We start from the raw sequence: 144,179 nt of genomic DNA on the forward strand, positions 1-144,179 counted from the left end.
TATGACAGAGCTGACTTCACAGTGGTAACCTCTGTAAATACTGTCAGAAAGCAGATAAATTAACTAATAGTGAATAAAACTTCCAGTCTTTGGGAAGCAAAAGTTGGTAAATTCTTTCTTGATTAATCTGGCTTACAAAACTTCTCATCAGGCCTTTTTTTTTTTTTTTTTTTTTCATGAGAATGCATGATTTTTAAAACCTTAATAGCTGTTTGCTGTGTTTCAAATGCAACTTAAATTAGAGCTATGAATAACTATGGACTGTAAAGAAAGTTCCCAGATTCCCAGAATCAGGCCTGCAGGCTAATTTCTTCTGATTTAAGTCCCAGAACTGCAACTAAATAACCTATAGTCCTAACCCAAATGTATACAATGCTGTTTAGGTCCTGAATGTACAAATCCCCACAGCACATCTATATGTGTGAATGCTTCTCTTTAACTCTGATAATTAACTATATAAATACAAACATTTCTAAATTCTTGTAGGACACAATTCCAATAATTTCAGAATAATGAAATGTTACATATAAATACATCTAAGGTTTTAAAAGGATGAACCTCAGGACTGGAAGGAAAATGTGCTGAATGAGCTAATAAGGAACAAAGAGAACAAACATATGTATTGAAGAGTTGACTGGTAGGTGGATGGAAAACAGACAAGCTCAAAGTCTTTAGAAAAATCAGTACTTTGGATTGATGTTTTGTTGCTAATAGAGAAGCAAGTAAGACCTTAACAGGAAGAATTCTTAACAGCAAAATATTAATATCTCTAAAATTGACAGAAATGACAAGCAAAAGGAAAGAAGGAATTGTGAAAGTGGCCAAGACTGTAGGCTTACTGGGCCAGAGTACAACAGTGTTGGAAATATGATTCTGCTGGCAGTTTGTCACACTCTTGTCTACAATTTTAAGATCATTCTTTGTGCTGATGACTGTTTAAAAGACAACATAATAATCTTAAATGCTTATTAGGTGATTTCTGTAATTACTGCAGACCAGCTCATAGTAATCATCTGGAACTTCTTTTGCAGGAACTCTTCCTTCCTGATCCTGCAACTCAGGACCAAAGACCAAGTCTCTTTGACTTCACCAGGAACCCACCAGAAGAATTTTCTCCTTACTAGAGAAGTTGACTTAATTTATTTCCTTGCTGGGACTAAAGAACTTTTTATATTTCTCTCTCTAAGGGAGTATCTGTTCTTTCACTACACATTATCCTTTACTTGGTTGTTGATTTTCATAGAGAAATAAGATTTTTTTTTTTACAATTTAACTTGAAAACTGGTTATGTATCCTTTATTTCATGGTATCCAATCACCTTGTATTATATACATGAATAATTTTTCTTTTTTTAATAATACTCAAGAGTGTCTTTAAAACAAGTCTCTCATGAAGAAAACTCTCACTTTCACCTCTCTCCTTTCAGAAACACTGTTTATCAAATACAGTTTCACAAGTGATTAGTGTTGCATTTTTATATGTAAAAAAGTTACCTTTACCTGGGTAAATCAGTTCAAAACCTGGCTGAGCAGTAAACCAAGTAAATGTATTAATTCCTAACATCCTAATTTCCATTTTAGAACTGTCTGAGCAGCAGTAAATGCATACTTTTATCTACATGAATGTTTCATTAGAATGACCTGCTTGATCTACATGATGTGGTCCGGATGATCCTCCTGACCCTTTTTTTTTTTTTTTTTTCCTGTCTCAGCATGATTCTCTGAGGTTAGTTGAGTTTTATCATGTAGACTGGTCAAACCAGCACACCAACTGACTGCAGGGCAGGAGGGACTACAGTGAAAAGAAGATTTTTATCTGAAGAACTTATCCTGACTGTGCCCCTCCAGGCTACTTCCAAAATGATTGTTGCTGCTGCTGCCTGCTGCTTGCAACAGTGTCCCTACCTAAGGGAATCTCCAACTAACATGAATTCTTCAGCCCAATCTCAAAACACTCCTGACAGAGAAAGAAACAGATCATGACAGATTTTCACCTGCATTTTTCTTCTTTGCTTTAAGCATCAGAAACCATTACATGTCTGAAGCTTAAGGATATTTACTCATGTACTTAAAGATTTACTTTTCTCCATTGCACTGCCCTTAGACTTCACTCAAATAGCACTTCAGGATGCTGCTACAATACATAACATAAACATGTAAGAAGATGGCTCCTACTCCACAGAGCGCAAACAAGTTCTCTCTGTCCATTCTCATGAAAAATTACCTTTGGAGTTTATATGGGCTATTTTCATCACCTCAGACAAAGGCATTGATGGGCCTAGCATATGCTTATTCACAGAGGGAACCATAAACTGACCAAATAACAGGCAGCATACAGAAGCTTAGTATTGAAGTGCCTGTAACATTTGGTGTATGGATTTTTCAAGTGTCACAGTGGCTGTTGAGCCTAGGAAGAATGTAGCACAGATTGTCCCTTCTTTCACTGATAATCCTGAGAAGAAACTTACTTCCATAAGTAATACATTAATATTTGCTTTATGCATGACTTCTATGCAAACTGACAAACTCTGGTAAATTCTGTGTGGCAAATGATCTCACTCTATCTTGTTGAACTATGTATTCTTAGATTACACATCCTTGCAAACACAAGTCACCAGAGAGAATGTTTAAGATACAGTTCTGCTGCAGCTGCAGGCTTCTGGAGGGGAAAAACAAATGCAATTATCCTTTTGCTAATGGCACCACTCTGACCATAGGAACAGTTCAGTGCTGCCCATAAGTGTGGTGCTGCAGTGTCACAGCCATGCAATATTATTGCATGAGTTGTCTTAGACGTGGGCAAACTATTATTCTATATTACACAGAAGACAGTGGACAGGAAATCTGTCCTCTTAGAAATCAGTAAAAACATTTCATCTGAATCCTCAAGAGAAACAATATCACCTGCAGAAATGAACAAGACAATGAAAACTGAGTCCTCTCATATCCCAAGGAATTAAACCTACAGAAGCATACAGCAAAGTTGTCAATAAACAATGATGCCTTTCTTTCTTGCCCAGCAGTTTGAATGTTTTTTTCTGGCCTTCAAGACCATTTCAAACAAAATAAACAAGGAAAGGGACAAAATTTTACTTTGTTTCTTACAGTTATTTCTTTTTTCAAAGCTGATAATTGGTTTCAGTAAGTGGTTAAGTGGTTAAGAAGGGGCACTGCAGAAATCTTTCCTGAAATCTTTCCTGCACATTTGTTTGCATGTCCCTTAACTACCACAAAATTCTTATGTCTGAGGCACAACACATCTAGTTTTCTTGGAGTATTTTCTCAGTTTATGAAAACCATGTAAAAGCTAAAAGAGCTCTTTCTAAACACGGATTTAGGGTTAGTCTATAGCAAATGAAGTGAGAAAAGTTATCACCATGGACAGATTCCTTCCACCCTGAAGGAGATATCTAAGACAGGTCAGATGAAGTGCTGTAGATGTGTATGTTACTGCTTTAAAGCAGAGAAGTCTTTACTAGTGGTTTAAAGACACTGACCAAGCTTTGGATGACTGGTCATCTTGATCACACCACACTAGTGAGGAAGTAATAGATTACAGCTACCTACCTGCTGATGATTTTTACCCCCAGGCCTGAAGTCACTCTTGTTGAAATGAAGAACAAGTTGGGCTCCTGCCTATGTGGCATAATTAATGGTTGAACCCTCACCACTTAAAGGACTACAAAAAAAAAAAAAAAAAAAAAAAAAAAGCTGAAATGTTCCTATGTATGAAACACCCAGCTTAACAGTCACACTTAGGCCTGGCACTGATAGTCAGAGAAACACAGTCAGGTTTAGGTCTTGGTTTTTACTGGCAAACACAATTGTACATCTCTCAGTCAATGCATGAGCACAAATCTGGGCTCTAATATATTCCAGCAGCACAGCCTGGAAATACATGCATCAGAAATCTGGATGCAGGTGAGCTGTGGCTCTCACTAGAAACAGATAAAAATTAAAAAACCTATACTGCTTGAATATAGTACAAATTGAGGTGTTTCAATTTGTTCCAAATTGAATGTGTTCCAAATCACTGTCTGTCATCTGGACCCTAAAGGCAGCTGACTTTTTTTTCTGCTCTGAATCACCCCAATTCCATCGTCAATCTAGAGAGCACGCTTAGATTCTCTGAAAATCAAGATCCCAGTGTGCCTTGCCATAGTGAATCCTCACAACATCAAAACCAGCATTTGTGTCCCATCAGGAGCCATTAGATTTGTGCCACGAGCACAGCAGAACGCTGGTTTCTTTTGTACCCTCTTTTAAATGCCCTCTTCACTACCATTAAAGGCATGCTGATGGAGGAAAATGGGCAAAAATGCTGTCATATGCATCCTGCTGGATGCTACTTTTGGAAGGACGACCATCATTCTGGCACTGCAAGTGTCGACAGTGTAAGAGAGACAGAGGCGTTTGGGGGAGGCTGGGAGATTTTCAAGCGGGGGAAAAAATTAATTTCAAACCGAAGCCAGCCAGCCGAAGCGAGGGGAGGAGCCCGGTATGGGCTTGGCTCTTCCCTGGGCCGAGCCTGGCAGCGCGGCAGCGCTTGGCAAAGTGGCAGCCGGCTCCGGCGGCCGCTCGGCCCCGAGGCCAGCGCGGCTGCGGGCCCCGCGCCCCGCGGGCGGAGCGGGCAGGGCCGGGGGGCGCTCGGGTCGGGTCGTGCCGGGCCGGGCCGGGCCAGCCCAGAGCCCAGCCCAGGCTGTCCCACCGCCGGGACAGAGAGAGGACGCCCGGGCCGGGGTCCTGCCGCCCGCTGTCGGCGGAGGGCGGCGGAGCAGCGGCTCCGTCCAGGCGCTTCCGGGCGCGCCGGGTGGCGGGGGAAGGAGGAGAAGGAGGAGAAGAAGAAGGAGGAGGAGGAGGAGGAGGAGGAGGAGGAAGGGAGGTGTGGGTGGAGGGGAGGGGAGGGAAGGAGGGGTGGAGGGAGGCCGGCTTTTTTAGGAGGGAGACCCTCCTTCGCGGCCGCCCGCTCGCAGCCATGGCTTTGAAGGAGGCGGGCGGCAGCATCCTGCCCATCAGCGACATGGTGTCGGGGCCGTCGGGCTCGCCGTTCCCCGAGGTGGTGGAGCTGAACGTGGGGGGCCAGGTGTACGTGACGAGGCACTCCACGCTGCTCAGCGTCCCGGACAGCACGCTGGCCACCATGTTCTCCCCGTGCCGGGGCGGCCCGGCGGCGGCCCGCCAGCTGCCCAGGGACAGCCGGGCGCGCTTCTTCATCGACCGCGACGGCTTCCTCTTCAGGTACGTGTTGGATTACCTGCGGGACAAGCAGCTGGCGCTGCCCGAGCACTTCCCCGAGAAGGAACGGCTCCTGCGGGAGGCCGAGTACTTCCAGCTGGGCGACCTGGTGAAGCTGCTGTCGCCCAAGGTCACCAAGCAGAGCTCGCTCAACGACGAGGGCTGCCAGAGCGACCTGGAGGATAGCAACTCGCAGGGCAGCAGCGACCGGCTTCAGCGGGCGGCGCTGGACAAGCGCTCGGGCTTTCTCACCGTGGGCTACCGCGGCTCCTACACCACGGTGCGGGACAACCAGGCGGACGCCAAGTTCCGCCGCGTCGCCCGCATCATGGTGTGCGGTAGGATCGCCCTGGCCAAGGAGGTCTTCGGAGAGACCCTCAACGAGAGCCGTGACCCCGACCGCCCCCCCGAGAAGTACACCTCCCGCTTCTACCTCAAATTCACCTACCTGGAACAAGCCTTCGACCGGCTCTCCGAGGCGGGCTTCCACATGGTGGCTTGCAACTCCACCGGCACCGCCGCGTTCATCAACCAGTACAGGGACGACAAGATCTGGAGCAGCTACACAGAGTACATCTTCTTCAGTAAGTGCTGCTCGCGCCCCGGTGTCGTCCCCCTTGCCCTCGGCCCCGGCGGGTGCACCTAAAGTACAGCTGTACACCCAGAGCACTTGCTGTCCCAAAGCAACATGTAGCTGGAGAGAAATGGGGGCTGCCCCGCTTCCCCTCACTCCGCTCTGTCACCGCCATAGTTCAAATTTCATTTTGTGCGTTGTGGGGGCGGGACAGGACTGCTTAAAATGCCCCGTCCGGAGCGCGGCGTGGGAGCATTTCCCCACGCACACGCCGTGGGGCAGCCTGGGCTGATCCCGCCTTTCAGTGCCGAGAGGCAGCCCCTACGTGTCAGGGTGTCCCGGGGGAAGGGTCACTGGTTACGGGTCGGGGGGCTACGACCTCGGGGGGTGTCCCTGCCCATGTGGGCGGGCGCGGTGCGGGCGGGCGCGGCTCCGGCTCCGGCGCGGAGCGTTGCGGTGTTCCCCGCCAGCGAGGCGACGCAGAGATCCCCGAGCAAGGAAGGGTTTTAATATTTTATCGCTGCGTTTTCTTCAAGTGAGCGCACTGCGCCTAGGCACTGTCCCCGTGAGGGAAGGGGCAGCGAGGGCACAGCCAACTTCCCAAGGAGCAAGAAAGAGTCTGGCTCCAAGGTGGATGAAAATTGGAAAAGAGAAATTAACCACTCCATAGCCATTACACAGCTCCTAAACAACTTCGCTGGTTGGCTGTGGGTAGCTTTAGAGGTTTCGGGTCACTCGCAGATAGGAAAACCGAGCGATGACGAATGAGTTTCAATCTGGCAAAGTATATAGTGCTATGTAGGGCACTGGCTGAGCAGCGGGTTCGGGTCATGAAACTGCAGCTGGATCGAGAACACCATCCCCTGGCAGAGATTTGTCTTCGAAAGGCAGAGGCAGCCTTAAAGATTACAGATGTGTTTGAGAGACGAGCGAGTCGGCAGAAGAGAGATGCATCCACTTCTTTCTTCTCCTGCCTCTGTGTGGTCTCACGCTCCCTGAGCAAAGAAGGGATGAATTGGCAGAGCATCTGCCTGCCTCTGGTGAGGTGGGAGATACAGCCTCTGACTAACTTCACTGGTTAGGCAGCTGAACAGAAGCAACTTGTTTGCCCTGCAAAAGTGGACTTAGGCACGGTATTTAATAGAGGAGGGAAATGTGAATGGTTTTCTACTAGGAGGGGAAATTCATTAGTTTATATTGTATAGGTGGTGACTTCCATTTGCTGAGCAGACTTGAATACTCAGATCAATCTTTGAAACTGGGTTAAAACAGTTTTTGAAGATTAATTACATAACTTACCACTGGTCGTATTTCAATGGAATATGTGAAAATTGAGCTCTAGAGGAGCTTCACATTCTCCTGGGTGGAATTCTATCAAGTATTTCACATGATTATTAAACGTTCTTTCTCAGAAAATTTGATGTAATTATTTTCTAAAGAATAAAATTTCCTTGAAATAGTATGTACTGTTTGCTTATAAATAGATTTGTAGGTGCATAATTTTTTTTTGTGTGCATTTGTGATGCTCATAATGTTTTGGTTATTTTCTTGTGTGTATGTTATGATGAGGTTGCTGTATAGAACAGTCCTCTAATTCACATCAGTGTTCCAAATTAATCCCCAGTGTAATACCACTGATTTATTTGGAATAATGCCAGGGATGAACTGGATGTTGTATGTCATGATTTTTGTTTTGGTTTTTAGTTCAAGCTTCTGATGTGAAGAGTAAAATAGTTAATTACTTAAATTGATACAATTAACTGAAAATTTATGGTTTTGCTTAATTTTTCAGGTGGGAGTTTTGTTTTATTTTACTTCTGAATGCAAAAAAAATGGCTAAGATAAAAATAGGCTGAAAAGATGTTGGTTGCTTGTTTTGCATTTAGAATCTTTTTTGTATAACGACTTTATACATTGTTTTATGATCAGATACATTCTCTGAAATATAGCAAGATGGAAACAACACTTAAGAAAAATCACCAAAATGGGAAGAGAAAGATGTGAAACAGTGCCTGAAGTAAATGCTTTAGTTTTTTTGTTGTCTTTTTTTTTTAGTCTGACTAGATGTCCAATTGATGGAGACTGTTGCTAAGACAACACTTTATTATAATAATAATCATAACATGCCCTGGATGGATTGTGTGTGTGCTGCTGCCTTACCTGACAGCTGCACAAGAATCCAGCCAAGGGAGAGCGAACCTTGGAAGCCTTGTGCTCTGCACCAAGAGTGACAAGAGGGATCAGGGCTACTGGCTCTAAGCTCTCCAACAGCCTTAGCCAGGGCCCTGTTCCTTCCTTGCTCATGAGCAGACCTTAATACACAAGAAGAAGAGCAGTTGCTTTTCAATTCATTCATTGTGAAATGTCCCCATGAACCCTGAAGAGGAAGCAGTTTTAGATGGGAAGTTTAACTTGCTGATTTCAAGAGCTCTCAGGTCCAACCCCGGGCTGTGTTTTACGGGCAAAAAAATATCAAGGCGAAAGACTTTAGGGAGCTTATTTCAGTTTTGGACAGTGCCTGAGACTTAATTTGGTGCTAGCAAAGAAGAAACCCAGTTTTATATCCCACTGGAAAAAAAGCTGTACCTGCATTTGCATTTGTTATTCACATCATGAGCATCTGCAAACAACAGCAGCTGTATTATTTGTTGCTGTAAGTCCATAGCAGTCACATAAACTTATTTTTCACCATTTCTCCTGAGGACTGTGGACAATTCTGTTTCCTAGTAATGGTAGATAGTAAAGTGATTGAAAATATACATGAGGATATATTCTTTCTGTCTGTTTTCTGAGGCCATAAGTAGCTGAATGAGTTTCTACCCAAGAGCTACTAAAGAAAGACAAAGATTTAATCTGTGGTTTGTGAAACATATTTCAGGTCTGTTTCTAGGATCTTTCAAACTTTGGTAGGTTTTTTGAGTTGAAATGATCATCTATCACTTTTCTAAAAAAATGGAAATTACTTTATATCCTTAAACATTCTGGAAGATCAAATTCACCTGGGATATTGCATATACATTTAACTCATTTATGAGCTGCTTAATATCTAGGGATAGATGCAGACTAATTCTGATTGAGGAATCAGAGGTTATTTGACACTGCTTACAAAGAAATAACACTTCAGCCTTTGGCAATGTGTCATGACGAATACCAAACCAGATTTCCTTCTTAGTATGTATAAATCCTATTAAAAAAATTAAGTTCTTTGCCCCTAGTGGTGTTTGAGCTATCATGTATGCAGTGACAGATTCATTTGTCTACACAGTTAGTACATGGCCTGAATTTAGCCTGTACCTTGCATTGGTGGCTCAATTCTGAAAAGTACTCATAGATCTGTTCCAGATGTCCATTACAAATCCTGTCCCTGTCTCTTAATGGCCAGTTAAAGGAGTAAGCTTCTATATGGTAGTGAAAAAGCTCTATCAGAGAGTACCACAAACTGGTTTTTTTTGGCTCCATGCTATTAAGTCTCACTTTAGTACATGTGAGGATGACTTGGGTCAGGTTAGTGTAATATGAAATGCATATGCAGTTTGGGAAGGATGCTCAAACTCTTCTGCTGCTTAGTTTCACACTGCCATAGAGGATGACAGATTAATTAATTACCTGTTGATATACAGTAGGTTATGGCTGTCACAAAAGCTGCTTCTAACTGGATACAAAAGACCTTGCTTCTTCCTGTGGCTGCAAGCACTGTAACATGTCTTCTGTTAGCTACATCTTGGTGAGAAAAGGGTGAAATGTATATGTTTAATGTTTTTGGGGGGATTTTTTTTTTGTGGTTCATGGTATCTCTCAGTACAGTTGTGTAATGCAAGATTGCCTGTGCATGCTATTACTAGTTTTTTTTTTCTGTAGAATCTAATTAGTCCTAATGGATTTTACTTTTAACATCTGCTATGCAATGTGACTTAGGGGTGTTGAGAGTATTGTGCTCAGCTGAAAGCTTACTATGCTGAACTGACATCTTTATTATAAGAAGAATGCAGTAGTATTTCCTGAAAATTTTGACATGCTTTCTGTGTTGACACTCCTGTTTCACATATGACAATTTCTGTTTTCTCTTGTTTTTGTTTTATAACAGGTGACATTATCATGGATTTATGGTGCTTATTTTCCACTCGAAGTCACAGCATTTTGAGATTACATTGGATGCTGTGGAAATTGTCATAAACAAGTGATAATATTTTTGTAATCAGATGGGGAATAAGCAGTTGGAAGAAATGAATTTTTAAGAGGCAATATGGTATAAAAAAAAAAAAAAAAAAAAAAAAAACCCCAAACTCAAACAAAATTATAGCAGCAACCCCCTCCAAAAAAAGCCCAGCCAACAACAGTGAAACCTAACCAACATTGATTGTGTCATTGCATGTAAAATACATTGAGTTGTTAATTGTAAGTGCCAAGTCCAGTTCAGTATCCCACTGGGATAGTAAGGGGTTGATAGGTTGGCAGATAACCCTAGACTGCTCTTTTGAGGGCAGAGTGCTGTGAAGGCCATCCTGCAAGTGGTTACTGTGACCATGTCAAGCTCTTCTCCATCCATCGCTGCATCTTTGGTGGAGTGTATCTGTGCCATTTTTTTTTAATCTGGAATAAATATATGTAAGACATTGAGGAGAAAAAGGAGACCAAGGAATTTACATCTCTGTGATACATGGAGATAAATGTGGACAATTTACTTTGAACCTGAACCAGAGCATAAGATTAGAGTACAAATTTTTGTTGTGGCAGGATGATGTGAAGGATTAAATCAGTATCACAAGCACAGTATAGAAAAGCTTCAGATTTCTAACAGTTTCAAGATCTAGATTGTTGTTTCTGACAGGACTGTTGAGCAAAATAGTCCTCCCTTTAAAGAGAGATTTTTGTAGGCAGTCCTTTGACTCTGGAAAACTGGTGTGGAATTTTAGGATGTTCTGTCTTATGATTTCAGCTCAACTCTTAATACAGCTTAAAATTAAATAAGTAATAGACTGCTTCTTATCTTGCCATTGTTTCAATATGTATGTTCCTGAATGCAAAGGGATGAATCAAAGTGTGCAGTCATATTTAATAATATAAGAATATTACTCTTATGCTGCCACTTGATATAATGGAATAATCTAGTCTACTGAAACTGGTATTCTGATGTTAGTCATAATTTCAACCAATAGACTTTATCTCAGAATTGTTTTAAAATATGAGATTTAAAAGAACTTTGAACAGATTTGACTTTCTAAAAAATGAAAATAACCTGCATTCCTCTCCAACAGATAAAAGACACTGCTGCAGTGAAAAGCTGTGCCAGGAACCTCTTGATTTTTTTTACACTTCCTTCAAAATACGCATAACTCAATACAATGATTTGTGATTACATTTTTTCAATCGTCTCCAGTTTCTGGCCTTACTACAGAAAAATCATATTTTAAGTATTGTGGAGCCTTTTTAATATTTAGAGCTGGGTGTTGAAAATGTTGTGTGGTATTTTAAAAATAGAATTAGAGATTAACTAAGAAAATCAACTATCCTGGATATTATATACCAGGATCAATGCTAGATAAAGAATAAGCAAGAATTGATGGAAGCAGCTGTTTTTTCTGATGTCGGGAAATGGAAACACAGTGGCTTTGATATTATCCCAGACTGGTATTTCTTGTGGATTACTTGGGGAAAAAAGTGACAGTGTTAGAAAAGCTGACTTTGCTGGATCTGTAATATTTTGCAGGAGAACCACTTCTTGGTGTCAGATCATTTCATAGATTTTCAAGGATTTATGACAGTAGTTGCAGGGAAATGTTTATTTTTTCACAGTAAGATGAGCAAATCATATTTTATTTTTTCTTTAGTGTCAACATGAAATTCTAGTTATCTACTGTTCACGCACAGAAGTTCTGCATACAAAAGTTTTTTTTAAATATTGTTCCAGGCAGATAACTTAAAATTAAAGCATTACTGCTAATAAAATATATTCTGCAACGTTTGCTTTCTCAGTATGATATGGCTGGCATTTCATTATGGCTGGTCTTCTCCTTTGCTGTAAATACCACATTTGTTACACTGTGGTGAGAATTTGTGTGGCAAACAAAAAATCACTGAGATTTGCACCATGAGGTTTGTTCATTGATTGTCACATTAGCCCCTTTCTTGCCATAGTTCCACACACAAGTGTCTAGAAATTAAAAACTGCTCAGGCACCTCTCTCAGAGGTCAAAAGAAAGATCCTGTGGGTGTGAGGAGGGAAGAGTATCAGGAAAGGTCATCTTCTTGGTCCAGCTGAATACCAGGAGGGCCTGGACAAAGCGGCCAGAAGTAATTGCTCATGTTCTGGTGTGTTACCAGTTTAAGGATGAGCTCAGAATACCCAGATGGGTCAAGAAGGAAAGTGCACAGGGTGGTGTGCATCCATCTCACCCTGCTGGGGTCCTGAGCAGCTTGAGACTGGTGTGATTCTTAGTGGAGGTTGCAGCCAGCTCAGCATTGTCCTCCACTGTCTCAGCAACTCAGCAGGTCCTGGGTGTCACATGCTGCAAGAGAGGTGAGTGGTGCAGCCCTGCTCTGCATTTGCTCCCAGATTTTTCTTCAGATTTTCTTTCTTCAGTTTTGGAGTACTTTACTGTAAGAAGTCTGTTACAGAGTTAAACTGGCCATGGTTGTGTTTGCAGGGCTTTTTCACACTACAGGTTGCTTATTTGGTTGGTGGTTATTTGACTATGATTGAAAAAAGTTGAAGGCTCTATACCAGCTAAGATCCTAACCTAACAAATGGATGTTACTTTTATATCCAAGGATGATTTTGTTTCACTTCTCCTTACAAGACCTTTATTTCCTAAAGCATGTGGAGTACTAATGCCACTCAAATCATAGATAGCTCTTTTATAAACTGAGCCACTGGAACTCCAGTGAAAAATCCTTAAAAAAATGACTAGGCAAATTCCATTTTGCTTTAGCAAATCAAATGCTTCATGATGGATTTCCTGGAGAGATTGTTCACTCCAGCTTGATCAAACTGCATGTTCTTTATCAGAAGAAGTAATTTATACTTTACTTAAAATTCATATATTGAATAAACATTAAGAGAAAAATGTTCTATGTGTAAAATATTCTCAACAGAAACAAAGTACTTTCATTTCAATGTTTTGTATTATTTTTATTTTTTATTTTTAAGCCAATAATTGCATATTTAGCTTTTACCTCATAAAAATTGAAGAATATTAAGAGAATTAATTACTTTTTGGTTTTTTTCTTTGACCTAAATGGAACTAATCATATATATAAGGACCCACAGTGTGTGAAACTCAGAATCAAGTTCCATTCAAATTTGCAACTGCACTGGGACTGAAGCAACAAATAGCCTTGTGCTAGTCCCTCACATAAAGGTGAAATTCAAACTACACCAGTGCTTCTTTGGTTTTGTAACTGTTTCTAATACCAAATCCTGTCAGGAGTTAAGCAGTGATGATTTGTAATTTTTACGGCAACTTTAGAAACTGATGCCATTCCATTTTGGTTGCATTTTATCAGATTGTGGTAGCTAAACTTATCATGTTTGTTACATTTTGACAGTGTAGCTTCAGAAGACAAACTAAAGGGTGCATCTTGCTGCAAGGTGCAACTCCATTCATATCATCACAGCTCTAAATATTCTGGGGACTTCACCAGTCAAAATCACAGTGGTGTTAATGAGCTTCATGATTCTTGCAACCAGATGAATGCAATGCTTTTAAAACTTTTATGCAAATACTGTTTCTTTGTGAGATTCATTGTATCTTGTCTTTCCTGGAGTTGCTCAAAAGGGGAGATATGCCCTCAGAGCTATGGAACAGTGTGTTTATCCATTCCTTGTGCTATGGGGTTTGCCTGGCCTTAAGCAGTGTGAAGACTGCTCTGAGTTACAGCTGGTGCAATGATTCCTTCATCAATATCTTGCAGCTGAGAGCAGTTGGGTCAAAATGTATTTGTCCCCTTTCTCATTGTTCCTAACATGCCTGAACCCTGTGGCAGAGGCTCTGAGCAAGAGGTGCAGAGACAGGGGCTGCTGCCTCTGGGGTCTGCCACCGCCTCTGGGTTGGCTTTGTACTGCTCCAGTCACGTACCCCGTACCTGACCTGTTTTCTGTCCCAATGACACGCACTTAGCAAAAAAAGAAAACTAGACTAGCTTATAGAATAAAAAATTATAGTACTTTCTTTTGAAGGGAATGGTACAACACTTTTTTAAAAAAATACTATGAATAACTCAACCCAGAGACAACAATTCAGTTACAAGTGCAACTAGTGCACTGAAATAGGTATTCTGCACACCTCTTCAGGGGTAGAAGGTTGTGGGCTGGGAAACTGAGGGGGAAAATCAGCATCATCATTGACTATTATAAATGAAAGTAAAGATTCAAGTCTTCACTTAGCATATGTTCAGTTGTATTTAATAATTATAGAGATGTTCTCTTTGCATTAGCAGAAAGATATTATTCAGAAACTAAGTCAGTATATTTTTTTGTTGAATAAGCGAACAACAATAAGCTTCAGATGTATTTGTATATTTCTCTTTCATGCATGCTGGGTTTTACCCTTTAGTAGTATTAACAGATATTCCCAAAGAGAGAAGTACTAGTGCTCAGGTACTCTTGTCACATTCTGTTATAAACATTCTCCTGCAACTTAAGTTAGTAGTGAAATTCTTCTATATGTTATTGGATGTACATGTTCAGAGGTTCTTTCAAGGATTGCAACTATGTCAGTATATTCCACAGAAGTTATTGAAAGTGTACTATCATTCCAAAAGCTTTGTATTAGTGAATATTTTATATATGTCACAGGGCTCTGTGAAACTCTTTATTTAATGATAGGAGCAAAAAGGTCTAGAATTGCACATATTCATGATTATATAAATATTTTTTCTGGAAAAGGGTTAATTTCATAACCTCTTACTAACAGTTTAATTAAATGAGATTTTCCCTCTTTTGTTACTCAAATCATCATTAAAACCACGATACCTGCAAAACTATGAGAGTAATGACAGATGTCCAGTTTATGTATACAGAAGTACTCTAACACTCTGGTTCTTAATCCAAGCTTTTTCATTCTCATTGAAACTCATGAATACAAAATAATACGAAAATCAACTACAGAAGGGCTGGAAGGCAGATAAAATAAATCAGTAAAATTGAATGCCAACAATTTAATTAGTGTAATGTGTAGATAATACAGTGGAGAAAGATTAAAACTAAACAACACTTTTTGCTAGTTTTTCTTAGTAAACAGATTTTCTTTCCCTTTCTTCTCACAGTCACCCTTTTATAGGCAGTCACTCACCAGTATTGTTCTTTTCAGACAGCTGTTACTATTTCTGTTGTTAATGCCTACTGTGGCTTTTGAGCAGTTCTGAAACAAAGCAGAGGCATGGCTACTCTTGCCTTTCCATCTATTTTTGTCTCTTTCCAGTGTTTGGTAATATAAATATCACTCATTCTGTCCTTCTAAAAATACCATTATAGAGCTTTATACAAATACTGATCAATATTGCTGCAGCTACATGGACTTCAGAGGGGGGAAAAAGAAAGAAGAAAATAATTTATCTATTTATGATGCAAGATGGAATAGGACTGTTGTTCAAGCAAGGTAGTTTCTATCCGCTTTTAATTTCAAAATTTTGGCATCAAATCCCACACCCTTTCTGCTTGACTTAGCATTGAAGTACCCCTTCTTTGGAGAAAGAATTTTCAGAATCTGTATGTGCAGTTAAACCTTATCATATTTAAAGAGGAAAACAAAACTCTTTAAGGAATGGAGCTAAGACCACTGTAATTAGCAATCCTGCTTGGAATTTTTACTTTCCCAGGACCCATAGATTTCAATTTTCTGTTACCAATCCCTCAGAAAGCTGTGCTTGTTTACCTATCTTAATGTTGTCATAGCTTACAAATATAAATTTCTCATCTTCACACTGTCAGTTTGTTTCTGGGGATACAGGAAGTGAATATAAATCTTATAGACAGATGCAGTCTGTGTGGTTTTGTTCCCCCTAAAACATATGGAGTAACAGATAATGACATCCTTTGGCTTCAAAATAACCCTGTAATTCTTTAGGATAGAAGGGACAAACTTTTCAGAACTGATTGTTACTTAGATACTTGAAAATACTGGAATTTTTGAAGTTTTACCTCATAATCTGCTAAGTTTATATTTTCATGTGACTTTTAGCTGTCTAGTAGTTCAGCCTCCAGCCATAACAACACTCACATTTTTATTCCTCTACTTTCAGTATTTATTTTTTCCACCTGTAGCAGTTTGGTGTCTGAATTGGTGGAATTATGCCACTAAATAATTGCATCTGTGATCACATCTAATTACAGGAAGCAGAATGTGCTCATGGCAGAGGAGATTAGGTTAAATGCTCTCTGTCTAATCAGTTCCCCAGGTACTGTCTCCTGGCAGTACTTCCTTCCTAAATCCCATTTCTAGGGATGCCGTGAATAAAAACTGCATGGCCTGTGCAAGTCCATGTCTTCAGAAGATGGTTTTGCTTTTCTGGTTTGAGGGGTCTGACATGGACTTAGGAGCAAGATTGAACATTGGTCACCTTTGCCAAAAGTGTATGTGGGGCTCATGGTGCTTTTGGGTGGCCTTGGCAAGGTGGGTGTAAGGCCATGGGGAACTAGAGAGTGTAGGTGCTGCTGCCTTGGGGTCTGCCATCCCCAGGGGGGACAGCTGGAATGGGTCCTGGGCAGGTTGGGGAAGCCCAGTGGGTCTGTCAGGGCTAGTACAGCCCTGGGGGTGTCCCGTGGGTATCTATATATATTGATATTTATATTATTTCCCATGTCTGCCCTCTGTGAATACCAGCAAATAAGCCAAGAGCTGCGTCCTCCAATGACCTCTGGCCAGGCACCATAGTCACAGGTGTGCTTCAGTGCCAGAGCACTGAGTCAGGGTGGGGCATTCCACAATTTAAAAACTTATTATAGCGCAAAATACATGAGAAATAACTCCTTGGGTTATTTTTATGCATGAAAACCAAAGGGTTCTTGGTCAAAGGCACCAGTAAGACCAGAGTTGCATCTAACTAATATTTATGCAGTGTTATGGCACACCATTTGTGTTCTTGCGACCATGCTGCTGAAGCAGCTTAAATTCAATAGTAACCTCAAACTTAATTTAGTTAATCTAAATATTCTTTATTTGTCTGCAAAGTATGGAGGGGCAAAAGCAGTTGTTGTAAGCAATATGTAACCTGAAATAAAAAAATGGAAAAAATTATTTGCTTTTTAGACTATGGCAATTTTTTTCATTTATAATTAATATTAATGATGTATGCAAGACTTTTTGTATTGTCACACATGATGCATGAAGGTACAAAGGAAAGCTGGAGTGGTTGCTTAGCTGCATTTTCTAAACACAGAAAAAATATTCTGAACAATGAGAAGACATCCTTTGTTTATTTTAAATATTTTATTACATGATTTTGAAATCAGGATTATCCTCTGTCATCATAATGAGATTACTAGCAAAAATAGTTAACCTTTTAAATGAACTGTGTAATGAATCACATTTGAGAATAATATGAGAATAAAATTGACCTCCAAATCAATGCTTTCAATCTTGAATGTATTTTCAGAAAATCCAGTCAAGTTCAGTGAAAATTTCTATCTGCACTTTGAGTACCAGGCAAACAGCAGGGATAGAAAAATTTGAATTTAGACTGCTGGTTTGGAAAATTTAGTTTTTCTTATCAGCTCCATGACTGGCAGTAAACAACACTTATTTCTTTCCTTCCTTATCCTGTGGTTATAGCGTAGGTTTAGCAATCCAGAAATTGACATTTTATTGAAATTCACCTTGCTTCCTAGCAGTGGTTAGCTCTCATTCATTAACTTGCTCAATTGGGTCAGTTTGTAACAGTGAAAGCAATGCTAGTAAAAGCTATTTATTATCAATCAGTCATGTAGCAAGACTATTGCAAATTACTAGACAATTACTGCTGATCCAGAGCATGTTGCCATAATTTCAGTTCAAAAAGGTATATGGTTTTTGACTGTGGATCAGAAAATTAAGAGTATTAAATGTTACATGTGGTAGGCACATAAAACTCAGCCTTCAAGCTTCCTAATAGACTTAAAAGTTCCTTGATGAAAGGCAAAACATTTCCTCCGTTAAGGAGGTGTTGAAACAGTCTGTGCAGTGATGCTGTGCGTGTTGTGTGTCCTTTCAGGCTTTCAGGACTTGTCTGGATCGAGCCCTGCTAACCTGATCCAACCTCATTACTGACCGTGCTTTTGAGCAGAAGGTTGGACTGCTCCTAAGTTATCTTCTGGTTCTCTTCTCTGATGTGATTTACATTGACATTGGCTATTTGAAAACACTTCTCAGAACAGGGGAACTGAACTGCTGCAGGTAAATTATGTAGATGCTAGAAAGCTATAAATTCTGATTATTCTCAAAGTCAAAAACTTCAAAGCTTTAGCTTTATGTTGTCTTTTTACTTACATCAGTGTGTCTTATCAGAATGGAAACAATTGCTTCAGGATAAAGTTTCTTATAGGACTTTCTGGCCCAAATTCAAAGACATAGAATTTTAAATATGCCACAGTTAAGAAAGTATCTGAAAAAGTAATCAAACTACTTATTGGATAGCACTGTTGTTGTTGATCACATGTTGCTTGAAGAAAGAACTATCACAAATTTAGAAAATCGCCACTGTTTAAAACTTTAATAATTTTTATTGTCATTCTTTAGAGAGATTCTGGTGCTATCTCTCACAAAGGTGACAGACTGCCTTTGATTTCTTTGGGTTTCTCTCCATTTTGATGGTTTTAATCAGTGTTGAATTCCTTTACTGTGACATATTTTTTTGCTGCTGATTTTCAACTTCAGTATTTTTCCCCTAGCATAGCTTGAATCAATTTATGTAGCGACTGCAAAAATGCTGAAGAGGATTATTTTGGTAGCCTTTTTTACTATTAAAAATAATAATAAAGGAAATATGAACAATATGGAGATACTTGTTAGCAATACACTGCGGAATGGATGCATAGCTTAAATACAAGGTAGTTAATTATTAGGGTATTTCAACAGTTTAAATTTTTTCTTTCTTGAAATTTTAATGTAAGAATAGAACATGAGGCACTAGTAACTAGGATTATAAAAAAAATGTTGGATATTCCTCTTGCTTTTCCCACATTACTGAAAAGATTGCTGAAGTGATGTAGCTGAAGGTTCTTTGTGCTGTTAAGAATTCCCTTATGACAACAAACTAAAACAGAAATATTGTTTGATTTGACTGATACCTAATAGTTAAATATAGATACATGATCATAGAGAAGCGGCATAATAAAAAGATCTTAAGTAAATTCTTGTGTCAGTTGTAGGTTGTCAAAACACTCAATATCAATGAAATTGTGTCAGTTATGCCTAGTAATATGTTTTCTTCTCAAAAGTTATTTTTCTAGGTGAGGCATATGTTGTTAAGGTATAATATATTTCCCTCACTATTTATTGCACAGATTGGTACAGATACTCTTGTTATGAGCTCACCTGCATCCACTCAGAGAACATCTGGATGTCTTGATGGTGTCAGCTAGTCTGTGCCTCTATGTTCACATTAAATATAAATCAAAAATTAAGTTACACGGTATTCAAAACCCTTTGGCTTGTGTTGTGTGAACTTTCAGTCATTGATGTAGCTTGTATTCTAAAGAGTTTTGTTCATCCTCTAAAGAGGATGATACAGAATATCTGTACCAGCAATACATAAAACTCTCTTGCTACAGTTCTGGAAAGAAGTCAGCAACAGCTTTAATCAAGTGTTTAAAATTCTTGATAATAACGGCAGTAATATAGAGATTACAACAAGTTGTAGAAATACTAAATAATATAAAGGTGTTTATAATCACTGGTCTTTATGAAGGCTCTGCAACTTTTGTAAATTTATTCTATCTATGCTCCATTGGCTCATGTCATGTGTACTTAACTTCATCTGTACAAAGCTGGTCCAAGCGAAACAGGTCAAATCCTTTGCATGTTCATTGAACAATTGTAGGTAATTACACAGGACATAAAACAAAGGAAACTGGGGCTGCATGGAAAGGAATGTCTGGAAGACAAGAGAAAATCTTCAGCTATTATACAAAGTGGCAAAATCCATAAATTTCTGATTTTCTGGTCTTGCAGATTGCTATGTTGCAATGCTTTCCATATAACATGATTTAGAAAATCGAGTCTTGAAACTGTAAATTTGCAGTAAAATGTGTGGTAATTAAGAAAAAGCTCTTTTCTATCAAGAGATTCCTACCATTAAATACTGTAGGATTTTAGTTTTACAGAGTTACACCAAATGAGGCTGCTGGGACTAAGGGCTCTGCTGAGTTTGTCTGACATGATGCAGTACCATGTGATGGAAGCCATTGCAGCCTATCAGGTCAGAGATTTTCCTTAAAAGGGAGGGCTTCTGTGCTTTACCATAAAGTGGAATGGTGAATGTTATGAATATCATGAATTCAAAATTGATGGAAGTCAGTAGAATTTCATCTGCCTTTTGGTAAATGCTCTTTATATTTTTTTTTCTTTTCTATTTTTCCTCTTTCTTTGTTATATTGATTTCCCACACTAGATGGCAGTGCCTTAGCACTAGTGCATGACAGGGGAATTGATTTAATTTATCCAGGGGGAAAGAAATCCTTCTGTTTCATGTTTCCTTCTACATACATAGCTTAAAGAATTGCAGGTGGGAGACTGGATTTTGATGAGCCACATATGGATGGGCAAAGAAAAATGCAAATTTTTTTCCTTTTTCTTTACACAAATGGAAGGCTATTCAAGCTGATTGAACCAGGCTTGCATTGGCTGGATGTGAGATGAACTGGGGCTGTCTTTCAATGCTATCCCCAAGGAATTGCATTCATAGAAACTTCAAGTGAAAAGCTGTATTGAGTTAGAGCTGAGAGTGCAGCTAGACTCTGAGCAGATTGCCTCACAGTTTTGAGCCATATGTTGTCTATACTGAGAAATCAGTGAGAGAAAACACAGCTTCTTTCTCTTTCCAAGAAAACCAAGTGCTGGAGGGGTGGTGGTGGAGAGCTGAGAGGTGCTGGGGTGCACCTAGATATTGCTGTTTTAGTGCTGGAAAACTGCCAGGACTCATAATTCCTCCTATGAACTGGGATGCAGTCCTGGATTGTGTATTAGTTGAAGCACTGTAACTTTGCTGACTTGAAGTATTTTAACTAAGAGGTTATTGGAATGAGAATTGAGGGACACCATGATTAGAAACAAATGGGCTCTGGAGGAGTAAATGTGGCAGTAATAGGTGAAGGCTAAAAGCTAGAAGTTAGTAGTTAGAGTTCAATTTTAAATTAGTAAACAATGTTCAAAATTTATGGATGAGATCCTTGAAAAGAGAGGGTTATTAAAGCAAGCATCTGTCTCTACTGTTCATATTTTCAACCTTCTTGAAAGAAAACCTCCAGTTAATGCTCTGAAAAGAGGAGACAGAAGTTTTTAAAACAATAAATACCAAGAGATTCTGCAGTGAAGACAAAAGAAATTGACATATCATTATCAGGATAAATTAAATACAACACATGAGTAGGAAAAAAAAAGAAGACACCTGACATAGGATTGATTGACTTTATGAGGAATAGATAAAAGGAAGAAGGTATAAAAGCACCTGAAAAAAACCCCAAAAATTAGAAAGGCGAGAGTTGTCAAAGACATTTTCTCTTTGTAAAATTTATTAAGATTATTCTCATTGTATGGTTTGTTCAAAAATAAGATAGTTTCAAGTTTCTGTCCAATTTATACTTCACAAAGGAAAATTTGATGCAATACCTTCACCTTTTTCATTGGAGTTAAACATTTAAGAATCTGGAAGGCTCTTGCCTGAGGCTGGGAAGCATACTGCCATGAATACATTTTCTTAAAGAAAATTTAGCTTAACTTGGTGTCTCCTGGGACCTCACTGCATGCATCTTCTGTCTTATTTATTCAGATTTTTTTTTCTACATGCCTCCTGAATGAGCTGAATAGAGCCAAATTGAAATACAGGAAAAACAAATTTTCTCTTACTTTTTTACTGGATCTGCCATAGCTGAAATTTCATTAATACTGCTGGAAGGAAGGCAGGCCAAATAGATGTTTATCTGTCTTCTACTGCAGCATTCACAGAAACTGAATATTCTTTTCAAAATATGCTGCTATTTGCTGTCATTTTTTGCATGTCACAGAAAGTGATAGTCCTGTCTATAATTTATTACATAACTTCCAGAGCAAAAGATGCAGATGGCTTACTATAAAAATGCAATTCAAATTATATTTGATAGTAATGCTTAGATGATTCCTTGCTAGTTAGGGGAAGCAACAAATGGTTCTAAGTTGGAATTTGGTGAGGGAAAATGAGCCTTAGTCTTGGGGCAGTTATGTGGGAGGTAGAAGTTGCCAGTTCTTTAAGTCAGAGAGAACAAATGATTGAATATAGACTTTCCACCCCCCAGGTGAGTTTTCTAACTTCCAGGTTAGATTGTCAAGGGATGTACCTATTCATTTTGCAACAGGGTTTTTTTTTTCTTTCTGAATTTGAATATAAATATCTTCCCTCAGAGATTTTCATAAAATAGAAACTTGCCTTCCAATTAGGCTTCTTCACATCAATAGAAAGAATGACACAGAGTTTGATAAAAAATTATTTATATGGACAGTCTTATGCAAAAATTTGAACTTGGGCATGTTACTTGTTGATTGTTTTTGTGTTTTGTCATGGTTGGTTCTCTTTCATCTTGTGGTGGAAGGTAAAACTGGGATTTTCTCTTGGTATAATGAGTTTCAGTTTCCCAAAGCACTCAGTTTTCAAGACTGGATTATAGAGAGTATTCAGAGGTAGGGAGGCCCACTGGATACCAGTAGCCATTCTGACACTTTGCAAAACAGAAGAACCCTCTTTTTTTTTTTTTTTTCTTTTAATTTTTTTTTATTTTATTTTTGTTCATGCAAGCAGAGAGAAGTTCACTGTAATAGAAGATTTTTATCTTGCTCAGGTGTTCTGATTGAATCTGTAGAACAAATGAATGCTTGTTTGTTAAATGTAAACACTTCTGATTAAAACTTCTATTTCCTAAAAAATCATTGTGCTCTTCTAGATTGTTTTCTTGGGTTTACTCTGGCTGTGTTCCTGAAAAACAAACCCAAACAGAATGCCAACTCTGTCCAGTTCTGATAATCAGGCAAAGAAAACAAAGAAAACATTCAAGATGTTCTCTTTAGCTAGTGCTGCTTATTGGTTTGTACTGCTGCTTCCCCTTCCCACTATTTTGTTGGCCTCCTTCTGATTCTAAAAATGTACAGGAACAAGAGAGCTGCCACTCCTGCCAAATTAATGTTAGCATTTCTCATTGCAGCTTTTATGCCATCCTCTTGGTCAAGTTTTGTAGATTGCACTTGAAGTACTCCAACCATTTACTAGAAGATATCCTTCTGACTCACTGGACTTCAGAGAAACATCTTAATTATAAATTCAACTTTGAATGGCTTTTCTTGTCAGATACTCTTGCAGAATGCTCATTAAGTACTCTAGCTGCCTTCCTGATTTTTACCTCCTTTCCCTTATTTGGATATATACAGCTTCTTCTCTTGCCATTACAGAAGGATTTGCATTGAAGTGACCTTAATGAGCAGGGACACCTTTCATTAGACCAGGTTGCTCAAAGTCCCATCCAGTCTGATCTTGAACACTTCCAGGTATGGGGCATCCACAACTTCTCTGGGCAACCTGTTCCAATGCCTCACCATCTACACAGTGAAAAAATTCTGCTCAATATCTCATTCTTATCTAAACCTAGTCTCTTTTAATTTGAAGCCATTCCCCCTAGTCCTCTCATTACATGTTCTTGTATTGAGTCCGTCTCCAGTTTTCCAGCAAGTCCCCTTGAAGTACTGAAGGTGCTATAAAGTTCTCCCTGGAGCCTTCTACTCTCCAGGCTGAACAACCCTAACTTTCTCAGCCTGTCCTTCTAGGAGAGGTGCTCCAACCCTGTGATCAACTTGGTTCTGGACTTGTTCCGACAGGCAATAAGGCCACTAAAACCTCACTTGATGAGACACTTAAAAGGGCTTACTTTACATATTCTGAGTTACATGCACGGGAGAAACACCAAGTTATTCTCGAGAGGTCAAAACAACAAAAAAAGCCTTTACTGTCAACTTAGAAAATCAGAAAACTTTGGCAAAAGCTTTTGAGTAATTTTCAATCAACTTAAAAAATTCCACAGAACATTAAATTAGCCCATTCAGCTTGGCAAACTCCAAGCATATCTGACTTTAGATTTCTCAAAATGTTACTCAAAATTCTGAGAATAGGTAATTAGAAAAAGACAGAAAAGGTACAGAAAAGAACAAACATTAACTACCACTCATGATTCCACTTGTGTTCAGCAGATAGACATTCCAGGAGGAGGGAGGGTCAAGATGTACAGGATGAGGTTGGCCTTCTGAGCTGTGAATGTGCATTGCTGGGTCATGTTGGTCATACTCCTCTTCAGAGGCTTATAAATTAATTCATTATGCTTTCCACTGTGATACTGTTTTTCTTTTACATTTATTTTCTCAGTTTTGGGGTTTTTGTGTGCATTTTGGTGTTTTTGTTACTGTTAATTAAAAAATTTCTGTGTCCTTATACAATTTGACTGGAATACATTGTTCTACCAGCAGTTGAAGACTGTGGGATTTTTGCATTTAGTCCACTCTATCACATTTTATCTCATTTGTAACAAAATTAAAACCTTTAGAAGACATCAGCTTTGGTTGTTTCTTAATTGTCTTTGTTTTCTCATTTCCATCATGCCACACATATGGAAAACAGCAGGTTCCCTTTTTGGCATTCCTTAACTGTTACTTCCTACAGTCACATGCTGGTCTAAATAAATGCAAGTTCTTTGGGTGGCACAATAGAATCAAGAGGCTGGTATTTTCTTTATAAGATGCTATGCTTCCTTCTTTTTCTTTCAATTGATTTTTTTTAATGGAGGCTGAATTACATAATTTCACTGTTTATGCTGTCTTAATTTACTGCATTTATGAGTAAAATTCTGCAGCATAATCAGAATTATTTACTACTTTTGTTTGCTGCTGTAGATACAAATCCTCAGTCCATCTAGAAAAACTGAGTTGTTTGCTAGAGAGAAGGTTCAGATTCAACTGGAGAAGTGAGAAACTTCTATGGTCTGCAGACCTCTGTGACTATGTTCTGCTGGGGGATGTACAACAATAGCCAGATTAGCATTTTTCACGCTGTCATTTCAGCTGCCCTGGGTTATTCACAGTCAGTAAACTTGGTCGGCAGCTCGTGCAGGTCCCTCGCTGATGCGTAAGGACACTTTTTCGTCAGATGCAGCCACTTCTCTAAAAAATTCTAAAGGGAGATTATGGGCAGCAAGATACCTTGGGATGTCCAAGTTCCCACCAACCCAGCTCTCTGGTGAATATTTTCCTGCTGTACAGACAGATGCCTGCACTAGCTAAGCCAAGGCAAGTGTTTGGCCCTCTAGTTTCCAATGCAGGCTGTGGCTACTATTGAAATCTGTGTAGGGGTCTTTTTTGTTTATTTAGCAAATGCCTATTTCCTTCAGATGCAGAGCAGTTATGTCACTTCTTTAATGTGGAGACCAGAGGATTGACACGGCATACTACTCAAAAGTCAGTGCATGTGGTAAATTGTGGCTGGCCTTGCAGTGCACAAGTAATAAAGCTCTATGCATTTTTATTTCTTAATACAGACACACATACAAAAAGTAGGCAAATGATTAAATAACAGCTAATAAGATGTTGGAGTCTATATTTTTGTCCATTTTTTTTTGTTTTCTGCAGTTTTCAAACTTTCTGCCTCATTTCAGAAAGTCACCAGAATTTATGTAAGTGTGCTGTCTAATGATTGAAGCAAAGGTACTGAGGTAGATGTCCTTCCCACTGTTAGAAGCAATAACTTAGAAAACTGAAATGTAATAATATCTGTGCTAATATTACTATATCATTATGGAGTTAATTTTTTTATCTTTAAAAAAGTTTCTAAGAAATAAAAGAGAAAATGGCCAATTTTACTCAACTTGAAAGTTATTAAATTAAAAGAACTTTAAAAACTATCCCAAAAATTAAACATCTATTGGCTATTTCTATTACTTCTATTCTATCCTGTGGACTTGATTTTCTAGTTTAGGTATGTAATTTTAGCATTGCCTCATTGTCATTTTAGCTTTTTGAAATTTTATGTTGAAGTGAGTGTTTATGGAAAATACCGTTCTCTACAAAGATGACAAGAGAATCATGAAGCTTTAAAATTCAAGAGGAGTTGTCTGAGGGGGAAGGGAACATCATATTCAATCATGCTATTTCTTAAGAAGTCAACAACAAAAGACACAGGATATTTATCTGAAATGATCACAGCAGTGTATACAGACAGAAGGAAAAAACAGATCTGGCATTTTAATTTAAATATTCAAAATGGCTGGTCCTGTGGAACTTGTTTATCACTATTAAAATTATTCATTTTCTTCCTTTGGAAGCTTGTTACAGTTTGGGATGCTGCATGCTGGCATGGGCTGTGCTGCTCCCCACATCTCCATCTCTGACATTTGGATACAGTGGGTAGCCTGTGGTGGTGCTGTTTCTCCTGGGGCAGGCATGGGCAAATCAGGCTGGTGTCCGAGGAGGGGTTGTGAGATACTTCTTAGAGACAAAAAGTCAAGGCAGACACAGAAGGCTGGAAACCAGTAGGGCAAGGTGAGAGAAAGCATTTTTAATTTCTAAATGGCTAAGAATGACTTAATTGATCAACTGCTAATACAAAACCCAGAACATAGTGGAGTCACAAGTACATTCCTGTTGGACTTTGATGGACGTGCCTGATATTTATCATTTTGGGTCTTGGTGTACTCACTTTCCTCTTTGACATTTAAAGTATCAGTGGAATTAAATCTTGTAAAACGAAACATCCACCCTAAAACATTCTCTTCCATTAGCTTTAATCTATCCCTTTTAGTACCAGTCACTATTTATTTTCTGTATCAGAGAGCCCAATTAAAAATATTTCAAAACAGCCAGAGAAGATTTGTTCAATGCAATAAAGAGACAAAACCCCAGTTCCTGCGTGTTCTTCCCAAATCACATTATAGATTTCCCTCCATTCTTAAACCACATATCATGTATTTTTCTTCCTTTTCATTTTCATTTTTAAAATCATTTAAGTTGGGGGTGATGTTAATTTTTATTTGAAGCATTTGCCAAAAATCCTTAGGCAAGGGTTGTTGAATTTGTACTCTGAGTGTGTAATTCTCCTCCACTGGAGGGTGGAACTTGTTTCTGAGTGTGATGGTTTTCAGGAATATAAATAATGAATGCTACCTCACACCTCCTCTCAGCTTACAAAAGATTTTGAATCCTCCTGAAAGACTTGGCTCAGTGGTGGATTTGGCATTGTTAGGTTAACTTCATGATCTTAAATGTCTTTTCCAACCAAAATGATTAAGTGATTTTATGACATTGTTTGATTTTCTAGTAAATTAAAATGTGTGAAAAGAAAAGGAAAAAAAAAACCACCTGCCTATTAAGTTTCCATAGTAACATGTATAGAATAATTGCAAACGTTTGATTTTATTACATGGTTCTATTATCTGGTATGAATAGATCATTCTGGCATAATGAATTTTGCTTCATGTTTTACTGGGTTCCGACTCGTCGTGGCAATACAGGCAGCAGTCAGTGTGACATGCAGATGAAGACAGTTTAGCTTTGTGTTGTCACAGAAGTTTTATTCAAGTACTGTATTTATTTAATGCAAGAGTCTAGTGAAGAGAGCTGCAATGCTTTAGCTTCATGTTGTTACAGTTCTCTTATGAAAAACATAGCATAATATGTAAGGTTTGAGAACCTATATATTTTCCTTAACTGTTGGTGTTGTATATCTTTGTGTTTCAAAACTGCTAATATTTGTTACCCAGTTGGTGACATAAGGATGTTCCTTATCCTGTTCTCTGGAAGTGCTATCCCTGTAAAGTAATAACTCTGGGGCTGGTACAATTCCTGCAAATATTCCTGCAAAGAGTATTTAAATTAATGAGATACAATAATAATTTTATTTCTGTGAGCTAAAATATAATTGATCATATCATAATGTGGTCTGCAAAGATTAGAGATCCTTAGGTCTTTCTAGTGTGGGTGTGGAGTGAGAGATACTCCTCTTATCACAGAATAGGTCTTCCTTTCTGTAGGTTAGTAGTGAATCTTAATTTTATATATAATCCTGCATCTCCTTTTATAGGAAGGCAATCAATGATCATACAGAATTGAGTGAGGTGGATTATTTCCTCCCTCAATCGTCATTTAGGAATACATTCTATATCTTAAGACCCTTATCTTAAGGGTAAAGATAAAATAACAGATTTCCTCATGTAACCCATTGAGAGACCTATAGCTTTTTCTTTTGCTGTTCTCTCTGTTCAACTTCCAGCTTTACTAGTTGGCTTGTAGGAAAGTAGGATGCAAGTGTGGGAGCGATGCTCCAAATTCTAAAGAGCTAATCTTTTGCATTAGTAAGTAAACGTACATCATCCTATATCAATTTAAATGTACATCTGCATGAATTTAAGAACTATCACTTTGTTCACTATCACTACTTTTGTTGGTTAGAAAACACTTCAAAATGTCTAGCCTTTGCTTCAGACAATTTATTCTTTTTAAGTGCTGCTACTGCCACAGTTCACATAGGTCTTCTTCCACTAAAAGAACAAGCAGATATTTTAAGTGTTTTGGTTTGCTAGGATGCACAAGATCTGATTTTTTCATGTGCTATTATTTGATTCTTCTGATCTCTAGTAGATTTATTTTCTGCATCTGATTATGTTTAACTGTTGATTTTCTGAAGAAAGAGAGAACGGTATAGATTGCATTGAATGAGTTTTTATTGTTGCTGTGGCTTTTACACGTTTTAGGATAACATTCATTATTTTCACAAAACCAAGTCATGCAGACATTATTTTATCCGATTAAGATAGTCATGTCTTTCACATGCCTTGTTTTCTTCAGATGACAAATTTCTTGTCATTAGTGCAGCAATCAGTTCACTTGGTAGTAGTATTACATTTCACCCCATTACATTTCACACTACCTTGATTCTTTGATGATTTTTTGGTCCTACCTTATTAACTTGTCTGAACCCTCTATTGTTGGGAAGGTTTTTCTTGATCTCTTCTGTTTCTGGATATTTTTTCTTGTCTGTAAGCTGCTGTGTCTTTTTACAACCATGCTGCAACCCTCACAACCTAGAGATACAGGATGGTGTGGCCAGGTAAATGTGAAACTGTTCACTCTTTTTCTTTTTCTTTTTCTTTTTCTTTTCTTTTCTTTTTTTTTTTTTTTTTTTTTTTTTTTTTTTTTTTTGTTGGAATTTTTTTTAAATATAAAATTCACAGAATCACAGCATCATATAAGTTGTAAAAGACCTCCAAGATTATTGAATCCAACCTTTGACTGACCACCACTTTGTCAACTACACCATGACACTAAGTGCCACATCCAATTATTTCTTGAGCACCTGCAGGGATGGTAACTCCACCACATCCCTGGGCAGTCCATTACAATCCTTAAAAATCTTTTTTTGTGAAGAAATTTCTCTTGATGTCTAACCTGAACCTCCCCTGGTTCAACCTGAGGCCATGTCCTCTCATCCCATTGCTGGCTGCCTGGGAGAAGAGACATCCTCACCTGGCTACAGCCTCCTTTCAGGTACTTGTAGAGAGTGATAAAAAAGCCTCCTTTTCTCCAGGCCAAAAAACCCCAGCTTCCTCAGCTGGTCCTCACAAGTCTTGTGCTCCAGACCCTTCCGCAGCTCTGTTACCCTTCTCTGGACACACTACAGCTCCTCAATGTCCTCTTGTAGTGAGGGGCCTGAACTGGACACAGGATTCGAGGTGTGGCCTCAGGTGCAGGACCTATTACTTCTCTTTCTATAAACCATTTTTTAACATGTGGTTTTAGTGGCTACTTGAGTGGGGTAGTCCAGATACTTTTTTATATTGCTTTAGATCCACTGTTGTTTGTCATACTGTGTAGATGTTTTGACAGCCTGTCTTCACTGGGGATTTTTTGCATTATTTTTATAAAAATGTAAACCTATATTTGTTTAAAAAATATAGGTTTAGTGTTGGGGAATACATTTAAGAATAACTTTTGGTCATCATATATATATGTGCATGTGTGTGTGTGTGCATGTAAACATATATATATATCTTATCTCAACACCAAAGATTACAAAAGAAAGTTGGGAGGAAGGATTCTGTGAAAGGCAACAGAAATCACTGACTGGCATTTTTTGGTTGTGTGGCAAAACATCAATATGTCATAACACACAGGCTCTACTTTCAATGTTGTGTTTATTCCATCAGCATTTAATGCTGACAGGTGCGACAGCTGACATTCTCATTAATCTCACTTTATGTAGAATTAAAAGAAATGCAGATAAGAACTGCTGACTATGGATTTCAGAAGTTTCTTTTTGACTGTTCTGGTGCATAAACTGCTGAGCACTCTGTAGCTATAAAATCTCCTTGCTTTTTGAAATTTCCAGAGCTACTATAGGAACAATGGAAAAGACACTTAAAAAAAAATAAAGCAAAACAAAAAAAGAGCTAAAGACTGTAAAAGAAAATTCCTTACAATGTGATTGTTATAAACATCAAATACAAAACAAATGTTTTTCAGATTTTGAGTGCAGTTTTGTTTTTCCTTGGGAAACATAGTTTTTTATTTTGATTTTTTTTTCATTAGACCAAACCCCTGATCTTGTATCTCAAGTGTTAACAGAAGGTAAGAGAAGCCATGATGAATGCCAGAATAAACTGTAGGTAAGATTAAGCTGAGAATAAAGAACAGCAGAACACTCACTGTCATTTATCACAACTTCCTAATTGACAATTATATTAATTAGGAAATCTTACAATTAAGTACAGTTTTTTGGTTTTTTTTTTTCAAGATAATTCCTTGGTTATACAATCTGGAATAATCTCATAACTGAGTACAGTGGCCTACTATGCATCTGTGTTACATTTGATTTTTAGTCTGTTACCAAATAATGTGTTTTTTGTCAAAAATAGAGCCTCTCACCTTGATGCATACTAAAAGGTGTGGAATGGTTGTGTTGGGATTAGTGGTGTTCAAAGTGGAAGAAATAGCTGTCAGGCTTTTTGCCTTTTTCTAGTCAAAACAGTGTTTCTATTGTTACTGATACTTTTTTTTTTTTTTTAATAGAGATCACTTTTTTTAATAGAGTCATAGAATAGTTTGAGCTGGAGAGGATCTTTTAAAGGACATCTACTCCAACCCACATGCAATGAGCAGTGACATCTTCAACCAAATTAGGGTGCTCAAAGCCTGTCCAACCTGACCGGGAATGTTTCCTGGGGACTGGGCATCCACCACCTCTCTGGGCAACCTGTTTCAGTGTTTCACCACCCTCATGCTAAAAAAAATCTAATTTGACCCTTCTTCAGTGTCAAACAATTACCCTTGTCCTATCACAACAGGCCCTCCTAAAATTTATCTATGACACCATAATAAATCATGCAGTTTGACTTGGAATCTCAATATAAGCTGAACACAGACACAAGGGTTTCCCCAGGTATTTGTTTTTTTTCAATTTTTATATGCTTATTTTTCTATTACTAATAACTAAGAATCTTTAATCATTCCATTAAAATGTGGGTTGAATAATTTGTTACTTTCACGCTTTTCATGATTTAATATTTGCTGCTCTGTAGATAATTTTGTCCCTTAGCTTAATATGGATTACTTTAATTATGTCTTGAACTCTACTTTTTCCTCTTACCTGATGCTAAAGATATCCATTAGAAAGGGATGCTACAATTCTGACAAAAATTAAGCAACAAATTTGATACCTGCTGTGAGTGTTCAGAAAACTGCTCCCAGCTGTGGTATTAATATTGCATTGTTTATCAGGAAGGTAACTTGCAGGGTTATTTCAAGTTAAAGGCCAGGGTTATCTCCCACTGAGATAATAGCTGCATATTTCTTTGTAGAAAATGATTGGTCTAATTATGTTTTTAACTGTGTTTTTAACTATGGTAGCCATACGATTACATACATTGGGGTTAAAATGATTTTACATTATATATTTGGCTCTAAATTACCCTGGATTCAAATCTACTTTTAAATTTTTACAAAGTAGCCTGTTGCCTTGGATTTGGATATTGTTGTTACTGAATTTTTTTGTAGTGATTCAAGAAAATTAGCTGCGTAGAATTCTTGAACATTTGAATGTTTTAAAAGCAAAGTATGCTTTTTTGGTGGGTTAAAGAAATAGAAATAAAAGGAAGAAGAAAAATACTTTTAGTCTTTTCAGTGCAAACTAGTTCTCCATGCTGAGCTTTTGTAAAAAATCGAAAACAAGCAGTAGCAAAATGACAGGCTAAAGCAACATCCATGGTACTGGGAAAAGTCATTATGAAAGTGTTATCTTAGCTGAACAAGCAGCTAACACACTGGAGATTTCCAGCACTCATTCAGTAAACAGCATATGGCAAGGAAAAGCTTCCCTTTGCTTGTAGCCACTATTGGAGGTTACGTGTTTAATAAATGGGCTGAGCTCATCCAGATGCAGTCAGCTCTTGATTATTCAAGGATAAATCTTTCAGACTCAGGGTTCAGTCTGCAGTTGATGTGGAGACACTGGAGCTGGCTCTGCATCAGCTGGTTTCATTTCAGGAGGAGTGCAGACATGCCCAGGCTGAGTGCAGAGTGTGTTCTTGACTGCTTGCCGGGTGCCAGTGGGGGGATTTCCCCATCCCGCACTCATCAGCAACACTGCCCTTCTCCCACTGCACCCTTGCACTGTGTTCTATGACCAAGTGTTACATTCGCCTTGCATTATATTTGAGTTTGACTTACCCAGGTTATCCAACCCCTTCAGAGTCTGAGAGTGTATAAGGAAGACCTGATGGTTTCTCTTGACATTTTTTATATACCAATTTCTAGGAAACTATATTAAAAGTAGGAATGAAATAAAAAATGCTAATTTCAAAGTTGTAACTTACATGTGACTTTAAAATTAGGCTTACTGCTGTGTTTTAGTGATAGGATTTATTATCTCTTTTAGAGTCAAAAAGACATTCTTACTGCTGTTTACTTAGACATTTTGTTTGCCTTGGGCTTTTGGTATGTGGTGAATTTAAAGCATTCCTGCAATGTAGTTCTTCTGCACAAAAATCATGACTGTCCACTTCAGAACTTTGCATGGAGTAGATGCACTCTGCAATAAATAGGAAGTAGTGCGAGATTTAAATTTCATGTGGTTTTATTCACCTATTTTTCACAACAAGTCCCATTTTGTGATATTTCCACATCTACATTCAGAATTTAAAACTCGTCATCAGTCATTTCCAATGCTTCACCATGACATGCGGTGCATTTTGGAGTGCCAGTTGTACACATATGTTCACATATGTAATTTTTGGCTGTGAACTATATTTAATACTAACAGAAGGCATCATTGGCACTGTCAGACCAATTGATTCTCAAGCACAAAATTCAGTCTGTGTCTTGTGAGTTGGCATTTTATTTATAGACTATAATAGACAGAGTCATTTGGGAGTAGTCTAATGGAAATCTACTTATGAGAAGTACTTACGTTGCTATTAAAAGAAATTATATATTTTACTAATAATACATAGGTTTTTAACTATCTTTTTTCTAAGGCAAACATTTCAAATGCTTAGCATGGCCATTTGTGTTTGAATTACAGTTCAGCTTCTAAGGTCTTACCAAGCCCATGTAAAAAGCTTTACATTTTTTTGATTACTTTCATGATGGAAAGTGTGTCAAAACACTGCACAGCATGACTTCACCTATGAGGCTAAAGCTTTCATACTCTTTCTGTGAAATGTCTATAATTGAATTCTTGGTCAATCAAAGGAGTGATGTCTGTAATCATACGATGCCGTTTGTTTCATCAATTTCATCAACTGCCTCACAAAGAAATATGAAAGTGTAATATTACAATCAGTGAAATCATGTGAAGTATGTATCTGAAAGGTTAAAATCTACATTTCCACTATTTCTGCTGGGGAGTAGCTAAGCAAGAAAAAAAAAAAAAAAAGAAGAGTGAGCATTTTGAAAAGTAATCTTTTCCTCTGGCCTTTAGTTCCACACAATATGCTAAAATGGTAGGTACTTTTGAAATACCAAGCACATTTTTCTTTGAAAGATTTCCAACTTTTTCATTAATATGTAATATCAAGCTCCTGTTGAAATGGAAATGAGCTGGTATCAGTATTTTTGCTTATTAGTCCACCTGTACTTTAACCCACCTGCATATATCCCTCTGGACTTGGCTATAATGTGCAAGCTGGTCTTTTTGTTACAAGGCCAGGGCATTTTCTTATTAATATATGTAACTATTCTTGTGATATATTCCCAAAGGCTTTGAAAAGCCTTCCTCTGTGTCTTTGAGCCAAATGGAAAATGTAATCCTTCCAGAAAAATTTCAAAAGCTTTGATGTTGCTAATAGCACCATAGGTTGGATTTGTTTTTGGAACATATGGCAATAAGGATAAGTAGGTGTTTCATATTTAAAACTTTAGTCTTCAGGATTTCTGATTAACAGCAGACAACCACAAGTAAAGTTTCTGTCATTATAAGGATCTATTTGTCTTCAATTTCCTAGATGCTTCCGTCTTGATCTTTAGCAAATTACTATATATAAAAAGGAGACTTGAGTGAAGATACAGATACTTTTGTTCTAAGAGCACTTCCCTGGTAATTCTCACTCATACAACTGCTCAGATTTCAGACTTCTGACTCTTTGCTTCACAGCAGAACATGCTCTGCTCATTTTCCCTGTGGTACTTTAGGCTGTTGCAGTTGTGACCTATTTTCACACTTGTTTCAAGCAGCTTTAGTATAAATAATAAGTTCACTTTAGCTTTGTGTTCACATGGTTTGTCTCTTGCTGAGTAGCACTGAGCTGTTGAATCTTCATCCTTCCCAGGCACAACCAGCTGCCTTTCATCTATGCCCATTTGTTTAATCTGCCTTTTCTCTTCCATCCCTCTTTACAGTCTGTCAGCATTAGTGACTGCTCTTCTAGCTTCAGCCTTCCATTCCCATGCCTTGTTGGTAATGTTTTGCACCTTCCTCTGCCCTTCCCTCCCATTTAGATCAATTTCCAAGCACTGTCCTCAACAGTACCCATCCAGCATGAGTATTTGCAACTTCTTGTAGCCTGTATATGTCTCTATGTTGTAAGATGAGAAATTAGATGTCTGAGATGCAATTAAAATCCACATGAGCCAAGTGCTACATTTGATCATTATGCAACTGCTTCAGACAAGACCAGACAGGTTAATTTTATCGTACACAAGATGGACTTGAGAGACCTAAGGATATTAAGCATCAAGTAATACCTCATCCTTTAGGAGCATCGAAATGCAGAAGCAGCTACAAGCCTGTAAAGTTTGCACAAAACACATAGAAAGCAAGGGTGCAGCTCTCTGTCAGCAGTTATGTGGGGGATTGGACTGTGTTCTTACTGATCATCTTCACCTTTTGGACACTGCCCTAGAAGACTGGTGAGCTCCACACCTTGAAGATGTCAACAGAAGCATACAGAACATGGCCAAGCTGATAGGAATAGGAGAAACAGGACAGAAATAGGAGGGACAAGGCAGGGTTGGAATAAGAGCTCTAAGGACTCTGAACCATTTTCCCAGTCTTTAGAAGCAGCCTAGATAAAATGAATAAAGATATAAATTTTATCAAAAGCTACCATCAATAGCAAGCTTTTCAAACAACGACTTTTGTTCCTTATTTCTTGCACTTGCTCTCTGTACTCATATCTTCACCTTTAGTTGCAACTTCTCAAGCCTGCTACAGGGTTTCGCACAGATGACTTGATTTGCGATTGTCTTTTGTTTCTGTCTACTTGGGTGTGCAATAATCCTCTGCCTGCCAGCATCTGGTAAAGAGGGATGCATTCAACTCTGCTCATCCCTCCTGGCTCTGAAACTATATGGGGCTGAAAACTGTATCTCTCACCAGTGCACGTTTGTTAGAGGCCCCTTACTGAAAGAAAAGCTTGTGGAACTAGGAAGAGACAACATTGCCCTGAGTATTCATTCCCACACACAACACAAGTACAGAAGAAGGATACAAATAATCTGGACAGTATTTCATTCATCTAAACCAAATTATGTGAAGAAATTAAGTTTCCTAAAGTTCTTCCCCCGCACTCCCAGATTCTTTGAAACTTGCAGTGCACATGCTGACAGGTTTCCTGCAGTAGTGAGAATAAAACCTTCCCATCTCTCACCTGTCCCTCTTAGCCAGGACCTTGTCCATTGATGACAGATGTCTCTGCAGCAGATCCACAGAGCTGTTTTACTAGGGCAACTTGATGATTAACCCACATGCAATGAGGCTCAAATACAGAGTAATTCTGTGCTCTACACCACCACTGAGATGGTCAGCAATTGTACAATTACTCACAGCATGAAAAAATATACATACCAGGTATGTATAACTTCCCATTTCCTGCCTCTGCTGCCTGGTCTGTCTATGATGTTTCTGGGACAATCTTTAAATCTAGATTTTACTCTTTCATCTCTATTTGTATTATCTCCTTACAAGCTGTGTAAACTTTCTTTATATTCACCAAAATTGTAGTCTCTCTTGTACATACACATTCCTTCTCCTTATATGAAATACCCATCCCTACAACATGCACATGTAGCACATATCTGCAATATTATCTACCTCCCTCAACTGGGCAAGTTTTCTGGAAGACTGCAAGTCCCCCTGTACTGCAAGCACAGCAGCACTGTGTCTTTCTTGAGTGACAAGAGTAAGGAGAGTTGGGCTGTCAGTGGGCACTGCTTGGTGGTGGAATAAAATCCGACACATTCAACAGAGACATAGGTGCAGTCTGTGTTGTAGAACTGCTGCTCAGAGGTTGTCTTTGCCCAGCTGTGGATGTGACCTGCTACAGATGAGGGATCTGACAAGTCTTGTTGGCTGGTCTCCCTTGGCAGTTCTTTGTAAGGCACTTTTAACTGTCTACATCATTTATTTAGCCTGATCGTTTGATGGTGTTAGCTTAAATAGTGAGGTTCCTAGCAAAGTCCTCAAATTCATTAGAAATGATGGTCTGTTGCTGGATATGATAGGACCTGATAACTCATTAGTCACACCAGACAAAGAGCAGAAACTGCTGCAGTAGTTGTTTGTGATCTTGACTCATTTCAAGTAAGAATCTGCCATAGTCTGGGTGTTCTTTTTGGAAAAACACAGAGGCATCAATACATATGTGCGACAACAGCTTCTTGGATAGCATCTCACATCTCACAGAGAGTAATCAGTCGAGTGATTCACTCATTTAACACTTTCTCCTGGCTATGCTTTGAAACGCAGAATTTTTGGGGTATGATGGAACATGGCTAATGTTACTCAAGAACCATCTCTTCAAGAATATAGTGACATGATTTTTTCTTCTGAATAATTTTTACAACAGTTTTTTTCTCTTAATATTCAGGAAGAAAATGTTCTGGTGGTGGCTATGTGGTGGTCATTTCTAGGACTTGATTGGCCAAGGAGGGAAATGAATATCCAGACTTGCTGCAGGGGGAATGGCACAATCCAGCAGCATTTTGCAGTGGCACATCACAAGGATGGTGATTGAGGTACTGCACAGAGGAAATGCAGACCCACAACATGTGGTTGAAGAAATGGCCAATGTTGCAGCATTCAGAGATTCCTCAGAGCTCAGCAGTGGAACCAGCAGTGCCCTTATCAGTTTCCTGAATTTGTGGAACTGAAATAGCCAATGACAGAGGATGTAGATAGAAATGTCTAGGCAGAAAACTGGATATGATTTCATCTTATATCTTGTTCTTCCATACATCAGGTGCAGTAAGTGCCTATAATGGTAAACATGGCCAGTTGAAAGAACAGCATGTTTTGTTTTGGGAAGAATCTCTCTTGTTTCAAAATGATTCTTGAATTCAGAGAATTCTGAATCAAATCTGAAATGTAGAAGCACTTATATTGAGTTGCTCAGTGCATCTCAGGTATGCTGATCCAATTTCCAAGCGCTCTTTTTCAGTGACTGGAGCAGCTCTTCATGCTATGAGTGCTTGCTGCATGTTCTCAGGACTGCTGCTTTCTTCTCAAAGGAGCACATTCCTGCTGATTCTTCTGCAGGATTACACCCTTCCTGCCAGAGCCCCACAGCTGGACTTGTGGAGTGGGACATGTCTTACTGAAGAAGCCAGCAGAAAACAAGTGTGACTTCTGGTGGTTAGTAGTATGAACAAAATCACCTTCACACAGAGGAGCTGTGTGTGATAGAATTTCTTCATGGGCCAGAAATAATATTTTGCATATGCAGTAATGGCATCTTACCTTGGTATTTATAATTTAAGTGGCCTTTTATGCATACATAACATTTTCTGCCTTCTGCTTTCATTTCCATGACTATGTAGGAATCTGGTGTCTTTTTCAGAGAGAAAATCAACAAGTCCAACATAACGACTACTGATATTACCTCCTTCTTTGCATTTGTCGATATTGAGATTTTTCTTAAGCTTTTTTTCTTTGGTCATTGCATCTATTTAGAAACCAAACCAACAGCCTGTCGTGGCAAGTGCTGACTTAGGTTGTTTGTCATTTTTACTGTTCACTTACCCGGTTGCCAGCTATCAGCCTGTCTGGTTTTATGACCATATGTCATTTCTTTGCACTTATGGCATTTCTGGCACTGGAGAGAGATTGTTTGCAATAGATAAATTTGCTGGTTACTAATTGCCTTTTGTAATTCTTGGAACTTTACAGTATTTTTATAAATTAATGAAAACAATTTAGTGTTGTTGATATTAATGACATTGGTTTTTTTAGATGCTTAGTTAACAACACCAGTATATTGCTATAGCTGGACACCTGCTCTGCATGAAGAGTAACACTACAGAATTAAACAAGATACAAAATACAACTAAGGTAGTATACAATGTCACCTTAAGTGTATCACAAACAGTGATGCTCACAATAAATTAGGCAGATGTCAAGTCTTGCCATTGGTGCTTCAAAACTGCACCCTGTTCCTAAATAACAATACTTTAGGAAGATACTGCACATGCTTTGTTGAATTGTTGCTACAGAAAGCTGATTATTCCACCTGGGAATCATGTACTTATGGCTGTTTGGAAATGCTCTGAAATACTTAGTGGGGTTTTCCTTTTAGAAGACTAAACTCAAGGTACTTTGCTGATTTTACTTGTTTATATATGAAATGACAGTCCTAGTTGGGAATAACTAATGTTTTATGTTTCCAAGAGGCCTATAATAAATAAAAAGTTTATTGTGTGGAAAGTATGAGATACTTGGGGAAATTTGAAAAAAATCAGGGCTCAGATGACTCAAAATTAATTTAACTCATGGTTTAGAAAACTTGAATACCAAAGCTATTCAATTCTATAGTAGCTTCAGATTTGAGATGTAAGTTCTAGTGATAACAGTGTGACTAAAAACCAATTTACTGAATTGTTTCAAGAGTTTCTGTTGCCTTCATAAACTACAAATATTTACGTTTCGTTCTGTTTACTCAAATGTTGTATTGTTTTAGTACTGCTACAGCTCTCTTTTTCACTTGTGACCTTTTTTGCAATGTTTTTCAGAATTTAAGTATGAACCAGCAGAATAGGGAGAGAAATGGAAAGTACAAAGGAATATAAAGTTCAAAGCTTTCACAGAATGCCTTAAGGTTCTTGAAGTCTTTCAAGTAAAAAATATGAGGAAAATTAATTACTTGCTGGTGACAAAACATAATTAAGAAATAAAAATGCATAACACAATATACAAAAACTAAACAAAAGTCATAATATATTATTAATATCTGAACTATTTATCCAGAAGCAATTTTTCAAATACACCCCAATAATTTGTTTTTTAGGTCTACAAATACAATTTTAATGAATTGAAATAAAGCTTTACAAGTGAAAATTGATGTCTCTGGAGCTATGATATTGTCTCATTTAGATCACATTTCACATAAGACCTTCTTCACTTGTAATTTCAAGCCATCTCCAGGAGAAAGGGGCTTCCTCACACATAATGGTGACTTGGGAAGACAAATGCTGTCACTTCAAACATTCTCCCTTCCTCCTCCTTCCCCCCACTTTATACAGTGAGCATAACCTCACATGGTCTGGGATATCCCTTTGGTCAGTTTGGGTCACCTGTCCTGGCTGTGTCTCCTCCCAGCCTCCCACACACCCCCAGTCCCCTCACCAGTGTGGCAGTATGAAAAACAGAAAAGGCCTTGGCTCTGTGTAAGCCCTGCTCAGCAATAACAAAACCATCTCTACGTTGTCAACCCTCTGTTCACCACAAATCCAGAACACAGGCCCACACCAGTCACTGTGAGGAAAATTAACTCTTCCCCAGCACAATCTATATTTTAAGATCATGACATGACCTCCTTTAGTAATATCTTGACTTCAGCTGGGGATAAGTTCATGCTCTTAAAATTAAAACTTCATCTGAATAAAACTGTAATTTTAATACTGTAATTTTAAGAGGTGATATGAAGCTAATTATAATGTTGCAATACAAAATGAGCTGTTTAACCATTTATAAGAAACAGAGTTTGAAAGTATCAAAATTAAGGTCTGCTGGCTAAAATGAAGTAGACATGGCCTTAAAGCTAATGCTGCAAAAGAGAGAGTCATGAAGAATATGTAAGATCAATGTTAAATAAATGCCCAGAAAGGTGTATGAATTCTGATGATCCTATAGTGGTATTTCCTCTGCTTGTATATACATGTGCAAAAATATCTGGCTGAAATATAGATGCTGGTACACAAAGCATGAGGCCTGAAAATAGATGTCTGGATACACTTTGGGAAATAATTTTGCAAACTATATATTTTCCCTAGAATTTAATATATCTTGCCAAAAGAAACTTGACCAGGAAAAGGTAGACAATTTTGTTGGCAAATGATAAAACTATTCATTTTAAAGTCAACATTAAACTTTATCTATCTAAAATACTTTTGAAGTAACTATTATTCACAGATCCTTTGTAATATCTTTATGACTTGATCATGAAATTTTAAAATATGGTAATGTTTTATGTTTAAAGAAGAGGAAACTTGGAGACACCAAAGAACGTCACTCGATGTCCTGAAAAAGAGCTGAGAAAAATAATTCATAATTTATCTGCAGGATTTTTTTTTCTCTCCTTCATGAATACTTCACATAGAACACTTTCCCAGCATCAAAATTCAGACGTTGATATTTGAATTAGGTTTAAGTTTATGACTGAGCTGGTATGCTTTTTTTTTTTTTTTTGTTAACCATTATTAAATTTACAAATGCTTGACATGCTTGGACCGATAGAATATTTTTGACCCTTAGTTGTGACTCTGTACACCACTCTTCTAGAAGAAATAAGGATAAATAACAATTTATTTTTGTGAACATTAGGATCTCAGTCTTCAGTTGCCTCTGTAATTTCCTCTCTGGAGTTCTGAGATCCCTGATACTGAAGTTCTTTCATTGAAAAATAGAATATATTATAATTTCCCCTAAAAATAAAATACTATAAGGCTTGTGACAATGAAAAGAAGTGTTAAATGTACATGTTTATAAACTTAGAATAAGTTTGTTTATTGGTCAAGGACAACATGAAAAGTAGAAGAGAAAAAATAATGCTCAAAGGATGGAGATACAAGTGGTTTTATAGAATGCAGGAGAGATGGAATTTCCCACCTCAGATTTTTTTTCATCTTATGAAAGATAATCCATGGTCTGAGACATTTATTCTTAAAGAGAGATGGTACTGATTGAAGTCTTGTGGTTGTAGATAAGCATCTGACCTTGAGAATGTGAAATAGTTGCCAAGTTCTAAACAATGTTGCTATGTACTTCAAGTTTTAAATGGTGAAGGACATTAACATAATCTGCATAAGAAAAAAATGTGTAATCCTCTCTGCATTTGATTGTAAAAATATTTTTAAACTCTAGTCATATATATGTAGTTATGTAAATTTTATGTATCTTTTTTCAGACATCTACTTTTACTTCAAAAATTAGGCACAGTGTTTGCTCCTGTCCTGTGTTTCCACTAGCAATGAGTATTTCTTTCTTCACTTAACTACCAATCAAAGAATGATTTTTATTTGCTTGGTTCTAAATGCTCAGGGGCAAAGTGGAAAATAATTTTATCTTGTTTCAGCTAGCTGAAAATCCCTGCCTTCTGGGGTAGCCCATCTGTTCTGGAAGGCTTGCCCAGACCAGTAGTTGGCACTTTATGCTTTAATGATGAATGCAGCAGCAGCTCTTGCAAGGACCTTGTAATATAATCTAACCCTAGTGTTCTTCAACATGTTGATCTTATAACATCAAATACACTGTACTGCTGAAATAGCAGTAACATGCAGGGCATTTGCTACTTTGTGAAATGCCCTTCATTGGAAACTAAACTTATTTTGAAAAAGCCAGCTCTGGAAATAGAAAACAAAGTGACTTTTGAAGAATTAGCTGTATGAAGCAAATTAAGCAAGGTATCCCCTCTCACAGTTTAAAAGACTTTTTCCTATGAAAAGTGCATATCTTGGCAACTGGATTCAGATGAGAAGATATTAAAATGCAGAATCATTGAATTTTTAGGGTTGGAATGAACCTTAAAAATCATTCACTCTCTTCCTCCCTTTGCAGATATAGGTAAGGAAGTTAACAAGTTACTTTTGGGCAGATAGCTGAAAAAGTTGAAGTAGCTCTTTCTGCTATTTATTCTTGCCATGGTTGTCCTTTTAAGAGTGTGATGAAGATGGTACCAGTGTTTTATCCCAGCTCTCTGGTTACCAGCAGTTACTTTGGGATCTGGGAGTTCTCTGTTATGCTACAGCCATGTATGAAATGGCATCATGCAAACACTGGTAAAGGCGGCTGCATGGGCTGATAGTTTCTGACTATCAGAAACTTCTCTGAGCTCTCATTTGGTCCTGAGCACAGTTAGTTTCACAGCTGGTTTAAATGAATAAAAGAAATAAAAACTCATGATTGAACTTTACATGCTTGAAATATGTCTGATATTGCTATAGTAGAGTATTAACCAAGCTTCTGTGCATGCGCATTTCCCTGCTACTGAAAATTTGCTGTCTCTGAATACTTAGCTCATGAGATTGCATGCAAAAGCCTCATTTATGACTCTGATTCTTTTGTTCTTTGGACCACTGTAACTTTACATTTGGTTTATTTACGTCTTTGTTTGCATGTGGTGCTTAATATTGTCAGAGAAATGCATTTTTTACCCAAACATTTTCTTTGATGTAGGTGACAGATTATTCAATCACTAAAATAATATTCAGTGCTTTATATTCCTTCTGTTTTCAGCTGCCTGGTTTTGCTATGCCTGCTGTAACTAAAACCATAATGTTGTCAGCCTAATTATTCCATATGCCTCTTTCCATTTTCTGTAGTTTTTAAATTAAAATTCACTGAAACTTTGCTTTTCTAGGATTTTGTGACACCTCATTTCTTGTCCTGAGAGCCAAATTCACACTGTGAATAAGCTTATCTGCCAATAGTGAATTGCCTGTCTATCTTGACTATGTTTTCTGGCTTAATTGCTGTGAGTCAGCAGTAGGAAATTAGAAATTTCTAATTTCTAATGCTCCATAATGAACGGAAGCTGTTTGTGAATACAGCCTTTTTCCAGTTCAGAGCGTTTGCAAGTATAAGTTGATTTTTATGCTTTATTTTATAGGGTCATGCTTTGTTTCAATTTTTTTTTCATTTTCAGAATATAATAGCTTGTCATATGTGAAAGGTCAAAACGAGGCAAGAGTTGTAATCAGCCAAATGATCTTGTATTTTGAAGTCTCTGAGATTTGTAAACATGAGCTGTAATTCTGAAAATCTGATTATTTTCATGTCCAGCTTTTCCCATGGAAAGTGTTCTTGTGCAGTTTTGGAGATGATACCTTGTTATCCCATGTAGTCAGAGAAATCTTTCCAGACAAAATTCCTATTCCAAAAATAATGAGTGATACGTTACTTTATATGGTGACACACTGTTTTATATCAGAAGGATTAAATGGATGACTCAGATGTGATCCTGAAGATTTATGCACACAATAAACTTTTAGCATTGGAGTGCATTTAAGTTTGCACATAAGTCTTCTCAGGATTAAATAATAAAATTTAGGTGCTGATTGCCAAATATTTACACTAAAGAGTGACAAAAGTGTTGTACTTGGTAAACTATATTTAATCATATGCCACCCCTTCATTTTTTTTTTTTTCACACTTAGGGCAAAAACATTGATATTACCTTGAAATTGTCCTTTCTTTTCTCTTTTTATATTTTGCCTTTACTTAATTTTTTGTATGTCAGACAGAGAGTCAAAACAATTTGAATTTATTTGTTATGTTTTCACTACTGGAAAGCTTTACATATTCAGAAAGATAAAATGAGCAGGTATTTATATTTAAAGCAGATCTGAAGCTCAAAGGAAATGGCTCTTATCAGGTGGTTATGCTAAGCACAGAAGCAGGATTTTTTTTAGAAGTAGGATTTTTAGAAAAAATGGATGAAAAAATTGCACAACACTATACATCATAATAAGGCGCATTTTGTTAATTTTGGACATTTTATTGTCTATGAGTGAAATGTGTAAATGTAAAAATGCCTCTTTTGGGATATTTTTGGGTAAGGAATACTTCTGTTGGATTTTTGAGCTATAAGGTCAGTGGAAGGGTTTTGCTGGCTGCTCCCTTTGGTAATTTCAGTCCTTTGTGTCCCAGTTTTTCCATCTGTCCCAGTTTTTCCATCTGTGAAGTAGCTGTACTGATTCTGATTATTGTCAATAAGTGTTTTGATATCTGTTTATGAGATGATGTCTTTAAAAGCCACATACAGTTAGTATGCTATAACATACATGAATATATCTCCTTATTAAAAAAAATCAAGTAATGTAACATTTTACCTACTCTAAATTACAGTTTCTTTGATTTACCAAGAATTCTCATACCCCACTCAATTTTGGTATTCTTTCTCAAAAAATTGCAACGAAACTCCTGGGTTCACCTTATAATTCAGAATTTAAACTTTGGTTGTTGTTGTTGTTATTATTACTATTATTATTATTGTATTTTAAAGTGGTTACTGGCTTTTGTAAGTTAGAAAGAAAAGATTGACAAATTCACCTCAGTAGGATGAAATGAAGACAATGAATCCTTTTCGCTTCTTCCTTTCAAGACTTTAAAGCCTATGTTATGATTGTGGTCTTATCTTCTGAATTTGAATGCTTGGAATTAGTATTATTTGTATAAAAATTCTTTGTCTCCCTAGACTAGCCATTAAGTACAGTTCATCTTTGTGGGCTTATGTCCCCTTCTGTTTCATAAAGGGAATAGAACCTAAAAGTTCAGCTATTGACTAAGCCCATCTGTTAAAATATATTAGAATAGCTAAATAATTTCTGGACACTGTATGGAAAACTGAAATATTCCATAATGTTTTCATAATTCAAAATGAGCAAACCACTGTGGAAAAACAGTAGGGAGTAGATACTAGGGAGTAGATACACCTTTAATGAGAAACTCTTGAAGTTTACTAGAACGGATTGCGGCGTGGGTTTTCGCTCTCCCTGGCTGCACGCAGCTCTTGGGAGCCCGGCTGTGGCGTAGCTTCCACGTGCTGCCGGGGTTTGCTGCCGCGGGTTCCCGGACACGGCTCCGTGTCTCGGGCGCGTGGGCTGGCCAGCCTCTGTTACCGTGTGCTAGGGATCCGGCAAAGAGGTAAGGAATTTGTCCATTTACTCCGTGCTTGGCAGGAACGGTTTATTGGTCACGTGGCGCAGTTCGATGGAAAGACGCGACCACTCCCGGCACTCACATGGGAGAAAATGGCGCCTGACTGCCGGCGGGATAGGGTTTTATGGAGGGCCGGGGCGAGAGGATCCATGGCCTGCCGCCCAATAGGGGCGGCTGCCGTGGCGGTGATGCCAGCAACAGCGACCAACCAGAGAACCCCGCAGGGGCGGGCACCGAGCCTTGGGCTGAGCGGGATCGTGTGGCTCGGGGTGGCCAGCACGGGGTTTCCCGGGGCCGGACGGCAGGGTGGTTACAGGAGCGGCAGAGGGGTAAGATCCGGCAGCAGGCAGTGTGGGGCCAGAAACCGCGGGGGGGAACAATGCGGGGGAAACGCGGGATTACAGAACTTGACTTATTTTAACATAAATTAAAAACGCTAATCTAAACCCAAGCTCCGGGATGCAACATCTCCCCGCTTAATAAAATATAAAAAGAAAGCAGTGGTTGATTCAGTCTCTCAAGCGGTGGCCTCTTCTCCCAGCTTCTTCTGGTGCTGCAACTGCGGTGACTGCTACGCAGGTGGAGAGGGCCTGGAGATGGTGCTGGGGCTGGTTCTTCTCAGGGTGTTTAGGGATAGGGAAATTGGGACAACTTTATTGCAAACATGGGGATTTGGGACACACACAGACTGGGGTGGCTGGAAAGTTTTCCTGGGGCTTTGGGGAAAAACATTTTTTAAGGCGATCGTAGGGTCCTTTTTCTTTTGCGTCGCCTGCGGTTTGATGCAACCCCCCGATTGGTGGGATCATCTGCCGCACTCAAAGGCACCCTGATGTTTTGAACTACCACCTGCACAATTACTTGATCAATCACAGCTCCCCTTAAGGTGCTGTGGCCTGCCTTACTTTTATCTTCACGCGAGGCAGGTGCACGTTGTTTTTTCAGTTTTTTGGGGGAATGGGGTCTCCCTCCCCCCCTCTCCCCCCTCCCACTGTCCCTGGGGGTGCCCTGCCCAGAAATGGACACTGAACAACAAAATGTCCTCTCTGATCACAGTGGAAGCACTGGCGTCTTGCTGGAGGCTGCTTTGGACCAGCGTTCTTTGGAGGCACGGCATCCAAGGCAGCAGTGTTCATGGATGCCACTTCCAGGACAGACTTGTCCTGAACCTCCGATCCCTCTACATGCCTCTCCTCTGTCGGCTTGACCCGTTCCACGGAATCTGGAAAATGCTCAGAGACCCACATCCCCCTGCTTCCCTCCCTCCCGGGTCTCTGGGAACCATGGGACTGCAGAGTCGGGGGCTCTTGTTCCCCCCCTTCCTCCTCTTCCCTCCCTCCTGGGTCTCCAGGATCCATGGGAATGTGGAGGCAGGGGCTCCGATTCCCTCCCACCCTCCTTTTCCCTCCCGCCCAGACGTCTGGGGCCCATGGGAACTTGGAGGTAGGGGTTCCCGTCCCCGCCCCTCACCTCTTCCCTCCCGCCTGGCTCTCCGGGGCCCATGGGAAGATGGGGGTAGGGGTTCCCGCTCCTCCCTCCCCCCTCTTCCCTCCCGCCCGGATCTCCAAGACCCATGGGAAGATGGGGACAGGGTGCGGGCAACAGGACGGGGGCTGCCTCCCTCAGGCAGCGGGGTGGAGATGGCAGAGCTCTCCCCGGTGGGGGAGGGCGGAATTGATGACTCAGCAGGGACGACATGCAAAGGACTGGAGGGAACACCCATTCGAGGGAGAACAATGGGTGAGGGAGTAATCTGAACTCCCGAGGGGGCGGCGCCCATGCCCACAGGGAGGCAGGTTGGGGCTGGGTCAAAGGCGGGGACACCAGGAACAAAGAACAGAAAGGGGTTGTGGGAAGAAGAGACCCCGCCACGTGGCCACCCTCCATCTTGGGAAGACAAAGGGATCAACCCACGTGGCCTTGGCCTCCTCAGAGGAACAAAGAAAGGGGTTTAAAGAAACAGAACTGCGCGGGGTAGTGCCAAAACTGGGATTTTCTACTGGGAAAAAGGGATTGGAAAAGGGGTTTAGGGTAGTGGCCTCAGCGAATCAACCGATCTCGCTAAGGCAGGGATGTCGGGATTGCTTGGGGGAGCCAGGAGCACGGTCCACGTTTGTGGAGCTGCCCTGCGTCTCAGATCGATGGGGTGCCCCCCCTCGCCCACCCGGGTTAGGGGAAGAAGGGGTAGGAGAAGGGGATGGGGAAACAGATTCAGAGGGAGTAACCGATTTTCTGGATGGTTCTTTCCTTTCCCCAACTGAGTTTCGCGCGGGGTCTGATTTTACCACATCTGAGATCAACAAATGGAATTTAGGGAAGCAGTCATTTATAGAGGGATCCCTACCGATCCCCTCTGCTAGCCTTTTTCCCACTTGCTCCCAAAATTCTGTTTTGCGCACGTCCTCGGTAGACAGACAGGGGAAAGCAAAGAACAACCACCGGACAAATTTCTTCACTAAATTTTTTGGGTAGGGGCCCTTCACCGCAAGGATTTCCTTAACTTGGGAATAAAATTCCTTTTGTTGGGCAGATGGCACGGTCCCCATGCTTCTTCCACCCAAACCACCTCACCCTGGGGCAGTAAAAAAGAAAAAAAAAAGCAAAAAAAACGCAGGCAACTCCAGCGGCTGCCGTTCGTGCTGCGCGCCGCACGTCCCAACCTCGGGAACACGCCCAGCCCTCCCCGTATTAGCTGGACACATTTCCACGACTAATACTTACCAGACTGAAGAAAGGAAAGCTGCCACCAGGGTCCAGGAGTCCCAAGAAGTGTCCTTTCTGCTGCCCTCTTGGCTGCGAAAGTTTGCACTTCCTGTCCCACGCAGGGCACACTGTCTGGTCCCCCGTGGGCGACGGAACTTCACTGACGTACTTTGGAGAGCCCATGCTCTCGGTTTCCGTCCAGCAAGGAGCTGTGATCCCGCACGGACCGCTGCTTGCTCTGGCTTGGCGGTGGCGCTCCCCCCTTGGCGGCGGCGCGGCCCCTGGCCGGCGGCGGCGGCTCCCGGCGCTGTTCCTGGAGCTCCGCGGTGAACCTCCCTCCACGCGATCAGCTCAGTGCTGGCCTTGGCACCACATTCGGGCGCCAATTGCGGCGTGGGTTTTTGCTCTCCCCGGCTGCACGTGGCTCTTGGGAGCCCGGCTGTGGCGTAGCTTCCACGTGCTGCCGGGGTTTGCTGCCGCGGGTTCCCGGACACAGCTCCGTGTCTCGGGCGCGTGGGCTGGCCAGCCTCTGTTACCGTGCACTAGGGATCCGGCAAAAAGGTAAGGAATTTGTCCATTTACTCTGTGCTTGGCAGGAACGGTTTATTGGTCAGGTGGCGCGGTTCGATGGAAAGACACGACCGCTCCCGGCACTCGCATGGGAGAAAATGGTGCCCGGCTGCCAGTGGAATAGGGTTTTATGGAGGGCCGGGGCGAGAGGATCCACGGCCTGCTGCCCAATAGGGGCGGCTGCCGTGGCGGTGATGCCAGCAACAGCGACCAACCAGAGAACCCCGCAGGGGCGGGCACCGAACCTTGGGCTGAGCGGGATCATGTGGCTTGGGATGGCCAGCACGGGATTTCCCGTGGCCGGACGGCAGGGTGGTTACAGGAGCGGCAGAGGGGTAAGATCCGGCAGCAGGCAGCGTGGGGCCAGAAACCGCGGGGGGGAGCAACGCGGGGGAAACGTGGGATTACAGAACTTGACTTATTTTAACATAAATTAAAAACACTAATCTAAACCCAAACTCCGGGATGCAACACAGATGAGGAGGTGTGTGTTCAGTGATGTCTCTCAATCTGTAGAATTGGCAAACTCTGTCTTAAGTTGCAACAAAGATAGCAAAAATTTAGAGCTGGGGTTATTTTCTCTGAAAATTGTCATGTTATTAACCTTTCATAGTGCTATAGTTCTGTGGCTTTTGGCCTCCCCCCTGCTTTTTTGGCAATGTAATGATCTGTGAGTGATACCAGCTACCTATTACCTACTGAAAACCTTGGTGAAATTATGCTGGTTACTTGAAAGCATCAAGAGGTAAAATTTAGCTGCAGGCATCTTTTTTTCTTTTATGTCTCTTTGTTCTCTTTTTGCTTCTGGCTTTCCTCACTAAGGGGATAGAGAACCTACTCTAGGTTAGTATTTATCCAGGAGGTCAGTGTTGGAAAGTTCAGCAGCCTGCCCTGAGCTGAAACAGTAAACCCTGCTGTGAAATTTTTTAATGCTTACTAAATTGAAAGTTACTTGAAAAGCAACCATATTCATATGGCTTCTGAGACTCAAGGGTTTCAGGAAGGCATGCATGCACATGGAAACAGAAGTGGATATAGAGAGAGAAGAGAACGGTGTTAAGAAGAGTTCTTGGAAAGGAAATCCAAAACTTAAGAAATGGCATTCAAGAAACTCTACTCAAAATGAAGGCCATTACACACAATCCTATTAAAGAGCACAGAGGAACTCAAGTTGTCGCAAACTACTGTGATGAGTGAAAAATGCAGAAAAAACAGCAGGTTCTGAAGTCAAAATAGGACTTTTCCAAAATAATTAAAATTTATTTGAATGTTCTGATAATGTCACAGAATCAGCTCATTTCATTCTAGAGACAAAGGTGAAAATAAACCAAAATCTCTGACTGACACAATGCTGATCCTCCCATTTTTCCAAGGTGAATGGAACCCAGTCTCCTTCTCTTGGCAACCTTAGTGTCATATTCAATGCTTTGTAATGACATGTCATAATGTATATCCTCTTACTCCAGCTGAGGTTCCCATCAAAGCATTTATTGTTTCATTGTTTGTCCTTGCCGGAGTCAAAACGCATCCATTTGGTTCTTCTGCTCTTAATTAGTTTCTTTGACCTTCACTTGCCTGCAAGTACCACAAATTCAGCTTTTTATGGTGAACATGTAGAAGAAGACTGAGGCATTAAAAGAAAACGCTGGTTTCATTTGCTGGCAATTAATATTAGGTTATTCATTGCTCTTTTTTTCTTCTTCTGACTAATTATATAGGTCTATTTTAGCTTCAAAGTCTAGAGCATCTTCATACACACTGAATTCACATCCTCACAGGCAGTGTTCAGCGGTGCTGAAGGAATGGTCTCAGGGTTTCCCTTGAATCTCTCAGAAGAGCAAGTCTTTACTAGAAGGAGAATGTATATTCAATTCCATTTCTGTGTAGGTATGTTTCTAACTTGAGAACTAGTTAGCATACATGAGAGCTGAGTGATGAATACATGAACAAGGCATATATTACTTTGGAAATTTTTGCATCCATTTAAAAGAATAAAGTTCCATCTGCTGTCCCCTGATAGCAGGCCTTTGGGAATTATTTCAGAATAAAATACTAACATAATGGATGACAAAAATACAGTGCATGTATCTAATGTATCATAAAGAAGCATCATTCCCTTCTTTAGAAAAGCTCGATCAAAACAAAATGGCTTTATTATAAAACAGTGTAAATAAGACTAGTAAGATTTAATGGGATATGAGACTAGTTGTTTTTTATTAATGAAATGTTTGGCTTGTGTTGAGGAACTCTGTAGTAAGGTTGGTGTCCTTAGGACATGATTTAGTAGTCATTACTGGCTGACACTATTACATAATTTTTTTTTTTAATTTCTTCTTAATGTATAAGTTTTCAGCCTGCTGGTTGCTGCTAAACTTTGCATCTATGAATGGAACAAAAAATTTGTTTCAATCGAATGATTCATGTATAGGAAAATGTAAGCTCTTTTTTACAATCTTTCTCTAATGCATAACTGTAATTTCAAGATCTATGGAAATATTGCAAAGAACTTGTAACAACCCTAATTGGAAAAGGGTGATTTTTGTGGCCATTTTAGATAGTTAAGGTATCCTACATGGTTAGCTAAGGATTCTCTGTAACAGAAATTCTCAATCTTACTGCAAGTTGCAGTACAGGTAAAAATTAAATTTAAAAATTGAATCTCTATTACTGTAAAACAAGAGTCACCTGTAAAACTTCATTCCTTGGTCATCACTTTTTTTAGAATGCACTGCAAATGTTTTTTTACAAGAAACTGCAGACAATCCTCTGTGCACATACTTTTATGGTTATTTATTTCAGCAGGTGTTTCCACATGGATGTGGAGACAATGATGACCCAAGAAAAAGCTGATTTTGCAGATTCCTTCTCAATATGGCCCACGATCATTTTATCTTTCTTCACATAGTGAGTTCACTTTTCTTTTTAAGGTTGTAGTGCATTTTTAATGTCTTGTATTCAGAACACTTGTCCTTTACTGTACAATTTCACAATTTCAGGGGAGAAGAACTATTGTAGAAAATCCTAATTCCTGGTAAGGGAAGAAGGGGAAAGGTGGGAAAAGTCCTACAAGAATGCTCAGATGCTGGGAGGCAGTAGATGACTGAAACACTGAAGGTTGGACACAGGGAACAGATAATTATCATAGTATCTTCATGGTCTTGTGTTCCAATACAAAGCTTGTACATGAATTGGGATCACTAAATCTGCAGCCCAGAGCTATGACTGGACGCTGTCACCAGCAGATGATGTGACACATAAGGTGTTTGTTACCAGAGCACTCATGTCTAGCATGAACTCATGTCTAGCAATGAGCACTTTCTTTTCTGCTGTGGATGTCTAGATATCTTGTCAGCATCCTGAAATCCAGAAGATTGAACTGACTAACTTAAAAGTGGATAGGTCAGTCAAAATATATGAAGGATTATGCTTTCTAAACCAATGTTGATGGGGAACCAAAAAGTTGTATTTGAAATTAATGGGAATTAATGGGAAATTGATGATATTTGCTTGTTATATGACACACTTTAAAAGATGTATTTCATACCTACTTTGAAACCTTGTAAAAAAAGCCCAAACTACTGATAAATGAATTACAGGGAAGTTACAGGTGCTCGGTAGCAGTATAACTGAGGCCAGAAAGTGGCCATTTTTTAAAAAGATTGCATATAATAACCTGTTAGTTTATTAGAGTAGTAGAGTGTTGTCTTTGTAGCACGAACTATATCCACTTCACTGTTTACAGGATTCTCAGAACATTATGGCCTAAACTCTGGGCTTCAGAGCCATTACTTTTCAGTGCTGTAGTGGCATATCAGCAGTTTAAGGCTGTTTTAGTGGCTGTACAGGCATCATGCCTTCACAGCTGACAGAATACCAGTTTAACACCACATCTGTCCTTCTAACCTCAGGAGTGCTGAGGGCTTTCCTCTACCTCATTAGCTGTGAATGTTTAAAGTTGCTGGCAGCTATCATAATTTAGAGGGATGAACTCCATTCACACCAAAGCAAAGACTGGGAGAATTCATGGAAACCTTGGCAGATGCTCTGTAAAAGCTTAACTAAGTTTCATGTATAGAATGAGAGACAAAATTTTATATTTAGTATTAACTTCATGTCATTCTCTTGTAATTATGCAAAAGCTCTTTTGTATAAAAACATCATCATCATTAAACTTTTAATCATATATAATAAGGTGTTCAAAACAAATCATGCTAGGAATGGAAGATGTTTCATCTATATACAAAAAAAAAAGATCTGTAGAGAAAGCCTGACTGGCTGGGAGAACCTTGTACACAGTCAAAAGTTGCTTACATGAGTAATTTTTAAGTCAGACTTCTTTGTATTTTATTCCACATCTCAGTGAATTCTGCATGAGAGCTCATGGTAGGCTTTTTGAATATCGAGTTCTCCTATGACAGAAGTGGCTCCGAAGCATTTTGTACTGAGCAGTGTTGGCCTGTTGGACAGACACAGTGATGGTGTGTCTGGGGATGGCTCTGGTAGTCTGTTATTTTACAGTTTGTTTTTCTGTAGTATGTTTTAATATTCCTTGTTATAAGTTTGTAGTGGTTCATTCTCTGTACCCCATTTGGCTTCCCAGATGGTTCAGTTCTGAGTTGTTTACCACAGTTTTCCACGCCAAAATGTATGTCAATCCACATGTCAATCCACCTGTATACCTCCCTTGTTCCCTTGTCTCACCCATGTCAAAGATAGCACACTCCTTTGGTTCTGGAGTGTTCCCTGCCTTTCATCCTTTCCTTGAAGCAGAATTGGATTGTAAGGTTTGCTCCCTCCCCACGTTGGCTTCTATTGGGCAGCCCTTACCCTGCACCCCTCCCCTGATGCCCTCCTATTGGTCAAAGGTTGTGTCCTCCTTGTGTTGCCCCTATCACTTAAAAGTAGACCCTTCAGGTTCAGATTTGGTTCACTTGCTCTGCCCCAACTTTGACATTAAACATTTGAAGACTCAGACAAGTGTCCTTCCCTTATTCATCAGTTTCCTCGTGCCCTGTGCCTCTGCTGTGCTGCCCACGCTGCAGCAATCACCGCCACCCACAACAGTCACGGCAGAGACTCGGGGGCAGCCGCTCGCGTGTCTGCCCCGCGGCCACCAGTGGGACAGCGAGCCGGCCAACCTCCATCCCGTGGCTGCTGCGAGCCAGACACAGATGGCCTCTCCTGAGACTCCTTGGTTTGCTTGAATCTGCTTCCCAACATCTATGAACCCAGGGTGGATGATGAGTTTATTATGATTTTGTGAGATGGGAAAGAGGAAATACAGACAGAATGTAATAAGAAGAAATATAAATACAGATGGAACCTCCTTATCTTTTACTTTTTTTGCCTTCGTAGCTCCAAGTCACAGAATTTGATAACATGCTGTGACATATACCGTAGATTGGAGAAATATTGAGCTGCTACAAGAAAGAAGACATGCACCAAGGGACATGTAAACACCTAGGTAGAGAGGGAAGTATTCAGCCGGAAACAGTCTGCTACAATGATTGCTTTTAATAGAATGCAAAATTAGTATTTCTTTATCTTGGAAAATAAAAATTAAGCCTGACTTTTAGGGACAAAGTGCACATCAAATATTTCATTTAAATATAATTAGATAAAGTATGTTAAAAGCAGAATTGCACATTAGCAGCACAATTCTAATTCCTCAGGTGCAATTAAGGGAAATTCATCTGCTTTGTATTTGAGGTCAAGATAAATAAAACAACTTGAGTTTTAATAATTGATTTGGTATTGTTAAGGAAACTTTTTCCCCCATGTTTGGATCTCCAACATATTAGAGAATAAAGAGAATAGAAATACAAAAATAAAACAGCTGTTCTTAACAGGCAGAAAGGAAAAGAGAAGCCAGTTGTGCAGTCTCATTCACCACCATGTCACCATGGATTTAGTCCATGGAAGTAGTTTCTCTGGTCATAGCCACATAGCAGTTACTGAGATTCAGAGGTCCTTTACTAGAATGCTCCTTTAAGAATGCACTGGAGCTTTTCAGTTCATTATCTTTCTCAGTTGACAATGGTGGTATATATTTTTAATGGTATAGAATCAGCCTGTGATATAACTGACTGTGGGAATCTTTCTGGCACTGCACTGTGAATACAGCAATACGACCAGGGACTCAGCTGAAGGAAATCACTAAAATCACGGTCTATCCTTGAAAAAGAAGTGCACAGAATATGAAAGGGCGACATTAACCTTCTTTGTAGTTCTTAGTAAATGAGAAGTAATTAAAAGGTGATTCATAGAGACCTCTGGGATGCTCAGGGAATAGTTATGTGGTTAGTGATAAAAGTAAAATTTAAAACACCTCCATAAATTAAAGCTTTACTGTTGTGATTTTTTTGTCAATATATTCATTATATAGGATTACACATAAAATTTCTATTTGCATGTGAAAATTCTTGGGACTTGAGAATATTTTTTAGAATATTTGTTGTTTAAAATTCATATCAAAATCACTATACAGGGGAGGTCTATACAGGGGAATATACACATCTTAAACCTTAATTTCAGGATGTATTTTGGTAGGTACCTCTTGAAAACCATTCTCTGTTTTCTGATCCTTTATTTCATTTTATTGATTCCAAGAATTATGCCAAAAATAAGGGGCAAAAATAGTCCAGGCAGTCTGTTCTTTATTTTTTTCCAGTAAAAGTATATCCAGCTAAATTGTCTGAATCATGAAAAAAAAATTAACACATTTGGGAAACATACACCTGCAAATGGTTCAGGTGTCAAAAGAGGCTTACCTGCATTTGCAATGCATGTCTTTTCTAATGAATATTTAGCTCTGTGGTTTCAGCCACCCAAAGTGTCAATCTGCTCTGCCCATGAGAATAAAAGCACGAGGTAGCATTTTTCCCTTGTCTCAGCCAGATGTAGCTCTGTTCATTCCCAGCACAGGTTGTATGAACACATTTAGTTTGTTCCTTGTACGAGTCAACCTACTATTCTTCAGAGGATCTACAGGAGATCATTTTGTAATCAGTTTATTATGCATTATTTTTTTTCTCTCTAGTACAAATTTCATTCATTCTTCCTTAATGTTTTTCCATAGCTGACAGATGCTATGTGATTGTGAGATTAATTAATTAAAACATTGCCCTAAAATAGAGTCCCAAAGTGCCTTGCTCTTCCTTTCCTGGCTGTATTACACTTTGCTGTATTTTCTCCTTGTCTTTTAAGTCTTTCTATTCATTGTAAAAATTCATATAATCAAATAATTGTTGACATATAAAGATGATGCAGATGCAAGAGTCCATTCAGAAACAAGCCTATGTTATTGCTCTTCTTAGAAGGATTTGAATATTTGTGGGTTTTCACTCCAGTCCCATATGAGGCAAAAAGCTGACCTATTATCAGCTTCAGTAAATTTTTGATGAATCTTTTGTGTAGGCAGTCCCAGAACCTCTGTCCTAAAAATGCCAAACCTGTTTTTACTGGTTGCTGTGGGAGGGTTTTTTTTATCGATCTGGGCTGTCTCATTTGCCTTGCGGGTAAGTACTATGCTAATATTTAGAAGTGATGACTTCCCCCTTATTTCATTTAGTCAGAAGCCAAGAAATTGCCTATTTCTTCATCTTCCAAATTTCCCTGTTTTAGTGTACCTGGAAATTTACTTTTCTTTCCGATTCCTTTACAGAGGAACAAGCTAAAGTGGAAGGCCAGGCATATTTACACTTGACTGTTACAAGGAACAATATTATAACAAACCAAGCGTGCTAGCTTAGTTCTCTTTTTCCTTTATATTCCTTTGGAAAAATCCATGTCCTTTCAGTGACTTCAGAAAGGCACAGTGTGCAGATAACATGCACCTTAAGGAACATGTACTGAAAGAGACCAGAAAATTCATTTCCTTCTGCCTTCCCAAGTATGTTTCAAGCAGTCCAGAAACTTATCTCGGGGCAAAAATGTGGAAAGAACAGGTGTGTTATTCAGTTGGAGCTGCTGTTTTTCCCAGAGGGTTGCACAAGAGGAGCTAGGAGGATTTATTCCCTTCTACAGCTCTATGCAGCTGTGCACCAACTGACCCATAACTGCTTTTTGAAACATGTATGTAATGCAAATTTCTAAGCTGCCACATTTTTATTTGAAATATCCACGTGTGTCTCCTGAAACATCTAAAAGTAACAGGCAATACAAATCTGCACTAAACAAAAAGAAAATCTGGAAGCATTCAAATGGTGTCATCATCAATGCATCTTTCCCCACAAATTTTCTGGTTACTTGTAATGACTAGCATGTCAGTCAGGCAGTCTTGGTCTCAGATTGCTCACAGTTCTTAAAAAAAAAAGGAGTCTTTTTTACCTATGTAAAAAATTATTCACATGATAAATAATTTCTTGATGGAACTTTGCATGTTTTCTCTCCATAAATAATAGTCATGTTTTCTGCTTCAGGAATAGAGAGAAGGTTGTAAAACTCAACAGAGGAGACCTTGCTGGATTAAAAATGTAGAATACACACAATAGATGGCTAAAGTTTTAAAAATTATTGTGGTTTCAGGTATTTATTGTTTAAATAAGTACTCTAAACAGCATGATAAAGATGTTTCTTAAGTAGACATCAGTATGGTAACATCACCATAGCTGCAAATAATTTTATCCTGTCATCCTAACTTCCTGGCTTTCCACATGCTCTCAAACCTCTCCAAATACCTATTTGCTAATCCTTCCAAGAAGAATAGAGAAACATTTTTACTTTACAGCATTTTAGAAGGACTGAAAAAACATAAATTAATAAACATTGTGAAGATTGCTCTGAGGTGAGCTTTCCTAGAATACTTTTGTGACAAGTATTAGCAGGGACAAAATGTGACTATGAATAGCTATGTAGCTAACAGGTTCCAAAAATAGCTTTATGTGAAGAATTACTATAGCTTAAAGTTATTTTTTTGTCTCTACTTTATGAGTACTTCTACCCTATTAAGAATTGAGAATAATATTTTGCGTAAACAGAGTAATTATAGCTAATTTTTTCTATTGTATCATTGGCAGACTAGAAGTCCATGAACATCCAAATAATCTCAGACATCATGACATTGAAATGTAACTTTCCAAAATTTAGGATGTTGCATAATTGCACATCAATTTCTAGCAGGTATGAGATACTTACTGGCGGTTTTATTTATGGAAAGAGAATTATTCTTTTGAAAGTACTTGTCTTATAAAGAATTTTCTAAGTAGAGGACAGAAAAGGAAATGAGTAGATTTAAATCAAGTGAACTGTAAGCAAAATCATCCCTTGCAGAGGTGATGTGGGATTGTATTTCTGAAGATTTCCTTCCTGACTAATATTGTACTGTCCATTTTTGACTCCTCTCTTGTACAAAGATTTCTGTGAGAGCTACAGAAGATACAATCCTTTCTTATTTAAATTCAAGTAGTTGTTCCTTGAATGGATTCTGATTTTTTTACAAGTTCAAGTCTCTGAAGTGGCATAAAATAGTAATTTTTTGTAGCTCTGCTGTTGGGTTGCTTCCTGTCCCATAAGACTATGCTATGACTTGAATGTTTTTTCCACTTTTATTTTTAAATCAATAGGACAGTCAGAACAATGGTTTATAATTGATGCTTATGTCCTGAAGATTTCACTCTATTCAAACACAGGACTGGTATTTTAATATTTAAAAAAAAACCTCCAACAAACTGATTGATCAAAATTGCAGAACTAAGGTTTAAATATAACTACATCAAAAATACCAGTACTGTAAACAAATACTTCTAAGTGCCTGTCGTGGTAATTTCAAAACAGTTCAAACTTAAAATGTAATTGAAGTTACATCTTTAGGCCATATATTAATTTTTAAATTAACTTATATGACTTTTCCTGTTATTACAATGTTATTTCCTAAACATAATATTAATGAAAAAAGTTTAAACCTATATATTACTGTTTACATCTTTTAATAGTTTTCCTATATATATATGAGATGAAAGAATGTTTTTTTTAATTCTCATTTATGTTGCTAGATCTTTAATATAGTTCAGGCATGACATTTACTCATGTGATAAAACAGAAGATTTACTTTTCATTAAAGTGTTATTCATAAGCAAATTGACTAAATCCTTTATGACCTTCCTTTTAAATTTATTTTTGAAATTTCAGAAGCTTTAAAGAGTTGCAGTTCATTCTTATCTTTCAAGGTCAGATATATCTGACCTTTATTCTCTTTCACATTCCTTTTAATTCTTTGATTCAAAGAATCCCTTATAGTGAAATACTGCCTTAACTTTTACATCCCATCAGTCAAAGGAATATCTTCAAACTATATTGATAAGGAAGCTGAGGTCATTTCACAAAATTAATTTGTTCATGTTCATATTGTTATTATGTTAAGATGCTCCAGTGCAATGTTTCTATATTCTGCTTATTCAGAATGAAGTGGGGTTTGAAATAACTGTGTCCTGAAATAACCTGACATCCAAGAGTGACTTAATCATACCTTACATTCCTAAGTCAGTCAAACATTACTGATTACTGATTGATTACTGATGTTAATTTTTCAAATTAAATTCCTTGATTGTTTTTTAGAGGATGATGAATTCTGACAGTATTTTGATGAATCTTCATTTGAAAACTATGATTTACTGCATAACAGGGAAGCCCATTCCAAGGTATTCCATTTCCTCTGTAGCTTTTGATGAGAATCAAGTTACACAATTTTGTGAATTTGCTCTTCTACCTTTCCTTGTTAGCAGGAAAAAGTGGATAATACAGAGTGAGTAAAAGGATTGGGATCAACAAATCAGGCATTAATTTCACTGCAGTTACCACTTCTACTGTTTGTTGCACTAACTTTGAGTGAATCCGCACATACTCTCTGATGAGTCTTTATTTTTAGCCAATAACTCCTTGTAGTTGTTCAGTTCTCATTCTGCATTACAATTCTGCTCCACAGACAGAACAAAACTTGGTTCCAGATTAGGAAAAAAGTATCTTTTCAAACTCCTCTCCTCTGACTTTGTGTCTGTAACCACTCTTTCAGTGTATTCTAGCAGGACAATCACATCATTATTGTGATTGTCTTTTGATGAAAAACAAAAGCAATATTCATTTCCCTATGGCTGCTTGTTCTTCCTCAGGCATCCTCAAGCTGTCATAGCTATGTGTTACTGAGAATGGGAAGTGGAATGCCATTCTGCTGCTGGATGTTGAGCCTAAAATCCAGCAGATAAAGTCTTCTAGGATGCTAAAATGAAACAAAGTCCAGTTCAGGATTTAGTTATTGTGACAGGTATTTAGTAAGCTTGGTTCAGTTTTGTGCATGACAAGAAGCAGTCTTGCTTTGGTCTTGGGTCTGAACTCAGAATAGTGATCATACGAGTAGCCAGAGAGAATTTTTGGGATGAAGCTTTGGGTGGAAATACTTCCACTGTGCTCAAGTCCATTCTAGATGTCCACTTTAATGGGATAGAAAAACTCCTGAAACCAGTTCAGTTCAATCATTATGCATGTATAAGCACATTTTAAAACATTCTATCTGCAGGTGAAAACAAGAATGAACAACTGACAGCTCACTGGAAACAGGGAAATGGCAAACTGTAGGTCCAGGCATATTAGGGATTTCTGGGAATGGTCATTGTGATTGTCCTCCAAGCCCTCTACACCTGATGCTTTCTAGAATACAGGGCAGCAGTGTCCTCAGGTTTGTTCCTGAACATCCTGAAGGTGTGCCTTGGTATTGCTATTTCTGCAGGTGAGATTGGGTCCCTCCTAACTGCTTGCAGAAGCTAACTTGCTATGATAAATGAAGTTTGTCTGGACAGTGGCCATTTGTAAAGGTAGCCCAAATGAATCTGATTGTAGGCTGACTTCTCAACATGCCCTTACCAAACCTGTCTGCTTCTAGAGTTGTTGACTCAAGTATCCATTTAGCTACACATCAGATCAGGAGTGTGAAAGGATTAACTCTGGAAAGCCATTTCAGTTCACGTGTAACCTTAGTGCAACAGCAGCACTTTTGGAACCTAACCCTTGCAGACACAGGTTTAGAAATTACTCAAGGGAAAGCCTTGGAATTGTTTATAAAACAGACACTGCAAATCATCTGCTTTGTTTTAAGAGCAGAGTTGCTGATTTTTTTTAATTCTTTGAAATTCAGCCTGATGGTTCCTGGAATTACTTGCAAATGAATTCCAGTGTGGTTTAGTATCATCAGTGGAAAGAGGAGTGTGAAGCTGAGCAAATCTCTTGCCATCTGGAATGTAACCCAAGCACCTGATAGTTCCATTCTGAGTCCCCTCAGGAAGCTTACAATTATATAAAATGTTTAATCAAAGCTGTTATGCCAAGTATAACTGCAAAGCTGACATCAACATAGGAAAAGAAAAGTTAAATGCCTCCATATGAGCTGTTCTTTTCACTAGAATTTTGAAAGACAGGAAGAAAAGATAATGCCAACTTTGCTTCCTTTATCTGAGAGTTACTAAAACCACCCTTTTAGTAAACAGTGTCCTTGGCTCTACAATGTTATTGTCACTTTTTAAATTACAGAATTAGTGCCCATAGATATATGGCTTTATGTCCTTAAAATTGAAGGTTTTTTCAGTTGCTTAAGACATGGTAATTTCTCTAGTCTGACAGTTAATCAGGCAAAGATGCCTTAAACCCAGCTGGTTTAATGTGCATATTTTTATTTTTTATTTCAGTTCTTTAACAGAAAAGACTGACACATTGGAAGTGGTGATTAAAAAATGAACAGATCTGATAAGCAATCTTCATGTAATCTGTATTTTAATAGAAAAATGACACTTGGGTATTAGAAATATTGTATCAGATTTGGGAGATGAGAAAAAAATCTCATTTGATAAAAAAGTTCCATGTAAAACATAATTTAAAAGTACTTCTTAAAATATCTTTTTTGAATTTATGTATGGTGAATTTGTATTTATAAAATTGTTGGAATGTAGGCCTTGGAACAACATTTTTTCATAACAGGAAGTGATATTTTCGATAAATTTAGTTGGAAAATTGTTTGTATTAACAACTTTTCACTGAAGCTCAGTTTAAAAATTATTTACTCAAAAGAATAAACTAAAAAATATTGTTGAAATTCACTTTCTTTTTTAAAAAAAAGTAACTGTAGATTTCCAAAGCAAAATATAAATTAGTGAAGAAAAATACTAGCATAAGAGAAGTGATCTTATGCATTATTTTCTTATGAAATGAAATTTTATGAAGCATCTAACTTCACAACATATTAGCTACTTCAGATTATTTTAATACTACCAATTAACTAAAAATGCTTCAAGAAAAATCTGAATCTTTTAAATACTTGCTAAAATAATTGTAAAATATAGAATAAGTTTTCTGCATTTTCCTTTTTTTTTTTTTTGCAATGTATGTCACAAAATCTTATGGTGTTGAAGACTTGATCCTCCAGAGCAAGTCTGAAAATGCTGAAAAGATTTTATGTCCAGTAATATAGATAAATTTTAGCTAGCCTTTTCAAATAAATTATTATTTGTATAGTTGTTTAAATAATTGCCTTTTTGTAATTTTAATATAGTGATAAATATGCCAGGTAATGGTGGTGTCATCAGCTGAGGCTTTGGCTGCTGTGTTATGTCAAATAATTTTTAAAATACGGATATGAGAAATTCCAATTCAGGATAATGAAATGTCTCTGGTACCTTTTAGCATTGTAACACACTTTGTCATTGGCAATGATTTTAAAGATGTGAGAAAGGAATATAGATCTCATGTTCTTAAAGCCACTAAGGAAGCTACAGATTCCTTAAAGCTAAAGGTTTATTATGCTAACAAAGTTAATAGACCATTTTGACTCTTTGAAGAATATCAGCATATGCTTAAAGGACCTAGTTAGAGATAAATTCATAATCCCAGAGGTCCCACAGATAAGGAGCAGGTTCAAATACCTCTGTACCATCTGGCACTTCTACAGATTCAGTTCCTTTTGTTGCCTCAAGGAATCCAGCCTGGCCAGACAGCCAGCTGTGTAAGTGTACAGTGCTCACTGGATGTTGTGAGTATTGGTCGGCAGGAACCTCCCAAGGTCATCGAGTCCAACCTGCTGCCTGAAGCAGCACAGTCACCCACCTCACAGGTCAGCCAGCTTTGCTTAGCTGAGTCCTGAAAACTGCAAAGGAAAGGGTTCCACAGCTTCTCTGAGCACTGTGTGCTGTGTGAAAGTTTCTCCCAAAGTCCAGCCTGAATCTCCTAACATGTTGCTACAAGATTACATCATGTTATTAGATGATCTGTCTCTATTGGGAAGAGTTTTGTTCCATCACATTGATACCTGTCCATCAACTAGCTGTGGGATTAACCAATCTCTTCTCCTTCACAGGTGTTGGACAAGATGGCAGGTGCTGCAAAAATCCTTTATCTCCACTAACTAGCAGTGAAGGCATAGCACCATGACTGACTTTTATAATTCCTTGAAGGAAGGCAGAGAAAGAATCCATACAGGATGAGGAGCAGATGCAGTAGTGACTGTTTTGTTGAATGTCCTTTTTTTTTTAATCTTTACCTTATCAAGAGGCAATTTGGTTCAAGGGGGAAAGAGCTTGGCTAGATCCCCCCCATGTGGTGGATGAAGTACCATGTCAGCAAATTTTGAACAGGAGATTGACATTAAATTGTCTAAGCCTTTACTCAGCTCCCTGGGAAATCACATTGGCCTAATTAGACGTATACCAGATCTTCAGTTACCACCATGTCTTTCTACCTACTCTCATTTCATTGATCGGGAGGGTGAAATTTCTGTTAAGCTAGTCTAATAGCAGGCTTATCCTGCTGCTTCAAGGGTTACTTTTATTTCAGTCAGTGTGAACTCTGAAGAGAAACTAGCAACTTTCAGAGCAGCTGGAGAAGGTACATTAGGTACACCTGTACTAAAAAGGAAGAGGGCTGCATTAACAGGCTCTCAAAGAAACCTATACACACTGATGGGATGTTAGCACTTACCTGTCATGAAGCTATATTTGAGAGGTACCAATATGAATAGAAGCTTTTAACTGCCAAGAATTTAAAACTTTAAGCTAGTTAATTAGAAGAAGCAAAACAAAAAAAAAAATGTGTGTGTGTGTTTCAAGTGTGAACACTTCTGCAGGAAAAGTGAAAAATCTCAAAAAACTTGAGTGGTTCTCTGTGTCATTTTTTTTAAATGTAAAGCACCTGATTGCCATGCCAGTAAATATCCATTAAATGATGCAGAAAGTAAAGGCTATTATTTCTCCCTTTCTTTTCTCTATGCCCTTTTAGAAAGTCTCCCATGAAGCGACCCATTCATCTTAATGAGATACTGCCAGGAAATAAGAACATTTCAGGGATGTGGATACTGATAGAAACCTGGGATGTCTCATGGCTTCATTTCAGTGGGTCTTCTCATTTTCCCTACTTTAGTTTCATCTCTTATGAAGCTGGCTGGTAATTAGATCATAAAGCTTTATATTTAGATAAGCAATTGGGCAACATTACATTATTTTTTCTGCTGTTTTAATGTTTTATGGCTGTTGTGTGTATGTGCATGCATTGGATACAGGAAAAAGAATTTGATTTATTTACCATTAAAAAAGTCAAATAAAACACCTGAGACAATATTCCTCAGTATTGCACAAAAAATCCTGAAAAAATTAATGGGAAAAATCAGAATTTTAGCTACTCCATTTTCACTTGCATGAAATCTTTATGCAGCATCTTTTTGCTGACATTTACACAAGACAATGCAATCTGTGTACGAGGCTCTAAATGTTTTCATTAGTAAGAAAACTTCAATCACTAAAAGCACCTCAACTTATAACTGAAGTGTGTTTGCAGGCTGTCCCATCTTCTTTATTGAGTGTTTTTGTTCTTCAAGTTTCTCTTCATTCTCTTTTTTATTATGTGTTAATAACTATTTTCTCCTAATAGGCAATTATTTTTTTATTTGTAAAATACTAGAAATATGCTAGGCAATCAGTAAAGTAATTTTACATGTCTCTAACTACTTTCATTTCCAGTGCCCTTTCTTTTAACTATGATTTTAATCCTTCTCATTTAGCTCTACCACCTGCAACTGATTCCTTGAATTCTATTCAATTTACTTCATAGCCTTATCATTTTCCTTGACAGTCCTTTGTATAAAACATGCTGTCATTTAAATTATGAATGATTCTATTGCTTCTTTGTAGCACTTTTCTGAGTTTTACAGGGTACACCTTCAGGTAAAAGAAGTTTGACCTTGTTTCATGTGATCAAAGAGCAAGCAATACTTTAACTGGAATTAAGATCAGCTTCATCTCTAATGCTGCCAACAGCAAGGTTACACTGTCTGGATTGTTCCTTACAAAATAAGGTCAAAGAAGTCAGTTTTTGAGTCCAATATTGAAACCTCCTATTTTCTAAAGAGCTGTGGTGATTTGTTTATGTATGTATGTTTAAGGAAATAATATAAAATAAAGGAAACATCTCTGCCAGGCATTCATTTTCACCTAATCCTGCCAATTGGTGGTGGTAGGAAGTGAATCAGGTTTTCTAGACATGCTGTATTCAGTCCTGAAAAGACACATACCTGAGGTCATAGGATCAGTTGGGGTTTTTTAAGCATTTAAACCCACTCATTATCTGAAACAGTCATGTACTTATTTGTTTCATATTTAGCACACCACAGCCATTTGTTTCAAGAGATGCAAGGACTTAAGAGAGCAGTTCCTAGCTAAGCAAGCAGTTTTAATTACTATTCACTTATTTAGTTAATATAACAGGACTTGTAAATTGGGGTTTATTAATGAGGATTTTGCTGTCGTAAACTTCAGACGCTCATAAGAACTTGAATTCACCTAAAACTTCCTTGGAAGTTTTTTGGGAATCCAGAGCCATATGGTATGGATTAAAAAGCTTGAAAATCTTTAGGCCATGATTTTCAAGCAATTTTAAAGAAAATATTTATAAATATTTTATATATTTATAAAATATTTATAATTTATAAATATAATATATTTATAATATTTATATATTATAAATATTCTATATTTATAATATAAAATATATTGATATTTATATATTTATTATAAATAAAGTTTTTTAAAGAAAATATTACACAGTTCTATTCCATTGTATTAAGGATCAATTACCTTTCCCAAGCTTGTTCCAAGCTGGACACAGAAAATAGTCATCCTCTTTGATGTTTTGCCTCCATCCACTCTGTACATTTCTTAGGGAAAATCCTGAATTTTCAAGAATGCCTCTTGCCTTGTCTTCATGAATTATTTTGCAATTTTAATATGATGTCATCAAAGGGAAGAGGTTAAAAAGAAGTTATATAGGAAATCTTGCCAAAAAGGAAATGCAGTTTTAACAAAGGCTATTAGTGATTGAGCTTTTTTAATACAATGAAGTAGTGTACATTTCTCTTATTGCAGAGAAAATGTTTTAAGTATTCTCTCACTTTAGCATACAGATATTTGAAAGTGCATTACAACCTACACTGAACACTGTATAAAGAAAAACATCAGAAGTAGTTCACACATTAAAAATATAACTCTTTAGGCCAAAAACTTCTAGAAACCCTGGAGGGTTTTTCCATTTTAAGGATTAAAGAGATTTTTCATTGCATGAAAGAATTCTTATTTTAGGCTATCTGCCCCCATTGCTTTTTTGGGTTTGATTTGGCATCTAGACTAGTATCTCTCTTCCTGTAATTAGGATTTTAAAATTTATTTGTCTTCTAGTTCCAGTAGATAAAGATAGAATTTTTCTGAAAATGATACTAATTTTTCAGGGGTGCGCATTAATCTTCTTATAAAATGAAGAGAAAAATAAAAAGACTTTAGTGAAATAAAGCATATGAAGACTTTAGGGTTAACATCTTGGTCTCCATTTATAGCTTTTGCTGCTGTTCAGTTGGGACTTCTTAATGTTCTGTGAAGAAATACATAACTGCTCTGACAGAAAAACCTTTACCACTGTGTATTTTGGTGTTAAAAGTTAGAGGTAGAGGTGCTGATTTTCAGAAGCTGTTCAAAGGCAGCTGGTGGTGACTCAGGTACTTGAGAAGCTTGAGGCCCCTGCAAGATGCATTAAAGAGCCTCTAGTCTGCACAGCCTATTGCAGGTGGTCTCTGTACCAGGGTGATTTCCCCTCTGAGGCCAGAGGTGGTGCATTTCAGGCTGATGCAGATGAAACCAGCCCAAGTTTTGAGCAAGTTCTGATCCAAACGTTGCTCAGAGCTGGGCATTGCAACATGTGCTGAGTCTGGTTTTAAAAGAGTGCACACTCTTTCACAAATCTCTTTACCTGGGAAAAGAGCTACCTCTTTGCTCTTTACCATGCCACAGTTTCCTGCCTGGTTTTCTCTCAAAACACAGGTGACAAGTGCTCTGTGTGTGTGTGCACAACTGTGCATCAGTAGGAAATTTCCCAGGCTATCATTTGTGGTTCTTGATCTCTTACAGGGAGGCTTCACATGAGAAAATTGGCAAGTCATATAGTGTATTGAAAATCAGTATCTAATGGTGTATTTTTATATTAACAAATTCATAGTGCTTTGGCTTTGCTGGAGGCCTGCAGATACCAATAGTTGGGTTGGTGTTTTTTTGTTTGGTTTTTTTTTTTTTTTTTTTTTGGTTTTTGTTGTTTTTTTTTTTTTTTTTGTCTTTTTTACAGGCAATGAACTCCAGAATCATCAGTTCAAGAGTTATGAATATAATCCTGTCTTAGTTGCACTTAATGCCTGTTTTATTTTAATCGTTTGAGACTTTTATTTGATTTTTTTTTTTCTTTCTCTTCAGGAAATTATTTCTTTGGCTGTATATGTTTTTTCTTTAAAATGTTTTTCCTCTCATGCTACAGCAGAGGATGTGAAATACTTCTCATTCCACTTGCAATAAGAATTATTTTTAGAAAGAATTCACAGACCCACCAGTTCTAACAAAATCATGCACTCTGTTAATCTTCCTCCTTAGAATGAAGTTGCTAAAAAATTGCCATAATATTATTTGGTAAGAGATAAAAAGAGTTTTATTAATTGGACTCTATGATTACAGTACCTGTAGCCATCAGGGCCTTTCACTATAAATAAAAAATGGTGAGATTTTCTGAATTCTTTTTGCCATTTAATTACTTTTTCTATGCCTTCTTCAAAGATAATAATAATAATGATGATGATGACAATAATTTATAGAAATAAGTAAAATACATTTCTTGAGCTGGTAAAATGACATAACTGCTTGATTATGTGAATAGTGGCTTAGAATTAGATTTTTTTAATATAATTTGGATATGTACTGACTGTATTTCTTAACGGGAGGTAGCAGCAGTAGGCATTCATGAAGAGCCTGACTTAGGAGAGAAAATGTATTGGTGACCTGAAAGACTGTTCTGTGCTTGGGGTTGAGGTGCTGTGGGTATCAGGGAAACAAAGTTGAGAGAGACCCTGGAAACACTGCTTCAGAGCTGTCTACCAAGTACTTGATCACTTTGACTATAAATAATACGTAACAATTTCCTTATTTAAAATTTTATTTAGAAAAAGAATCAATTTTCATTTGCTCTTTAAAACCTGTCCATCCAAACTGGAAGTAATGATTTTATTTTTTTGTTAAAAGACAGTTGATTGTACTGCCTGATCTGAGAGGATGCTTCCTTACTGCTTGAATAGTAAGAACCAATTTCAGTAGTACTGGGTTGGAGTGGACAAATAGCTATTCTTCCTGAATGAATTCTCAAGAGAAAGACAGCCTAAAGCATTAATGAAAGTGAATTATTCATCTTTTATGTTTTTTTATTTACTTGTGATAATTTAAAAATTCTTTGTCTATAAATTTTCATCCCTAAAGTGTAAATCAGTTTTGAATTAATGTGTTTTGATAAGAACATAAAACTTGATCTACCATCCTACCAAACACTGCTTCTTGAGAGGTAAATCTCTCTGACAGCTCTTCTGCATCTGACTGCAATACAAGTTGGAATTTACTTCAGAAAGTGTCATTTCAGAGACTTCAACCTAACTACTCCTTCATTTATCAGCACTCTGAAGTCAACAGTTGTCTCTTCCACACCAGAAAGAAGAGCAAGAGGAAATTCAGGATAAATTATTTTTTTTCCCTGCCTCTCAAACTGAAGATGTTGAGATGATGCTGCAAGATTTATATCTCTCTTCATTGCTCTAGTAGACTTAACACCTTCAGTGCCTTCTTCTAGGAATAGGATTTATTTCTTTTGCAGTTTTTGCTGTTGCTTGCCCTGGCTGCAAGACGGTTTGTAGCTGTGAGGGTCACAGCATTGTTCAAAGAACACTTTGGTGTGAGACTGGGCTCAGCTCTACATGTAATTAAATGTCTTGTGGAAGAGGATCTTGGTAGCTTTAAGTTAACTAAGCTAAACTGTGCTTCTACGCCTCAGTGCAGTCACCACTGACTTTGATATCGATCTCAAACGATGGCTTCCCCATAACCTTGCAGTGTTGAGTATCACCTGTATGTTAGGCAGAGTTGCTGGAGTCAGCCTGATAGCTCATTCTGTAGGCCATGTTTGCTATTAGGTTACATCAGGTAGAAAAGGTGGGGTTATTTTTGCTTGGTTGTTTTTGGTTTTTTTTTTTTTTTTGTTCACATGGATGTATATTTGCAAATATAGGTGAAGAAACACATGTTCTTGTGTTCTGGAGAGATTGTTCCATGACTGGAGCTCATAGGATTCAAAGAACAAGGAATTTAGAATTTGAAGATATGTGCAGAAAATTCAAACTCTCTTTTAGGTACTGCATGAATAACCTGATTTTGAAGAAGGCAAAGTACATTTTACTTTCACTTGTAGCCACTCTTCAGGAAGAGATTCAGTACTTGTTTCCCCATTCATGTTCTTATTTCCTGACAGCTTTCCTGCTGCAAGTGAACTCCGGTAGAATAGTGGGGAGAAACGGAATTAAGCATTTTGGTGACTCCAAAAAGCATAAGATTATTTGGCTTAATTTCCCCATCACTGCTGTGGTCTAGAAGGTGACTGATGTTCTCTGACTCTTCATTAATAAATCCCATTGTGACCAAGTGCTATCAAAGACAATCATATGGACAAGCATATTTCTTTTTCTTGAAAGGGTGATAAAGCTTCTCTGTTGGGATGACATGGTTTTCAGGTGGGGAAAAGGTTTCATTTCACACAGTCTCATCAAACAGGCTGAAAATAGTTCTGCATCTAAATGGAAATAGAAAACATATGGTTGCTACTGCTGATTATTGGCACAATATAGTGGCAGGAACGAAATAGATAAGTGTATATAAGTGAGATATTTGAAAAGAATTTTTAATTGCTTTCTTTTATATGGAAGTGAAATACGTATTTCCAGAATATGCCTTTAGGTTATGTTGGTGCTTTTCATGCTACTGATTTCAGCTGTTATAATAAAGGACTTTTTTTTTTTTTCCTTTCTGTCCAATTAAGTTTTATTATTTCGCTGTTTTCAGCTTCCAGAATATAACCATAGTAACTGTAAAATTCCTAAGGAGGAGACCAAATTATTATTACTGGACACTGGATTTTTTTTTTCATAGATAGTATTCACTGTAAAATGCAGTAATTTAAGCTCACTAGGATTCATTCTATAAGTTTCTATTATCAGACAGTTTATCAGCCCCTTAGAGGAGATTTAGTTGTTGCTGTTATTAAATATTATTTTTTCTTGGTTTGTGCTGTGAGGAATGGAGATTTCTTTTTTCTTCAACTTAGCAGTTTTTTAAGCAAAGACTGTTGGGTTCTTTCCCACAGTTTGCCACAGTGGGAACTTTGTGCCTCGATGCATTAACCAGGATGTACTAACCAGACCTTACATCCACTAGACCTGGAATTAGTGCCTTCCTGTTGAAAATTTCTTCTATCTGTGCTTATCTCAAGTTCCTGCTGTCAGGGCTTATCTTATGACAAGTTTCTCTTGTGGCCTTGGCAGTGTTTTAAGACAGGCAACAGTGATCTTAAGTACTTACAACCCTGTATATAGAACTTTGAAGTCATGGTCCACAGCCTGATTCGTGTCATCCAGCCTAAAAAACCTTCAAGTTTCCTGTACCCTACAATTAAAAGAAAAATAAATTCTTTAAGCTTTAAAATCTTCTGAGCTTCAGAAAGTACTAACCTTCAGAATTCTTAAGCTTCTTATAGAAAGACCACTACTGGGAAATTGATGTCTCATATCTGCAAAACTCAAATCAGTATTCAGTCACAGATCACCAACTTTATGCCACACATGGTTAGTATCAATTTCTCATCATGGAACTTGTCTGGATGTTGATACCAGTTAGGTAGAAAAAATGAATGAACATGCATCCCAAAGGAAAAGCACTTTCCTTCTGAACACTTATAGGTGTTAAATTTAGCTTCATTAGAACATACTCATATTATCTGGAAGAACAGTCAATGAATAAAAGAAATGAACTGCTATGTGTAAGATTCAAAATATTTCCAATAGGCACTGAATTCAGAGTCACTTATTTTCCATTTTCTAAATAGATGTTTATTGCCCATGTTCCTCTGTTAGTAAATAAATCACTTTTCTTCACAGTACAGTAGTTATGCCATATAGGCCATGATGCAGTGACACGTGGTTTGATAGATAGCAAAAAAAAGATACTTAAATCAGAGATACTTTGAATTCTTTTCTGAAGAACAAATTTCTGTTCTTCAGAAATTTAGAAGGGCAAGGGTAGAGGTGGGGGTGGGAAAATACATAAACTTCCTCATCTTTATCAAGCATGGCTGTTACAAATGGTTTAATATTTGATAGAGATGAAAGTATGAAAGAAGTTTTTCTTCGTTATAACTATTAGTTACTAGAAGTATCAATACATTTTACTTCTTTATCTGAAGGAAAGTGTAAGGAAAGCACAGATGATGTGTTCTATACTAATAGAAGTACAGAAATCTTTGAAACAGACACAGTAACTCTGACCCTATGTATGAAGTTGTAAAGGTCTTGAGGTACAAAAATGCAATAACCTATTACAACACTCCTATATCTTCTAATGTATACTGGAAATGGAGACTAAAATAACCTGCTTTACCCTGGTCTCCCCAGAAGTAACGTACATTAATTGTAAAGTTTGATAAATTTTCCAGCAGCCCAAAAAATGGTAAGGAGCTGCTGCTTTGATGGCCAACTGTGTTGTGCATATCCATGAGAAAGGAGTCAGTGAAGCTCTCATTTCTCTCCCCTGTACAAGCTCTTATGCTAATGCCAGGTCTGGGTGCATCTTCTGCACTGGAAATGCAAAGGCTCTGTGTCTGTGCTCCTGCTGTCTGCCAAGGGTGGCCCTGGTGCTGACTGGAAGCCGCTGTATGCCGCTGGTTTTCACTGCAAGGCTACAGCCGAGGCAGTAATCCTCACTGTGTGAGTCAGAAGATCAGGCTAGACACAGGGGCAGTGTGCACCCACCCTCCTCTCACAACAAAGCTCATTCTGAAAAGAATTTCAGTAAGTCACATTCTAAGCTAGAAGGCGACTGGGAAGCATCAACTGTGATTGTGAGATTCAGGTGTTACCTGGGGAGCTTTGACAGCTCTTCCTTGACTAATTTCTGGTTTTTCACATGGTTCTCTCTACAAGGATCCTGTGTAAAACTCTTGATAGAGAAAATGTAAAAACAAGTTATTATCAATTTTGGGAAGTTGTGTGTATGATACTTTTAGATGATTCCCACTCTATGTAAGAAAAGTAGTGCCCCCCCTGTACCTTTGCTGCTTAGTTCAGAGAATCTAAAATTTCTTGCCACAGTGATACAGAATTTTGGCAACATGGGTAAAAGAAGTATAATATGATTTCAGTCATTTAGTTTGAAATTAATTAAATCAAAACTAATGAAAGAGCAGGAATTAGAATAAAATCTATAAATGTCTGCATCTTCACACTTCCTTCCTTGTTAAGCATTGTTTCACAGTCCTCAATGAACCACCTATTGTTTCCTTGTAATATCAAGAGATTTAAAGGTGTTCATTTGAAAAAAGAAAGTAGCAGGCTTCTTCCATGCATGAATGCCCAGGATACATACTGAGCGCTGCTCAGCCACATAGTCCTGTGAGACTAGAAAGACATGGACATACTGGAGACACAAAAATTATTAAAGGCTTAGAGCATAGGAGGACTCAGAGACAGCTGGGACTGTTTAGTCTGGAAAATAAAAAAAAACTCAGGAGGGGGCTTATCAATGTGCGTAAATATCTTTGGGAAAAAAGTAAAGAAGATGGAACCAGATCCTTCCAAGTTGTGCCCAGTGACAAGATAAGGACAATGAATACAATTGGGAATAGAAGGAATTCTGTTTAAACATACAAAACCCCCTGTTACTGTGGGCATGGTTGAACACTGAAATAAGCTGCCCTGAGAGGTTGTGGAGTCTCCATCCTGGGAGATACTCAGAACATTGTCTGGGCATGGTCCCAGGCAACTGGCTGTAGTTGATCTTAGTTTGAGTGGGAGTTTGGATTGGGTGATCCCCAGAGATCCATTCTAACCTCAACAATCCTGTATGTTTACTTTAGCCTTGCCAGGGGTTATGAAAGTAAGATCTAAGGTTTAGCCAAACAGCTCTGGGTCATACAGACACACTTTTCATTCAGTGTTTAGTAGCATAAACAGCTAGTTTTTTTGTAGCATAAACAGCTTTTCTTTCATTACCAGCCAATGCTTTAAAGGTACCAACACAGGTGATGTGGGAAGTAGATGCTGTTTGTTGTCCAAATACAGATTCAGTTTCAGAAAACACCAAATAAACTTTATTTTTCTGTGATTATTAAAAGATTCCATGTATGCATCAACAGAAGGGTATGAGCAGTTTTGGGTAACCATCACCAAAGTGCTTCCTCAGCTGGGTTATTTTATTCTGTATTTATCAAGTCTAGTGCTGTTTGTTTTAATTATTTTCTTCCACACAAACCGCTTGAAACAAAAATTAAATGCCAAATTGTCCCTTAAATAACCAATTTCCACTAGACATATGATTTGTAATGATTAATTTTTAAATTAATGTACAGGATACTTTGCAAGAATCAAATTATACTTAATTCTTGTTCTGTAGGTTCATCAAGAAAATTTCAGTGCAAGGTTGTTGCAGGAAAGACCAATTTGGGTGAGAATTTGATGTCCTTTTCTCAAAATTTATAAAGCAAATTATTTATTTTACAAAATGTGACAGTATTAGTAAGTTTAATAAAACACAAAAACACATCAGCAAACCCAGGGTACTGTACATAATTTTAAACTGAGCAAATATCAAGCACTTTGTTGCAGCAAGGTCAACTCTTCTGAACTGGAATTAGCTGATCAAACAAAACTTGAAGTTGTTACCAAAAATATCCTATTTCTATATACATTCTACACGAGTCTAAGGATGTGGCTGCATGTCTGGGTTGCAGATACTAACTAAATGATTCTGAGAGTCCTTTCACTAAAGAATTTGAACAGTAAGTGCTTTAGTACTGCCAGAAGGCTATGATCTAACATCTCAATTACGTTCTAAAAGGTAATAATAAAAAAAAATCCAACAAATAAATTTATGTGGCGATTTAAACCTTTCTCAAATATTTATCCAATAAGGGAAGCCCTGCCAATTTTTACCAGGAAATTTATTGGAAAATAGACATTTAGCAGCTATCTTTTATCAGAAAATGCCAGGGAAAGGCTCTAGTCTTTCAAAACCTGCACAATACCAAAGAAATCATTGAGCAAATTTCCCCTTGCTGCGTGGACTCATTAGATGTTGTCACAGTAATAGTGCGTTTAAACACAGCAAACACGCAGAGGTTGCATGGATATGCTACCATTTCTGAAAATTAAAAATAAAAAGGGCATCTCCAAATTAATAAAAAACAAAATTAAGAAGAATGAGCTGCTGAAGGCATAGTGGATCTTGGACCCTCTATACCTCCCACAGGACAGGTCTACACAGGGCAGTGGAGCACATCTCCAGCAAGTGCTGATGAAGCTTGTCCAATGCCAGAAGTGATACAGTTGATGTGTGTTAGTACTGCCCTGGTGCTCAGGTGCAGCTCTGGAAATATGCCATGGATAATTCTTGATGTAATGTGTTAGCTGTCAGTAACTTGGATGGTCTCAAACTGAAGAGCAGCACGGAACAACCAAGGAGTTTGTACCTAAGTTAAGAAAATAAATCCCTGCTCCTGGCCACCTACCTACCTACCGCTGAGCTAATTTCAGAGTATTAATGTACAGTTTAAAATGGCAAACACAAAATAATGGTTAAATCTACAAACATTTGGAGAACTTTTCTTCTCTCTTCCTTTCTGCTATAAAATCTTATAAGGGCAGATTAGAAGCAGAAATTTAAAAAAATAAAGATTTTTTTCCTGAAGGCCAGAAACTTGGTCTTCAACCTTCTGCTCTGATGAGTCCCATTCTATTTGTAATATGCAAACTAAATGCCTGTCTCAAGGCATAATGCAAACTGTCATAGCATCATTTTTGAATAAAAGACCATTTGTTGCTTTTCACACATGACAAGAGAAGGTCTGCCCTGTGGGACATGGCAGTTTGTGTCACTTCTATCCGAGTTTCATCCAATCAATTTTAAGTAAGTAGAATTGACAACTATTGCGATTAGGTTGCAAAAACGAAACAAAACAATTTAAAAAATTAGTTGTTACTTTCTGAGCAAATCTGAAAATATGTTTCCTTGTATCATCTTATTTTTTATTGTGCCTTGGCCTCCACCAAAAATTAACCCAAGAATTCTCCTTCTTTTGCTTCATGTGCTCTTTATTTCAGGTGCTTTTAAAGCTTTTTAAAATGTCACATGCTTTTTCAGACATCTTTTTAATGAAGAACTGAGAAGAGCCATGGAAAACATAAAATCCCATCACTGATGTCAGCAAAAAATTATAGTTTTTATTCTGACAAATTATATTGTATTTTTGCTCCTCAGTGCTGCAAGAACTACTGCTTATATTTTCTCATTGTCATTTTCCCTTTTTCTGTTTGGTTTTGTGTGCTCAGCCATGTGTGTTGCACTTGCTGCTCTTCTGCCCTGATCCTGCAAATGTGACCACCAGTTCATTTGCATTTCATTTTCCATGCACACCCTGTCAACTGCAGGTTTTAATCCAGTTGATGGAGTGTAGAGGGGCAGCTCCATGGAGCCCTGCTGTACACAGGGTGAAGCTGCAGTGTCCACGTGCTGCACAAAAATTGTTACCAGGGTTCAGAATGGGGTCTAGTGCTTTCTTTCATTGGAGTCTTTCTTAATACCTTTTTATGATATCAATAATTAAAACCTGAGTAGATCAACAATGCCTTTGTGTAATCTCTTAATCCTGTACTAATATTAGGCATTGCTCTTTTTTTCAAATTCTCTGTTTAACGTGTCTGGGCTAGTTCTTAATTTACTCTAAAGATTAGCCTTGGTACACCAACCTATGAGTGTTTCCCAGCAGTCAGTTGACTTCTTTCTCAATTCATCTTTTACATTATTTATTGCTTGCTGAGAGAGCCTAATTAAATCTAATGGACTGTGGGTATACATCTATTGGAATATTGACATTTTATCACCAATTTGTCCCTATTCCTTATCTTATTGTGCTCTTAGCTGGCTTTATATCACTTTACAGGATTAGGATATGCTTCTTCCTCTGTTTTTCAGCATATTTGTTTTCAATTAAGGTATTGAGGTGTCTTATTTGGAAAATAGAAGCTCTACATGTCAGAAGATAAGAACGGGGTAATGTATGTAATTGGAAGGCATAATCATCTTAAATTTGCTTCTCTTTTTCTTCATTTGTATTCTCTCTTCTTCCAAAATACATCCCACAGTTTGATAAATTCAGCTCCTGTATGCAAATCTGCTTTCAAGCTAGAATTGCTTTCTTTGTTCCAAACCATTTTGCAACAAGAAACTCCTGATGATTTCAACTGTAATATCTTGCTAAACTGTAATGCACATGTGTTGCATTTGGAGATATCGCTGGAGAAATGACTGTCCCCTCATTTCTTGTCCCCAGTGTCTTGAACCAGTAAGTATCTTTAGACTTCAGAGGAGTGACTCTGCAGCACACTGCAGCACTGAAGGCATGGGGGGCTGTTGTGGAAAGCTTAACTCAGTGTCAGAGCTACTGTAGGGTTATGTAATGCCTGTTAGCTCTATGTCTCTCTGTCTCTGCAGTTGGTCATTAGTGAAAAACAGCAGCAAAGCAGATGGAGGCAGAAGTGCTTGTCCAACAGCAGTTAGATTGTCTGGTTTTGATCCCTCATGAACTATTTCTTGGGCTTCTCAGCAAAGGAATAGAAGAAAGCTAAGCAGAAGTGAGTGCTAAGTCAATTTTGACCATCTGTACTGTGTTCTTTTTACCAACTTAAAAAAACTCAAGCTGTTTCTGAGACAAAAGGTCTCCATTTATACACTAAACACCTCTTCACCCAAAACCGCTGTGGCCATGTGCAACTGACCTTGTGAGAACAAACCCTGACCCATGCTCTTTAAAGCTGTGCCCAAACGCTGTCTGAAAAAGAGCTTGTTGGCACTGTATATCATCGTTCAATGTGCCAAAAGGTACAGCATCTGCCCAATCCTTCACCAGTAGAGTTTTCCATGAGTTTTCTTGTATTTATTAATATGCATTTTTCTGTAGAGGTTTTCTTTGCACAGTTCAGCCTTATGCTACAATTCAAAGATTTCACTGTATTCCATTAATTTAGGTTGTAGGCTGAAGAAAATCGACTCTGTGCAGAGTAGTGAATGTGGGACTGGGCTACATAAAATTTTGAAAAAGAAAAATAAGTCCAAGTGGGTAGTTTCAACAGTTATAACAGCACTGATATGAGTGAAATCAATGAAAGCTACTTAACATGGGCACCATCTTGTATACTATATCTAGTGTCCCAATAGAAGTCATAATAGATAATCTGCACAATAGCTTTCCATAGTATATGATATGTTGCAATTATGTCATGTTTTCTGCACACACTGTGATGCTAATTAATTAAGTGCTATACCTATCTATCTCTTAATTTTCAGTGTTAATGATGAAATAAGAGAGAAAGAAATGTACTTGCTACATAATAGAGAATATAAAGTCATCATATTAAATATATTCTGTTATATGTGGAGTTTTTGCTACATATTAGGAAACCTGCTCACCAAGAATATTATTTATGAACTATAGGATTATTGAGCAAAACAGCTTCTAAAATATAAATTAAAGGGCTGCACTGTTGTTTACATTAGAAATACATGGTATTTCAGTGATAAAAGGAATGTCTCTCATCTACAATGTCAGAACCAAATAAAAGTGATATCTCTTAATGCAACACTGAAATGTTGTTTTATTAATAGATTTGGTTATTAGGCTGTGAATTGAGGCACCAGAGGTGCCAACACATTATTTTCTTTACTGTTTCAGAGAGCAATAGCCTCTTCCAGAGGTGCAAAGAGAACAGCAGAGAGTTTAAACTTTAGATCATTTGTCTCCCTTCAGCAAAATCTATCAGATGATGTCTGCCCTTGCTGCTTATATATGTCCCTTGAATCCTGCTCCTGTTGATGACCACTTGTATTGGTGTATGCCAGGTATCTGCCTTATAAATATATTACAAAAAAGGTATATTGCTGTGGTTTCCAGAGGGATTTTAAGTCTTACGTTTCCCTCCTGGAATCATAGCACAGGTGTATAAATATAGGTGTATGTTTTTCAAGAGGAATGTGGAAGAAACCTTAAAGGTTCTTCTTCAGTGGGCAGATATTTAGGGTCTGGTGGCAGTGAATACTCTATTCAGTTGCTGCTGAGACCTTCAAGGGAGAAAAATATGTTTCATGTTGTCCCAAAAGTAAACACAGTATACCATTTTTTTTCTAAACACAGTAATTGATCCTTAATGCAGATAAGCTCAGGAAACAGATTATTAGCATAACCCCAAAAGACTTACCTTTCTGAAACAATAAAGATTTTCATATATGTATGAATTGACTTCATAACTGTAGCACTAATGACTCTGGATTACAATTATTTGTTTTGTTTGAGACTTATAGGCAGCTCTATGCAAATTGTAGTGATGATGGAAATTAAACATTCATTAAAAATACCTTTACTGAATAATGCTAGCATAATAAGTAGCCTGCTTCATAATATATTATTATTCTCATAATGGTAGAGCAACTTGTATCACAGATGCATTCAATGAAGTAGCAACAGCAGTAGAGCAGCATAAACATCATGCTCCACTGCCTGCCCTGTGCTAAAGAAATTACAGTGTGGGAGGAAGGAACATAACATTGCAATTGCTGAGACTGACAGCCAAGGAAGTGATGAAGTCTTATGAAATCAACAGCATGTTGGGTACATACTCTTCAATTATGATGATAGGGTTTCACCAAAAGGTGGACCTGCTATCATTACACATAAACAGAGTTGTTAAGACAGTTTCCAAAAGATCAAGTGCAGCATATATAGTTTTAAATAGATGATAAAAGTTGTTTGAATCTAGCAGATCTTCTAACATAGTCTCATCTGTCTCCTACCAGTATAAAGTTTGTGCAATATTTTTGGGTTTGGATTATTATTTTCATCTGCAACCAAAATATTTTTTAGTCCTGTCTTGTCGGAATGGCACACTGTCTGGATTCCACATCCTCTGCTGAGAGCTTGTCTGTTAATCACCATGTTTGTAGCAGCATGTGTACAGTGTATGTGCTACTTCCAACTGTAGAGCACATTCCTGGGAAGACCTGCTAGGTAGGGGTTTTTTGTTTGTTTTTCTGGGCAGAATGTAACATTTATAAACTTTTGGGTTTTGTATAACTGACCAGCTTCATTGTGAGTCATGACAGAAAGCAGGTTGCATTCATTTTCCTGTAAGTTGGTGCATTGCACTGTAGGCAATGTGGGCTGGGCAAAGGGAGGAAAGATTGCTTCTGCCTGGTGCCCTCACTGGGTGTACTGAGTGGACGTGAGCTGCAAAGCTGCTAAGTGTGCAGCTCCCAGAAAGAAAATCTGTCAGCCCACAGCACAAGCAATACAAGGAAAACCTGGTTTTGATTTTGTTTTTCGCCTTAATTTATCAAAAGATTTTGAGAAGTACCTATAAGAAAATTATCTATGCAATCCAGCCCAAAGCTGTAGCTAATTTGGGGATCTCATCATAGATGTGGCTGGAAGGCAATTCCCAATTTACTGAATTTGTACTATCTCAAGCAACCACATGTGTATAAACTTATCAAACTGCAAAACCTTGTTCTGTCTTGTTAGAAAACTTCTGAACTCACAATTGGTTAAAATCAACTTATTTTTGTACTAACACTGTCATTTCTGTTTGCATTGCTTTTTCTTCCTTTGGGCTTTCAAATAAAAAAGTATTAAAAAAAAGAGGAAAAAATCTAGAAACACTTTCTTTAATTTGAATTGTCTTCTGTAAGTGTGAGAAGCCATAATTAAACGCAGTATTCTAGGTCAGGTCTTACCTGTACCTTGCAGAGCGGTACAGTTTTTCCTTCTGGGTATTCCTCACTTGTTATGTTCTGGAATTGCATACAACTTCTTCTTTAATGACTGTATTACTTTGTTCAGGGGAACTATGATCAATTAGCACAACCAATTCTTTGCTCTCCTTTTCTTTTCACTCAGATGCTTAAAGAAGAAATTATTATTGATAATTTCCAAGATGCATTTTTGTACCATTACCTTTCATCCCATTTTTATTATTTAGGTCTTCAGCATGATTTTTCCTCTGTAATATCTTACAACTTTTTGTCGCCACATTTCTGCAGCATGCTTCTTTGCAAAGGTCATTACTACAGATATTAAATGGGACTCATCTCAAATATGATTCTGAACAAAAAAAAACACTTTTCTCTAGTTCAGCAATTCAATTTTCATCTTCACCTCCCATGTAGTCAAGTCTGTGGCCACCTTTGTATTCCTGTATAAGTCCTTTTCTTGTCTGGCTTTCTGCAGATCATTACTGCATAAATTTCACAATACTTTTCAAATGAGTGAGAAATTGTACTGATATCCTAGCAAAATATTTAATGCTCAAAATTCATCTTTTCATGCAGCTGCAGTTTCTATTCCTATCAAAGTATTTATAGCACATCCATTACCAAAGTACAAGAAACTGATGGCAAGCAGAAAAATACATGTTTACATATAAACCTCCTCAGAAGACTACTGCATTTAAACACTGAAAGTTTTTCGTTCGTGTATGTAGTTTTGCAATACACTTACGGATTCTTCATGCATAAATGCCCAGAAAAGTAAGGCATTACTTGTATTAAGTCTTGCGTAAAACAGAAATAAAATGCAATTAAATAGTGAAATATCTCAAATAGTTTTGTTTAATGTTTTTTTTTATACAAAGCTACACATAGAGTAGGAATCATTTTACAATCTAAGTTAAAATAAGTTATTTCAAAGAACACTTCAATAATAACATAAAAGCAAAATTATGAGAGTTTAAATATTTTGGTCTATCTGGTATTTTTAAGCTCTGTGACAAAACTGGTTAGTACCATTTTACAGCACAGAGAATAGCTCTGCCACTGTTTTCTGTACAGTCCCGACTGAGAAACAGCTTTTTTCTCCTTTCCTTGGTGACATTTTCTTTTTGGTTATTAAAAATAGAAAAGGACAGCTGCATACTTACATGTGCATTAACTTCATAAATTGTTAATCCTGAAAAGACGTGCTGCTCACAGAGGGGATAAGTTTAATGCTGCAGACTGCCATTCAGTGACTATCACTGTTTCTTGCATTTGAAGTCATGCACATCAGACAATACTTGCTTCTCTATAAATTGAGCCCATTCTCAGGGTGTCCCTTGATACAAGCAAGAGTTTCATTTATTTCTGAAGAAACACTCAAGTAAAAACAATAACTGACATGATTGTCTAGCTTGTGTCCCTGGGGAGAAGGGAGTGGGAAGCAGGTTTGCAGCCTGTCTTGAAGGTCAGCATGGATGCTTCTCCTTAGAGAGTGTCACCTCCCATCCCTTCCCTGAGGGCTCTTGCCTTGGGTGACACTGTCCTGACACATCAAGCCATGTGTCAAACATGAGCAGGATGTCTGGCCCCACCACCCTCGTGGTCAGCACTGCAGTGGATCTCTTTGCAGGAAGCAGGTGCCATTCTCCTACATGGATGTTCATCAAAGCAGGGTTGGACAGGCACCCCAGTGACATTAGGACCCTGCAGTGGCAGGCAGGGCAGAAAAGAAGCATGGCAGAATCTTGTGGACACTTATGTACTGGTTAAACAAGGATTTTTTTGTGGATTTCATCCAGTGCTATTTTTGTTAGCTTTGTCTCAGATACTGTATATACCATTTCCAAACCTCTTTCACTCATTCATTTCCCAGCCGTAAGCTTTTGCTTGTACTTTATCATTAAACTGAAATGCTTGATGTGCTTAGTAAAGTCTTTATCAAAGAAACATGAGGAGGATAAACCTTGAAATTTTTCATTGCTTACATGACAGGAGAGTGGCAAATATCTCTAAGCTGTATTCCAGCTAAGGTAAAACTGAAATCCACATCAAAAAGAGAAGATTTAGGCGTATGTGGTTGAACTTAGATAGCTAAGTGCAGCATGTCATCCTGAGAAACTCAACTCAGCTATCACTTTACTCTGGAAACACTTGCAATCTCTAGCAGAGTTTCCCTGTTTCCAGGCTTTTAGCTGTCCATATGTCTGTGCCTGGACTGCCTACTGAGGTTGTTCCACAAAGCAGAAAATAATTCATCATCTAAAAACAATGAATCCTTTTCTAATAACTATGTTTTAAAAACATATCTAAATCAAGAAATTGCAAATATATAAAAAAATTATATAAAAAATAAACTGCAATAGTTCCAGTACAGAATATAATCCTAACAGAGTTTTTTATGATGACCATGAAAACATTTCCAAGTTTTTGTAAACCAAGAGGTTTTAGCAGATGCTAAAAGGGAGCTGAGAACCTCCAGGTCCAGCTGTAGCATTGATGAATATAGGAGCATGTCTGTCTTGCACATATTCAGGTTAATGTAGAAGAATAAAAGAGACAGAACCTGACTTGTCTTCTTATGTGTGAGCATGATGGAGATCAGAGCATCTTTAGCAACACTGCTGGCGTGAAGCTGGATTCACAGCAGTGTAACTGTGTTCAGAATCTGAGCCATGCTATAAGAAAGGTATGAATAGCAGAACTGAAAATCTCATTATTGAGTGCAACAATAGCAGTAGGAAGCAAAGGAGGTGATGATTTTGAAGTACTGGCTGCCTCTACCTGCTGAGGAAATAAGTATGGATATATTATATCATATTTTGCCATTAGTAGAAATGTATTTCTGTATCTATACTTCTAGTACTGCATCTGTATTAACCACAGATACTGCATAATCTTAGAATAAGATACCCTTATTCTAACTACCTTATCATACACATTAAAATTAGTCCAATTTTTTGTCCCTTTCTGCCTTCTATTCTTTCATATAAAGACATTGGAAGAGCTTCAGACAAATATCATAAAAGGGATCTGTGGAATTATTGTTTCAGTTGTGTCACAGACTACTGTAAAGTGATATAAGATGTGGAAAATATATGTAAAGTACTAGGTGTGTTCACAAAAAAAAGCTGTAATATTTTTTCAGTGAAAAATATGTTTCATCAAAAGTTAAAGTATTGTAAGTACATAGATTTAAATTAATTTCTTTCCTAGAGAAAGAAAGGTAGTTTAAGATTTCCAAAACTGTTGAAAGTTATTAAATAACTTCTATTTTTTTTCCTTTTAACTTACATGGATTTCCCTATTTATTTTACATTATTTATAAAAAATACAAGTATTTCACTTGCTGGAATGAAAAAACATATCTTTAAAACAAAAGACAGAAGTCAAAACCCACCCTGAGCAAGAGAAGAAACAGTTGTCCTTTAGACTCTAATATATTTTTTAAAATGTAGTATCTCAACTATGATTAAATAATAAAAAAACCCCTATGCTTTCTGTTTTCTTATTATGAGCTTCTACCGAAGAGTGTAAAATATAAACTATATCATTGACAGTAGTTTGAAAAGTACAATCAAAAATGTATTTTCTGTTAAGAATGGTCTTTGTTCTAATACAAGGAACAGTTGGTGGTGTTTGTGTCAGAAAGCACTTCATGACTGGTTCATAAAATCCAGTTTAAAGTCTTTCACTAAAGAAACAGAACTCATAACCAAGACTGTACCTCTTAATTCATGTTAGTATAATTAGCAAAACCACACCCAGCTAGAGCAATTAAATAGCACCATAGTGCAGGCACCATTCCCATTTGTGGATCCCTGAAGCTTGGATGTGGGGAAATAAAAGGATATATCAAAGTTTCTCTTCCATCACTAAAAGTCCCTGCCAGTGCAAATCTCCCATCTGTGACCTTGCCTGGAATACACACAGCTCTAAAGCTCTGCCCTTTGTGTGCACTAAGCATGACACAAAAGCTAGATCTGAAATGTGCAAGTTACAGTTATCTTGTGAGAAGACTGTAGGACTCTATATCAGCATATTTTTCTTCCTTTTATCAACATTTGTTTACACTTTTTAAGTCTAATTTAAAAAAAAAAAATGTTTGGAAGGGAGAATTTAATAAACTTTTGAGTGTAGAGTGAAAAATCAGACAAAGTCAATCAGAAGCATCCTGGAGAACCAAACTTGTAATCCCTGGGCTTTCATTCATCTTTTCTACTACGGATTTTGACTTCCTTTGCTCTCCTAAATTTGTCAATCCACAGTAATACTGTGACATACTACACACATTAGCAGACCAGAAATAGTAATAAAAATATAAAGGGGACATCTTCTACAGTCACATGAGGTAAAACTGTTACCTAGTTTATGGTTTGGATTTTAATTTCTCTTGGTCCAGCTGTACTTTAATCTATAACCCTAAAATAAATTTGGAATTTATTTTGTAAGAAACCAGCACAATTTAATTAATAAATTATTAGTATCCAGTTGTCATTTAATATTTTCAGCAGCAGGTCTTGAAGCTTTTTACAAAAGGGACGACTTACATTTTACAGGTCGAGAAACTCAGGAAGTGAGACAGAAGAATCCTGACTTAAATATTGACATTGAACAACAAAAGAAAATTACATTTTCAGGCAAGAAAACCAATTTGTTCAAGGTAACTGCCTTGAATTTGAAAGCTCAATGTACAGCTGAATAGGAAAGATACACTATCATTGGTAAAGCCTGGTTAAATTATTTTAGCTTGCAAGGGAATCAAAATAGAAGAAAAACAATTATGTAGGAAGCAAAATATTACACTACAGGAAGACTGAGGCCAGTGAATATAGCAAGAGAGGAGTATTTTGATCTAGGGTTCCTTTCTGAGGAATACTAAAAATGAGCAGGGGTCAGATATGCCTTTCCCTGATTTATCACTGTACAGATTGCACTTGGAAATCTGAGTCACTGAAGTTACATTGTTCTCCCCTGCCAGTCCTAAGGCACATACACTGGTCTTTTTTGTCACCTCTGGATGATGACAGAAAAGAAGTACCACCTCAACTGTCATCACAAACAGATTTCAGTTGGGTTGGCTGTGTTGTTTCACTGTTTCCCAAGAAAAATTCATTTAATGAATTCAGCCTCTAGGGTATTTTATCTGTGTGTGGGCTTATGTTATATAGTCATAATACTTTGTTCATATGCATATATAATACTTTAACATACAAATTATTTATAAACTATTTTACTTTTTCCAGAGGAAAAATGAGGTGTTCTGTGCAAAGTGAATTATCCCTTACATATTGAGTATTTTTTTTTACTTAAATATATACCATATAAATAATTTTTGATGTTTTCTGCATGTATTTTCATATTTTCTGTAGCTTTGAATGAATGCTTTGAATTATTCCATTAGGGTGATCTAGGAATTTGGATCTAAAAAAAGTGAGTTGTTATCATTGGCATGTGTTTACATGGTTTAGGATGGAATGCCCCGCACATATAATTTTGTGTTACTTTATTTTTCATGTACTGGACCTGAATGACAAAATAGTTGAATGGCACTGCTATAGCTGAAATGTAAATCTCAAATATGCTTCATGCTGCATACACTGAAGTGAGAAGGACCTCACTGGTGACCAGCACTGTTACTTAGGGAAAGCTTTCAGCAAATATTTCTGGTCTTTTCACAGAATTCTTGCAGGTTGAGTACTTTCTGTTATCGCAGGAACCAGCAAGGAAGGGCATAAACTAGACAAATATGATCTTGAGTATATTCTAAATTGCTTTCGTCTTAATGCTTCAACCCATAGGGTAATTCACTGTGGATTTTTGCCCAGTTCATATACTCACTGCTAGTTCTTGGTAATGAAACATTACTGAGTCTTCATTTCCCATTGTTTCGCACTTGCTTATTGCCTGTTACTATTCTGTATCAGCCACTAAGGTGGCTGATGTCTGAAATATTTCTTTAACATAAGACATTTTCTAAGGCCAAAGCCAGTGCATGGTATTTTGACGACTTCCTACTGCCATGTCTTATACACATCCTCTGAAGTCACATTAATTTATTTTGCATGCCAGAAGGAAAGACAAAAAAGAAAATTGAAAGAGCTGGAAGGAAGAAATGAAGATTTCCTATTTTCCTGACAGTGTAATTGACACAGAAAAGTTATGTGAGATGATACTCAGAAAAACAGTACTACTAGTACTGCGATACTAGTGTAGTATCTGAAATTGAATGGGGAAACAAGCCACAAACATGATGGCTGATGCTGTCTTTTTTATTGTTTTTTTTTCCTCTTACTCATACTGTTAGAACAAAGTATCTGAGGCCACTGACAAAGAGGAGCGTTTGTACCAATAAGCTATGAATAAACTTTCCTTCAAAGAAACTGTCAAAGCAAATATTCCTGAAACTTTGTGTTGGTCACTCTCCCTCTGCTTTAACTCATGCTGTCGCTTCTAAGAGAAGCAGTGATTTTGGACATGACTGAATCCCTGAAGTTCCACTGAAATATGTTTCTGACTGGTAGACCTTATTTGAGATGACATTTTTTACATTCCATGTATACTTTTATTGAGAGTAAACTGTTGGGGGCATTATAAAGTCAATATATTTAACGTGTGTGTGTGTGTGTCTGAAGAAGGCAAGTAACTGCTTCATGCATGTTTCAAATTGCCATAAGCCATCACTGAGAGGTGCAGTCCTTTCCCATCAATACGCTTTCCCATCCTTCCTCCGGTGCTTGTTGTTCTGGCACAAACATTTATATGGCCACATAGGGAGCCACATCTGACAGCTGAGAATTTAAAATGAATTTAGGAAAAAAGAAATGTGAGTGGCTCAAAGAAGAGTGTTGCTTATCTGAGTGGAAAGAGATTCAGCTTCAAATTGCTTACAAGTCTGATAAGGGCTTTGCCAAACACAGACCTGGTGGCTAAAAGACTATTTCACACTTGAGCAGATGCCCAACCAATATTAATATTTACAAAGCAGAATGCAGCAGCCAGTAATGTGGTTGACTACAGACTGAAATGCCTGATTGACCAACAGATAAATATGTTCTTAGAAGAAAGGGGAAGGTGAGAAAGGGGAATGATAATAGTGGGCAACCTCAGAGTGACCCCCAGGGAATGGGGGGGGCTATATCAGGGATAAACAGGAATATAGAAGTCAGTATCCCTCCCCAGGTCAACAGCTACTTTCTCTGTTATCTGAGGATACCAAATAGAATAGGAAATAGAACTGAGAATCTAAACCCACAGGTTAAGCAGTCATTTATAGTTTATCCTGTGAGTCATGGGAGGGAGATGCATTTGGGATGTGTTTCTGTAATATGGAGTGATTGTCTTTCTTTTTGTCACTTCTGCCATTTTAGAGCCTTTGCAAGTATACTGTCAGTTTTTAATCTTTTTTTTTTTTCTTTTTGTAACTCAAGCCTGCATCTGAGGTGAAGAAAATGGTTAAGAAAGAGCAGCTTAAAAACACTGAACATTCTTGACCCTGAGATTCTCTGGTACTATCCAGTATCCTAGGTGTTGAAAGAAAAAGAAGGTACCTCTGCTTTTAGCTACAAGGGCTGAAGTAGAAGCTGGAAGATGGGTCTGTGTCATGGAACTGTTCCAGTGATCAGCATTAATGAATTTAGCTTTCTCCCAGCACTAGTTAAGGAAAGAGCAACACGATCAAATATCCTGCCTTTGATCATTCCCCTAACTCCTTTTTGTGGTGTATTAAGAATATCACTAGATAAGTCTCTCTCACTGACTTTCAAAGGCCAAATTTACAATTTGGTGGCATTTAATATCAATTAGCTATTTATTTTAGGGAAAATACTGCATATAAAAGGTAACTAATAAGCATTGCTCATGGTCAGAACAAAATATTTTAGTTCTTAACTGAAAACCAGTCAAAAATAATGAGTCAAAAAAATACAAGATCAGAGCTGAACATTAACCGACTAGATTGTAAATGAATGACACATCTGCTAGATGTTGCCAAGATGTTACTGAAATAAAGCAATTGGGCCTATTCACTGTAACAAGTAAAACTATGAAAGAAGCATGCTTTTTTATAAAAGCTGTACTCATTTGTCGTCTATACCAGTGCATTAATTTCTGAGATTCTCCTTCAAGCATCAAAATTATTTTAAGTACCTATATTTTCAGATTTTGGGCAAGGGAAAAAAATCTTTATAGGTGGAAAGAGAAAAAAAATCAACCATTCTACATGTCAAATACTTTTACATCAAATTACTTTCATTCTAAAATAGCCAAATCACTCAATCATACTGCTGCTAGTATAATATTTGTATTTTATTGCTATTACTCTGCTGTTAATGGACAATGATATAGCACATGACCACTACTGAAGAATGTGGTGATTTACCCAGAACATAATATGGAAAATGTGAACCATCTGGTTGACTCTGGAAGTCTGTGTTGCCTGCTAGGAAATTGGCAGTTGACTTTATAATATTCCTTTATCTGGGATAGACTTTTTAATTTTGCTTCTAGGATTTTGCAGAAGATTGTGCAATCTGTTTGTTAAATAGTTCTTTCTTCAAGGGTAAACAGGAGGTTTGACATCTTTGGCTGAAAAATATTGACCTACTGATATAATCCAGAAATGGCTAAATCTGTCACGCATAATACTTAGTGGGTGGATATTGGCAGTATTGGTGGTTTCCTGACTGAATCTTTTGCTACAGATTCAGCTTGTCCTATCTATCCCAAACTTTCCTATTCCAAACTTTTCATTTTCTTCTTGTATGTCCAGCAGTGCATCAATGTCATAGTCATCTCTAACTTCCCAAATAAAAATACCATCTTCAATGTTGGACTCTGTTTGCAGTTGGATATGAAAATCAGTGGTCTTTCCTGTCATCTTATTATCTGTCTAGAAAAGACACTTTGCAGAATGATTTCAGAATTTTCAGATTAATCTATTTAATAAAAAACTGTGGTCTCTTTACTAGAATGCAAAAAATTGCATATGTCAGAATTTCCCTGTCTCTCTCCTATTTAAGTACTGTTTGGCCTAGCACAGAACCAAGCTGGAAAAGTAACAAATGGAAGAATATGGGTTGCTTATTTGTTCAAAACAAGATTCAGGTGAAATATCTAATGAATTCAAGCCGGGCACAGAGGATTTATTATTCATTTTTCTGCCATTCCATATAACAAAAATAGTTCCATCTCTATATATTAATTAGTCTTTCTGTGTCATGAATAATGATAATATTTAAAATACAGCTTGACTGGAAAGAAGCAAAGAAATTTTTCTCATTGATTTATTTCACTCATTCTACTCTACCCTTTCTAGAAGTTAGTTTAACATCAGGTGGTAGCAAATGTGACAGTAAAATATTTTTATGTTGTTGTGGGGTTCTTTTTTTTCTTTTGAGACAAAGCACTTATCATTTACAGGCATGTGGCCCTAATCTGAAAGATGAATTGGTTCATTCACTTCAAGTACCACATAACCATTCACACACCATCAAGCTTAACACTATTAAAGGGTAATTTCCCCTGTGGGAGCTATGCCCAGTACAGATGCTGTCACTACACAGTGTCTTTTTATCTTTCCATGGCAGGTAAGGAGATTTAAATAAGAGGCTTCATCAAGAGTGCAATCACAGACATATTCTTCCTATTGAAATATCCATGAAATAGAAAATAAACACTCCTAAAAATCTTAAACAAAACATTACCAAGAAGATTTCGGTGCACAGTTCACACTGAAATTTTGTGTTGAAATCAAAGCATGTAAGATGCATAATGGCTTGTAGGCGACAGGAAATATTGTGGGATAATTTGCATGTCCTATTAAATTCTGAATGTAGTAAAGCAGTTCCAAGTAATCAAGGAGTATATTTTGCCTTCATCACTTATAATCATTATGATTTCTTTTTAATTTGCTCATAATTTCTTTAGTTTATTATTATGGGTTCTATAGTCTATCAAAATTGATAATTATTCTGTGGTGAAGTTTTCTTTAGAACATAATATTCATAAGTTTTTGCTCAAACATTTGGACTAAAGTTCAATCTGCAGTAATTTTGCCTCATTTCATCTAAAGATGAATTGTCTAGGGAGGCCAATAAAAATATGCTGTCTAAGTACAGAAAAGTTATACAAATAATTCTTTTATTTTCTTTAAGAAGAGACAGTATTTTTTCACCTTATTTTCTCCATTAAATTGTATTTCTAATAAGGTCTTTCTTTCTTTTTTTTCATTCACACTAGAATGAACAGGCTTGTGGATTTTTTTGGGTTTTGGGTTTTTTTTGGGTTTTTTTTTTTTTTTTTTTTTTTTTTTTTTTATTAATTTTGTTTAACTTAAGGTCACAGAGTATGTTGTCTTTGAGTTAAATGGGATCAACAGCTTTGTCTCAAACTTTCTTAAAAATTTTTGCAGTTTTGGACTCACAGCTCAGAATCGTCTTATCAGTGAAGCCAAACCAATTTACACGCCCTGCAGATAGGGATTTGAAGTTTTGCCAGAGCACAGGGCATGTTTACAAAACTGTTTTGATAAAGTATGAGTAACCTAAGTACTATTCTTCATGACAGAGAAACCCTGCTGAGATTCACAAGCCTCTCTGTGGCAGTCTCGTTTGCAGGCCAACATGCTTGGCTTTCTTAAATCACATAAATTTCAGGTTCTGCTCAAAGCACTGAAGTTGATATGTCAACAGTGCTGGCCTTTTATCCAATAACTTAGCACAGTAATAAGTCAAAGCCTTCTAGATACTAATCTCCCTTATGCCTGAGGGAAGTTAACTTACTTCTTCCAAATGAATATTTTACCCTGAAGTAATTGAGAGTGAAAGGGACATGATTTTCAGGCTTTTTGAAGCTATTCTACTTTGCATTGACTATTGCCAAGACCCAGTTGGGTCAAAAAACACGAAAGTGTGAGCATTTGGCTATCTGTAGCGATGCGTCACTCACCTCAAAGAAGGAAGAAAATAGGAAATGCTGAATTTCAATCCTCCTTTCTCAAAAATGCTTTGCTATCATATACGAAGCATTCTTTGGATCAAGCCTTTAATTCAAGAAGTGGTTTGGAATTTTGTACCAGATGAAACCCAACTTGGAAACGGAATGCTTTTTTTACTTGAAGCATATTATGCCAGCATAAGGACTCCTACACAGAATTTTATTCCATGAAAATTTCTGTGCTGAGCTCTTGAATCTTTCCCATAAGTGCAAGCTGTCTAGAGCAGAGCTTGTCAAGAGCACTTAGGTATTTCTCACACTATATATTCAGTTAGTAGTATTTTTTGTTTAATATGTTCATAATGGATGAAGTTCATCCATGGTCAGAGGGACAGCCAAGGCTGCACACTCCTTAATTCATATGTAGGCCTGCATATTAGCCTTAAAATAGGCATTCAATGGGACATGGCCTTCCTTCTCCCCTCATCCCTCATCCTCCAGAACGAAGTTAAATGTAAACTGTGATAACTAAACTTAGTAGTGAAGTTTTCTTGATAAACTGTATGGAGCTAAATCCACATAAACTCTTACTGCTAGGTCCAAGGAGTGGATTTAGCTTTGATTTTTGATAAATAGGACAGAGTGCAGTAGTCAGGAAGTACCTTGTAAATTTGCTGGCCATAAAGGTATAGTTTTAACCTACAGGTCTAGTGGTAAGAGTCCAGCTGAGTCCTGTGCAGGTCTTGAAGTGAATTCATGTGTTGAGCTGAGCAGGATTTTCTTCTGAAAGTGGAAATACTATTAATATGCCACTGAAAATGTCAGGGGTTTAGAGCTATCCTTTCAGAGCTCTTAAAAGTAATCTTTTTTATAAATAAAGTGAAATTAGACATTAAAGGTAATCATTTACCATTGAAGTGTGATATTAAGTACTCAAAGTTATGGTAATGAAAGTGTTCCCACAGTAGCCATAATCTGTCATCAGATTTCACAGGTGACTTCTCTCTAAGCTTTCAGTGTCGTGTAATACTTCCAGTCTTGGTGAAAGGTAGTAAAAAACCCAGATATATTAGATGAGTAAGCCATCAATGTGAGATTAGACGAGTATTCTTTTCTGTAATTGTATATTAATTATAGTTAATTTTATTTAGATTCTAAAGATTAAATCATAAAACGCAATAGGTTTCATCTTACATTCTCTCTGTGTATAACATAATTTTGAGAGAGGAGGTGGGGGAGCCATTCATTCAGGGGTTTAATATATCTGTGTTCCAGACTAACGGTCCTGTGTAGCCTCTAAAAATAAGGACTTTTCACTATGTGAAACAATGTGAAAAATATTGCATTTTAAGCAAAGTCATGTACAAATCACATAATGCAAAAATTATGAATCAAACTGCAAATAGTATTGTTGAATTACATATAATTTCTTCTGCCGATACAAATAAAAATAACTTCTGTTCTCATTGCTATTATGTTCCTGAACCATCCCATACAATGTCAGTTTAAAACCCTGTTGCCCTTCTATTTTCATTTTTTGAAAATCTACTAGAAAAATGAAGTTTATTTACTGTTTCAGTATTTTAAATCATAATTTTGATAACAATTTTGCTGCAATTTTTTTGAAGATATTCTTGAAAGAAAAAATGTCCTTAATGGTGTTTGTTGAATTTCTCAATACATATAAAGTATTTACAAAACATTTATTGCTTATGCAGGAGTTAGTTTTGTTTATGGCTATATCATTTCAAACGAACTGATTCAACTAACTGGATTATTTCATTAATTCAGTAGACTGTATCAAGTAGTGCTGAGTTTGGGTTTTTAAGTACATTTGATGAAACAGGAAAGTATGAAGATAAAATACCCTCCAGAACTTTTTTTTTTACTAAAATTATATCACAGAATGACTCAAGATTTTGGGTTTGTTAGTTTGATTTTTTTTAAATTGTTTTAGGTTTTTTACTTAAATCAACAAACAGGCTTTATTTTATGGTGCTAGCAAGGGAATTCATAAAACTCAAATTTTATGAAACTCAAATTTCACTTCTTTTATGCATATTTTCTGAAATAACAGTAAGAGCATGTTTCTAGCAGATTTTATCCTTCTTGATTGAGGTGGTGCATATTGAATACATATAAAGTGTTGGTTATGTTTTTTTCCCAAATGACCATTTTTATATCAGCTTCAACTCATCTACATGTCTAGCATCCAGTTATAACTATTGTACTCCAGACTATGATTTTCCATTATTCATTTCAACACAGTCATTACTAAAATAACTGACTGCAGCAGTCTTTACATATTTTCACAACTTTTTACATTTTGCAGTAAAAATAAACTGAATTATAAACAAAAAAAAATATCTTTCAGACACTGTAGGAATAAAGTAGCTGAGTGAGGAAATTAATTCATGCATCTGACACTGTGCATACAGGAAACCAGGTATTTGACTGAAGAAAGGAGAATCCTAAAGAGTTATTTGGGTTGAAAGGGATCTTTAAAGGCCATCTAGTTCAACCCCACCTGCAATTACATTGAATTGCTCAGAGTCCAGCCTGACCTTAAATGTTTCCAGGGATGGGGCATCCATCATCTCTCTGGGCAACCTGTTCCAGTGCCTCATCACCCTCACTACAAAAATTTCCTTTGTTATACCTAGTCTAAATTTACCCTCTTTAGTTTAAAATCATTATTCCTTGTCAAATTGCAACAGGCCCTACTCAAAAGCATCTCCTCTTCTATCTTGTAGACCCTTTAGGACTGGAAGGCTGCAAAAGGTCTCCCCAGAACCTTCAGTTCTGTAGGCTGAACAACCCTAACTCTCCCAGCCTGACTTCCTAGCAGAGGTGCTTCATGTTCTTCATCCGTCTGATCATCCTTGAGGCCTCCTCTGAGTTTGCTTCAGTAGGTCCATGCTCTTCCTGTGCTGGGGGCCCCAGAGCTGGGCATAGCACTCCAGGTGGGGTTTCACCAGAGCAGAGAGACACAATTCCCTCCCTGGCCCTGCTGCCCATGCTGCTTTGGATGCAGCCCAGGATGTAGTTCACTTTCTGAGCTACAAGCATGTTAAGATCCGATGAGAGATGCCTCTGCCCGAATTAAGATGCACATGAGTCCATATGCCAAAGTCAATAGTACAGATTTTATTTAAATGCGATGTAGGGAGATAGAAATAAATAGAAAAGGGGGGTGGGGGGGAGAAAGAGAGAGATCACGCAGAAGATAGTTGCCACCCATAAATCCAGCATCATCCTTTTGGCCCTTCTTCGCTCTGGACATCTTGGTGGTGAGGGTCCCAAGGTGGTTAAAAACTTTTTACTGTCTGCACAGTTCTGTTATTCTATTGGCTAAATGATTTCCTCATTTCTAATGCTACTTAGTCCCATACTCAGTCTTTCTCTTCTTTTGGATTGGTGGGCCATGAGTTGGCAGTCACAATCTCCTCCCTGCCAGAACTTTTACCCTGTTGGAGATGACTTCAACATAATTACTGAGTTGGTTTGCCCTGTGGCCTGCAAATTCTGCATTCTCTTTGCCCATTGTTAGCGATGCATCCTTCTCCCCAAGCCTTGTTAGCCTGCCCCTCAGTCTGAGGAACCACCTTTATTTTACCTCAAGTTCCCACCGTGGTGGCTTATCTTACTGTCCAAGCTCCGGGTATCCACGGAGGCATATTTGGCAGGGGGGTTTGGTGGTTATTGGTGGTCCGACGTTCCATCCGTCCCATAACTTGGGCTGATCTTTGATATGCAGATGTGATATGCATATGAGAAGTTGCTCCTTTACACAGTTTGCTCCAGCAGGAATTCTTGCCTGGATGCATTACCCAGGATGTGCTAACCAGATCTTCTTCCACCAGGCCTGGAGTCAGTGCCATCCTGTCACTCCATCTGTGCTTATCTCTTGGCAAAGTCCTTCTGTGGTAACAGTGCTTGAATATGATTTCTTTTGTTTTAAGACTGTTGTACAAATATTTAAGTAAATAAGTATCTACAAAAACTGAAATATAGATAAGCAGAATATCATTATTTTATACTTTTAATGTTTCCAGTGTGGTATTTTTCTCTGATGCAGGAGACAGAGCTAAAAAAAATCTTTGAGTAGTTATTCAGACTGCACTTTATGAATATCTGCAGCAATTTATGTAAATACATGGTTACAATTTTCAACCAATAATTTTTGGCCACCGGATGATTTGCTGTGGTTTTTGGCCTGTTCTTTCTCTGACTGGAGCTCTGTTGCTCAGTTACTGTTTGACTGGAAGTCTGAGAGAATTTCTTCTGGCTTCTGTTTTGGTTGTCATAACTGATAGAAGCAGGTTTTCACTTCAGAGAATCAAGTTTATAAGTTTCTAGATAATTTTCCATACATATTTTCTAGTGATTGAGGGTGATTCTTTTATTAGTTGGTTCTCAGGAAATGTTGGCTAAAATCTGCGCAGAGAGCAACACAGATGAGGAGTAAACACAGTCAAAGTGTAATATGCCTTCCTGATCATAGAATGTCTTTGAACTATTCTTTCAAGTTTATTAGACTTTGGAATCTAGTAGCCACCTGTTCTGGTTTTGGCTGGGGTAGAGTTAATTTTCCTCTCAGTGGCTTGAACTATGTTTTGGATTTGTGGTGAACAGAGGGTTGACAACATAGAGATGGTTTTGTTATTGCTGAGCAGGGCTTACACAGAGCCAAGGCCTTTTCTGTTTTTCATACTGCCACACTGGTGAGGGGACTGGGGGTGTGTGGGAGGCTGGGAGGAGACACAGCCAGGACAGGTGACCCAACCTGACCAAAGGGATATCCCAGACCTTTTGAGATCATGCTCACTGTATAAAGTGGGGGGAAGAAAGAGGAAGGGGGTGGGCATTGGAAATGATGGCATTTGTCTTCCCAAGTCACCGTTACATGTGATGGAGCCCTGCTTTCCTGGAGGTGGCTGATCATCTGATTGCCAATGGGAAGCAGGGAATTAATTCCTTGTTTTGCTTTGCTCATGTGCACGGCTTTTGCTTTCCCTGTTGAACTGTCTGTATCTCAACCCATGAGTTCTCTGGCTTTTACCTTTTTGATTCTCTCCTGGATCCTACTCTTGGGGGAGTGAGCAAGTGGCTGCATGGTACTTGGTTACTAGCTGGGGTTAAACCATGACATCACCATAGTGGAGGTGATGAGTAAGCCCAGGTAAAGGGCTAGCTCACTTTCTAACTTTCTATGAGAGATGCAGCCATATAAGAGCATTAAAGGAAAAAGCGTCAACTGGAACTGCCTGGAGGAGAAGTGCTACCTGGGAGCTGTTTGGAGAACTAGGCAGTGAAGAGGGCAACAGGATATATCTTTGCAGAGGAGAATGAGTTGGAGAGGTCTGAGATGCAGTGACTCACTTCAGCCTCTTCAAGCTGGGGAACCAGCAGCTGGTGGAGGTCCTGGAACAAGCAGGAGCAGGAGAGACAGGTTGCAAGTCAGTGATTTTTTTTAGTCTTACATGTGGACTTGGCAGTGTCAGGTTAGGAGTTAGACTTGATGATCTTATTTTCCAGCCTAAATGATCCCGTGTGCACAGTGGAGCAAATATACCTTCTCTGAGTTTTTAAGAACTACTCTGCACTCCTGGAAAATAAGTAGTTTCAGGTAGACTGAACTACTTGAATGTCTTTGGTGTTATCCTGGAATAGCTGAGGAGGTACAGTGAAAAGTGTGGCAGCAGAAAGGGCAATAACAATATGTTTTTTCAATTAGAAAGGTAGCTAAATTTATCAAATAATCCCTGATGTTGAAAATTCAACAAATCTCTTGTATATCCTTCTATATATATATTTTAAAATTCTATTGGGTTTTAGCTGGCAGAAAATACTGTGAGAAAAACCTCCCCTCTAGCAGAACTGTTGCTTCTGTTAATAACACACTACTGAGAAATCAGTGCATAGGCATATAAAGAATTCTTTGTGAGGGAGGATTTGTTAATTTTTAAAAGGAGAGGTGTGGGAGAAACTTGTGTTTCGATTCAAGTCATTATGAATTTCAGCGATTCAGTGGAGCATATGGAGCTCACTGCTGTAAGATACTGAACCTCAGGGCTGTGATCCAAAAAAGTATTTAAATATCTGCCTATTGTCATGCTCCTGAATAATCTTATAGCAGGAAATGGATCTTTTTATATTCTTGAAGGTGTATTTCAATGTGCTTTTCTGAAATAGATCCGTAGTACATTGTGGGTTTGAGTTCATGAGAAGCAAGGAGTACCAATAAAGAAGTACAGAGCAACCAACAAGAAATAACATATTGATAGATGAAGTTGCAGCAAAAGAAATGGGCAGGAAAGAGATTTGAAGACTACTGAGTAGTGCAAACAAAAAGCTTTAATTTCTTAGTTGTAGAGTGCGTTGTTATATTTGAAGAAGCCAAGATTATAAACTAGATTAGATATGGATGTTAATCATGTTACTGAGAATCAGAGTAACAATACTGAAATCACTGACTGATTAATGACTCCATTTGATAATTGCATGCTGCAAAGCCAGAGTAGTTCCATAATGCCAGCTGACTCTCAATTTAGCATATTCATATAATGGTTTGAGGTATGAAATGAAATGCTAGATACAACAATAGAAGGAAAGCATGTAAATCTATTTAAGAAGGTGATCAAACTTCTGAAAGAGAAAGAGGAGGGAAATCGCTGCAGCCATGTGTTAAATATTTGAATTGAATATAGTGAAGTAGAAAATTGCTTCTGTTTTTCACTCTGCATAATGTAAGTACAAGCCCTGTAGTATTGTTGTCTCTCTTTGGCTCTTGATTGTTCATGGGTTTCTGTAGATGGATTACAGAAATGGGACACAGCATCCTTGGGATGCTGGCTAAAACAAAAGAAAAGCAGGTTGTTCAATGCTGCTATTGTTAGACTAATCTTTCTTTTCCTTTGTGTATTGCTTTGCTTTGTTTTTTTTTTTTTTTTTCCCACATCCATCTCATATAAAATACTGCAATCTTCTTAGGTTCCTTTGAGTCACAAAACTGCATTGTCAAAAAGACCACTGGGTGGGGTGGTCATATTGCTCTGCACTTTTTTGTAATTGTAATTGCATTTCTAATTTGTAATTCTGAACAACAAAATGCTAAGTGAATCAAAAATCTTGCAACTCTGTCCCAGTGACCCAAGATAGAACTGTCAACTGAGTTTTGGTACTGGCAATGGCAGTTAACTGGTGCTGGTGGTGTCTGGATAAACTGTAGGGATAATCTAGTTTTCATAAGATATTTAGATACCCAACATGTTTGGACACTTTTAGGATTTGCAGCAAACACACACCTGCCACTAAATCCCCACTCTATGTTTTCATTTAGATCCTTAAACATCTTTGAAATTTTTCTCTTTGGTCCCGTCCAACATTCCTTAAACTCCATAGATATTTCTGTCATCTTTAGATAGTGTCCTAAATTAAGATTGTGACATTTATATGATGTCAGCATAGCATCATTTCACTTCACAGCTGGAATTTTGAAATAAGTCTTCAAAACTGAAAATGCTTGTACAGATTTAGTGGCTGTCACTTAATTTTCACATTCATATTCTGCATATGACTTCAAAGCAAAAATGATATATGGAGGGAATAAGAGCCTAGGTCTGATTTTCAGGCATGTGAATTGCTGAGCAATGCCTGCCAAGAAGCTGGTGGGCCACTCCCCTGCCATGGCAGACTGCCTCTTTACCCGTAACTTCATAACCTCCTTTTCCCTGCCAGCCTGTGCAGTAGGAGGTGTACAGCTGAATTCTGAGATTGCACCAAGTCTGGGTAACAACTGACAGTAAGAAGTGCAGTGAAATCATTATAGGATAAAAAAACCCAAAACCCTAAAGACTCTGTCAGCAGTGAGCAATCTCTCTGTTATCCTAGGTTTAATACTCCCTTTTCTGTCTAGGGCTTCTGCAGACTTGATATCTGCAAAGCACAGTATGTGTACACTGTTCAGGGAAGGTGAATTAAGAGCTACCAAAAAAAAAAAATTAAAATCAAATCCTTGGAATATTTTTATTCAAGTGAAGAGCTTGCAAATTGTACAGTAGTATTTCCCTTATACAACCAAATCTAATTTATCACAATTAACTTCTTGCAGTGTAATAGGAAACTAGTTCATTTAAACTTGCATGCAGGGATTTCCAGTGCAGCTAATTTGTGAGCATCGTGCATGCTTCGTTACCTGGATTCTGAGGCAGGCAGTGAAGTTATTCTTGCTGTAACCATTTTTCGGAGTGAGAATTTTGAGGACCAGACCTTCAATTTGTGTACCAGTTGGGTATAGTTTTGTTGCCTACAAGGAAATGAGACCAACTTTTGCCAGCTGAGACTCTGAATTGTGCTTTTCTATATGGTATCTGATCAGTTTTATTTGTAAAGCAGTGCTTGCTTAACGCTTTTTTTCTCCTGCTTTATATTAGGGCCCCCCCAGCGAACCGTTTCCCCCAAACAAGACCATGAAGAAAGGAAGCACGACAAAGTTTTGGACAAGGGCAGTGAAAGTGGGACTTCCTGTAATGAGTTGTCCACCTCAAGCTGTGACAGCCACTCAGAAGCAAGCACCCCTCAAGAAAATGCCACCAGCACTCAGCCATCCACAGCCCACCAGCCAAATACCCTGACATTGGATCGTCCATCTAAGAAGGCCCCGGTGCAGTGGATGCCAGCACCAGACAAACGCAGGAACAGTGAACTCTTTCAAACTCTCATTAGCAAGTCCAGAGAAACAAATCTTTCCAAAAAGAAGGTGTGTGAGAAGCTGAGTGTTGAGGAAGAAATGAGAAAATGTATTCAAGATTTTAAAAAAATCCACATTCCAGATTACTTTCCAGAGCGCAAACGTCCCTGGCAGTCTGAACTCTTACAGAAATATGGGTTATAATAATCAACTCTTTCCTGACGTATCTCTGAGGCATTTGATGTTTGTTACATTGCCTCTTACTGATGTCCTCCTCCTGGCCAACTCTGCCACTAGAGCTATTCCTGCTGCTTATTTCTTTCTGTGAACAGTGGATGTTGGATAGTACGTGTTTTTCTTTAAAAATATATATATAAAAAGATAGAAACTTCAAAAATGCAAAAGATGTCTCATCTAAACCACTTCATAATAGCAAAGAAAAAAAATTGCATGGTCAAGAAAGATGGTTTTTGAACCACAGTCAGTTGAGCTTTATTATTATTTTGGAACGTAGAAAACAAAAATCTCAATCATCAGTTAACACCTCATTTTATGTCACCATTAAAAATTACTCAGACTTGCTAAGGATGAAGACAAACAGGGTTTAAAATTCAATTGAACTGGTTTTTGGAACTAATTCCCAACATTCTCTCAATGTTAATGCAATAAATCAAATACCTATTTTGCATGAGCACAATATTACAAATAAATCACACAAGAACAAGAGGTTGTCTGTTGCTTGGAGAATTACTTGTTTGATACCAAGCCTATAAACGTAAAATGTCTAAGGGATTGAATTTACTTTGTTCTGGATCTGTGATTTTTTTGTGTGTACAGTGTTCTGTATGTAAGGATGGTGTAAATATGCCTTATATTGTTTTATTATTGCACCAACAACGTTCATCTATTAGTGCTTGTCAGGATTATTTCTGTGAAATGCAAATTTATGGCAGATTGTGAAAACTGGTTTGATGATCTGAAAGTTTTTGTTATGTTAGTCGCTAAAAATGGAGAAAAATAAAAGAGACTTTAATGTATTTATTAAAAGAACCATCTAGTAGATTTTCTTGGCTGTTGTTATTGCCTCTCCTTTTTAAATAGAATCAAGCAAGTTTTTACTTTTTGTTCAATATTTTTGTAACTAGTCTGCTGGAAATAAAAAAACAAAACAAAAACATATTTCAAGAGTGGGAAAAATATTTAGGGTAGTGCAGTTTAATTGGAACTGCCATACAGACCCTTAGAGAAAGACAGTTATGCTAAGAAGCAGCAGAGGATGAACTAAAAAATTGAGTGGTTTTACTAGGAGAGTGGAAAGCAGAAATTTCTATTTCTTAGAAATAGAAAATTTAAAATACCACAGCAGAGTGTTCTACATTTACAAATGAAAAGTTTCTGTGAATAGTCAGCTCTGTATGGCAAACCTGTTATCTCAGCTCAGATACAGGAAAATAAATTCCTTTCTCATTACAGGAGCACCAAGAAGACAACTGTGGTTCAGACAGCCACAGCTGAAATGGGTAAGGACTGCTGGAGTTTACAAAAGAGCTGCTGAGTTCTTACAGATTTCAAATTATTACTGTGAGCACACAAATGTACACATCCACATTTAGAAGGGTTAATCTCCACACATGTTCTATAGCACTAACTGCACAGTTGTGTCAGAAGAGATGTTTTACATCTTATAGTAATTTTAAATGGTTTCGCTAGAATGATTTATGGTTTTTAAATGGTTTTAGCTAAAGTAAAGATGATTTCTTGTATTATAATTTCCAGGGTTAATCCTGATACCCGTATTATTTTTTAGTCCTCTAAAAGGCCACTTTAAAAAACTTCTAAGAGTTTTTTAGAAGCAACTTCATTCACCAATTCTTTTCTTAACCTATCTAGAGCTAGTTTTTCTCCTATTCAGATAATTAGTTGGCTTCAACATATTTTGACTCCATTTCAATAACTTGAAGGACCATACCTGGGATAAGTCTAGTCTGAACTGATGCAGACCAGTATGAGACCATTTGGCATCTCAGGTTTGCCTTTATGTTCCTTGCTTGCTTCTTCCTGGTCCAAAAGACTCATTCTTTCTTTTGAAAGTTTAATGCTTCTTAGACAAGTTTAGCATTTACTTTCTATCTTTTCTAATCTTTAGCTTCCTATTCTTCACCTGATGAAAGTTACAACTGTTTAATCATCACTTATCCTCCAGTGAATACAGTTCTAGTTTTACTTACTCCAAAGTTAGACTAATAATGAGAGCTTTGTTTCCATCTGGGATTATACATTTTAGATGCAGACAGCATCTTGAGCATTCCTAGTAAACCTTGTTGAATTTGAAGGTTTGTTTTGCCATCCTAGTTATTCTCAGTATTCCAGGAAGTAACTGCCTGAGGAATGCTTAGGTGATTTTTTTGATCTGTCTATTGGTTTTGTCAGCATATAAATATTGTTAGGAGCTGTTTTTTTTTCTTTTATTATACTGCCTAAAATTTCTCAAAACATATTGATTCGTTCTTGAGGAGAACAGAGTACAATGCTGATATGTATTTTTAATACATGAGTACTGTGAGATTTTTGATAACCTTAATCACTTTCCATGTGTTCATGAGGCATGGGAATGATGTGGCAGATAAATAACATTACTGCTACTTGGTAACCACAGTGGCATCTTAAGACAAAGTGATTTGGTTTTGGAATTAAACAGTGCACACTGTCCTTCGTTCAGAGTGAAAAATTCCAATGTGTTGTGGTCAGAGAGAGGGGAGGAACCGCAGGTCATGAGAATCCCTCAGTTGTATTCTCTAATTCCTGTCACACTTTTCATCCAGGTCACCAGTTAGAGCTACAACCCTATCTGTATAGTTATTATTGTATAGTTTTCAGACAATTAGGGAGAACACAAGCTGAGACATTCAGTGAAACAGGGGATTTTGTGGGTGTTGAGATGGCTAGGGTTGGTTGGAAGCTCCCAGGTGTTACAAGAGAATTGTAAATTAGAAGCACTTGGATTGTTTTGTATTGTCTTACATTCTTCTTATTTTCCCATGATAGCTACTTTTTCTTCTTTCATTTTAGAAAGAAGATTTTTTCATTCTTTTTATTTTAGTCTTCTTCTTCTCTTCGTTTCAGCTATTCACTTTATTACACACTGGAATAGTCTACCATGGGAATCTGTGCCTTTTATTGGGTTTTAGCAGAGGCAGTCAGCACACTAAATATCCACTCCATTTGAAGCTTATGAAGATAATGTTTTTCTGAAAAAAAAAAAAAAAAAAACAAAACAAAAAAAAAAAAAAAAAAAAAAAAAACCAAAAAAAAAAACCAAAAACAAAAAAAAAAAAGCACCAGAACATGTCCAAATACTGATACTGGTCAATCCTGAGTTATAATAATAGTTTGGGTTGGAAGGGACCTTCTTTCAAAGGTCATCTAGTCCAACCCTCCTGCAATGATCACAGACATCTTAAACTAAATCAGGTTGCTGGGAAACCTCTTCTGGAGTCTCACCACTCTCATCATAAGAAGTATCTTACTCATAACTAGTCAGAATCTATATTGTTAGTTTAAAACCATTAAGCCTTTTCCTTTCATAACAGGCCCTACTAAATGTTTGTCCACATCTTTCTTGTAATCTTGTATTTTCTAATTATCATATCTGTGTCTCTCCAGGTCAGAGGGGAGGATGTTGTGGGGATTCTGTCAAAGGCCTTACATAAGTACAGATAGATCTGTAGCTCTTCCCTGTCCACTGATGCAGTCACTCCATCATAGAAGACCACTGGATTGTTCAGGCAGGACTTTCCCTTGGTGAAGCTGTGCTGGCTGCCTGCCATAACACAGCCTTTAAGAGGATCTGTTCCATGATCTTCCCGGACACACAGGTGAGGCTGACAGGTCAGTAGTTCCCAGGGTCCTCCTTTCCATCCTTTTCAAAGATGGGTGTGAATTTGGTTCAGTGTAATTAAAGACTAGCTAGGTTTTAGTGAACAATTTAGTGGTAGGTTTAAGTGATAATTACTTTGATGAAATTTATTTTTAAATTTAAATAAGAAAAAAAGACAAAGAAGTAATTTAACATGTAAATTAAGAAAGCACATTTCTGGAAGGAAAGCAATAGATTTCTTGCTTCTGCAGATTTTCTTTCTAAATCAACACAATTCCTTACATTATGGTCTTACTGAGAATTCAACATGGAATATATATCCCATTATGTTTTTCCAATGAGCTTAATTCTTAATATTTGACATGTTCAGAAATATGGAAAGGTATGGTCTAGATTAAAGATTTGAAACTGATAAAAATAAAATCTTCCTTTATAAGTAATCTCCCATTTAAGCTAATATTTCATGGGAGTGATGAATTAGAATCTGATGCTAAAGTAATGTTATTATTGTTCATATATATTCACTAGATACGTGAGTTTTAATCCCTCATTATAGATGTTACATGCACCAGTTATTGTTCTGAATGATAGGGACTAGAGATAGTTTTGCCATACAGTGATGATTACCCTTGAAAATGTGCAAACAAAGCACAGAATGACATGCTCGATTAGTCTATTACTGAAGGATTATTGCATTAACAAAAATGCTTAAGTATTAGAATAATTGAAATTAATTCTAAAATAGAATTTTAGAATTCACTTTGATTTCCTTTGAATTAATACAATATGATAAATTGCATAAAATGCATAATTTTATGGTCTCCTGTAAAAAAGTATAGTTCTTACGCAATATAGTTTGACTTGCTAATGTTGTCTTTGTTCAAGTAATGATATTTAAAAATATACTTCCTACTGGAGGTGGAAAACCCAAATTAGTAACGAGAGGGCAATATTGAGTTCCTTTTGCAAGTGACTCATGTCCTGAACCAGGCTCTTTGGGATGCTCAGAAATTATCAAGAAATCTTCAGATTTCTGCAGGATTGCACCACTCATGTGGCTCATCATAAAAATAACATTCACACATTACTTTAGCTAATATATTAGAGGCCAGCAAGTAATTTCTCATTTTCCATGATCTGTTATCTAGAAAAGGTTTTCAGCCTGCTTGATATTTTTCACTCTGCCCCTCTCTTTTTCATTGTTACCATGGACTTCACAGACACTTTTATTTAAGAGCTTATCTGTTCCTTGCCTGAAGACACATATTCAAATTCAGTAGAAACTAGACTACACTGGAAACTGGTGGGGGAAGCTGGACACACTGGCAGTGTTACTGGTTCGAATAACTTCAGCGCTGCTAGCAAGAAGATGCCATAAAGCACAAGCTGGAAGGCACAGTCACATTGCAGTGCAGACTGTACTCTGTTTCAGACTGTCAGGTGGCATATTCCTTTAGCAAAGACCTCCATTGAAACAAGCCACAAAGTCATTTTTCACCTTAAGCCTAAACTCTTACCCTAACCCTAACACTTACCTAAGCCTAACCCTAAGCCTAACCCTAACCCTAAGCCTCAGCCTAACCCTAAACCCTAACCCTAACCCTAACCCTAAACCCTAACCCTAACCATTACCCCTAACCCTAACCCTAACCTGAATCCTAACCCTAAACCTAATCCCTAAACCCTAACCCTAACCCTTAACCCTAACCCTAACCCTAACTCTAACCCTTTTATTTCTGAGAAACTCATGTTATCTCTGCAGTGATCCCTATGCCCTTCCCCTCATCTCAATGAGACTGATCATCATCTTTACCACAGCTTCCTACTTCCAGTCCAAATCAATTTGAATTAAATTTTCAAGTAAGCTTTCTTGACATTGAAATCAGGAATTATTATGCTGTCCCATTCCTTTCTTCCACTAATTCTTTAGTGCATTTGAAAGGAATAATGTATCAAGTTTGTCTGACAAGAGTTATGTTATGATACTTGTTGTGCATTTGTCTTAATCCCAGACAGTGGTAAACAGCAATTGTCTGAGCCAATCTGTGATAGGCATCTCAGCAGGTGGCAAGTAATGATTCTGCTCTGCCAGCTACAGAAGCAAGAAGAACCCTTACACATACAAGCTTTCAATAAATTAGCTGTAAATCAGTGTTTCTGAAAAGCTACAGAAGTTTTCCAAAGTGTTCTGTGCCCCTCTGTATGTCTTCACACACAGTGAAACTGTCATGGAGGAAAGAGAGGGAAATTAAGTCAAGAATAGAATTAAAAAAAAAAAAAGAAAAAATCTTCTTCATGGCTTTGAAAGTGATTTCAGTGGTCTCCCTCCATCTTGAAGTACCTGGGATCAATGTGATCTTTATATGCTTTATAAATTCATCATCCCCACATGATTACCTTGATGATCTGCTGATGCCCATTCTGGGAACTGAGGCTCCCAGATCAATGAGTTGTTCCCAGCTGGTGCTCAGGAGATGAGATCCTGCTTGAATTCATGGCAGCCATCAAGGGCCTCATCTCCAAAACCTCATCAATGCTCCACCTTAGGAAGCATAGCTGTAAATTCATGGATCATATTACTCCCGCAAATATATTTTTTTGGATGTGTGCTACATCAGGATCTTGATGGCAGAAAATTTCAGCAAAACCGCAATATTATGCGGGGCCCATGTCTGGAATTATATCTTATATTTACTGTAACCATTAAATGATCAAAGGATTCTTTTCATCTGGTAAGATACCAAGGTCTTAAGCTGTCCCATGCTTACAGGATTATCCAGTTAATGCTTTCACACAGTGCCATTTTCTTCAGGCTCCTCAGTCATCCATGGATATTCAATAAAAATGACTATGCAGTAGGTGTGTTCTGATTTACTTATTATCCCTGTCATGATTTACTTTAATATTTATTTTGCATGACCTGCATGTTTAATGCTGTACACTTAAGCATAAACACTTGGCTCCTGTCCCAAGACAATTAAAAATGGCAAAACAAGAACTGGGACCATTGAAATGAATGTAACATAAATGCAAAGAGATTCTAATTCCTACTGGTATTCCTTAGAATGCTTCTGTTTAAATTTTATTACAGTATGTCACAATCTCTTCATATTCTTTTGTTTTTATGTCAGTGAAACCCCTTGTGAATTAAATCAAGTCATGTCTGGAGCATGCTTTTTCTGCACCAAATCTTCCTGATTACCCATCTTCCTTTTTGACACCTTCATATTTGTAAGATTTATCAAATTACTTTGCTCTATTGTTTGCTCGTCAACTGTGTGATCAACTAACTCAGAAATCATATAATGAGCATGCAAAATAGAAGAAAAAAGTTCTCATGTATAACCAGTTCCCCTGCAGAAGATTCTGGTTGGTGTGTGGTAGCTGAGAAGTTTTATCTTGTGCCACTAGGCAGGAAAGCTCCTGAATGGCTGAGGGTGTTTCCTCACAGGCCTTGGCCCTGCAGCCTAATGTTTGAGTAAGATCTTGGGCTTTGTCAAAGGTCTGTTCATATCAATTGGGTTATTTTCCATGGCTAACCAATTGCAAGATTAATGCCTTAAAATTGAGCCCTTAAGTTTACCATCTGTTCAAATGCTAGAAGTGCAGAGCAATATTCTGATGCAGCTGCTAGCCAGGGAATCTTATCTCATGAAAGAGGGGTAGATGGAAGAGCACCATGTTCCTCAGAATGACTGATTAAACAATTCTAAAAAGGAACATAAAAGCTCATCTACATGTAAGAATGGAGACCCAGACGTTTCCAGAGCTTCAAGGCAAAGTCTCTCCATCTTAGTACCACACAGCTGAATTCTCCAAATCCATTCATCAGGCAGAAGTACTGGGATAGGTGGCTGGAGGTGCAATTTTCTGCTCTTTCTAACAGATGTTCCACCCAAAGTTTCTCAAAGGAAAGAAAAGATGCTGCCCAGACTCTGTAGAAGGCACTTGTCTGAAACAATTTGCTGACCCATCACTGCCATTAAGTGTTTCAACATTTAACATTGCAAGTCCATTTATTTTACCCCAGTGCAGTGCTGCAAAAGGTGCATTCTCCTCTTTGGAGAATAACCCTAACTGTACCTTCTGTGCTGTGCTGTTCTGTATGCAAGTCAGGTGGGAAAATGAGCTACTTTTTTGAAGTTTTTTGAAAGAGAGAACCATTTCTGGCAGTAGGGATATTTCCTGTCAGTGGCAGAGTGTATTTTCTCTATGCCATCACAGCAAATTCCTATTTTCTTTCTCCTTTGACAGGCTGTATCTCCTGTACTGCACAGCATTGCTAAAATCATTGCTCCCACCTGGGATCCTCAGTTTATTGGACACCACTGGAGGAGAAAGAGCAACTACTGCTGCTCTTCCCATCATAGGAGAAAGCACTTATAGCCTTTACCTCCTCTCAGTGTTTCTCTTTACCTCTTATGTCCTACAAGGCTGAATGAATCCAACTGCATAGTCTGCAGATTCAGCATGGAATTTGGGTTATTTGTTTACTGGTTTGTGGGGTTTTTTTCCCTCTGTAAGCTTTCTTCTAGAGACACCAGCTGCAAATCTGGGCTGGAAGCCAACTTTGTCTCTCCTTGAATAAAAATAAGACAGAGCTAGTGGGAAGTGTGGAGAGGGCAGCAGAAGATCACAGCAACTTATGTCAACCATGCAATGAACCCCCAAGATACAATGATGCCCCAGAGGAGGAGCCTTAAACAATATACAAGCAGACACAGGAACCTGCAGATGTGCAGCGCCTTGCCAAGCAGAGGCCAGGTGATGATGGCAATAAACTGATCTTGGCTTTTCCCGAACTTAGAGGAACAGGGCTGCAGGATGAGAGAGCTTACAGCCCCTGCACCAGCTGGGCTCAGGCTCTCCCCTCCTGCCGCAATGCCTGCGTGAGACAGGCTGAGGAGGATCCTGCAGGGAGCAGAAGCAGGCACGGTATGCTCAGAGATCATGATTTTCCTAGGCTGAAGTGAGGATCATCGTCATATTCACTGTGGGGAGGCCAGGATCACCTCTGTGCCGTTTGTGAGAGGCTGCAAAAAGGAGCTTAGACTGGAGTCAAGGCCATGAAAAAAAGCAGTGGCTGCTCAGTAAGGCAATGAGGGTGGAATGGGAAACAGTGATTTCTTCCCATACAAGCTGCGGAGGATAGAAATATGCCTTCCAAAGGAAATAAAGTTGAATAGCAGGGAAAGGAAGAGAGGTATTTCTGAGTTCTGCCAGGCTTGTCTGGTCCAGAAAACTTTCTCTCTTATTAATCCACCCTTTCACAGAACTGATTACTGCTTTCCAGCACAGACCTTGCCTTTCCCCTCCTTTCCCAGAGGCTCATAGTGGTTTCTTCACCAGCTACCTTTTGACCAATTGCATTGCAATTGGACACAGATTCATGATGGAAAACAGCTGCTCAGCTCTAGCATCACTAACTGAGCCACCCCTGGCAGCATAATAGCTGTGTCATTCACCTCATTAAAAAGAAAAATTAAAAAAGTAGGCTTTCAGGGAAATCCAGAGCAGTAAAGCAGTTCCAGGATGTGACAGATGTAACTGTTCAGATGTTCTTCTGGATGAGCTGAGGATGGTTCCTGTCTACAAGACCTGGGGTGTGACTGTTTGGTGTGTACTCAGGTTGCAGCATTTGGGTAGGTAGGCGATGATAGATGGATAGATACCTGAAGGTTTGGGCAGCAGGTGAGTTACAGTTTGATAGAAGTTTTGGATTTGTGGATTGTAAGCAAAGCTTCCAGTCTGCATCTTTATTAATCCCCCTCTGTGGACTAATGCCCTGGCCTCTGTCTATCTCCATCCCCAGGGAGGTGCACAATGGACAGGGTTGGGGCTGTCCCTGTGCCCTGGTTGCTCTGCTGGGATGGGGGACAAGTTCTTGCTGCCCATTCCCACTGCTCTTCCCCAGGAAGCCACCATGGTTCCTAACAGTGGATTTGCATATAGCAGCTGTTTAACTAGATATGTTCTTAGGAAGAGAAATAAGATTGGAATAATAAAGTAGTAAAAAAATATAAAGGAATATTCGCAAAAATGCAGGAGCAACAATGATGTCTCTGTCATTACAGTTGTGGTTGAATAAAAGTAATCTCTTTCCTGTAAATTTTCTATATTTTTCAGGTCGAGGAACAGAAGCTGTGCAAATATCTGCCTTGGATAGTTCTGCTTACTGCTCATTTCTACTTCCTTGCATTTGAAACAGCTCATAATAATCTTGTTTGGGACAAATAGGTTATGTGCTTCAACTAATACAGGACAACAATGAAGGTCTTACTGGGTATTGGAAGCAATCACTCACAAAATATAGCCCTTCTTCCAGGATACAATAGTCCAGAGGATGATAAAATGTCAGCATGCTTCTGGAAATACCTGTTTGTCAGAGAAACAAAAAAAAAAAACCAACCAAAACCGCTTCTCTGCCCCTCTCCCCTTAAATTTATGTAACTGCTGAGACTGACTTTTAAAAGCAGAGGAGCTGGTAGAAGAAAAAATACAGGCCTTAAAAAGTCTTTTCAACAAGGGAGAGCATTAGGCATGTCCCTAGGGTTATTGACAAAAAACCTTATTCCTATTGTAATAACTGAACAGTTTAGCAAACAAAATATAGTATATGTACATGTAATGAGTTCTAAATCCTAGAACCAGCATTTGTCATTCACTGCCTGTTCGCTTTTCTACTCATAAAATCTTATATCTTTGCACATTTGAACACTGTCAGAACAGCTCTCTATCAATAGGGAGAGGTTTTTAAAACTGGAGACAAAGCATCTTGCACTCCTATTTGGCCTCTTTTACTGTCGTTCCTTGTGAAGAGCCTTAGTGCAAATGAGAATCTGGCACCTTTCTCTTCATAAACACTGACATTTATTAGCAGGTTAAGATTGGAGAAGAGGAGTTCTTTTGATGAGTAGCATCGAAGATAATTAATTAGAGTTGTAATTCAGCAGAAAAGTGTTAATTTAAACTTCAGAAGAATTATAAAACTTAATGAATTGACCTGGAATGTGCTGAAATTTCTGGCAACTTCCTAATTGCCCTAAATTAAATGACCTAAAATCATGATTGGACATTAAAAAATTGTATTTGTTGACCTGACCTGTAAGCAGGCAGCAAATAACAAATTGTAAGGATTGATAATCAATGTGTGTTCTGAAACAATATGCCTATCTGTAGAAAATACAAATAATTTATTTAATAACTCCTAGCCAATAACATTACCATTTTAAATGTGTTTCCATTCATTTCTAGGAAGACCCAGGGGCTTCAGTAGGGGAGCTTCAAATAACATTGTAAATGAAGGAGTTCCCAATATAAGCATATAAATCAGGAAATGCCAAATGGGCAGCTTCTTTTGGCTGCTCTGCTCTCCTGCCTCACTTAACTCCTGTCTCTTTGGTGCTGTGCATGCTGGCCTGGCCCTCAGTCGACTGTCACAGATGCTTGAAAACATGGACTGATGAACATGCTTCATGTAGAGTGTTTCTGATCTTCAGATTTTAATATGTTTTCTATATATATTTTTAGAGTTTCCTAACCTAACACCATATCTCTAAAAGCAGGGACATTCAGTTTAATGGACTATGAAGCTGGTATAGCTGAACCTGAGAACACACACAGAAGACTTTTGCAAGGTTCTTATAACCAAAAAATTTCAAAATCAAAAATAATTTATTATAACAGAACCACTAACAGAAATAAAATTTACCAAAAAAAAACCAAAAAACAAAAAAAACTGCAGCTCAGCTTTGAGGAGCCCAACTTCACTCCCCATTTACTGCTATAAATGCTGATGGAAGCCACAGGGCAGCAGAAGGGAATTTCGACCAGTCTGTAAGTACTGTGGCAGGCTTAATCATTCCATATGTTTGTTTATTTTATCATTTCCTCACCCACATATGGCTAAAGCACAATATTCAGGCTTTACAGGAGGCAAAAAGAGCTGCATTCATAGCATCCTTGCGGTTGACATTGACACTGGATATAATGCAAGAGGTTGATTTAAACACGGCCCCCCACCATATTCCCCCCTCCCGCCCCTGCACAAACACAAGGTGTCCCATCATGACTTATTCTGGGAAGGTTCTCAACCTTTCCTATGTGAACCTTTAGAGGATATCTGAAACTTTAGAGGATATGCTGAAATAATTTTCATTAGTGTCTGAAGCATCATAAATGTCTCTTTCCTCACACTGATCGAAAGTAAGCTGACTGCTCCCCAAATGCCAGCATTTTTCTTTTTCATTGCCATTCTCACTCTGCTGAAATCATGACATGTGCTCACCACAGCAGTGAGTGCTGCCAAATGGCATAAGATCACTGGCACTACAGGAATAAAACTGTGTGAAAATCTAAGGGACTGGAAAGACTGCTTAGAAGCTCAGGTGGCTTAGAGGCTCAGGTGGTAAAAGCAAAAGCAAACAGATCCTGCAGTACTGCTTGGTAGGGACCTGGCATCCTAGGACAGAAATGTTGCAACACTGTGAGTCTGTGCTAAAGTTCTAGGCAAGTTGCAGTGTTTGTCAGAATCAGAAAGTCATCTGCCTAATTAAGGATAGATTCTAAACTTTTACTTCCCCTTCATTATTATGCACTGCAAGAACATACCACAAACATTAGCATCCTATTATTGGTTCATAATGTTGTGCCATTACTTTGTCCCAACTGAAATTACCACTGTAATGGCTGTTGGCTTCCAATAACCTACCCCAATGTGAGATTCCACAAGGGAGACACAGTTTATGTGAGGTACCACTAAAAATGTCCCATAATATGCATAAAAGACCAAATTGCGCATAAAAGATTGAACACTATCTGAGCACAGAGCTTTCGTGCTCTCTGCAACAGATGTTTTCTTTCATGCTGCCTAGAAAGGATATATCTTGGGGATTGTTTTAACACAAATATATATAATTTTCTCTATAAACCTTTGTTGATGCCATTTGTGGTCTCTACTTTCACATTGGCTTCTCTTTAGTTTACACTGGGATGTGAATACATGGAAAAATGTAGGACTCACCCTTTAGAGTATGAAAATATGCAAGTATCATCCTTTATGGAGCTGTTTACCACTCTCCTAAAACATGGCATTGATCAGTGTGATCTCAGTTACCTGTATGCAATTAAATTCAGTTCCTGTTGCCTGCAGTGTCTTCTCTGTCTGACACCAAAATATTGGAGTTCCCTCCTGTCCAATGCTCACATCAGTCCTCACAACAGTTATGCTCTGCTAAATAAACACCACACACACTCCATTTCCCAACCAACTCCTCTAAGGCTATCATTATTTACTTGGAACTTTGCCTTTTTTTCCAAAGTGTTTTAATTATAATTCTCTGTTCCTTTTTTTTTCCTCTATTTGCAGTTGTCATCATGCTTTAACTAAACTTTGATTAAATAATCCTAAAAATATATCCTGAAGGGTAAGCCATATTTTAGAACTGAAAGACAACATATTGCTCTAACATGGATATGCAATTCAGACTAACACTTCTTTTCACACTATTTATTTATTCATATATAGAATATAGGCAACTAGCCAATCTATCAGGGGAAAACTTCTATTTATTTTGTCTTTTACCCCTCTCTCTCTGTGATCTGCATCTCACAGTCAATAATGCTTTTACTCCCACATCACATGTCCTGTCAACTTTCTTTTCTATGATTTTAAATGAAAAGGCAGACTTCTTTTTTAAATCCATGCATGATTTTTCATTTTTGTTGATGCAAAGCCCTATAGCATTTTTTATTTTACTTTTCAGAAAACTTCTCTCTCATTAAAAATCCACTTCTTTGCCATCCATATTAAAACCTTACATACTTCATAGTATTAGGTAATATTTTTTCCATTAATATTTTCCAATCTTTTTTCCAGTAATCTGCAGGCAGAAGTTCTCTGCTTTTTCTTGCTTATTCCTGTATGAGGAAAGATTGAACAGTATGCTACCAAAAATCTCTGATAAGGATTTGGGACCATTCCCAATAATAACCATATGATAAAGCGCTAATCTCTGACTAAAAGTCAGACTGTGGACATATGAATGAAGGAGTATAAAGAGCTACTAATGCAAATTGTGTTCTTCATTTCTTAAAGGAGGTTTAAGAGTTTCCTATGAGTGCATCCTGACACACTGAAGTTAGCAAGTACTTTACAGTGAGTCTTCTTGAGTTTTAATTACCATGGGGACTCTAGCAGATAGACAGATATCTAATATATTTGTGTGGAAGTTATTGTGTTCCCCTTCTTTAGCAATAATATTTGAATTTGGTGATGCTCTTACTTGCCAGCTTTAACATTATCAGAATTCCATGTCCTAATTTCTTTGGCAGGTTTCCAATAATGTGATATGAAACATGGCTATGAAGTAAAGATTTTTTATTATTGCATTCAAGAAGTGGTGAGGAAAGGAAGATGCCATTTTCACAAAGTATTTAAAAGGTTTTAATTTTTTCATACATAGGGCAAGTGAACTCTGACTGGAATAGCATTTTGTGTTTCAATGAACAATCAGCTAGCTTGTGCCATATTAAAATCAGAAGAAAATAAATGGAATATGAATGTAGTAGAAACACAAGCCATTTACTGTAGTAAAATCATGTTATTGTCTTGTAGGAATTTTGATCTAAAATGATATTAAATTAGAATTAAATTATATTTGTAATGAGCTTGAACACATTTATGTTAGAAATAACTTTCAAAAGGTCTCTGGAAGGAAGCAAAACGGTTGAGGGAATATATTTCTCTTTTCTTGTTTTGTGGTTAACAGTCATTAATAACATAGAATCAATCTGATTAATGAGGCATTGTCTTTGCAAATTTGTTCTGTCCTTTAAGGAAAAGACTGAGGAAGAGCTGTGAGAAAGGTTATTAAGACAGCACAAGCTTCAGTAATGAGACTAGACAAACTCTATGTCACTTCTGATAGAACAAATGACCAAGAGACATAAAAACTCTTTGTAAAGACAATTTACCAAAAAGCAGCGGTAGACTACCATTTCAAACTAAGACCTTTAGGAATGAAATCTGACCTTAAGATATCATGTGATTCAGAGATACCAAGATTAATGATCTGTCCCTTTCAGATTACAAATTTAGCCAAATAATTTCTAAGTTAATTTTTTTTTTTTTCAGCTGGTTGAAATTAGTGGGGATAAGCACAGTAACCTTAGTATGTTTTATATAAGATCTTTGCCTTCTAATAAGACTTTGCCAACTTAGATAACAAGTACTGGTGGAACAACAAAAGTTTTAGATGGGAATGACCTATCTTCTTCTTTGAAAACTTGCAACACAAAGATAACTGGGTTTCTCTATTACATCCCTTTGTACTAAGGCTGAGCTCTCATTTTTCTGCAGGACTCAGAGTACTCTGAAATCAAAATTAATCAAAATAATCTAATGATTAGATTCCAATGATTAGGAATCAGTGGATCTGCTTGGTGTTGGTAGCTCTAATTAGCTGGAAAATTAGCTGGGTCTTCACAGTTAAGACTGCAAACAGGGCCCTGTTAGCTCTACTGATCTCCATTTACTCATGATTTGAAAAGTCAGTTACTGAAACTGGGCACCTTCAAGAATGGAGGTCTCTTTGTTCTCAACTCTTTGAAATACTTTATCTTTTGTCCAAGCTTTCTTTTCCTGTCTGAGGACCAATGTTATTTCATAAGAAGCATCCTATTGTAAGCTGCTGTTTCTGACAGATGCACAAGAATATATACATTTCACCTCAGCTGGCTCTACTGAATTTTATCTGAAATTGTTCACCTGCCATGATATAAGAAAAACTTGACTTCAAGCATCCTACTGCACATGATGAACACCTATTTGCTCTGTCGTCAGCTATTTCCTACATCGGATACTCAAATACATTTAGATTCAAAACAGCAATTTTTTTGGTGGTAAATACTGGCAAAAGCTATGAAGTGCTTTGTTTAATATTGGAAAATAATTAAACTGAAAGTAAAAAATATAATGATTTTAAGATGCAGTAAAATAAATTCTACTGACTAAACAATGCAGCTCAAACAAGCAGGATTTTTTTTTTTTTTTTTTTTTTTTTTTTTTATTTTTTTTTTCCCTAGGGAGCCACGTTATAAGGACTACAATAAAACAATAAAATACTTACTTATCTGGAGCCTGCAGTGCATTAGTAAAATTCATCTTAAGAAAGTACTGCAGGTAAAAGCCTCTCTTTTCTTAACCTGAAAGAGAGTTAAGAGATCATTACAAAAAAAAAAAAAAGAAGAGGAAAAAGAAATAAACACATTAGATGTGTAATTCTTAATGCTTTGAACTTTTTCTGATGTAAACTTGTATGGTTTTGAGCCAAAGCTAGAAATTGCCTATGTTCCTGGTTTTATGAAGTCAACCTTTCAGCATGGATATGTGAGCAAAATGAGTTGATCATAAGCCAACAGCAAAAAATTTCAGTTTCATGATCTGTCAGTGGAAGAAAAACTTTACCTGTTCAAGTTTAAAGACAGAGAAAATAATTCAAAATAGTATATTTTAGGTAATGCTGTTAAGGTAAAGAAAAATAGCATGAAGACAATAAAATTAAAGTATATAAAACAAGATGCAACTTCTTTGCTCAAAGGCTGATCTTATTCTAGATTATCTTGTCTATAATACTCTATTGTATTATTTTATTATTATTCTTTAATTTTCCTGTAGAGAGCTCTCCGTTTGAACAGCTGGTGGATTCTAGAATATGAGTTTTTTTCAAGTATAATTTTTCTAATATGGACGTTTTATCTTAGCATAAAAGGATTTATTTGTGAAATACCTCTCATGAAGCATTATTTGCATATTTTGCTGGTTTTAATTCTTTGGTCTGTCTAATACAGTACCTAACTCTTACCCAAAGAAGAGGAAAGAAACTGAGAAATGCAACAATAATATTGGAAGAAAATAGAGATTGTGGTTTGTGGAAAAAACTTGTCTTTCTTATGCAATCAGTTCACTTGACACTTCTGGGTGTAGAAAAGTATAAGGTAAATAAATAATAACAAAATAAAAAAAAAAGAAAAACAATAAACCCAGAATATTATAAAAATGCAAGCTTAAATTTCTATTCCAGAAGCCTATTAAGAACATGCCACAGAACTCACCTATTACATTATCTATCAAAGTGGCTATATTGGAAGAAAGTTATTGAAAGTTTAACATGAGTCAGTGCAAAGCTAGCAATTTTCAGTTACACCTGGCATTAAAAAATATATATATAAACACCTTTGGTAGTCTTATCTGTATACATACTATTTTTTTTTTTATGATTGGTGTCACATCCAGGTTATTAAATACATTTTTTTAAATCTGCATTTTTTAGTAAATATTCATTATGCCTAGAATTTCAAAATTTTGAAAATTTCCTCCTGGGGAAGACTCACCACTACATAGAGTTTTGAAAGGTGAAACATATTTTTGTGAATCTGGGGACTTTTTTCCTCATTTCTGTTACTAGCTTGAACAAATCTAGCAATCTGGGACTGAGGAGGTGAACAAACAAAAGAACACTCCCTGATCACTATTGCTACAACATATTTATTTAAAAAACAGCAGCCTAGCATTTGTGAGCAATGAGATACATGGCTACTGGGAATGCCCTCATTTTTGGAATGGCTCTGACATTGTAGCAACAGTAATCTGGTGTGAACCAGAACCATTAAAATGTCAAGCCTCCAATGTCTTTGGAGGGCTATGAGGGAAGATTTATTTTATCAGTTTTCCACACAACAGATCAGACGAAACAAAAGTCCAGCAGCTCTAGGAAGATTCATGGGACAAACATGGCTCAGACTACTTGCAGAATTCCTAATATTATCAAAAGATTTAGAGTCATTAGTATCAACATTTAAATACATTTAAGGAGTATTTTTTGTAAATTTTGTAAATCCTTACTATACACAGTACATGGCTTAACATTTTTAGTTAAAATGTGCAGAAATACACACACACATGTATATGTTGAACATGCATATGTTTAACTTTAGTGACCATTATTGTAGATTTCTGATACAATAATCTAAGCTTTTTAATGTACAGTTCACTGAGATGGAAAAGTTTATATTAAGTCCTGAGGAAATTTTGTTATCAAAAAAATCATTGCTATTAATTGTGCCCTTTACTTCAGGATAGGTATTTATGACAATAAATATAATATCCTCAGTGCTGACTATTCTCCTTTCAGAAATATATTATTATAACTTCATTTTAATATATTCTGGCATCTTGAGTATCTTAAATCAAGATGTATCTTAGTCTAAGCTATGTATGAATAGATGAACAGGATTACAACTAAACCCATCCAGTCTGATGCCCTGTGCTGCAAAGTGGTTAGAAATAGGAACCTCAGGAAACAGTGCAGGAAACAGAGCATCCTCATCCTCACACCTCCTCCCACAGCTGAGTCTTGGCAGCTGTGGGATTCCCTGGCCTAAGTGTAGGATCATTATGTTTAATAGGTGCTCATACATCTATTCTCCAAGACAGCCCATTAAACAATTTATATATATATATATATATAATATATATATATATATATATATATATATATATATATATATGTTGTCTGCAACATCCTATAGCAACACATTTGCAAACAACGATAAGTTAATTTGTCATCTAGAAGCTGGATCTGTGGCCCTGACTTAGGCACCTTGGCTCTTTTTTTGCAAAATGAAAAAAAAATTAAGTAATAAGCCCTCTTTTGCATCCAGAATTTCTATGCATGTCTTTGCCTTCTGTCAAGTGGGAAGGTTGCAATTGCTCTCCCCCGCCCTGAGGACTTAGGATAACAGGAAGGGAGAGGCATCTAAGCACCTTAGGTTAGGAGGTAGCCAAGATCCTCTCAGGTTTATGAGATTATGAGGGGTCTCTTGATAGTTTTGTTCCAATAGACAAGAGTCTCTGAGGGCCTAATACCAAATCACTGCCATCTGGAACAAGGAGAGGGAGAAAGAAGTAAAAAAGGGGGCATGCTGTGACCATAAAAAACCCAGAAAGACCATACTGTGTGGAAAGAGCCAAGCTGTGAAGCAAGTCCAGAGAAAGGCTACCAAGATGATTAGATGGATGGAGTTCCTCTCCTATCAGGAAAGGTTGAGAGAATTGGGATGGTTCTGCCTGGAGAAGAGAAGCATCCAGGATGACTCTGTTGTAGCCTTGCCTACAAGAAAGATGCACAGGAACTATTTACAGGAGCATGTAGTGACAGGACAAGGGGGCATGGGTTCAAACTGAAAGACAATGGATTTTGATTAGGTGTTAGGAAAAAATTCTTTACTGTGAGTGCAGTAAGGCACAGGACAGGTTGCCCATAGAAGTTGTGAAAGCCCCATTCCTGGAAATGTTCAAGGGTTGGAAGGAGCTCTGAGCTACCTGGTCTAGTGCAAGGTGTCCCTGCTTACCACAGGTTGGTTGGATATTTAAAGTCCTTCCAGGCCAAGCATTCTATGATTCTATGTGAAGCAGAGATTTGACTATTGGAGACAGCATGCAGTTGGAGGACATTATCAGCAGTAAGTGGATGAAGGAATTTATGTAGGCAAGTTAGGAGGGCAGGAAAGAGGCTTACTGAGTCTGGGGCAAAATTCACCTGCACTAGAGGGGCTGGAACTCTTTGACAGCAGAACTGAGGTCTGTGCACAGATCTTTCTCTGTCTAAAGTCTGAGAAAGATTGATTCAGTGTCTCATTTCTAATAAATTCAAATAATTGGAATAATGAGGAATATTGCACAGGTGATACAGTATTGTACTCAAAATGTCTGCGTGCAAGCTAGTTTATGTAAACTGCCCAGGAGAAAGATAAAGGCACAGTTAGGTAGGTGATATAAGGTATGAATGAAAGTGCACTAAACTAAGAGTGTTAGATGTGCAGCAAATCTATGCAAGGCAAAAGGAAAAAGGAAACAAATCTATGCAAGGCACAGAAAGGTAAATTAATTTTGTAAATTCATTAGACAACCCTGGGGGAAGGGGTGCTTCAGTAATAGGGGTTTGCTTGCTTTGTCTTTTTTTCAAATGTTGAGACATCTGTTTTAGTTCATGGCTTGCTTTAAAATTTGTATTTATAGCAAGCCTTTTCCATCCAGTTTTGGGGTTTTTTTTGGTTTATTTCGTTTTTGGTTTTTTTTTTCATTTTTTAAACTATAAAATTAATTGGACATGCAATAATAGAAAATACAACATAAATTATTGCAAAAGGTGTGAAGGGATAAACTAAAACAAGGTAGCCATCAAAATACACAGAAGGAAAGGGTAGCTTCAATACTTCCCTAAAAGCACTGGGGTGTATTCACTGTAATGAGTCTTCCAGTATCAGTGACAATTCTGCATCTCAACTAGAGAGTAAAAAGAGATCACTTAGTGTTCATCTTTCTTCTCAGCAAGTTTCACATAAACAAACAAGAAATTGAATCTGTTGTAAATCTTATATAGAATCTGCACCTTTGTTAAGCAAGCTGCAAAGCAAAGTAATTGAATTTAAGACAGGTTTAAGAAAAGTAATTAAATTGAAGATGTGGCTTCTAATTAAGATGTAGAGTATATTAGTGACTTAATTTCTCAGGTTATTAATTGCTATAAAATAAATGTCTATATGACTCAACCTTTCAAACTTCTGGCTTTAATGGCAATTCAAAGCCTTTGACATTTCTATAATGTGCCCAATGCTACAGAGGATCAAGTTCCTAAAAGAAAAGGAGGCGTATTTTTCATTTTACTTAAGGTCAAAGTAATGAACATCCAGCTTCTCAGAGACATGTCAAATGTACATATGGATGCATAAAACCATAATGTGATCTTCCACTACAATTAAATCAATGATGCAGAAAAAAGCCCTTGTAGATTCCTACTGGTTTGGATTGAGTTTTGTGTCCATTAGTCTATCTAAGTAATTCTGCAGAAATTAGAATGTTCATTTTGATGACTGAGAATTTCTGAATCAGGTCATGCTCCACGTGACTGTTTTACATCTTAGTATTAATCTAATCTTGCTGGGCTCAATCTGTTTTTATATATCAATGTAATTGTGACCAGCTCCAGCAATGTTGACAGTTACACCTTTAAAAAGTTTTCATAAAAGATAGTGGATTCTGAACTATTTATCTTTTTGGTGCATGATTTTCTCTCCGAATTTCTTGTGGCCAAAACTTGCCTCTGAAAATTAATGTATGTTTTCAAATTACTTCCATTGGATCAAGATTGGACCATTGAAAAACTGTGTTAGTACACTCCCCAGTGATGTTCATACCCCAGTAAACTCCATTAGTAGAACTAATTTTATTCTAAACACTTATAACACAGCATTTAGGTAGGAAAAAAGTGCCATCAATCACTTGGTGTTGTCCCACAGACAACACTACATGCATCAGTGATGTGCTCAGAAGGCAAGACCCAGATGAATTGTTGGATTGTCAGGTTTTTCCACTTTATAAACTAAAATGTTGCAGAGTTATAAAACACTATGTAGCTATCATTTCTACTGTTAAACTCAGGCATATAAAATGACCTTTAAGGAAAACAGCAAGACTAAACAACAAAGGAAAACTTTACATAATTGTATAGGGAAATGTATGAAACCAGCCTTACAAGAAAAATGTTTGGTATGATAGACTTATGATTAACAGCCAGGCATTACATTTTAATTTATGTCTTCTGCCTATAGACTGATGTTAGTTATAAAATTTTGCTTGTATAAAATAGAAATAAGTCTATTTACCTTATTGCATAATTTGGGTTTTCAGTAAGAGAAATGGAATGACTCAAGGTTCTAAAAGAGACATGCTAAAGGGAATATAATTAATAATGCCTCTTAATATATTGACTTTCTTGAGAAGGGAGAATAGCCTTGGCTAGCTAATTTTCTGAATTCGTAAGACATATCTAACAATCAAGAGACATCTTTAAAATATCTGAAAATCATTAGAAAGCAATTATTTTCTGAATTATTCTCAGCAACCAGAATGGCCATTGGCCATTCAGTTACCATCTGCCAAGTAATACAGATTATGTGAAGTTCTGAAGAAATAGCTGGAAATGGAAGTCATGTAAGATAGTGTATAATAAGAAGCATAAAAAAATTTACTGAATTAAAACAACACTTAAGAAATTAAAAATAACAGCAAAATTTTGCTTGAGTATGTTAATTGTTTTCTGCCTAAGTTCTGAAATAATTAAAATCATATCTCTTTTATTTTCACATTATTTATCTTGACATAGTGTGTTGACTCTGCTGTTTATTAATGTAATGTCATGAAAAGTAATATTATTAGATATTAAATCTAGAAGAGATGGGCACATCTTTTTTTGTAACCAGTCCTGTAGAATTTTATCAAGAAGTTCTTGCATACAGCTCAAGAAGTTGCATATTATTATCTACAGAAAGACTTAATACTGATTTAAGAACTCAAAGTAATGATAAAGCCATGTTATTTCTTGCAACAATTTTATTAGTTAGGGTAGGAAAAGGCTTTTTTTTTTTAATGAAAGAGAAAAAATTCTTATTAATATGTATGCAGCTTCGGGCTATTTAAGCCATTCTTATAAGCTGAGACATTTAAAGATTAGAGTTGACCATTATTGTTGAATTTGCTGAACAGAATGTGGTAATTTTCATTTTCTCTTATAACATCAAGTCTAAATATGTGCCCAGTGAACTTGATAAGGTAATATGGATAGAATTTCATTCTGTTCAGTTTGCATTCATGCCATAAAAGAGAATCAACCCACCAGGGTCAGTTCACCTACATTTTTCCTTCAGAGAAATTAAGTCTTGATGAGGCAGGTGTAAGTAAAAGGAAATTAAGTTCTTTCACTTCAGTCTTTAAAATACTTTTTCCAACATGTTTTTGTTATATTCTGCCACAGCCAATGAGAATTTTCTTCAGCAGCTCTGAAGAAACCAACAGAATTTTCTTTATAACTCCAGCAAAATTATTCTTTTCATGCAATAAAATAGCATCCCACTTCCTTTCTTCTCTTCAGGCTTTGTTTATTTACAACTTAATTGTCAGTAAGTGCAATAACTTGACCTTTGGCAGGGTTATAATGGACTTGAAATTAAGCAGCGAGGTTTCAACTGGCCTCTGAGTGGAGTAGCACTGGGCACTGCACAGCTGAGCTGCTGTGGATCATATGTAGGAGAAAGGCATTCCATCTGGGTGTTTGCAACAACGTACTGGGGGCTGCGCATCTGCAATAAATACATTATTGATCAAACAGATGGTATAAATAGGAGCAGCGAGTTCTGCTACCAGCACCAGCCCTCAGATCTCTGAAAGCTAAGATGCAATTAATGTATTCATATAGAAAACATAAACTGAGAGTAGGAAACTGCCGAGAAACAACAGTGTAAGGAAAAAATAAAAATCACCAAGATAAAACCCATTAAGAATTATAGCATTTATTAGATTAGACCGTTTTCATGACCTATGTGCTTCTCCCCAGCATGCCCTTCTTCTGTCAACATTCAAAACCTCGTTACAATTTTGCCAAAACAAGTCAGTTCTCAGTTTGATCAGAGAAAGAAAATCATACGATTCCATTAAATCTTCTGACAGTTCTGCTGTCAGGGCTGTCAGGCTGGGTTATGTACTTTACACTAAATGAAGCAAAATATAGTAGCATAGAAGGGCCTGTAAGGGTTTCTTCACAACAATTATTTATTTATTTTTGCTTTAAGTATGCATTTGTGTTGTCAGATGATGCAAAGTTATTGCTGTTTCTCATTATTTATTGCTGGTATTATTGCCATCATGCCTCAGAGAAGCCATGGACTATGATCCAATTGTTCTTGCTGCCACACACACTATTCTGCCAAGGAGCAGTGGCACAAGGAACAATCCAGCTGAGAGGATGTTTAGAGAGCCATCAGAGGTGGGACAGTAGCAAGCTTTACTCATTCTCTCATGGGTGCCAGGAGCAGTGAAACCACCATAGCGTGCTCTGTGGCTGCCTCAGTCCATTCCCTGTCAGATCTTAGGATCTTATTCCTTTTGGTCTTATGCTGCTCTAACTGCAGTCCCTGGTACAATAGTGAGGGGGGTGGGGGCCAAGACATGCAGCTTGATGATTGCACAGCACCATGACAGAGAAGATACAGGACAAAGTGAAAGTGAGATAGGCAGGCAGGAGAAAGCAGTGAAGCCCAGTATGACATGCACAGTGGTCACAGGTCACCAGCTGCCTATCTAGCTATGTTTTCATTTGAGCTTTCATGGGAAAATGAGATTTTGCAAGGAAGTAATTATGCTTGCAGAGTTGCAAGTCGAGAAAAACAAATTGTACTCACTAAATGAAGATACAAAATTGGGTCAATAAGAGGGAAGAGCTTTTGAGAAGAATAAAAGAAAAATCCAGAGAGGTGAGAAGCTACAAATTTTCTATCCAAAGAAATGGGCCAGGAATATGAGTTTTTCAAAAACTGCAGTAATTTTACATAAGAAAGAAGAGAGCAATGACAAAAGTTACTATTGGAACCCAGCCTATTTCTAAAAAATTCTTTTCTACTGAATATGTTAAAGTGGATAATGTGTCTGTTTTATGGAAAATTAAGTCACAGCCTTTGTTTTATGGTTATGAATGACTACAAAGAGGATAGACTAATTTTTATCCATGAAAGAGGTAAACTTCTCTGCCTCTATCATTCTGTACATTTGCAGAGACACTAACCTTTGGACAAGCCAGAATTCCCTCAGATCCTTGCTGCAGAACAGTAATATTCACAAGAACATCAAATATAGGAAAGTAAAAAGGAAGGATTAGACTTCCAGTATTTTTATCTTCATATTGGGAAAATTCTTTCTGCCATAGGAAGTATTTATATTTAGTATAGAAACACATATATAAGCCTATCATAGCTACCGGTAGTTTTTCCTTCCAAGTAGTCATTATAGTATCAAAAGTAAAGCTTTATTTTTGAGCTGATCTTCCTAGATGAGGGCTAAAGTGCTTTTAATATTCTATAAATATATTCAAAATAACAGAAGACTGATTTAAATAGAAACAGAAGATCTAGTTCTAAAGGTCTGTTTGAAACAAACTGAGCATTTTGTCCATGTATCCATGGATATCCACTTTGAGAAACAGAATGAAGGAAATCTAATACAGAAAAAAAAAGAAAACAGGAAAGGGAAGAAGATCTTCATATAAATTAATATTATATGTTTTGTTACTATATTATACTACATATTAGTAAATTGTCCAAATCTGTTTAACAACTTGAGAAGTCTTTTTTGTTCAGTAGGGAAACTTCAGGACCAGCTGAAAAGAGGTGCAAGATGGAGAGACTGGAAAACCTCCTGTGTTCCACATATTATAATGATATGTGGAATGTAAAGGAGATATGGATACCTGGATGTAAGGACATCTGTCTCATGAGAATAAACTGTTAACATAAAAGAAAAAAACCCCACATAAAAATAATATTACACATTAACATAATACAGAATATATTAATACATAGAAATAATTAAGATAATAAACACCCAGGTATACTAATGATCCAGAGGTAAGAGAAATGATAACCAAAGATGGATCCCTCAAGTCAGTGACTGACAGGGCCTTAGAGGAACCACTCAAGCACAGCTTGGAAAATTTTTGGCCAGACTTTGTAAGTGATAAGAAAGGGCAAAACTATTGTGGGTCTTATGGGAATGAGACACTAAAATCCCTCTAAGGAAGTACTTCCCAACTTTATTTATTTATTTCTGGACAAGCTTCAAAGTATACTACACTGAGATAAGTTCTAACTTCAAAGATACATCATTTGGTTTGCTTCTTTGGTACGGCACTGGGTCTGTACAAAACAGCACTTATAACTTAAGTAAAACGCAATGGGCAGAAACTAGAAACAGTTTCATTGATCCAACAGTGGTTATCTTTGCTGAGAACACTATTGTTACATTATAAATCATAATATGTAAGGCTTTTTGTAATTAAAGAACATTTTTATTTTCCTAGATTTGTGACTTGATGGAAAAGTTGTACTCTCCCTTAAGGAAATTATCTGCTTTAGGGAATGCCTTTAAATATATCAAAATGGAGGGATCATTACCTTGTCTGTGGCTCATTTGCAATATAATCTCATTTTGGTTCCAACCATCACTGAATGGTAATGGATATTGATCAGTTGTTTTAGCAGTGGAATAACAACTTCAATTTAATGACTGTGTAATAACATTATAATGGCTGAGACTGTGAGCTGAAAATGTTCATTATTCATAAGCCATACAAGGCAGCATTAGACCTTTTAATGGATTTTTGTATGATTTAATTGTGCACCAGGTTGTACTTTTATACATGGAACAACAATAGTACACAGAGGATTACAGTGGTTTTTAATGTAAAATATGTACGACTTATGCAAATAGAGCTGATCACATTTCCATTTTTATTTATAGACACCTGCCTACTTTTAAATAAACTTAAAGCATTTAATTTCTTTTCAATGGTGCAAGGTATTATAAATGTAATCTCAGCAGAACCAAATGTGTCTGTGTCATTTCAACTGACATGCCTGCTTTCCAGCCAAAGCACAGCTAACCACTGGATTAGAAAAATTAGAGTGAACCATCAGACATGTTAAAAATCAGTCTCCAAATTTACCAGATCAGACAAGCTGACATAAAGTGGAAGTCTTTTTTTAGTGCACTAATGTACCAAGCTTCATTAATCACAATTTGCAGCTGTGCTACAAAGCACTAACTCATGCCTTTTTTTTTTCTCCTTTTTTTTTTTTTTTTTTTTTCACAAGGTTTCTTTAATTTCATCCTTTTCTAGTTGCAATTCTTGGAATCATATTCCATATATTTTTCACCTCTGAAAAATGCCAGCATTTTTAAAGAGGTTTAAATAATAATTTAATAACTTAGTAACTAAGTTGATTTATAACTTAAATAATATTTTAATAACTTAGTTATCACCTTGACAATTTTCCACCATGTAAAATTACTACTTTGTTGAAATAAGAACTTTTTTTTGCACATAACTTCACATATTTAATAAAAATTTCCATTCAACATTGGAACAGAAAATATGAAATCGTTGTCTAATCAACTAAAATAGTGACAAATAAACAACTGTGAATTCATACCCCATATTATAATTTCCATCATTTATGTATTTGGAGACAAACATTTTGTTTCATTTAGAAAGTACAAAAGTAAATCTTATCTTCAAAAAACGCAGAATACTACCATTTAGTATTATTTGGAAAAAAAAATTGCTGAAAGGGAGCTGTGGAAGCTATTTAAGCGAATTTAATTTAGTCTTTAAAACATTACCCTCAAAAATATGAAAAAGCTAAGAAATTTTTTAGTTGAATAAGCAAATGTAGTTTATTCTTAGAGTTATTCAAATGTTTGAGGGAATCTGCAATTTTTTTGAGCATGAAAAATGTTTGAAAATCATGATGAGGTGAAGTGAGCTTCCTTAGTCTAACCTGAGAAATAACTGCTTTATTTTTCTATTAGATGATTTAATCCCAAATGAGACTTAGTGGAGTAACATAACTGTTGTGGCCTACAAAACTGCAGGGTAATGTTTCTGTTCAATAGCTCTAATCCTCTGAACTAGTTTTTATCATTTTCAGAAGGTACTGAGCTTGAGTGTGTCCCCCAGCTTCCTGGCAGTTTTTATGGAGGAACATACCTCCATCTTCATACAGACAATTGTAGGCTTAGAACCACAGTTTCAAAATTTTGTGACCATTTAAAAAATTGTTATGGTTTTAAATTTATCATAACTTTAAAGCTTAATTTACTAGGAAAATATCTACATCTAAATTTTCAGTTTTCTCACAACTTTACCCCTTAGCATGTCCTGCTTGTCAAATACTCATGGAACAGCTCAGAATAGAAAACAAGAGCATATTTTAGAAGAATTTTGAGGATGAAAAGGCCAAGCTTATCTTATTTTTTTCATCAGCGTGTACACATAATACTTTCTAGCCAGTGCTGTAAAATATGCTATCAAAACCCACCACCACTCTGTTTGAAAGTGGAGACTAGATATACTATCAGTCACATCAGACATTAGCATGCTGCATATCCCATCTCCTGCAAAATTGGTTTGACATACACAATTATCTGTCTGGATGCATTGAATGTTACCAGAACCTTCCATTTGCTTTCCTACAAGTGCCCTGTATATGGATTAAATCTTTCTTGGATGCTTTGAGTTTCCAGGGGATTGCAGGTCTGACAGAGCATTTATCTTTAGTATTCTCCCATGCTATTATTATTCGTCATTTGATTTTACTCCTAACTCTATGTGTTATTCACAGTCTCTTTGAGCCCAAACAGCAAGAAATTGACCCAGTTTATTTTGGAGCATGAGACTAATTTAACAGGTAATATCCACTTTTTATGTATTCCAAAATCGTTTCTTTTGAGCAGGTCAAGCACTTACATTCCTAACACACAGGTATCAGAAGTACACACAGAACTTTTCAATTCAATAACTTAAACATAAAAATACAGTTTATTTGCAAACCATATCTATAGCTTGAAACATTAGCTTTAAATTGTACATTTAGCAGAATAGAAACTGAGGTTTTGCAATTCTGCCTGCCATGTTTAAGACATGATTTTATATTTAGCATCCCAGCAAAACATAATTAACTGCCTATATTTAGTAACTTGATGATATTTGTCCCACCTCAGTAGATTCCTGCCAGAGTTTGCTTGCAACCATTCTTATTTCAGACATCTGTGTAGTAGTAACAGCTCATTTTAGCAGGTGGTACAGCCTTCCTTAAATATATTCAGGATTCCTGGCATAATTTATTCATAAATTAACTCTATGAACCTCACTTTCCCATACTGATCAGTTCATACTTTAATTTCACACATTGATGAGCACTGCCTGAGTAAGTGTGAAACACTTCTAAAAAGAGGTAGGGAGGATATAACAGGACAGGAAAGCATCTTGTTAACAGCAAGTAAAGAACTCGCTGCAGCTGAGAATCTGGTGTCTGTCTGGTAAAAGCAACATATTAGATACAACAAATAGCACTTCAGAACTTCATCTCTAACTTCTGGTATTGATCAGTCTGAGGTACTATGAATGATCACACTGTTGTGATAATGAATCAGTGAAGACGTCTTTGACCAGATGGAGTGTACTTTCTGACCTCTATTGTCATTATTTAATTTTATATGTGCTCATCGTTTGAGGTCTTTGATTTGCTCTCTACTATGGGTTGTATTGCTTAGTAACCCTATACATAACTGTGTAGTAATTGCTTGTGTTATTATATTTAGGAGCCAGTGATTGGTACTATGACTAGCCAAAAGTATTTGAAATATTCATTTTTGTCAAAATATAATAGACACAGTCTATTGCTGTAAGTTAAAAAACAGGGCTTCAGCCTTTGCCTCCCTGGGCAGCTGAGCAGATCACTTTTTCTGTGGACAGCTGCATCATCTAAACTCAGAGTAATCAGTCAGTGATGAACCATGTGAGCAGTCAAGGGCTAACCCTCATGGAATAGCAGCAATTTGTCTTACAAACAAACAAAAGAAACCCAAATACAAACCACAATGTAATAGCTAGAAGAAAAATTTCAGGTACAAAATGAACTGGTGGTCCAGGTATGTTGCTTGTTTTAGGGAGAATAGTTAAATGAATCTAGCCTTTGCAGGTATAGCCTTCATCATGATGTTTTTATTTTATATTATGTTATATATTAAATAACTTCTAGATGTGTATGCAAGCAATAATGAAGACAAGGGGGGGTCACTTGTCACTAGGTAAGTGATAACCTTATATTTACCATTCTAAACTTCTTTTTCTTAGGGTAAAGAATTTTCTATTTGGTTTTCTCATGGATCAAAGAGAGAAAATATATTCAGAATTGTGCCTATTGGGGTTTTTTTGACTTTAAGTCTAACCTGTATTTTCTGTTCATTCCTGTTCCTGGGTTTAATTTCCGGAAAATAATTATTCACCATTGTGTCAGGTTCTCATTATGCTCATTTTGTTCAAGAACTTTTTGTCCTTGTTTTTTAAGAATCAAAATTCTCAGAAAAATCTATAAAATTTTACATATAGAACTGGAGCAAAAAGCAGCTCCAAATATCTGCTTAAATAGTTCTCCATTTTACACTGCAGACGGAAGCTCAATTTATTAATATACTGTGCCTGTTTAAAGTACTGGTTTAAACATTCTTATTCATGGATTCCAAAATGTATTTTAAAATAGCTCAGCTTTCTTTTTGGTGATGGAGCTCAGCTTCTGGTGCTTGGGTATCTTTATCCCCTCCCCTTCCACTTTCATGCTTATAACTCCTCAGCAGTCCTCTAGCTCTGGCCAGCTGCTATAAAGCCACCATCACTTATCTTCTGTTTTCTCAGGTGAACAAGGAGAACAGAAAGTTGAGTGGTGTCTGTAATTGCAACACTTAGTCAATTCCTCTGGTGCAGTAAAAAAAAGCAACACAGTGAAGCCTCCCTTGATACAAAAGAAAATAATGTGTTGTGCTGCATTGCTACTGTCTTAATCCCAAGTGAAGCCACAGTAGATGAACATTTTGTTCAGGAACCAGAGGGACTCTAATAGACACTTGTTTAGGAAAACAGGTGATCATCTTGAAAAAGAACTGAAAACTAAAGTGCTAAAACTGCTCACTTTGTTCCCGTAATGTACATGTATCTGTATTGAAAACAAGTACTTACATCTGAGTACTAAACAAATAGGATGTATTTTGATTTAGCAATGTTTATTTTTCTCTAATGTAAAATTTTAGTCAGTGGTCTAATTATTGTGCTTCTCAGTCTTTTAGAATTTTTTTTAGACACTGTGTAATTTGCTTGTCTTACAAAAAGACAAGTGTTATAGCAAAATAAGGAAAAAAAATATAGTTGTTGTGTATATATGAGCATGCGTGGGGCTCCCAGAGTAGCTGTTACATATAGGCTGTCTTTTATAGCCTTAATTATGTCATCACTGGAAAATCTGTTGCTGTGTATCTTAATTCATTTGCACACATAATGTTTTTCACCCCTGAGGAGTAATATGGCATATAACTACATCTGAAAACTAAACTAGTGAAATTTATGTCATGCCGGTGTTTATTTTGTTGTAAAATTGACTTTCAACAAGCAATCCAATATCCAGTAAAGGGCTCTGATCAGGCAGGCTTATAATATCATTAAATGCTGCATTTGTTAATGGCTGCAAATATTTTCTTTCCTACTACTTAAGGGTGTCAAAAAGCTTCATCATGGCAGTAGAAATGAGCTACAAATTAATGCATACATAGAGTAGTAAAGTAATTCAGCCATTGCTCTTCCTCTTTAAACCGAAAGAAAAATGTTAGCAAGGACAAAAATGATAGAGAGCTAACAGAGACCCTTCAGCCTGGTGGACATCATTCTTTGGAATAATTTTCTGAAGGGACAGATAGGAGCTAGATTTTTGAACCATTAAAAACAAAATGTGATGAAGTAGTGAAGAACAAAGCAGTCTTGACTTCCCATGGACAGGGATTCTGAGTCTTAGGTCTAACTCTGCTGACCTTCCCAATGTCGATCAGGTGTTACTTAAGTGCTGGTAACTTCCCATACAGAAACAACCCTGTGTTACACCGAGAGTTAAACCTCTGTGGAACTGTGTCCATTCCCTCTTGACTGACTGTGATTCCCTGTCATGGCAAGAGAGGAGATAATTTTTAGCTTCTTCAGGTGTGTTACTCTTTGTTATCTGTTTTCCTATCTGGCCCTAGTTCAACATTGTTCTTCAGCTGCAGCGCAAAGGAGGTGATTTCTTACAAAAAGAAATCTGTTTCCAGCAACCCCCACTGAGAAAGAAGGTGAAGATGTTTTGTAACAACAATATCTCTTGAGACCAAAGGTGTGGAAATCAACCAGATGAGCTTCAGACTGTGATTCAAATAGCAACATTTAAATATTGGTATAACAGGATCAGCAGCTTGTTTTAATGTCTTTATACTTTAAGCCATAGCATTGCTCAAGAAAAGTGGAAAAAAGCCACATGGCATTTTGAAGGAAAAAGCTTATATGGGATGTGTGAATGAAACAAAGGTCAGAATTTGTTTGCTGTGCAGTTGCAAAAGGAGTCCATCTGGAATTTTACCTGCCAGGAGGCCACCCTGACTAACATTAACTGGTGCTGGGAACTTCTGTTGCCGATTTAGAAGGTTTTGCTCCACTCTAAAGCAAATGAAGCCCATAATCTTCCTTTGCACGTTTTTCTTTAATATGGAAATATATTCTGAGGTAAAGTAGAAGGAAAATCTATCTCCATCTATATATATTTACACACTACCTGTAAAATCAATGCTAAAAGCAGTACTGAAAGGATACAAATTTCAGTGTAGAGGCCAAATTTTTTTTTCCTACTTCTTAATTCTTTGACCACAATTTACTAATTGTTCCTGAATCTTAGCCATGGGATGTAAATTTCGACTCTTTATAGTATGTCTTTCCAACTTCTATCATGATCTTTTGCTAATTTATCCACAGACAGATAAGAGATGAGTAAGACCAACTGAGTTGAAAAAAATATGTATAAGACTCATGTCAAGGGAATGAATTTCAAATTTGTGAAAATGCAAACTCTGACAGATATCCAAGTAGTCACAAACAGCTTGCCATTAAAAGCAAAGTAGTCTCTAACATGAAGTACAGAACTCCAATATGGATTAAAATTTTAATTAGTATTATCACAGAAATAAATTAATCTTATGGAGACCAAAATCTGTCCATTCCAAAAGATACCAAAATTGCTGTAACAGAAAATAAATGAAATTATAAAAATTGAATAGGAGTTAATTTGACATTTCTTGAATTAAGTCCTCAGGAGCGATCTTATCTCAGCCCTAGAAAATGACAAGTATATTTCTTCAATTACTCTGTTTTTGCTGGTTTTGGAAGGGACTTAAGCCCTTCCCATAGGCTAAATCTTTCTGGTTCTGTAGAACCAGTTAGAATTAGTGCTGGGTGCAGAGACCCAAAAAGGGATGAATTGGGTTTGTCCTGCTCAGCTTCTATACCTATTTTCTGTGGGTTTTTACAATACTTTTACTTATTTCAAGGAACAGTCAGATTGCACAACCATTTTACGCAAACTGGAGCAAGGGGGAATCTGGATGAATGTCAAAGGGCAGGTAGGGAAAATACAAAATGAGCATAACCACTAATAACAAAGCTGTTTTGGGGGAGGAAAATGGTTTTCTGGGCATTTAGGTTTTGGGTGTTTTGTTTTTATTTTCTTTGTGGCTTGGTTTTCTTGTTAGTTTTGTTTGTTTGTTTATTTTTAATTATAGAATAGTTTGCCTCAGACATCAGACACCTATCTATCAGATAAGGTGTAGAAAAGACAAGAACATATGAGGCAAAATATTAGTGAAAATATGTGGCACAAACAGATGAAAGAGAAATGTATGAACAGGAGGAAGTAGGACAGAGACAGTTTTATTTCTTGGCAGTTAGATGTGAAAATCCTAGGTATAGATCTAACAAAAATTAAAATGGTTTCAAAGCCCACACTAGAAGGAATTACATTAGGAAAGGGCTAGTCTTTTCTTGTCAAAGTGCAGAAGTCTCTACACAACATTATTTATCCTCTTATTATAAAGGAAAACGTCCTTAGTGAATTTCTGTCTTCACAGAGCATGAACTTGAGCAGTGATTTATTTACACTTGGATGGTAACCTAAAAATAAGAAATGAAAATGCAAATGTTAATATGACAAGTTAGAGAAATCACTGTCTCGTCCTGATGTGTGCAGTCAAATGGAGAGGAAAAAATAGACCAGGTTTTCACCAACAGAGTGAGACATTGTGGGAGCAAGTAGCAAAAGTGTAAAGAGACCATGAAAAATTTAGAAGTTGAGAGAGTGATTTTTAATTCCTTCCTTGGTGAAACAGAAATGAAGAAATGGAAAAGGTGGTGAGATAACTGCAGGTTCCTGCAACTTGGTAAAAAGCTTAGTAGGTCCAAGAATTATTGCAAGGTTACTCGCACTGGCTGTAATTACTTTGTAACATTTTTATCTATTGTCTTACCATTAGACTGACACTATCAGATATTTACTCTGCAATCAAATGGCAAAATCTACCATGAAATGTGATAAAGAGAAGAAATATGGCAATGGTTATTTTCAACTTTATTCATTACCAAAACAATAATTACAACATAACTTAGGGTGTTTCTGACTCAAAATGGTTTTTAGAATGGTGTACATGCAAATCACAGACCAAAATAAAGTTATTTGTTCCAAGGAGATTCAATTTGAGACTTCAGATATTTACTCTGATGTTATTTTTGGACACCTTCCATCAAGCTTGGACCAGCTCCCACTTCAAGGAGGAGCATGGGATAATTCCACTGCAGTAAAGCACTGAGGAGACAGGATTATTGTCTCCTCAGACCCCCTTCATTACTAGGAAGACAGGGGAAGAGGCATATCTAAAGGAAAAGTGTGAAGTCTGATGAGTTAAAATGTAGTTTGGAGGTATTTATTTTTTCCATTGACTATTAAAGGTGGTCATAATCCTAACATAAGCACCTCTGCTAATTGCATTAAACTAGGTAAATAGCACTCAAGTCTAAACTAAAAAGCCAAATAGGTTAAAAATAAAATCACCAGTACTCTGCCTGAAAAGTTCAAGCTCTGATTGGAAGCTTTCCTTGGAAGCCAGATTTGAAGGTTTGTAAAATTATTTACATGCCCACTCAGCCTCAGTATATAAATATCATATTGCTTTCACTGCCTTCATGTCTTTTGCATTTTATCCTACAAACTCTGAAATCATTAGTTAAAACTTGTATCTGATACTTGCGAATGAGGTAACTGTAATCACTGTAGGTTATAGTAATGCTACACTTACTAGCAATGTGTCTTCAATAAATTTGAATTTGGACCATTACTTTTGATTATATCATAAGCATATAAAAGATAAAGAGGATAGATATTAAGATCATAAGACAGCTTCAAGAAGTGAAGTACATCAGAGTTACTGAAAATGAAATTATAATTTGCAGGCTAGATTCTAGTAAGCCAAATTCTTTGCTCAAAAAAAATTCAAATGACCATGAAATAAGTTAAAAGAAAATTTATTTGTGAAATTGATCCTTAGATCCTCATTTCAATAAATATTTAATGAAAAGATAAGAAGTAAACAAGAAAAAAAGGACAAACATTTTTCCTTTTCAAAATTTATAGAAAAATATATCCACTGAGGATATACACCTCAGCTTCACAGAGCAATTAATGAATTCACAAATATATTTGCATATGCCTCACGTTCAAGATTTCCATTCCCTTGCTCCTGGACACTATTTTTGGAAATTCAAAGGAGGGTCCCTTATTTCATTTCTCTCATTGAAAAGGCTTCAAATATGAGAATACAATCTGAAAAAAAGTGAATCTAAGTCAGTAGAAGAGTGATAGAATGAAAGACCTCACAGAATGCCTCCCATCCCTTGAAAAAAATATGGGATGACAAAAAATGACAACATTGACAAAGCATTGATTTCATGTTTCCTATTTTTTTGTACAATAATAAAATTATTATTATTGCCATTCAATTACTTTTTCTTTCCATTTCATATAATGAAAGCAGGTTTTTGCACTGTCAAATCTTCCTCATAATGAAAAATCTCATTGAAGACTATCTAATTTTTACTATCCAGCCTTCATTCTTTTTGCTTGATTCAGGAAATCACAGGTTATTTTCTGCACCTGTACAGAGAATATCTATTCTAATGAAACTGATGTTCAGCAAGCAATTCTATTTTTTACAGATAAAAAAATTAATTTTCATGTACTGACTTATTTTGTACAGCTTACCCATATTGTTAGTGTGATACAGTCAGAGTCAGCCTGTCTTCATGCAATGCAGAGACTTTTGTCTTCACTGTCTTCTTTCCCTGTTGACTGAGATGTAAATTGTTTCTGGGCAAGTTTCAACACTGCCTGTAGCACAGGTTTAATGTATACTCTCAGAAGACTACTGGGAAACAAAGTTTAGCTTTTTGCAGCTTTCTCTGACATACACCTCGTTCCTGGAATGTGTTTAATGTGTGTCTTTCCACTTCTTTACTCACCTTATGTAAGGGGATCTATTTATTGCTGATTAGGAAGTGAGCAAGCCATCACTGCCAGCTCTGCTCCCAAGGCGATAAAAGAATTCTTTCCAGTTTCTCCCTCCCACAGCAGAATACAGAGTTACATCAGGGGAACTTTGGTTTGGATTTCTTGGAGAATTCAGATGTCTGCACAATGGTGATACCTTGTCAGACTAACACTGAGGCTGTGCTCAGTAAAGCTAGAAGAGTCTTCTTCAGTGGTTGGGACTACAGCTTCACCTAGTAGAATAAAGCAGCATACCACTTCTGAAATCAGAGATTATATAATCAAGCTAATTCAGAATTTCCAGTTTTAAAGCTCAAGCCATGTAGCAGCACCATTCTGGGTTAAGGGGTATAGAAATCTCATTCCAGATATAAAAGGGAACTGAAAATTCAGAGACAGTAAAATTTTTCTCTTTATGTTATCTCCTGACAAAGTCAGGTGTGCTTCATGGAAACTTGCAAAAGCAAGTGGAAAACTCTTGCTTCTGGCCCCCTTGCTGCCAACAAATATATGCTTTGAATTATTCATGGCATTTTGAACAATAGTTTCATAAACACCACCAATTAGACCCACAATTCACATGGGCAAGGCAAGAGCTTTAACTTCAGATTTACTTTTGCAGGCCCAATTCTCTGTATAGCACAGGGAGGACCTGGTCATTGATTGACGCTTTTTCATAATTGAATATTAAACCCTAAAAGCAGCTTCTGAAAAAAAAAACCTCTGCACTTCTTCTCCCCCTCTTCACTCTTGGAAAAAGTCTTAAAGGTGCAAAACTTATTATTTAGCATAAACAGAACAGATGACTGGGGATAAAAGCATTATACAGTCAATCTAGGACATGATTACTGGTTTCTAGTAAGGTAAACATCCTGGTTTTCCTTTCGCTGTTAGAAATCCTGCCTCTGGTGGTACCACTGTGAGGATGCTCCACTCCTACTAACATTCTTTAGAGCTCAGCCTACACAGTGGCTTTCCCAGACACAATTTAACTTCCTGCTTTTTGCTGAAGAAGAACGGATTGTAAGACATTTATAGGGTTGGTTTGCAGTAATAAGAGACATTCCAGTAGAGCACCATGCCATAGGACAGCAGTTTGAAGGATTCATCCTTAAATATAGCTATGGTAGAAATTAATATACAAGACACAGGGAATCTAGATACAGGACAAACCTCTGTCTCATTTTCCAGGAGTTGAAATTATTAATCAGGTAGAAAAGGTAACTCTATATATTTTTACAATTCAAATTGGTTACGCTGTCCAAGAAGACTTAGAAAAATCTGTTGTCTGTCTAAACACCAAAAAATGTGTGTGATACCACTTTGACTTTTTTATCTGCTGTATTTTTAGCAGTGGATCTGGTACAACATCTTTTTGCATAATTAGTTCCAGCTCAGTTAAAATTAGTTTTGTTAGAAATAGGGAATTTTAAACCTCTCTGCATGTATAATTTTTCTTCTTAATGACAACAGCGTAAGTTAAGGTGAAGGGAGGCTGCACCTGGACTAGTGTGTCCAGCTAGGGGCTCTTCAGTAAAAAAGAGACATGGAGCTCCTGGAGTGAGTCCAGAAAAAGGCTGCAACGATGGTTAAGGGACTGGAGCACCTCTATTATAAGAAAAGGCTGAGTGAGCTGGTCCTGTTCAGCATTGGGGTGAGACAGCTGAGGTGGGACTTCATCAATGCCTATAAATATTGTAAGGGAGGGTTTTAAGAAGATGGAGCCAGGCACTTCTAAGTGACATCAAGCAATAACACCAGGCAGAAACTGATACACAGGTAATTCCACCTGAACATGAGGAAGAACATTATTGTGTGGGTGAGAGAGAGTGTAGAGTCTTCCTCATTGGAGATATTCAAGGACCATCTGGACACAATCCTCTGTCCTGTGCTCTGGGATGACCCTGCTTGAGCAAGGAGGTTGGACCAGATGACCCTTCCAATCTGACTCATTCTGTGATTCTGTGAAATAAATCACTGAAGACCACAAAATCGTTTTCCAAACAAGAAATATTATTTCAGAAAACAATGAAATTAATGTATATTTCTGAATGTATTTTCACACCAACAGAAAGGAAAAACTTTCAATAGTATGGAATAGTTCCTTTCTATTCATGTAGAAGAGATTCTATAATAACCAATTCATTGTGAAGCAAATTTGAAAGTGGACATTTGAATAACTCTTTCAAATATCTGTTGGCTGGAAGGAACATTTTAAGACTCAATTCTGAGCTATATAGGCAAAATCGTAAAAACTTACCATTTGTTTATATTAAATAGAAACCTGGCTCCATGCTAGATAAAAATGAACTCAGATAGACTTTTATGCTTTCTTTGGATATATCCTTGCCTCCTGGAGGAAGTCCAAGAGGTTCTTTCAGGTTCATGAAACTCATAAGAAATTGTTGCCGCTGCCTATATTAAGGGAAATTAGAAAAAAAGAAATCAAGCTTGTTTGTTATAAGAGGTTCCCCATAAAGTAAGTTGGTGTTCTGATGCTTTGCTTTGAATTTGATACCAGAACAATACTGATTCAAGGGCACCAGGAATGGGGTAAATTGTGCAGACCTCTTGAGTGCAGATTTAAGGCAAATTTACAGGAGAATAGAGAATACTTTCTCTAGTGTATTAATTTGTGGAAGGATCAAATACTATATGTTGGTGAAAAAACAAGATGAAATAAGGAAATTGAGCTGATATAGCTAAGGTAGAATCTTACAGAAAAAATTAAAACTGTAGGTGACATCTCTCAAGTGGAGGTGTCTCCATTGGAGCTCAAGAAAATTGCAAAGGATGTAAGCATTGCTCAGATGAGCATAGCAAAGTACAAAAGTATTAAACTTTGCATCATCTGGCAGGCCAGCAAAAACGACAGACAACTCCTGAATTCCACAAGCCAGTGCTTCAGAGGCAGAGAACTCTGCTTTTACTACGTCCAGTCATTTCACACACTTGAGCTTGACATGGTACTTCTGTTATTTCAGTGGATGACAATCAAAATGCAAAAATATAAATCAAATCCTTAAAGCTGCTCACCCTTGAGCATCACAAGACTAAGTACTGATGTGGGCGGGGAAGAGAACGAAAAGGCACACATTCTTGAAAACCATTATTTTCTCTCCCATATTACAAAGAAAGCCAATCTGAAGCATTGCTCACGTATCCTGAGGCTGTGCCTTGTAAGGTACCACACAGTCTTGCTCTCTTTCCTTTGAAACCTCTGTGTGAGACATGTATTGAAAATAAAAATGGTTGCCACTATGTTGCTCTAAGTAGGACAACCAGCTTCCCTTTCTATTTCCTTGTATCTAATTATGGATTTTCTTGACCTTTCCCAAGGTCTGGCTAGTGTCAGTGAAGTATCTCTAAATTAGGCCATATAAGGTTGAAACTATGCTGGAATGGCATGCTTAAGCTCTCAAGAGCAGAATCTCTTTCATTTATGACAGTTTAAAGGCTGAATATATCGGGGGAGTCTCACTGAATCCTCCAATGTTAATGAAGTATGGAAGCACTAGCCACAATGAAAAGTGTCAGGATTTGGCCTATCTTAAAAATGTATTTATGCAAATTTTCCTGTCTCCTTTAGAGTGGACAAAATTTTGCTTGCACAATTGGGGTGCCTTACAAGTTCAAAACCGTTCAATGCATGATCTGGATTCAATTCAAGAACTGGAATGGGCTGCCCAGGGAAGTGATGGAGTCACCATCCTTGGAGATATTTAAAAGATATGTCAATGTGGAACTTAGGGGTATGACTTTGTGGTGGGCTTGACAGTGTAGGGTTAAGAGTTGGACTTGATGATTTTAAAGTTCTTTTCTAACCTAAATTATTCTATGATTAAATTAAAATTATAATGGCATTCTTTGCTTATCCTTGGTTCAGCAGAACAAATTGGATTGAAAATAAATGGGGAAATTACCTGCAAAATCTCCCAGTTACTTTTCTCTAAAACAGCTGAAAAACAAGGCCCATTAATCCATTCATCCCTGCTATCAAAGGATGGTAGTCTGGGGTTTGCATTAAAGTCAGTCATAGATTAATGTCAAAGTGTCCTTGAGCAAAAAGGAGAACAGTAACTATGGTGGTACTGGCAAATATAGATTCACGTTTGACAAAGCAACAAACTCCTCTTTGTGCCACTGGGGTCAAGCATCTTCCATGTGACTGGTCACACAGGTAATGGCTTCTAACTCCTGCACTTCCAGCCACAGACTGTTTAATGTAGCGTTAAGGGACAAAATCTATATTTAGGATGGAATCTATCTACCTTACCTTTAGCCACCAAAAAGACTGTTTAATCCAAGTTAGCCATCAGTGACCTAAGTAGATTCCCTCAGTCAACAAAGATAGGTCTTACATAGCTATCATTTGTTTATCACCTGAACCAATTCCTGATAGAATTGCTGTCTTCCAACAGATCTAGATGATTAGCATAGATCCTCTCCATTCAGACAGTCAAAATGAGACTAATGAATCCCACTCTCAAGGGAAACAAAAAGAGGAAGTCACCGCAGAATGCAAACATGTTTGTGTGAGTTGTTAGTCATAACCCTCCTTTCCCCTATGAGAAGGCCACATACACATGGAAAATTCACATGAAAGGCAGCTGAGGAGGTGTCACAAATCATCAAAAACACCTGAAGAACCCTCCCTCAGACTCATTCCTGAGGCCTTAGAGCAGAGCACTGCACATGATGCAACAGATCCAGTTGCAAACTTGCCCCTGCCAGAGGGGGCACCTGGCCATTCCCAACCAGCCCAAACATAATATTAATCCATTGAATGCTGTGTCTTGAAGGACCCTCACCACCAAAAAGATCAGAAGAAAAGGATCAACAGGATGTCATTGTGATCCAGGGAGTGGTGATATTTTCTCTTTAATCTATCTCTGTCTCTTTGTCTCTCCCACTCCTCTTTTTCTCTTCCTATTTCTTTGTCTCTCTACCTCACATTTAATGTTAAATAAAATTCATAGTATTGCCTATGGTCTTGTTTGCACTTTAATTCAGGCAGAGGCATCTCTCTAATAATTTTAATAACTGGATTGTAACAGTTTGGTGAGGGCAATTATATCCATTCCTGGAGAGAAGGCATTCTGCAGAATTAACATTGTTTTGACAAACACATCACTTTGCCTTAGCTTTTGCTCACATTCATATGTCTTGGCAAGTCTTCAAGACAGAAAAGGACAAGTGAAGAACTTAAGAAGTGACTAATACTATGTCAGGGTACCCTGGTAGATGGTGAGTTTTCTCCTTCCTGATGAGCTTTGTCACCCAGAGTAGAAAGAAGATGGAGAAAGCATTGAACCATACCATTGTGGATGTGTTTGTGTACATGTAATTAGAAGTCCATTGTTCAGTATGTCAGTATGCAGATCAACTTGGTTTTGCTGTTGTGTTCCATACTTGAAAAAAATATTATTTTTCTATCGGACTGTAATAAGTGCTATAAATTCTAAAAATTTATTATTTCTTTAATCTTTGTTCATGGTATCTGAAGAAGGAAATAACTGTTTCTAAAGTTCAAAGCTTCCTGACTACTTTTGAAGTCATGACAGCACTGCTCCTAGGGAGGACTATGATCTAGGCAGCTGTCCACCAGGAATAAAAGTAAATTAATGGGAAAAAAAATCAGAGATATAAAATGGTGCTTTCATCAATAAGGTTTTTCAGTTTTGCTTTATGTCATCTGGTGTGGGAGGGAAAGCAAAATTGCCTGCACTTTGAAGTGGTAGCATGTTCTGAAGCAGTCATTAGTACAGTTCATACCTCTTATGTACTTGATTCATTGAGGTGCTCTGTGCAGTCAGGATACCTTGCAAAACCCAGACCTGCACAAGCAGCCTGGAGGGCAAAATCTGACAAAGAAAAATATTAATTGGAGAGCTTTGGTGTTGAAAATATACAATATTTTTCAGTTAAGATGTTATAATTTTCTATCTTTTTAGTGAGATCTTACAGCTAGCCTAGCTTTCAGAAAAGTGTCTTACATTTAATTATTTAAAACTAAGAAAAGTAGCTTTCTCTCCTTTTAATTTCAAGTTGAAAAGTTGGATCATAGGTTTCACTATTTTTCTTCATATTTAAATTATTAAGACAAAAAAATCTTTTCACATTATATTACAAATACATGAGTACATTCCTATAATTTTTATCAGTCTGCACACACTTTCATAATGTGTTAATGACTGTCTCATACAGTTATTTCTAATCTTAACAGGGAATTTTAATGTCTTCTTCCATGGCATAAGCATCCTTTTAGTCAGTTGATGCATAATTAACACAGTGTCTCTTGTATGATAAAAATCAGTTATTTCCCCTATTGTGAGCATATACAGCGTCCATTACATTTCCTTTCTTTGAAGGGTCAAAGAAAGTAGAGGTCACTACAGAACTATTAGTTCTTGTGACAGATTGTACCGAATTACATAATTATATTGGTTGACTGTGAGAGATTGAAATGGTTAATGGCTTAAACATCATTAAGATCATCTGAGGGCTTGTGCCCACTGTAGTGAATTGCAAAGAAGCAGCTGTTCATCTGCAACCACCAAAGCCCACTCCCCCTGAATATGCCTACTAACTAGAATTTCGACAGTGCTGAGAAGTTGAGATAAGCTAAAGGTGGTTCTGTTCAGTTCTCCCCATGTCTGGGGAGAGGAATGTATCCACAAGTGATACTGGAAGAGAGAGTGGAATGATGGTGGCTCAGACATTGAGGGGGTGAGATGCTGATGTGCAAAGCACCTGCCCTGGTGGTAGAGGGTGAGCACAGCCCTACAGGCGCTAGCTGGTGTTGAACGAGATAAGGAAAGTGGCAAAACTTATGAGGCAGTTATTGTCTCTATCCTCAATCAAGTGAGCTCAGATGTCATAACTCCCCTGTCGGGGATGTAACAGGCAGCTGTAACACTTTAGCAGGCATCAAAGGCTCCTGTAGTGTCATCAGGTGCCTCATGATCCACACCATTCAGTGTGAAACTTCCTGCCACAGTGGAGGTACTGGGGGGTTCCCATGTGAACCTTAGCAAATATAAACCCATCAGACCTCCTGTTTCATGGGTTTTCTTCACCATGGTGATGGGATGTTCCCATCCAAGATCTTGATAGATTATTCAGTCTGCAATTGCCATTTTGACCAACAGACATCAAAATTTCAAGCCTTGTGGAGGACTCCAATTGGTGGTGACTATATACTTTCTACTCTTATTCCTTCTTTTCTTTTCCCTATTTCTTTTTATCTCTACCTCACATTTACTGTTAATAAAAATCTGTACTGTTGACTTTATTATATGATCTTAGTTGCACCTAAATTTGGGCAGAGGCATGTCTCAAATTATTTTAATAACCAGATCATGACATTGACCCATATGATAGTTAGTGTTTTATTTTAGCTGATAATGCATGGTGTAATTTATCCAAAATAGAAAACTGCTTGTAAATAAGCTCAATATCTCTATATTTTGTACCCTCTAGGAGAGCTTTTTACCTGAGGCCTACTGAAGACCTGAGAAATCCAAGTGTTTTGAGTTTTCCTTGCATGTTTTCTATCACAGATTCTGCTTTGAACCAAATTCCACTTAGGATTGGCTCTCACAGGTCAGAACAACACCTACTTAGACACCCATACAGAATTCCCAAAGAAGACAATCAGAACAGGAGATGCAAGAAGATGAACTTCCACAGCTGCTCTCCCCACTTCCAGTAATTTTTGGGTGAGATGATTCCTTTGAGAGCCTTATCTTGGTCTTCAATAATCACAGACAAACTCTTCTACCATGTCTTTTTCCAGTGATTTTGTCAGCTCTGTCATCTACTAGAAATCTACAATCCTGTGGCAGGGTAATTACAGCTTGGTTACAAAACACAGAATAAATCCCTTACTTTCCTGAAATACCTCTTAGTTTCTATTGAAGCTTTTTTTATTCTTTTATTGGAGGAGACCATGAATATCGGATCAGAGTCCCTCTTCATTATTTGTTCTTGTATGTTATTAATTCTATTCAAATTACTTGATGACTAACAGAATTGTCTTGCCTCTTTCCTCACATTTGCTTATTTTCCATGGCATTCACTGCTCTATAAATACACTTCTCATACCTAACCCAGTTCATAACTTTAATTATCCTAGATGTCCTTTGCTGAAAATTCTCCAATTCTACTAATTCGGTACCTTGCACAGAAAGCAAATATTAAACTGATATTTCTCACTTTATTGCAG

The 144,179-nt window shown here is 37.4% G+C and overlaps 1 protein-coding gene across 1 annotated transcript; it reads left to right on the forward strand.

Moving 5' to 3' along the window:
* Window positions 1-4,933: 4,933 nt before the first annotated feature.
* Window positions 4,934-101,022, forward strand: KCTD8 (potassium channel tetramerization domain containing 8). The gene is made up of 2 exons (XM_053940673.1): window positions 4,934-5,818; window positions 99,713-101,022. The coding sequence occupies exons 1-2, from the start codon at window positions 4,975-4,977 to the stop codon at window positions 100,171-100,173; spliced, it is 1,305 nt and encodes a 434-aa protein (XP_053796648.1). The 5' UTR covers window positions 4,934-4,974; the 3' UTR covers window positions 100,174-101,022.
* Window positions 101,023-144,179: the final 43,157 nt, after the last annotated feature.

The sequence above is a fragment of the Vidua chalybeata genome, chromosome 4, assembly GCF_026979565.1.
Source record: "Vidua chalybeata isolate OUT-0048 chromosome 4, bVidCha1 merged haplotype, whole genome shotgun sequence".
In the NCBI taxonomy this organism is placed as follows: Eukaryota; Metazoa; Chordata; class Aves; order Passeriformes; family Viduidae; genus Vidua; species Vidua chalybeata.

Bases quoted from the DNA above. Each gene is read 5' to 3' on its own strand.
- KCTD8 (XM_053940673.1), top strand. From the start codon at position 4,975: ATGGCTTTGAAGGAGGCGGGCGGCAGCATCCTGCCCATCAGCGACATG. The intron at 5,819-99,712 runs GTAAGTGCTGCT...GCTTTATATTAG, and splicing joins CACAGAGTACATCTTCTTCA to GGCCCCCCCAGCGAACCGTT.